This window comes from Dipteris shenzhenensis, chromosome 13 (assembly GCF_047967505.1).
Source record: "Dipteris shenzhenensis isolate YYH24624 ecotype China chromosome 13, Dip_SZ_1.0, whole genome shotgun sequence".
Classification (NCBI taxonomy): domain Eukaryota; kingdom Viridiplantae; phylum Streptophyta; class Polypodiopsida; order Gleicheniales; family Dipteridaceae; genus Dipteris; species Dipteris shenzhenensis.
The window spans coordinates 30,284,848-30,421,469 of NC_141608.1; the positions used below are offsets into that span (position 1 = coordinate 30,284,848).

Genomic DNA, 136,622 nt, shown 5'->3' on the forward strand with positions numbered 1-136,622 from the left:
AGGCTGCGCAGGGGACTGTACAGGCTGTACGGTCTTCCATACAGGCTGTACGGTCGACTGTACAACCTGTAGGGACAAAAGACTGTACGGGGGGGTCCACAGAGCAGGGGGAACGTACGGGAGACTGCACGGAAGTGGTACAAAAATCCGTACAGTTAATGGCAGCTGTACGGAAGACGGGGTAGGCAGCAGGGTCGTGGCGGGGGACTCTACGGACGGAATCAGGGAGGAAGACGAGGCTGGCTGCGCGGAGGAGGAGATCTCCATCGCTGGCTCTCACTCTCTCTCTACCACACTGAGTCACACACACTTTTTTTTTGTGTGTGTGTCGCACACACACACACACACATACATATGTGTGTATATATATATATATATATATATATACATCTTCTCATTTATCTCAACCCTTGCACTCACCTTATCAATTGACCCCTACATAATTCCTAATCCCAATAACCACACTATGTCGTGCCCATGAGCATTCATGCTGTCTTGTCTTATGTACACACCACATGATTACAAGGGAACAAAGCGGGGGGGAGGCGGAAGGGGGGGGGGGGGGGGGATAATAAAGGCCACCTGTTTAGTGTGGATTCCTTACTCCAGTAAAGTGAAAGAAATGGACCACACTTGTTGCTTCTTTTGGCAATGCTATGTATTAAATTATATATAAAATATAACTTCTGCAACCTAGAAAAGAGCACCAACCTGATGCTCTAGAGACAGATGAGATAAAGAAATCCGACGACGAGGCCCATGGTATCTAAGGGCTCAGAGTGAACCAAGAAACACCACCTCAATGAACTACAAGCTTGCATAGCGAGACTCCAAATCAAAACAGGCACAAGACCGCCATGAACTTCGCAAGCCTGTGAGATGAGAATGGCCAACACATCGATCTGTTCTACCCCTTTTTAATAAGGAACAACAGCTAGAAAAAGGTGTACGCTAATTCGTGCTTTACATGAGGCCAGTCAAACTCATGAAGCAAAGGAAGACAGATCAGTGCTCTTCTTTTTCTTTTTGGGAGGGAGGCGGGGTGGCAGTATAGGGTACAGTGGGGGAGGGGAGAGATCAAGCCTTGACCCACTTCAGAGAAAATGACCCACATCTATATTTGGGCACCTTCCTAATTGAACAGGGGCAGGCCGAAAGAGAGAGAGAGAGAGAGAGAGACCAGTAAGGAGGAATGCAATTTCATTTTCCTAGATTCGCAAATAGCATCCATGAATATCAGTACACGTTAAAATTATGCAAAATCTTGTGCTGGGAAGCTGTCCAACACATTGTACAAATACATTCTTGCTGAGTGCTACGTTTGCAGGAGGAGCAAGATCCACTTCCTCACTACCAGGTAATTGCACAACTTGTTGCATCCTTGCCATAAAGTTGACATTTGTACATGAGGCTGGCTTCAGACACCAATTCTTTTTGCTGTTTGTAATAAACCTCCACAAAGCACTTGCAGTTGTGAAGTAGCTTGTGTAGTTAGCGAATCTGGATCAGCTGGTCCAATAAGCTTGTCAAGCCGTTCTGCAAAGAAAACTTGTCAATTTTTAATTGAATATCTTTAACCTTTCCCTTATATGATAAGATTGATGCAATTCATTCTTTACCTTGAAGATGAAGAAGGGCTTGAGTGATCTCTTTTAAGAAGGAGTTCCACTCAGATGTCTTGATTCCGATTTTGGATACTGAACGATTTTTGGAAGGGATGCATCCCATGTCATGCAAATTCTTTCTCTGTGGTTCCTCGTATGCCTTGCCTTTTCTTTCGTCAATTTGATATTGCGTTTCCAGATTTTCTGACTGAGACTTTGTTCGTTTGCACTTCCTCCGTGCCAATTTTGACCCTTCTCCTGGCTTGAATTTGGGCCGGTGATTATTGGCAAAATTGTCTTGGAACCTATGAGATCCAATTGCAAAAGGAACCCTCTCTTTTTTCGGGTCAACTGCAGCAGAAGGAAAATTTCGGCAAGTTGAATCGTTTGGATCATGCTGCTCTATTTTGATGTCTTCTTTCCACGCCATGTCTTCATCAGAACCATCACCTTCGAATATCATAGAAGGATATGGGGGTAATGGATTGTCCCTAGACATCTGCAAAGGAAACTTGTTTTCCTTGGTATTTGAGTCATCATGCTCCCAAGCTGCAATTTCTGGTGAGGTTGAACAAGAAGATGATGAGTGTATTTGTTCTACATTACAATTATTTCTGGTGGGGCAGGTAGAAGGTCTTCTCCTCTGTTTCTTGGATTGTTCAGGAATGTAGGACCTAGATCCATTCTTGCCTCCACTATCTGCACAAATCCTTGCAGATCGAGGAGGTATTAAGCCAGGTTTTTGATGCAGACCCTTGTGCTTAAGGTGGTTGGGTAGAGTTGATGGAACAGGCCGGATTGGGAGTTCACTCATTTGAGGTTGGTTGTAAACTTTCTGTATATTCTTGGGTTTTGCCTTGGGTTTCACATCTTTCCAAGCACTTGCAGACCTTGAATTTTTTAAAGGGATTCTGGAATTTGTGTTTCTTGACCAGGAAGGTGAAGATGTCCAAAATGGAGCTTGCATTTGCGAGAATGTGGTCAAGTGTTGACCAAGCTCGAGCACACCCATTAGCCTATTGTCTGTGTTGTCTCTAAGATCAACAAAGCGTAAAATTGCCCATTCTTCCATCACTTCGAGACATAACTTTCCACTGACCCTCGTCAACTGATTGCCCCGCAAATTCAAAGCTTTTCGATAGATCATGCGCCCATCAGTAGCAAAGAGAATATATTTAATAATTTAACAACTCATCTGTTTTACAATATAGAGGTTGAAAACACCAGGGAAACTCTACCTTCAAGCGGAGTGCCAAGTTTTAAGACACTGCAGATAATTTGAGTTGATACATCTGACAGATTGTTGAGGGAGATATCAAGGCCCGTTAAGCCTTTGGGTCTCATTGTCAGTGCATTGACTCCCTTTGAGCTTCTAAGGCTTGCTTGCCAATCCGCCTGAGTCTTCCTGCATACATTTGCCTGCCACATTGACAAGGTACCATCAGAAAATACTTATCTCAGCAGGTACATCTTTTCTCAAGCCAACTCTTTCAAGTTTTGCGAGAGATGTCTAGTCATGAGGCAAAGGCTTGAGTGGAACCTTGAGTATGGAACTTAGAAGAGGAGCTACTGCATCAGTTAGAGCACAGGCAGAGAGATTGAGGATTTCTAACTGTGCACACGCTTGCAGGCCTTTCCCCTGCCAATAGATGCAGATCATCTGAGGTTCCACAGGAGATTACCATTCTTATGAATACTAGTCCAAACAAACTTCACGCTGTCCTCAGAATAATAATGTAATGTTACACTTTTTATAGGAGTCACTTTCTCTTGGCTACAAAAGCATCCATGTAGAGCTTGTATACAAGAAAGGTTATTTATAAGCTTGCTGGCTGACTTGGATAAAAATTACAGCGAGGGGAGAGGAAGTAAAGAAAGAAACTTTTTGTTGCAATTGCAGCCACATAATTCGCCTCATCTGATTTTCACGATGGAGATGAATGGATTTAAAAAGTGACATAATAGAGCAAAATAGACCTATGAAGGCTCCATGACTCAATATAAAAAACAACGAGGCAAGATAGTTGTGTGCAATGGAGCTGTGATACTAAAATACGTGAAGTATATGACAAAGGCAGCTTAGATCAAGCAAACATTTTGGCTCATCCTCATGAAGGCAATCACATTGCAATCTTCTGAAAATGACAAGCTCCAATGTAAAGAGGCCTAATTTGGGATCTATTAAAGCCCCATCCAAACCTACTATGTAGTGCATGGGACCCACTTACTAGGCTAAAAGCCAATCCCATATACTACATGCCGTTTTAAACAGTTGGCATAACTCCAACATTGGCACCTTAAAACTAACATTAACTCTTTAGTGACACTCATTTTGTGATGTATCCAATATGAGGCATGACATACACATTTGGACAACCCTTGTTTATCATTGAGGAAACCTAGGAAAATGAAACTAAATGTGAATTACAATCATAAAATCACAAGTCCTTTGCCCCATATTTCCTAGAAATTATGTATCAATACTGGAAAGGTGACAAACCAAGAGCTGCAAATTGTGATCTCCAAGCTCACTATTTGCAAATGATAGCCGCTTTAACGTTGTTGACTGACCTGCATGATAAAAATAATATCAGATAAATAGAGATAGACATATATATCCCATGTTGACCATACAATAGGCCTCCCATGACAATGAGTATAGGGCATAAGAAATGAGTTGCATTCGATTCATAAGACCAAGAAACATCAAGCAAACGACAGGTTTAAATCAGTAGCAATGGAGACAGTTCCACACAGAAGGGAACAGCCTTATATATGGCACAGAGTATACATATATAAAGCCTTACGAATCACAAAATACTTAATTCACTGGTGATCACACCGCGAAGACTCAAGAACAAGTCCAGGAGGACTGATTTAGGACTCCTTCACTGTTTCCTAGACATAGTCTACTAGAAATTGTAAGCATCTTTGTTTCTCTGAAATAGTCCCTTGAGATTTTGAACAGATTCAAGATGGAGAACCACAGGGAAGCATTGACCCTGATGCAAGTCGGAGCCAAGCTGAGCAGAGGATAAAATTGCTTGATACTACCAAGTATTGGCAGTTGGTGGAGAACTAAAAGGAGGTTGGAGACAAGTTGAGCAATGAGGATACAATTGGTTGATACTACTAAGCTGGTGGTGGTGGTGGGGCAGACTGCCCTCTCCATGCCTACATAAGGGGCTGTTTGTGCCCTTACTGATCATCCCACCCAAGCCTTTCCATACACGTGCAGGAGAGGAGCCCCTTTGTCCTCCATTATTGGCTAATGCTTGAAAGTGCCAATACAGATTATTAGAACTGGAATGTCCCCGCAAGTACAGCTGAAGCCCCTTTTCTAATCCTAGGAAAGTGGGCCATCACGTAATTGTATGTGGGATTATTGGACAAGGGTGCCACGTGGCATGCCCTTTAAAAAAACCAAACTACTTAAGTACAAAAATACTAAGGAGATTACAATTATTGTGACCCCTTAATAAACGAATAGGGCCCATTATTGATGAACTAAATGTTACAGATAGATTACGAGCTGTCAATTTGAATGAAGAGGATTCGAATCAGTTTCTCTAAAGAATTTTGGATAAAATTGTTGAGGATGAGTTCTTTTCTCATCACAGACTTAGACACAAGGGCCAAGCATGCCTGCAAGTCAGATCATCTCCCCCAATTCTTCTTGATATCAATCCTCCATCTGTTTCAGTTCTCCCAGTCACCACGGAAGCAGCCAGCTCCAAATCTCTCCATGATTTTTAGAATTCAGATTACTCAGATCGAACCAACACCGAAGTCATATCACGCATGGATACACAATATAGGAACAACTGCTGACACATGGAGTGTATCAAATCTCTGTAGTTTCAGTTTCACTTTCGACACTAGACTCTTAGGGGTGTAGAAAACACCTTAGATCCCCACCAAGGGTTTTTTTTTTCCATATGATGTCATGTGACTTAATCTCTTTTGCAAATATTTATAAGCCTCTCTCTCTCTCTCTCTCTCTCTCTCTCTCTCTCTCTCTACATAGGAACTTTACTTTCACTGGATGTAAAGGATCACTATTAGTTAATAGTGATCGCCAGTCCCGTAGATCTTGAAGGGTCTCACGCAGATTTTAATAGAATCCTATCATATCATATCATCTCTCTCTCTCTCTCTCTCTCTCTCTCTCTCTCTCGTTGGCGCATCGTTGATGATGTATTTCCCTTTCGGATGATTTTGTGTCCCATAGGCCATGTATGGCCTTCCGTGGACCTTTAATAAAATTTCTTTCTTTCTTTCTTTCTTTCTCTTTCTCTCTCTCTGTGGATCCTACACACGCAAATTGAGCAAAGGAAAGAGGGTATCAAGAAGGTAACGGAGGAAAGGGAGAAGGGCAATTGGGCAGTCCACAAGAATGGTAGGGTGACCCCAATCCTCATCAATGAGGACCCTACACATACACAAATTGAGAAAAGGAAAGAGAGTATCAAGAGGGTAATGGAGGAAAGCAGGAAGGGCAAGTGGGAAGTCTACAAGAATGGTAGGGTGATCATCCAAGAGTGGATCCCCTCAACCCCCACTCCCCCCTTCCAATAGGGATGGATACGCAGCATGTGGGACCACCAATGCTTTGTCTTTTGCCTTCTAGAACAGGAATGGGACCTTGTGGTCCTTACCAAACAACTTGTCAAGACTTCCAAGGGAAAGATCTCGTATTATATATTGAGATGCACTAGAACCGAAAGAAAGGTCTGACCATAGTACATGGGTACACTTGGATGTCCACACATTGGTCGAAGACCCACACAGATGGAGTAGTAGGTGGGGTGGCAGTTCTTCTCCACTCATACCTTCAGACACATATCACAATCATCGTTATGGATGAGCACGCCTATTACAAGCTCAGGAGGCCACCATCCATATGTATACATCATTCTACTTGACATGAGATTATACTAGAATAGCATCTGAGAGGGGACTGGTTTCTCAGTACTGTATGAAGGCATCCAGAGATACATGCAACAAGGAAAGGTCCTACTCATGGTGGATTCCAATGCTCAGACTAGGGACACATAAGCACATATCCTTGACTTTCAAGAGGATGCTATAATACTTCCATCCAGTTCAGTCATCGAAGATCAAAGGACATTGTAACATGTGGGGGCTTGCTGTGTGGAAAATGATGAAATGCAAAAGGAGAGCTCAACCATGAGAGACACCAGAGATCCTCCTAACTGGTACACTGCTTTATTTATAATGCTGGCATAAATGGCCTAACTATTGTTGTAAATGAATGCCAAATTGGCATACCAAACTGAGCTGAGAAAACTCCCCTAACTGCGACTGTGGGTGATGGAGCTACACTGCTGAAACAGAATGCCAAACCTCAACCATATGCTGGGCAAATGTGTTTCTGGGCAACCAAACCTAAAAGCTTGGAAACTCCAGAATACTCACATGCACTCCTAGAAACTGAGGTATTGATGTCTGCATGATTGCTGAAAGGGAAAGCTGGTATACGCCTGCCTCCTTTGCTGAGATGATAACTACTGAGGGTAAAAACTTTGCCACCCTCCTAGAATCTGAATCTATGGATGTAAATGCCTCCCGAAGAAACTGAGTGATGTCGAGAGCTACTAAAAACTATAGCTGTCTCCCTGAAAAACCGAGAGGTGGAACTACGGATGCCTCCCAAAGGAGCTGAGAGGATTCTTCAAAGGTTTTATCATCACTCTTAGTCCTTTCTTTGTACCTCATAGTCTTAGTATCGACAAAACCAAGAGGTGGAACTATGAATGCCTCCCAAAGTAGACACTGTTCAATACTGGTGGTGGCTCGAGGCCTGCTAATGGTGAAGCGTAAACTGTTGCCTCCCCTAAGAACTAAGGAAGGGAAACTATGGAGGGAACTGCATGACTATCCTCACTGACTATCGAGGAATCGTCAACCTTCGTACTATTGAGAGCTACACTTGCTACTCCAGTTGTGAGGATACTCCCTTCTGCTATGCCTGAAACTGGTCTAGCAAACTCTTGAGATGCCCTTCTCTTGTAGTAGCTAAACTTCAAGGTTAGTGGAACTAGAAATTGAGCCTACTAATCCTGAACACTCCTAATGAGAAGATGAAATGCGAGTCATCCCAACTCAGCTGATGTGGCCAATGGAGCTCCAAGGGTGGAAGACCCATAGGAACTAACTATCGCTAATGAAAAAGCATGAAGGATAGAAGGTCCATCACACGTGTCAGCTAAAGCTAGGGTGTCCCCTTGGATGGAAGTCCCAAGAGAACTAAATGTGGGAACCAGAAAACCCCCTCAAGTGGTGGACCCAAGAGGCTCATCTACTGCAATTGTCAATGGGTCTGAGATGTCTTTGAGGATAGAGGACCCATCACAAAGGACTATAAAAACTCTATGCTCCCTTGATAAGAGCTGATCCAGTTGACGGAGCTCCCGCGCCGGAGGAACTAACTGGACATAATAAAGCTACTAGATGAGTGAAAACCCCATCTGAACTAACTATACTGACTGAATGACCTCCTTGGGTTAAACCCCAAGAGAATAAGCTGATGGTGGACCCAAGAGGCTCATCATCTAGGCAGCTGAGAATCGAGATGGCCCCAGGGATGGAAGACCCCTGAGAGCTGGTTGTGGAAATGGTCACAATAACCCCATAGGTGGAAGACCCTAAGGAACTGCATATAGCTACTGTGGAGATCGAATTGGCCCCTGGACCTGTAGAACCAAGAGAAGCCAATGTTTGAACTACTACAAAACTGTCTGTGGGTACTGCGGGAAGATAGTTCCCTACATTGTGCTCTAGGGGAAGACCCCTAAGTGGATGATGGACTCTCACTGGTTGCTGCTGATTGGGAGAGGAACTATAAGCAGACTGTGAGAAACTGTTAATGTTGTAAAAGCATCTCCTCTTGGTCTCGCTGCACTGAACCTCCAATGCCAGCCAAGTCGATGATATGTTAAAAAATGTAGAAGGCTTTTGTGCACTGCATGTATATAGGGGGTAGACACTTAGATGTACAGCTAGTGTAGCTGGGGGTTTTTGGATTTAGTGGGCACTCTTTTGCAAGAAAATTATGGACTGATGTAAATATTCCAAGTTATGTAAATATGTTTTGCGGGGACTCCTCTGGGAGATGATGAGACGCAGCGTGAGTGCACCAGGTCTTCCAGAGCATCACGGTATCCAATGTGATGTGGTGTTGTTTTTGAGATGACATGTGTCTATCATTGTTATCCATTGGCATGTGATTGTGTGGTCATATGTGGGCATTTATGCATTAATTTTCCTACATGAAAGTTGGTGTGTGGGGGTGGTGTCTAAGGTCTAAGTGAGGTTTAATTCTCTTGGCCTAGGACTTTGAGGAATGGAATGGAAGAGTGGTACAAAGATCTGATTATGTGGCTGGAAAATCTGGAAATGAGACAACGTGCCTATTGCATGCATGGTGGCTACGTGATTTTGATCTCCATGCTTTTGGATGGCGAGTTGGTGGTGGCACGTGGGACTGCATTTGCTGGAGTAAATGCACACTGGTGAAGACTAGAGCCAACCCGATGAGCGATGAAGAGAGGGAGGGAGAGGCTCATGGAGTATGGTACTACCACTAGTCCGGGGTAGGGACAAAATACAAAATTAAATAATATCCCCACTATGCTCGCTCCTCTGCTAAGTCTCCATTATTGAGCTTTGCTGCCAAGACTCCCTCCAAACTTCTTCAGATCAGAAGGAACCATGCTACTATGATACCAATGTAACATGCAGGGACTTGCTATACAGAAAATGATGAAATGCAAAAGGAGAACTCAAGCATCAGAGACACCAAAGATCTTCCTACTTGAGAAACCTCCCCTAACTGCAACTGTGAGAGGTGGAGCAACGCTGCTGAAACAGAATGCCAAACCTCGACCATATGCTAGCCAACCCTAGGCTAAAATGTGTTGTTGGTCACCCTCTCCTTGGATCGCAATTGGTACGGCTGGCTGTGTAGGAACAAGAATGGAAAAGAGTTGTGAACACAAGAGAACAAGAAGTGAACACAAGTGAACTCCAACTGAAATGTTCAACCAAATGAAGTACAAGGTCTTGGTATATATAGTCCAAGTACTAGAGCACACAAAAACCCTAAAATAGACCAAGTCCTAGTCTATCCTACACCACCATATCATTGTATATATCTCTACAAATCCCCCCTCAATGATATGGCTGAAGTACTATGGAGTCTAATATCAGTAGAACTTAAAGTACCATGGTTGCACAAATTCATCCACATCTGGATATAGCAACCTATGGGAGTACAAAAGAAGAAAATGTCATTTTACAACCCCCCTTGACATTGTTTGTATGTCTCGTATCCCCAAGCCATGTTGATGTCGTGTGAAAAGAGGTGCTGACAAGCATTTAGTGAAGATATTGGCCACATTGTCCTCAGTGGAACAATATGCGAGGTCGATGAAGCCATCTGTAATACAATCCCGCACGTAATGATAGTGATTCTCAATGTGTTTCATGCGAGCATGAAATACAGGATTGTTTCTAATAGCAATGCAACTTTGGCTGTCACAGAAGATCTGAGTTGCGGCACCATCCTAAGCATGATGCAAGTCATGCAGAAGCTTCCTCAACCACATACATTCCATAGTGGCTGAATTCACAGCTTTGTACTCTGCTTCACTATTGGAGAGAGACACTTGGTCTTGCTTCTTACTGAGCCACAAGTTACATGCTGAGCCCAATAGCCAGAAGTAGACCTGCGATCATCTATGCCCCCTGACCAATCTGAGTGTGTAAATCCATTCAAAGAATTGTCACTATCTGGAGCATAGTGCAGCCCATAGGTAAGTGTACCATGGACATAACAAAGTACCCTCTTCGCTGCATTCCAATGCGTGACTACGGGACAATTCATGAACTGGCTAAGAAGCCCTGTGGCATAGGCAACGTCTGGCCGTGTGGAGCACAAGTAGATCAAACTGCCCACCAACTACATGCACGATGTGCCATCAAACTTTTCAGTTGTATCACGCTTACTCAGCTTGATTCCATTTTCCAATGGAGTGGCCACAGGCTTACAGTTTTCTATCTTAAATTTCTGCAACAACCCCTTTGCATATTTGGTCTGTGACAGAGAAATCCCCCCTTGGGTTTGCCAAAATTCAATGCCAAGACAAAAGTGTAAGAGTCCTAGATTTGTCATGTCAAAAGTCTGACACAAGACGGCCTGCACTGCTGCAAATTATTACCAGTGAGTATGATATCATCGACATAAAGCACAAGCAGCATGACCAAATCTAAATTTTGTTGCAAAACATATAAATTTGGCTCCGCATGAGTGTTGACAAAATCCCTGGGACAGCAAGAACCTATGTATCTTATGATACCATGCATGAGGCGCTTGCTTCAGCCCATACAAGGCTTTCCTGAGCTTGCATACCTTGTACTCTTGTCCTTGAACAACAAAACCCTGGGGCTGATGCACATAAACCTCCTCCTTGAGATCCCCATTGAGGAAGGCAGTCTTGACATCCATTTCGTACACAGACCAACCATAAAATGCAGCAAGAGAGATGACAGATCAAATGGTAGTTATCTTGGCCACTGGAGCAAAAGTCTCCTCATAATCTATCCCCTCTTCTTGTGCATACCCCTTGGCAACTAAACGGGCTTTGTACTTCTCAACTGTACCATCTGCATGATACTTTATTTTGAAGATCCATTTGGTGCCAACCACATCCTTGCCAATGGGTGCATCAACCAAGTCCCATGTAGCATTCTTTTGAATGGATGTAATCTCAGCTTCCATGGCTCTCTGCCATGCCGGATTGCCTTGCAAATCCTCAAAGCCCTAAGGCTTAGTTTCAGCTTCCATCACTTGGGTCATGAGAGCAAAATTCACTTGCTTCTTAGCATTCTAAGTGCTGGCCCTGGTTCTCCCCAATACATGCTAATCTTTAGCATCTGCAAGTGTCAACCTAGCCAAATCTAGGAACTGAATTCTCAGCTGTTCCACTAGGAATAGCATCTGGACGTGCATCTGGAGTAGCATCCTTTGCACGGTGCTGATAATGCTTCCAAATATTGGGCTGTCCCTCCCCATGAGCTGGCTGGCAAATCTGAAACATTTTAGGGAAAAGAACCCTCAACATGTGGTAACCCTGCTGGAGTCTAAGAGGTAGAGGGAACATCAACTAGAGAACCCAAATCAGCATCATCCTCAAACTGAAGGATGTCCACATGGCTATCCCCTTTGCAATTACACGCAACCAAGATGGCCTTCTACAGAGAGCACTTCCTTCACTTGAGCGACAATAGTTTCATCCACATCGTAGGATACCTACTAATCCATCTCTCGCATGTAGTACAGAACACCATGGGACAACTCATGACCTCATCCCACCTATTCCAGGAGAGTAGTGCAGGCTTGCCACAGCATTCAAGCTGTCATGCGGGCAGCATATACAGCAAGAATTGGCTACTATTAGAGGGCTATATGGAAGCTGTACAGGTGTTGTGCAGCAGAGTATCATAGCAAGACTGCAAGTACAGATCAGGTACATGCACAAGAATCAGGGGAGCAAGAGGCCAGGAATCAGACAATACGACCTGCAAGTCACCTACACAGTGAAGCGTAATACACTGCACACTTAGGGTATACACGATCAAGGTTGGTGGAGCACTCAAACTGAAGCCCCCCCTCGCCCCACCCCCCTCTCTAGGCTCTTTATTACAATGAGATACATGACCAAGGTGTTCAAGTAAATCTTATCAACACCTTCCAAACTTGAGAGGACTTAGACTAAGCCAGAGCTATGTACAAGACATGAAAATGAAACTCAAGGCTGAGCAGGAAGTTAGTGTCTCAAAAGATAGACTAGCTACAGTGCTCAAGGTTCCAAGGCCTCTCCAATTTTAAGGGGAGATGCCTTACACAATTACCATGGCTTCAACGCATCAGTAACACCCTGGCCAAAGCTTTGAAAAAGGAGATTCTGATTTAATATAACTGTGCGCTTCTAGATCTCTAATGCAACTTCAAAAGCTATGCAGAAAACAATGTAAATCTGCTACAAATTTGCCTCAAATTTTGATTATTGCTGTTGCAGAGAGAGTAGGATTGCATAGGAGTGTTTTGCTGCAAGATTGTGTGGGAAAACACTTGGCAAGAGGGCTGCTGCAGGAGGTGTTGCTCTAGAAGGATTGCTGCAGAGAGCTATTGCAGAGCTGCTGGAGAAAGGGCTGTTTGCAGAGCTGCTGTAGAAAGGGATGATGCAGAAGGAGCTGTTGCTAAGTTGGGGCTAAGTTGCTGCAGAAAGAGCTTTTAACAGAAGGAGCTGCTGCAGAAAGGGCTGCTGCTGCTGCTGCTGCTGTAGAGAGCTGCTGCAGGAGGAGGAGAGTAAGCACCAGCAATGGGGGTGAGAAAGTGTGTGCCAATGGAGGGAGGGAACGCCTTCTTTAATAGATGTAGGAGGGGGCAGCTTCAAACGTGGGAATCGGTACCCATTTTGGCAAGGAGGGCTGGCTCCCTTGTAAAATTGTGGGCTGCATAAGGAACCTCATGGGCTGCCATGTGTCCCATGCCACATGTCATGGCTGCCACCTCAGCATGCCATCCCAACCTTCCACATCAACATGCCATGTCAACATGCCACGTGCCATACTGAAATTGTGGACTAAGGTTATTTTACCCACGCGTTACTTGTTTGACTAAAAGTTCTGTTTGGGTGATCAATACTACTACTGCGATTTTACTTTTGTTTTCACCCCTAGTTTTCTAGCAATTAGATCTATTTAATGGGCTAGTCTAGGGGCAGCTTGAGTTTGGTTGGCCTTCTTACATAACCTATTAGGTCTACTAGTTTGTCACCTTGTCTCTTGTATCTCTTTGACTCTTTCATGTACCCCCAAGGCTACTGTAAACACTCTTTAATAGTTGCTGCGTCGGTGTGCATTCTATGCATTTGATTGATGGTGGGTACTCGGGTAGGGTGTAGCCTATACGTTTCTCATATAGAGATAAAGTTGCGGAACACTAATTCCCGCAACACCTTCAATGGGGTTCCACCCTCAAATGCTAGACCGTAGCCAACTAGTACCTAGCTGAACAGTAGGCCTTCTCTGAAGTTTGCCCTTTCCATTGGTGGCAAGAGCTTGCTCACCTTGACGGGAGGAATAGGCAAAATTAGAGGTCCTCTCCTCTTCCTGCAACAACAACCCAACCAGCTGATCAAACGAGAGAGGGGCTGCCCTACGCATTATAGTTAAAGACGTAACAAATGTGACATAGGAGGGAGCCAAGCTCTTGACAGTGATAGAGACCAATTTCTTTCCTCTATTTCCTCATCAATACTTGCAAGCTATCTCTGAGATCAGTGATCTTTGTAATGTGCTCTATGATTGTCTGACCTTCTTGTATCTTCTGCTCCTTAAGCTTATTGGTTAACGCAATGATCCTTGCCTCATTCTTGACACGATACATGTTTGCCAACTTTCTTTGCATGACTTAATGGTCATGATAATGTGCCTTTTCACTGATGAAGCAATCAAGAATAAAGCCTTGGCATTTCTACGATCAAACTTCTTCTGCTCCTCAATAGCAGAAGTAATAAAAGAAGTAGTAGAAGTAGCAGTGATGGTAAAAGATGAGCTAGAACGGGCTGCACCTGGCCTAGTCTCATCACCACTCACAATGTCCCATAAATTCTTGCCAACTAGAATATTCTTGAGCATGAATGACCACAATGCATAGTTCAAGGATCAAAGTAAGAAGGATGTAGGGACACTAAAGATGGCACTACAAGCTTACACATGGATCTATAAGTGGGACATCTATAGATCAAAAGAGTATATTGCTGTTAGAAGATACTCAGTAGTGAGATTATGGTCTAAGATTTCTAGGAAGCCACTTGCATAGTGCTTGCCAAGTTTCAGGTTATTCTTAGATTTTGATGGGGACATCTGGATATACCTGATGTTTGTGCCAAGATTGCTACGAAAGCTTGCGGGTTTGTGATTGAGAATGGTGGTGCCATAGACCTTTGGTGCTTCGATAGTACCTATGTACCAGGATGGTTTGTGGGACTTAGAGAAACAGGAGCTGCAGATTCAAAGATGGATGATTAAGAACGTCTCCGACTTGTTCCTCAGAGCTTCTCAACTAATGCAGCATCCGCATCGACGTGTAGGTGTTGGCCCGCAGTGAGTCGATGAGAGGAGATCTTCGTATTTTACGACTCATCTCCCCACCTATGAGCCCCCAAATGAGGAGGTAGACCAATAGTATAGATTACATGCCACATGGGCAAAGAGAGAGACTGCCACGGGGACAGATTTGAGTGTAGGGTTGCCATATGGGCAGTATGCAAGCTGCCATGTGGCCAACATGGAGAGTAACAACTGGCTACTGTTCGAAGGTTGTACAGAGGCTATACAGATATTGTGCAGCAAACTATCAAAGCAAGTCTGTAGGTATAGGTTAGGTACATGCACAAGTAACAGTACAAAAGCAGCCCCTAAAGGCCCTTCAAATACATCTATAGGTTGGGGCATTGTAGATAGTTGAGCTACTACAATAGCATGTCAAAATAGTGCCGAAACAAGTTGCAGCAGTAGTCACTGCAGGACTAGGAAGATTATTATGCTTTTTCTTGCGTTCATGTGCAAAATGGCTTATATGTTATGTATAATGTAAGCCCATCTAATTTTTTGAAATCTTATTTCTTCAAATTCGTACAGATTTTTAGCGACTCAACTCCACAACCACTGTTTTGGCTCATTAATAGCTTTCTTTTCACAAGGCTCCAGCTTCCCTCTTGCTTCAATTAGATTACTCTCCAAAGGTCTAGTTTTGAGATATTTTTCACTACCTTAGTCCTCTCTTTTCTATCCTTATAAATTAAAAATCATAGACCATAGAGAACAATGAAAAACACAATATATTCCTAAGAGTTCATAATCATAAAGCATATAAGAATATAAAATCTTTTAACACTTTTCTTTTCAAATTAAAAAACATATTTAAACTAAGAGTCAAAACAATGTTTGATATGTTTGGCACGCCCTCATCTCAACAATTCTCAGCTATTCGTCATGAACAAACTATGCATGAAATTTTTGTTACACCTACATCTGAAGGTGAAGAGCTCAATGTGAAAAGTAAAGATATAGGATATGATATGAATTTATTCAGGATAAATGAGACTAATGCTACCATTTAGTAGCGAAAACTTATTTTACACTAACAGGGTCTCAAGGAGAGAGTTTCTTTCATCTATATCAAAGTCTCTTTTTAGTTGTCAAAGAGAAACTATGTCATCCAACCCGTTCTATGCTTGATGCTATATAAGAGCATTGATAGGGCTTATGAGAAGCATCTCATGTTTACATAACCTATCTTCTCATGATAAAAAATGTGTATTGTACAAAGATTATGAGGCTTTTGATGGTTGAAGACAAACACGCATAAAACATGCAGTGAAAACACTTATGGGTGAAATGAGTTTGTCTCCTCAACATTTATTTACATAGCACTGATTGTACTAGTGTAATGATTGGATGTCATGATGGCCTTGGTACCAAAGTTATGGAGAGATTTTTCATCTAGAGAATGTACATTATATAGCACATCGGGAGGCTTTAGCAACAACAGATGCATCAAAAGATTTTTTATTTTTATCTACATTGAGAAATTACAAATATAGTCTATCCGTGGATACATGCATCACAGCTCAGGCACAAATCCTTTCATAGTATTTTTCATACCATGAATATGAATGATGTGCAAGTGATTAAGATTCATAATAGGTAATGGCTTTCTAAGAAATATGTCATGTTGAGACTCACTAGACTTATACCTGCTATGCTTAGATTTTGAAAAATCGAACTCCTCTTATGATACAACAAAGCAAGAATCTTCAAGCTATAATTTTGCATTCATATGTTAACAAATGTTTTACATAATTTAAACATGCTCAACACAAAGTTTCAAGAGGAAAGCATCAATTTGACATCCTTGGGAGTAGCCATCAGTATAACTGTTGAATCCCTACTAAGAAATTTCTTACATAATAGCTTCTCAAAAGCTACACGTCAATTTAGCGATCAAAGATTCCATCAATTAACTTAGCAATAAAATTAGCAAAGCGTGTATCCTTTGAGAAGCTACCACACAAGAAATTCCTTTGTAAGAATTCCACAATTTCATCAACCGCTACTTCCAAGAATATCAAATCAACGCTTTTCTCTTGAAACATTTTGTTGAGCATGTTTAGATCATGTCAAACATCTACTAACATATATATGCAAAATTGTAGCTTGAAAATTCTTGCTTTGTTGTATCATAATAAGGCCCCATCTTTACGAAAACTAAGAATAGCGGACATAAATCTAGTGAGTCTCAACATGACATCTCTCTTAGCAAGCCATCGCGCATATCCTTGAATACACTCTATTTGTAATTCAATCAATCAATCATAATATCAGTTGCTGCTACTAAAGCCTCTTGATGTGCTATGCAATGTATATTCGATAGTTGAAAAATCTCTCTCCACAACCTTGCCATAAAGCTATCACTGCACTGCCGAGTAAACGTTAAAGAGAAAACTCATTTCACCCATAAGTGTTTTAACTGCATCAAACATGATTTATGCCCATCCGTCTTTGATAATTAAAAGCCTCACAAACTTTCAACAACATGTTCTTTTTTCACCCTCAGAGAGCTAGGTTATGTAAACAACGAGATGCTTTTCATAAGCCATTCACTACTCTCATCTAGCATCGATGCATAGAACAGATTGGATGACATAACTTCTCTTTGACGATTGAAAAGAGACTTTAATACGGATTTAAAAAACTTTTTTCTCGTTACTATAAGATGAGTGCTTACTACTCAATGGCATATTTTAGCAAATGCAAACCATATTCCAATAAGAGAATTGGCTCATATTTGTTAATAGATAGGTCTTCACATGTAGTGAAGCACATTAACTTCATAATAGTTATAGTTATAATCCTACCTCTATTTGCATCCATCATGTTTTGAGAATATAATGTAGTAAGTTAATCTCTCTTTTTTTCTCTTACTCCTTGCCTACCAAATTGATGATCATTTAACTTAGCATTCCGTTTAATGGCAGTCATTTAGAGAGTTGTGCACCTATGGCTTTTACGCCAAGGCCCTTCAACTTTAAACTTTGAGCTTTTCACACCACTTACACTTCAAGACTTCATGTCCTTCAAATATCACAACCTTTAGAAATGGTCACTTTATCGTATATTCCTTCTTATCATCATTTTCATTTTCACTTTTTACATTGAACATTTCACCTTCAGCTATAGGTGTACCAAAATTTTCATACATAGTTTGTTCATGACTAATAACTAGGATTGTTAAGATTAAAGCGTGCTGAATATATAACATATCAAACGTTGTTCTTTAATGATTCTAAAGTTAAAATATATATTTCTAATTGAAAAGAAAAAAGTTAAATGGTTTTCATACTCTTGTATGCTTTATGATCGTGAATTCCTAGTAATATATAATGTTTTTCCTTATTCTCTACGGTCTATGATTTTCAATTCATAAGGATACAAAACTTGAGAACTAAGGTAGTAAAAAAAACCTCAGAAGTAGACCCTTGGATAGTAATCTAACTAAAGTAAGCGGAAAGCTGGAGCCTTGTGAAAAGAAAGCAATGAGTCGTTAAAAATATGTATCAATCTCAAGAAATAAGATCCAAAAGATTTAGATAGGCTTACAATATATAACGTATAAGTCATTTCACACATAAACGCAAGAAAAAAAAAGCCCGATCTATCTCAACTCTTAAGCATAATAGTTGTAGAATCTTCCTAGTCTTGCCATGCATATGCTTAATTCTGCAAACAAGCAGGCTTGACATGGACTTAAGACTCAGACACAATAGACACAAAAAAGCCCAAATAGTATAGGCCACAAGGCTCGCAACTTAACAGTATGAGACTTACTCCCAATTTTCAAATACGAATGAAAAGCTACAGGCATAAGCTTTACGATGGAATCTAAGAAGGGCCAAAGGCATTTCATCCTGTCAAGATTGTTGGTCTTCTAGACTAAGAGTTGTATATAGACCCTCACCCATGTCTTATTACCCTAGACATCGAAAGAAGAGCCTCTCCTTTCGTTACGCCATTAGCAATGCCAGAAGATTTCAGCTGAGTTGTAGAGGTTAGAGGCCCTTCAAATTGACTTGCAAAAGAACTTTTGAAAGAGACTATAAGAATCCCTTAGAAATAGAAAAATCACACCTTTCTTTTGGCTTTCTATTCATGGTAGGATTGCAGTGAACTTGTGGAGATCTAGGTTCAGATTCGATCCTACTTGTCCTTGCTTTCTTTCTCTTGTGAAGTCAATTCACCATTGCTTATGGGATTACACATAGGCGAGGATTATTTGGAGATAACTAGGATTTTCGGTACTTTTGTTCGTTTCCCCCTTCTTCATGACTTGGGACTCAGATGCTTGGCTCTCTCTTTCGGGGCCTCAAGTCTTTTATGAGAGACATGACTCCTTATTTATTCGATGCCACTTGTTGAGCCATGCTCTCTCAATGATGTACATGCCTCACCTTTTAGAGTTGTGCATGCCTCTGTGGATTCTTCTTGGGAGGTATTAGTAAATATTGCAGCGTGGCATATTTGGAGAGCCAGATGCACAAAGGCATTGAATGGATCCCAGGTTCACCCTCACACTTTGGCCAGTATACGGACAAACAATATACATACACTGATGGCCATCTAGGCAAGCATGTAGGGGTCCTCTCGGGCAGCTTCTTCTCTAAGTTACTATAGCGTTGAGATGGCATTTAGTTATGCATGCCTCTGTGGATTCTTCTTGGGAGGAATTAGTGAGTATTGCAGCATGGCGTGTGTGTGTGTGTGTGTGTGTGTGTGTAGAGAGGTGAGAGAGAGAGCAGCATCGTCGAAACCTTCCTGTACCGTACCGTACAGCCAGTACGGCCACCCGTACAGCCTGTACGGTGGTTTTCCGTACAGCGCACAGCCCGTCTCTTTTCCATCGCTCCCTAGATTTGCCTGCGTGGTGCTTCGCTGTCTTTTTTTCGTCACTCTCCAAATTTCCTGTGTAGCCTCATCCGTACAGTCGTACGGCACACGTGCATCGTCCGTACGCTTCTAGTTTTTCTGTTTCTGCTGTGTCAGTCCCCGTTCTGGCCGTACACCTGCCCCCTTGTATAGCTCCGTATACCTGCCCCCTCCGTACAGCTCTATCCGTACAATCCTGCACGCTCCCCTACTTCCAACCGTACAACTACTTGGAGTTTTTTCTTGGGCTCTGTGTTTCTTCTCTGAACATCTTGTGTTCCAGCCTAAAATCCTGCATTCATATCTGTTTTGTTTTTCTCCACGTTATACTCTTCCTATCCTTTCTGGTGGACCTCCTGTGAATACTTTTTTTGGGACTGGTTTTTTGTTAGCCTTTACTGCCCTTTTATAGTTATTTTCACTTACAAGTCCCTCTTTTCGCAAAGTCATGGCAGAGTATTCATATGAAAAAACGTTTCAAAAGGAGCGCACGGCTCCCTACAAGAAACAAAAGCAGGTTGAGGGTCAGCATGACCCGATACATGAGACTCTTGAGGCTCAACTAGTATATGATATAATGCATGAAGGATTTGCAGATACTAGAAAAGAGTGGAAAGACTCGGTTCCTTCAGTTGGCCTCATGGTTGAGGTCGATGAAATTGTGGATCCGGTCAGAGAATATGCCAAGAATGCAGTCATTTTATTTTTTCCAGGCCGAATGCCACCTGTTGCAGAAATAGGCAACTGGCTAACACGTACATTGGCTGGCTCTTTTGTTCGTAAAGTACACTATGCGGCCAGAGGCTTTTTTGAGGTGATCATGGTGGATGAGATCCACAGACAAATGCTTTTGGAACACTCACCTCTTTTTTTTGGGCAGCAAATGGTGCATGTCTTGCCATGGTCTCCCACAAGAGACTATCAGGCTTTAATTCGACACAGATGCCCGGTTTGGGTCGAAGTTGTTGATTTCCCCCAATGTATGGCCTCGCTTTTGCCTAAAATTGCAGCATCTTTAGGTAAAGTGGTTTGCCCACCATGGCCAAATCGAAACTCAAACCGATTTTGCATTCTCTGGGATACTGATAATCCCACACCGGACTCTTATTCAGTCACGGTGAATAATGTGAACATGGGAAGTGCTTTCTATAAACTCAAATGGGGTTTATTTGCAGGGGCCTGTTTTGAATGCAAAAAGTTTGGACACATGGCTTCACAGTGTCCAATGAATCCACATAAAATGCCTCGTGCCACTTTGTCAGTTTCTATGCCCACTAAAGATATTCCTTCTCCAGTGGTCAGCAAAAATAAAAGCAGTAGACAGCCTGCTGGCAGTCAGGATAAAGGCAAAGCTCCAGTGGCTCCCAATGGGAATCTCACATCACTTTCACCTCCTGTCATTCAATCCTCGACCAAAGGACAGCAACCTTCAACTGATGGCTGGCAGAGTCCAAGAAAAGTTATTTCTGCTAGAAGAATTCCACCCCCTCGCACTTGGACTGGTGCCTCTTCTAGCGGGAATACCCCAGAGATAAACACAGGAATTGGGATTACATGGGCTGCAGTAACAGCCAGCAGAACACTCTTCCCTAAAGAAGAGGTTGCTGTGTTGCTGTCTACTTCTCAGGCGGCTACTTCTTCTCAGGCGCGAGGTCTCGACCCTGAGATAGAAATGCAAGGCTGACCTCATAAATTTTGCTGCTGTACATAGTTGTTACATTACTATAAATACCTGTATATATGACTGCTCACATCAAATGTTTCACACTCAATGTCCAGGGCATGTGTGACAGTAGGAAATGGAAATCTGTGTGGCTGTACATCAACAGATTTCAGCCTGACATAGTGGCTTTACAAGAACACAACCAACATATGTATGCAAGCAAGACAGGACACTACTGTGGATATGATATTTTTTATGCTGGGGAGCACTCTTTCTCAGGGGTTGTCTTTCTGATCAAACATGAGCTTCAACCTGTCATTGCATTAAATGACAATAAAGGCAGATGGCTCGTTCTCCAATGCCTTATTAGAGGAGAGGTGTTTGAATTTGCTTCAGTTTATGCACCTCAGTCCTCGAGAGAAAGAACTGCAATTTGGGATGCCATGCAACAATATCCGTGGAGATATCATGCCTACATATGTGGTGATTTCAATAATGCTCCACAACAAGGAGACAACACCTCCAGACACGATCATATGTTATCTCCTGAAAGGCATGCATGGTCTCAACTACTTCTACATCTGGATCTGGTTGACCTTTGGAAGGAATTGCAGCCTTTGTCACCGGGCTACACTTTTCAACATAATGCTCTTTCAGCCTATCAGGCACGTCTGGATCGATGGTATAGTGTTGCGCCCCAACAAAATGGGGAGTTCACATGCAAAATGTGGATTGACTATGCCTTTGTGCATTCAGACCATGCACCACTATGGTTACGGTTATCTTTTCATAACATGCCAGATGATAGATTGCCACACAGAAGACATCTCATCATCAACAATAGTTATTTGCAACATGCTGATTTCAAGGCAATGGTTACTGAAGCAGCTCATTGTCTTTCCTCCAGCAGCCATCTAAATGTTGATGTTGCCTGGGATACTTTTATTTCTAAAATGCAAGTGGTGATTAGAGTTTATGGCAAGTCTTACATGAAGACTCTGAGGGAAACCATTGCTCAGGCCAAATCTACTTGTCAAGACCTCACTGAACTCAGTCATCACCGTTCTTTGTCCTTGCATGAGCAAACAACACTATGCCAGGCCAGACATTGTCTAAAACTGAATGATCAAAGGAAACTGGCAAAATGGGAGACTAGAGCAAGACAAAGAGCCTTTACAGATAAAGGTTGCTCTTCCAAAGAATTTTTCAAAAGTTTACATCAGAAGAGAATCAAAACAGAAATTTACAGAGTGCTTATGCCTGATGGATCATGGACTACCTCACGATCACAGCTTGCTTCCTTTTGTGTGCATCACTTCTCGCAGCAATTTGGCTCTGCAGCTCCTCTCTCGCAACAGATTTTACATGCACGAAATTTACTGTTGCAACATGTTTCTCCTATCATTTCCCCTCCTAAAGCTTTGGAATTGGAGGAACCTTTTACTGAGAGGGAACTGTCAGATGTGATCAAATCATGTGGCAGATGGAAATCCCCTGGATGGGATGGTTTAACAGTAGAGTTTTTTCTAGCCTACTGGCCTATTTTGAAGCATTCTTTCTTATGTATGGTGAATGCTGTGTGGCAAAATCAGAAAATGCCAGACACATGAAAGAGAGGTCTTGTTAAGCTCCTTCCCAAAAAACAAATTTGTGAGTCTTTGGCAGATTGGAGACCTATCACTCTTATGCCTGTAATTTACAAAGTCACCACCAAAATGGTTGTTGATCGGCTAAAGGGGATTTTACATGATGGGTTGCATCCTGCTCAATATGGCTTTGTCCCGCGCAGGCACATCACCGATAACATTGCTAATGCCTACATTGGGATTGAATATGCTAAATATACACAGCAGGATGTTTTGTTACTGCAAATTGATATTGCCAAAGCATTTGATACTATTCAATGGGATTTTATTTCATCGACTCTGCAAGCATTGGGTTTTGGCACAAAAATGCAGCAGCTCATCACTTGGCTATATCAAGATAGTAAAGCTGCCTGTATACTCTCAGGAGATATTTCCCCATCCTGGACTCTTGCTTGCTCTATCAGGCAAGGATGTCCCCTGAGTGCTTTACTTTTTGCTATAGCCACCCATCCACTGCTTCAATATTTGGATCACCTTTTGGACACAGATCAGTTACACGGTTTGGAGATTCTTGGTAGTCGCAGCATGATTGCTCAGGCATATGCTGATGATTCATTCTTTACTCCAAAAAATACTCGGGCTGATTTGTCCATGATTATGCATACTCTTACTACATATGGTTTGGCTGCTGGCCTTCGGGTCAATTTTCAAAAATCAAAATTACTGCCATTACATGCACAGGAATGGCACAACCTTCTGTGGCCTGGAGAAATTGTCCCCACTTCCCATTTTATTCGACATCTTGGTTATCCTCTAGGCTGGGGACTCACCCGCTCACAACAAACTGATTGGGTGCTAGCAAAATTAAGGGCAAAACTTGAATATTGGAAGCTTGCAACTTGGCCATTACATGTTCGCCTGCGAATCACGCAATCCATTTTGATAGCATACATACAATTTTATCTGCCTCTCACCATGTTTACTAAGGCAGATCTGGTTTCATTTATGTCAGCTATCATGGAAATTTTCTGGCGTTCAAAACATGGCAAGAAAAGTCTCAGATTACTCTCTATGCATCGTCTCTATTCTCCCAAGATGCACGGAGGTCTGAACATTCTTGATATTCAAATGCATTTACTTGCTCACAGAGGGAAAATGATGATACAGTTTATGCAAGGAGATCAGCCTTGGGCTTACATGATTCGCTCTCTCTTATTACATCTTCATACACCTGCCTTTGGGCATTGGCAGCTTACTCAGTGGGATTTTTTATTTGGCTCTATCCAAGGCAAGATCAGAGGATGCCCTTTTGTCTCTCGTCTGCTTCTTGATTGGAAACATATTCTATCCCATTTGGAATGGCATGGCAGGGACTCTCTCTCGGGCAACTCCTTGAGGGTAGAGAATATTTTTTGGTCAAAAGTTTTCCACCCCCCTTTGGCCATACAAGAACCCCGACGTTCTTATTTTCTCTCCTTCAAAGGCATTTCATCTGTGGCGGATGTACTTCGGGATGATGGCACAATCTTATCTTTTTCTATGGCTGCTCGCAAATATGGCTTGGGAGCTCATTATCGCCCTTTATGGCATTGAATATCAACAATGCTCCAACCGTACTTGCCGGTACCCCATTTGGAACTTCAGAATCGGCTTGAGGATTGGATCTTACGCTCTCCTTCTTTATATGCCCGTCCTCTGAAGCTCTCACATATCACAGTGTCATCACTGTATAAAGTGTTATTACCTCCGCCTTGGATTTCCCACAAAGCAAATACTGTTTGGCATATAGATCGCCCAATGAAGTGGTGGAGACAAAGGCTGCGTCTTCTTTGGCATTACAAAGTCCCTCTACGACAACAGCTTTTCCTATGGCGAGTTCTTCTTGGCATTTTTCCGTCCGGACAGTTACTCGCACACAGACATATAGCTTCAGCTGTTTGTCACCGATGTCAGCACTCTACTGAATCAGTGTTTCATATCTTTTGGTCCTGTCCAAACACTTCTGATCTCATTGCTCTTATCAGACAGAGGCTTCGACAGCGATTTCCTACTGTTACTTTTGGCAGATTTTTCTGGTTGTTTGGCTTTCATCCAGAGAGACAGGGTTTTGATTTATTTTTTGTATGGGTGCGCTATTGGACACTATGGACTTTATGGATGGACAGAAATCATAGAGTTTTTAGTGATCCACTTTTTTCATCTTTTCTTTTTTTCAAACGATCTCTGCAACAATCTTTTTATGATTGTCTTCAGACTCGTTTGATTGATCAGGATGTATATACAGCTTATACTGAGATCTTCAGTTGAGTAGTAGTTACTTCGTCTTTTTGAAGTAACTATGAATGTAATTTTTCTACATCAATAAAAGATTTCTTCCCACCAAAAAAAAAAAAGAGTATTGCAGCATGGCATATTTGGAGAGCCAGATGCACAAAGGCATTGGATGGATCCTAAGTTCACCCCTCTCACACTTTGGCCAATATATGAACAAACAATATACATACACTGATGGCCATCTAGGCAAGCATGTAGGAGTCCTCTCGGGCAGCTTCTTCTCTAAGTTACTATAGGGCTGAGATGGCACCTTCAGCCTCAACCTTGGTTGTTTTCCGTCTCTTTATGAGGAGTGTTTTTTCTCATGCATTCCACAATGTATTTTCGCTTTGAGCTTGCTCTTGCGATTATATTCATACTTAATGGAAGTCATTTTTTCCGCCCCCAAAGAAAGGAAGGACCAAAGGCAGAGAATTCAGATCAAGATTCAAAACGGAAGTGATTCAAGACTCTTCTAGCTGATCAAAGTTCCACGGTTAGACTCTCCAAACCAAAGACCAGGGTCAAGCAAATAGGCTGCTTAAAAGATGTATGGAAATACCGATTCCCACCCAGGTCACCTTTGCCCAGCCTCAAGCGCTTGTAAAGGGACGATCACTTCAGTTGAGAAGCTGGACAAAATTTGAAGAGACCTAGTAGCTAGCTAGGAACGGAATGGAAATATGGAAAGCATAATGAAAGGAAAAATGGAAAGAAAAATGAAAGAACAAGTGCTAGGCAATGATAATCAAAATACTCACATGATATAAAGCTTGATGTTGACTGATGTGATAGACAATGGACAAGTACAACACTATATAGTGTGACACTAGACTCTAGAAAGCCATAGTGTATATGGGATAACTCCCAATATGACACGTGGCATGTCTAGGACTCACTAGACTATAAAACACACCTAGACCACATAGAACACTCATTTTAGACTCACTTTGGCTTCATATTCCAACACCCCCCATGAAGGCAAGGTGAGAGACTACTAGAATGGAACGAAGAACTAATCATGACAATGACAGTCATCAAAATGTGCACCCATGTAACTCAGAGGCTAAAGTTTAAGCGTGTTCATAGGTTGATCCAAGCACTCTTATGCCTTGAGACTCAACATGCTCAGCGACTCACGTTATAGCATGGCTACATGACCAGCTCATAGGTCTAGGAATACACATCCTGAAACTCGTCCAGGCCTGATAACGAGACCTATCAAAGCCAATACATATGGCTCCCACAGTACATTCCCCCTTGGCTTCATAACAGGACATGTTAGGAAGACACACCAAAATAGGAAAACCAATACATCTTTTTAGGAGGACTATCTAAGGCAGAGGACCTTTAGATTCAATGAAAACCAAACACTCAATACATATCCTTTTAGGGGGACTACCCAAGGCAGAGGACCCCAAAATACATCAATTTGTAGTAATGAAAAAATATCTCTCTTTATGAAAAGAGATGTCCTCCTAGTAGCCACTGCACATGTGTGCACATCCCTGTGAGACGATGACAATGTTGATGAAGCGCTAGGCATGAATGCCCCAAAAGATGTGACGGTGAAGTCCATGGGGTAGCTATATGGAGCAATCACATGATGCTTCTCAAAATGCCGGGAGTCACCAATGTCGAAGTAGAAACCTCAGGTACCACGACCAATCGGGAAGTTAATTAATGTGAAGTGCCTCAGGCACCGATCGAATAAGGAATGTCGAAGAAGGCACTTGTTGATGTAGAGTGGTCTACATCAAGCTCGAGGTAATACACTAATCAGAGAGATCACTGTAGTGGAGTGTGTCGAAGTAGTATCAAAGAACTCACATCTAGCTCGGGAAGTCTTCACCAATGTTGGAGTAGTCACGTGAAGGAGTCACCGCAATGTAATGTCAAGAGCTCACATCAAGTTCGGAGCAACTTCACACGAATATTGGACATGAAAGTGACACACTTTTGGAGAGAAGAATGGCGCAGCTCTTGGGCAAGTTATGGCGGGCTGAAAATGAAAACGATGGAGAGGGTAACGACGAGACAAGGGATGTGTACACTTGTTGACAAGGGAGAGGAGAATCAGGGCAGCAGGAGCTGCGTGGGCAGCAGCATCAGAGTGGCACAGATTTCGAGGCTGTTTGGTACGGGCCTGTTGTATGCCGCATGCATTTCGAGGCTGGAGCAGGAGCAGCAGGTGTACGGGCAGGCTGTACGGGACAGGACTGCAGGGCAGTCCGTACGTTCAGACAGATGTACGGCAAGTACGGGCTGTTGTACAGCGCACCAGTTCGTACAATCCATACGGTTGTACAGCTGATGCTGAGGCTAAGGAAGCAGCCGATGGTGAGGCATGGGTAGGAGGAGAGGAGCTCAAGGTGGCAAGGCAAAGGAAGAAGAGAGAGTGCTCAAGGAAGGAGAGAAGGAGAGAGTGGAACTAGAGTGGAAGGAGCTAGCCTCTCCATAGGTTTGAGATGGGCTTCAAGGCCTCCCCATTCCTTATTTAAGGCACTTGCCACTGCTCAGAACTTAGAAGCCAAGACTCAAGAGACTATAGTGTATGTGAGTCTTGAGAAAAGAGAGAGAGATGGCGGCTGGCTCGTCTAGATCATAGTTATTTTACACGTGGATCAAGATTCGAATTTTTCACATATATAAAATACATACATTATAGTATATACTATAACAGCTAGGTTCTAGCCTAATGTAGGATCCCGTAGGATAACATCTTGCAAGAGGTGTGAGAGCACAATGAAAGAAAGATGGTAGTTCTCTATTATGATTGTGAAGGAGAGGACTCTCTCTTATAGAAAGGGGGAGAAGGTAATACCTTCCCTACATAAAGTGACAATCAGCCCCTACATCAGTGGGAATCAATCCCTACATCAGTGGGATTGCCTTTGTCTTACATCATCACTTAGGTCACACACTAGACACATCATAGCACTTGATGTGCCTTTACAATACACACAAACACACATGTGACTTCCTTAGATGCACACATGCACCATAGAGCAAGCCCTTGATCATACTTACCCCAACAAACCCCCCTTCAAGGGGTTGCCTCTTGCAGTGTCAAGGATACATCTAGTCTCATAGTTTCTCATGCCATCTCATGGTGGTCAAGGATTAATCTATGGCTAGGATCTCATGCTAGCAAGGGTTCCCAAGGGTGTGAGGTTCACAGAAATGGGATAGTCAAAACAGATATCACATGGCCTACATCATATGGTGACTAGAGGTGATTTACATAACATATTCTTTTTGGAGTACTACTCCAGGCAGAGAACCTCAAAATTTGACCAGGTGACGATAAACAAAAAAAAACAAAGTGCCTAAAAAGCATAGTCTTCATCATGTGAAGACTCATCAAATGAAAGTAGATTGGCAGTTTTTGATTTTGTAGTTTCTTCCTTTTTGGCTTTACAATACTTTTCATGGTGATTGTTTTTGCCACAATGTTTGCATGGATTGATCTTGAAGCAATCTTTTGAGAGGTGATTAGTCTTCCCACAATGTTTGCAAGGTGAAAACTTGCCCTTCTGAATTTTTATGGCATAGGCTGTGTCATTGCCTCTCTGGTAGGCTGTGTCATTGCCTCTCCGGAATTCCATGTGCCTTTCTTCTTCTTGAAGAGTAGTAATAGGACCTTCAAGAGTAGGATTAGGAAGTTTTTTCAGAGTGGTAACAACATGATCATAATCTTCAGGCATACTTTTGAGCAATACTGCCATTGCATCATCTGTAGTGATTGGAGAGTTTATAGAAGCAAGTTGAGTCATGAGACTCTGCATATAATTGACACGGGCAGCCAAAGGAGTGCCACTAGCCATCTTCAATTCAAAGAAAGTAATCTTAAGTGACAATTTTGAGATGTGAGAGCTAGTACCAAAAATAATGTCAAGCTTCTGCCAAGCTTCAGAAGGAGACTCTAAATCAGAAATGTGATGAATATAGTCATCTCCTAAGCCAAGGGCAATGATGCCATAGGCTTTCTCCTCTCTAGCAGGATCTCTTACCGGTATTAGCCAGAAAAGAAATCGAGACCAGAGGCTAGAGGCTAAGCATGGCGACGCTCAAGGGCCATGGAGAAAAGGAGATCATGTGGGCGAACGGTTGTCATAGGAGGAAAAAAGGAATTAGAAGTGGAGGGAAGGAAGAGGGAGACTATGACACAAGGGGAAAAGGAGAGGGGGAAGAGAAGCATGTACATGATAGGAGGAGGAATGTAGAGATGGAGACATCAAGGGAAGAGAACCATACTTTATTTGAAAGAAGGGATGAGAGGGAAATATCAAAATACTAGCTAGGTGGCTTTACAAGAATGAGCGTGTCTCATCAAGGAATAGGCCCTTTCTTTTATAGCCAAAAGAGGGGGTCTCTCCCCATTAATGTATCCTCCCACATGCATGGTGTGTGTGGAAAAGTCTCCCATGTGGGCTAGGCGGTTACGCACTCTCAATTGTGTGCGACAACCCTTTGCCTCAATTTTCCACATAAATCAAGCCCCATATCTCAAGTCTATGATACTCCCTTGGTCTCTTTCCAATTTTATAATATGTTCAAACCTCTAGGAGGACAAGTGGAGGGTTGGCACAATGAATCTTGCCACCTCATCCTACTTTCCCCATTATTTAACTTGCTCTCTTGGACCTTCTATACCTCCCCCACATGGACCTATCCCATATGGAGGAAATAACTGAATATAATAGCCATCTCCACCTATTTTATATTGCTTCTCCCATGGACTTTGAGTCATATCTCACTAAATGCAGCCTAGGTGGAGGGGTGGCACATGGAGGAGCCATGCCACCTTACATTTTATAATATTACTATCATGGATTATGTACAACACACCTTATGGGTCCTCTTACATGCATAGTTACCAGCCGAAACGGAAACGGAAGAAACGGAAACGGAAGAAACGGAGTTTCCGGGCCCCGCCGAAACGGAAACGGAAGAAACGGAGTTTCCGGGCCCCGCCGAAACGGAAACGGAAGAAACGGCAATATGATACAATTTATGTATAAAAATTTATTTTTTATACATAATATAATTATCAATAGAGTGCAAATCATACATAATACAAATTACAATTATCTATACTTGAAGGCTGAAGCTTCAGGCTTCAGCCTTCAAGCATCAATGCATCATTCATGATTCATGCCTCTATGATTCTAAATTCTTGAATGATGCTTCAATAATCTGAAATCAACATGTATCATGAGTCATGACTAACAAGTTTGGCATTACAAGAATCTGAAATTTAGAAGTTTGAAGTACTTAAATGTTTAAACTTAGCACACAAGTTGAAACTTGAAACTTGAAACTTGAAAGTATTCAATGTCCAGACTCCATAGACGATCATGATTCATGGTCCACAAATTTCATGATCATGATTCATGACTCATGACTCATGAGTCATGCAAGACTCAAAATAAAAGCACTCATGGATGATATAAAAAAACAGCAGGACTACTGATCATCTGCATCATCCATGGCCTCCTCGTCATCGTCATCCTCTGCGTCCTCAGATAAGTTCGAGGCATCTGTGTCACTGTCTGAAGAAGAATCATCAACATCAGGATCAGGACCATCGGGTGCAACTGAAGTACTAGCACCATCTCCAGATGGTTGAGTGTATGATCGTGTGTGGTGTGCTGGTGCTGACAGCTCCTCATACAACATGGTGTATATGTCCAGCTCCTCCCGTGGGATATCTGGTATGACCTCCATCTTCTCCACGTCCACCTTGTCTACATTCACTTGGCGAGGTTCGGGGCAGCCGGCGGTGAACTCAAGGAGACGGAGGTTGCAATGACAAAACACCAACCGCTCCAATTGAGCCGTGCTCAATCTGTTCCTCTTCTTTGTGTGAAAGAGGGCCCAAGTGCTCCAGTTCCTCTCACAAGGACCGGAACTGCAGTCCTGTGAGAGAACACGTATAGCAAGGCGTTTCTGCCATAAGCCAATTAAGCCGAGATAAGTATCAGGAACTTGATAACTTTAAATTACTTAACGACTAAGCTCCAACTAGTGGCGTTGGAACTTGTCTCTTAGACTCTTACCAAAGTAGGAGTACAGTTGCCATATTTCACCAGGAGACAGGTTGCAACTGTGTCTCTCAGAGCCTAGCTGTAGGTCGACCAAAGGAGAGGCTATGATTGCGGAACAATAGAAGTTCATCCTCCAGTCTTCGTTGCATCTCCAAGTCACCACCCGTCCAATTTTGTAGATACTGTTGCATCCCCTCCTCCAACTCGTCATTCTCATATTGCTCTTGACTGCGCCAGAGCGGATGCAATACATGTGCCACCGCATGGATTGGGCGGTGGAACCAATTCCACCGCTTATTCCATATAGCACGGATGGACTCAACCCTAAATCATGCCACAAGAAATTAGAATGCATTATGCATGCAAAATTCATAGACTATAGATAATAGTACATACATAATATATATCTGAAAATTCCAGGCTTCATGATAACAAATTGCCATTTAGTAACTACAATAATTATACATATTACAAAAGTAAAAAGTCTTACTTATCAGGCGATAGGGAAGTGTTTCTGTTGAGGGCCTCTCCAATCTTGTCCATAAACTCGTACAAGAGCCCTAATGTGCTTCCCTCCATGTCTGTGATGCGAAGCACCGTGTAGATAGGATTAATCAATTTGATTAATGCCTCCGCCTCATTCCACCAAGACTCATCCATGATCATGCGAAAAAATTTGATAGACTTTGCTTGGCCTCTATCATCCCAATCTCCCCACTCCCGAGACACAACCGTGCGCAACAAGCCCTGGCGCACTCGCACATGCCTCTCCACCACTATGAACATGTAAGCAAACCTTGTGGTTGGAGGTTTCAATAGCTCAAGGTCACTGTAAGCCCGATAGATGCTGAGGACTTTGGGTCTCTTCGTGACAAACTTCACGATACTGCGGGCTGTGGAGAAGATGGCATCAATCCAAGGTATCTTCCCTAGGTCCTCGATCAAAAGATCAAGGCAATGTGAGGCACAGGGTGTCCACACAATCTTAGGGAACTCATCTTCTAACATGGCACCCATTGACACACAATTGCTGCCATTATCTGTCACCACCTACACCACATACTCAACACCTATCTCCATAATGGCTGCCCATAAATGCTTCCAAATATACAGCCCTGTAATCACTGTACCTGCAGTGGAAGCGTCTATGGCTCTCAAGAACATGGTTCCCTTGCAAGAAGATACTAAAATATTGTACACATTCCTCTTGCGTGCATCTGACCATCCATCGCATAAGAGTGTGCATCCATATTTTTTCCAAGTCTCTTTAAGGGCTTCATTTGGTCTTCCACACATTCCCTCTCTCTTCTTAGCTCTCTTGTCCGCAAGGCCTCATATGTAGGCCCTTCCCATTCATACCCAATGCGGCTTACGGCTCTCATGGCCTTCCTCCATCGTGTAGTCTTCGCCACATGAAAGGGTATTGCACATTGTATGAAGAGCTTTGTGAGCTCACTAGTGGCCTCCTTCACTGCTTGCTTTTGCAAGCGTGCTTGAATGCTAGACCTTTGCAGTGATCCTCTTTTCCCCGCACTAGCATCCACACTAATTGATCCATGTGGCAAGGGTGTTCTTGTGGCACTAGGACCTGCGCTCGATGTAGTTGATGCCCCTTTACTTCTCTTTGCAGAACCCAATGTGCTGGCATCATCCAATGGCTCAGTGTCAGCAGCCTCTTCTTCATCTTGCAGCCCTTGTCCTCCACTTTTTGCAGCCAAGGCTGCCATACGCGCACGCTTCCATTCTGCTAGACCACCTTTCACTGCAGTAGGCACGAACTCACAAGGTCCTACATCCTTGCAGGGAACACCTGCTAGATGGTCTTTCACCCGTGTGACAGACCCCGTCTTGCTTATGCCGCAATAGTTGCATCTCCACTTCTTGGAGCCACCGCCTCCTTTATAACTATCCAGGAGGGAGACATGGACCCAATAAGCATCTCTCGGCATTGAAGAGGATGGAGAGGTGAGAAGGAGGATGGAGAGGTCACAAGTGACTCGTGAGAAAGGATGGGAGGTAGACTGTAGAAGGAGGATGGAGAGATAGAGGTAATTTGTAAAAGAGGATGGAGAGGATGGAGAGGTAGAAGTGAAGGAGAATGGAGAGGAGGAGGATGGAGAGGTAGAAGATAAGATTAAAGAGAGGATGAAGAGAAGAAGGATGGAGGGATGGAGTCAGGAGAGCAGGCTGCCAAGGATGGAGAAGATGGAGCAAAGGATGAAGAGGATGGAGAGAGCTCAGAGAAGGATGGAGGTGAGGGCAGGTCCAAGAGCAAAGGATGGGATGGAGAGAGCTTGAAGGATGCTGGATTCTGGAAGGAGGCTGAAAGAAAGCGGGAGCCGGCGAAAAACGGAGCAGGCCGCGGCGAATTTCTGATAGAAAACAGGGAAAACCCGTTTTTAGGGTTTCTGGGAAAAACAGCAAAAACGTCGGCGTTTCTTGACGAAACGGCGTTTTCCGTTTCGCCGTTTCCGTTTCCTGTCACGAAACGTGCGTTTCGTGCAACTATGCTTACATGGAAGGGTGGCACATGGTGATGCCCTGCCACCTCAACCTTGGGCCCTATGCACCCCATATTTTATTATACTATTGCCACATATACAAACACACATACATATTAATGCCTTTTTCCTTAGACAATTTTATCCATAACACCGGATGTGTCGGAGCTGAGGATTCTTCAGCATTAGAGGCTGTTGAAGAAGTAGTTGAAGCAAGTTTGACAAGCCCCCAGAGGTTTTCCCTCATCAATGCAAACTTAACCTTCATCTGCCATGTGTGAAAGCCTTTACCATTGAACTTATCCATATTCAAGATGGTAGCCATGAGAGGGTCTAACCCAAAATGGGCAGTGTCTACTCTCTTACAAGGCTAGAAAGAGTTGAAGAGCTTCAAAATACAAGCATTTAGAGTAGCAAAGACTTGTAACCAGATTCCATACTACAAATCAATGATGCATGCTTCATAGAGGTGGCTAAATGAAAGTATTCCAAGCAAATCCAAGTGTAGCAACTTAAAGCAAAGCTGTAGCCATAGTTGTATTGATGCTATTCAACACTTTGAAACATCAGAAATGCTAAAGTAGCATCTAATGTAGCATCAAACTCACAACATTGTCAAAACTGTCCAAAACAGAGACCAAAAATTGGCGCGCTTGTATCTCACTCTTCAAAGCAAAGAAAAGAGGGCTTTCTAGGTAGAAACAAAGTTGGTATACCAGAGAAGAGCCACTGAGGAGGAGAGGTGAAATGCCGCGTCACCTCACCATAGCCAGCAGCTTGAAAGTTGACTGGTTGTTTTGCTGTTTCTCCCTCCCTGATGAACCATTTTCCTTAAAATCTGGACAGGAGCTAGCTCATACTGTTGTGCAAGCTTGGCTCAGAGGAATTTTGGAATGGCTGCTCCAGCAAGTCGCATTGCAAGAAAAGGCGTCAGGATGAAAACGACTGTTGCGCAGTTTCGTGGGCAGCATTCTCTAATTCCTCTGACGTGGAAGTTCGCCCATATGAAGGGTCTCTCCAACCAGAAGGACCCTGAAAATGATTGCTTGTAGGTGGTGAACTCAGCTCTCAAAGATTTGGGGAAGAAGGAGAAAAATGAAGAAGATAAGAAACTAGTAGTTTATGCTAGAGATAGCATCTAATGCTAGGCTAGGCTAGATCTAGAACCTAAAGCTCTGATACCAATTGTAGGATCCCATAAGATAGAATAGATGCATCTTGCAAGAGGTGTGAGAGCACAATGAAAGAAAGATGGTAGTTCTCTATTATGATTGTAAGAGAGAGGACTCTCTTATAGAAAGGGAGAGAAGGTAATACCTTCCCTACATAAGTGGCAATCAGCCCCTACATCAGTGGGAATTAATCCCTACATTAGTGGGATTGCCTTTGTCTTACATCATCACTTAGGTCACACACTAGACACATCATAGCACTTGATGTGCCTTTACAACACACACAAACACACATGTGACTCCCCTAGATGCACACATGCACCATAGAGCAAGCCCTTGATCATACTTACCCCAACACCTACTTCTAGATTCCATAGCATATATCTATTATAATTTATACCTATACCACCTAGCATAATACATATATTGTAAATTTAAATATACTCTGAAGCCTTGCAGATAGGCTTGAGCTTCAAAATGAAGCTTATACATATATGGAGTCATATGAATCCCAAATCTCAAATTAAGCTCGATCTGCGCAGCAAATTTAAGCACTGCTGCTGGTTGGTCTGCCATACAGCATGTGGCAGCCTTTGATGGGCTACTTCCTGCTTCTGCCGACCTGTTCTGCTCTTTTTCTGCTTGTATCTGCTGACACAAGCTGCCGTACAGACTGAAATCAGCCTGTACCTGCTCCCTACTGCTGCTGACCTGCTGTAACCTGCTATACCTGCTGTTCTGGGCTGCAGGGCTGCAGAGCTGTCATGTGGACAGCCATGCCGTGGGCTGCAGATGCCCATGGCATGTTTACATGAGTGAACACGAATATACACATACATATGTACATAACTTATGTGTGGATGGAATGTAAGTGTGTCACAGACATGTTTTCATACTCAAATAAGAGAAATATCATTTACTTCTGTTTTAATTTCACATCAATAAATTGGAACAAGCTTTAAGGGTCCCTTTTTAAAGAAGATATGGATCTTCCAAAAGCCTTACTGAGGGCCTCTGCAATAATTTTCAAATCTCTCTCCCATAGAGCAAAGCCTAGCTCTAGTTCTTGCAGCCAGCGACCTCCAGACAATGCCCATGCCAAAGCCCTGCCACAAACTAAGCTTCTTCAGATTCTGCCTTTGGAAAGAGACAGATATAGAGACTTTCAATTTACGTTTTACAAATGTCCATCTTAAAATTCGCATCAATAGCATTGACCTTTTATTGCAAAATTTCATTTTCTTCCAAGTATTTCGGTTCAAGAAAACTTGTAATACCAGAATTTTCAGGAGCATTTAGTGAAATAGTATTCAAAGCAATCAAGTAATGACTTTACAGAAAGCACAGCAGGAACTTACGAAGAGAAGCTAAAAAAGAAATCAAGTAATAAATTTATAGAAGCACAACAGAAACTTACTTAGAGAATGTGAAGAGAGGCTCTGAATGTCGGTATCCTAGAAATCCTAGTTTGCGATTTTCTGTGATTTAATATCATGATTTCTGCCTCAGATTTTGCATAGAACGATGAGATCAAAAAACAAAAAGATGGTGTATATAGGCAAGATACCCCTAGGCACATAAAGAGTGATGTTTCATCGATGTTTCTGCCAAGGATACTAGCGCAAAATTAGACTAACAAGTACAGCACAATATCAGAAAGAAACCTGTAGTTCTTTTTTGTAATTCTGTGTATTTTTGGAAGAGAATTAGGCTGGTCACATTGGACTTCTTCAATGTCTTTGCAATACCCACAAGATCAGATGCAATCAACTCATTCAAGTTTCTCTGCAACATTCCAAAAACAAATCATCTAATATAAATAAGCAGAAATCATCTAATGGATTGAGTAGCATAGGTTTCTCTAATTTACAAATGTAATGAAGGAGAAAAACAAGTTAAGGTAGTAGGAATAACACCAGTGATAACAAAAAAAAGGGGAATGACTGGACTTCCCTCAAGCAATCATAGCATGGCTCTAGTCTAATCAAACTTCTTCACTCAAATGGTCTGCACTCATTCAATCATCACAGACACAAGCCCACAGACATGGAAGGCAACCTTCATCCTCTTTCCAACTTGAACAATTCTCACAATTTCCCAACTGTAACTTCAAATTGAAAATGAAAAGGGACACCAACAAGATTAATAACACGGTGTGGTGCTCATGTATCTAGATATACCATATGCACCAGTATCCAGAGCACATGGACATCAAGGCAATCTCTCACACAATTTCACTGGAAAGCAATCACACAAGGTCACGCAGACACTTTCACATCTCACAAAAATCCACAAAACTAGCCTCTTCAAACTGATAGCGTATCCACACACCTTCTCACAGGTCCTATGATCCTCTGGAAAACCAGCCCGAATCCCATGATCTCAATCGGCCCATCCTTTCATTGATGGCACAATTTATTTATTTATTTTCAAAAAAGAGACTTCTATTAAGCAAGAAAGAAACCCGCTAGAGCAAGCTCTGTGCGGAAATACACCATGCTAAGCATGTAATAAAAAACACCTCAGAGGAATGAGGTAGAAAGAAACCAAGACTGAGGCTGAAAATGCCATCTCAACCCTGTAGAAGTCTCAGCAAAGAAGGGAGAGTCTCTCCAATCTCTGAGAAAAGTAACTCTCCTGGAGGAGGCTGCTCGACATGATCCCTGCATGGTCGTCCAAATGGCCATCAGAGTGTGTATCATATCTGTCCAAGTACTGGCCAAGATCTGAGAAGGGTGAACCTAAGAACCCTCCAAAGCCTCAGTGCATCTGGCTCTCCAAATGTGCCATGCTGCAATGCTAGCTAGGATCTCCAATGGAGAGTCGACCGAGGAGTGAGCAGCCCTGAAAAGAGTAGCCGGAACATTCTCTAGACAGCACGACTCCACAAGGTGTCATCGGATGTGAAGAGCCCAAGAGGAATCAAGTCTCTCAAAAAATACCTAGGGCCCTGAAAGAGTAAGCCAAGCCACTGATCCCCAGGTCATATAGAAAGGTAGGCGAACAAAAGTGCTGAAAAGTCTTGCAATCTCCTTTCATATGATTCTCGCATGTCTGCAATCCCAAAGGCACTGTTGTATTGTCTCCAAAGCAGAAAGGCAGCGAGGGCAAGAAGGGTCAGCTCCGAACCTAGACCTCCAATGGTTTACTGCTATCCAACCATGAATAGAAAGCCAAAAGAAGAGAGTGATTTTTCTATTCTGGTGGGATTTCCAGAGTCTCTGCCAAAAAAATTTCTGCAAGTCAGCAGGAATCTAAAAGTTCTCCCAATGATGAGCTCTGGTGGGCCTCCAACCCCTACAGCTGAGCTGGAATTTCCTGGCATTACTGACCGTGTAACGAAAGAAGGGGATGCCCTTCTCTCGGTGCCCTTCATCTATCCATTACCATTCCCCGAGGTCCCACTGCAAAAACTTAATTGGGACACCTCCATAGAGCCACAGTCTCCATGAGCCAAGGGCGAGGAGAAGCGGGTCAGGATCCAAGTACCACTGTGAAAGAGAGCCATGCTCCATGAAGCCCACTATCCTGACTGGCTGAAATGGTACCTCCAACAAGATATCGTCTATGGATCTAGACAGCCTGTCCCCCGAAGAAACATCAAATACTAAGGCATCCTCATGTGGATCAAGAAAAGCAATCACCTGTAAAGGAACTCCCAATCTAGAAAATGCCCCCATCCACGTGGAGCAAGTAATAGGCATGTCATCTGTGTCCACCCAATCCAAGGGCAAGGATGCATCAATCTGTTGGATTCTCCCTGCACTCTCTCTGAGATTAAGAACCATCTGGGCCTGTTGGTCTGCACGAAGCTTCCTGAAGGCTTTCCATGCTCCCACGGTAGATGCAAGGTCCCTCTCCCATCTTGGCCACTGCATGTAAGGAGAAGCTCCAAGTGGTCTGGCAAGCTCATCCAAAATCATGTCATTCCACATGATAGGCTGCCTTTCAATCTCTTCACGGGTGGATGCGGGAATCCTGCGAAGAGTACTCCTGAAGCTGGCCCATGCTTTTAGGATAGCAACCATAAGAGGGGAAGAGGGAGACCTGAGGTGGGCTATGGTGAAAACCCATCTAGTATTGTGTGTCCAATCCTCTCCTGAAGTGGGCGTGCGAGACTGTATGCATCTGATAAAAAAATCCTTCCAAGGCTCTTGCCTTGGCATAAGGCCTCTCACAACGAACTTGTAGAGCTCTGCACTGTAGATCTAGATCGATGATATTCAAACCCCCTTCTCTTGTAGGAAGAATCAAGGTCTCCCAAGCCACCCTGGCTGTAACCTCAATTGTGCCATCTAGACCACTCCATAAAAAGTTTCATACATGCCTCTTAAGCTGAGTGATACAATCCCTAGAGTGGCACCAACAAGAGCATACAAACCATGCTGGGCTAGAAGAACCTGGTTAACCACCACCACCCTGGAGGCGAAGTCAAGTTTGACTGAGCTCCAGAAAAGGAACTTTCTTCTGATGCTTTCTAACACCGGAGCAAACTGTTGTGAAGGAGAGATGTCCACCCCAATCTCGCAGCCCAAATATCGGACGGAGACGCCCCTCTGTACCCAAGTGAATCCAATATCATTACCCCAATCCGGGGTGTCATCCTCGCAAATCCAAAAACCACTGGATTTATGCCAATTAATGTGTGCACCTGCAGCCGTGCAAACCAAATCCAAGGCTGTCCGGAAGGAAGTGAGTGTCCTGGGGGAGGCATCCAAAAAAACAGCCGTGTCATCTGCCAACTCGCTATCTAGGAGCTCTTCTTCTTGGCGGATAGGGATGGCGCAATTTTTTGAAAATCAAGCTTGGCCACCTCCTTGCTGATGGCGCAACCCACAAAGAACCACGATTGCTCTACAGTCCCTATCGATTACTCTCTTGTGTGCATGATCCATTCCTAGAACTCTCCAAGAATTGCAATCTCCATGGCCATCGCCAACTCGCCATCCAAAAGCATGGAGATCAGAGTCACGTAGCCACGATGCATGCAACAGACACGTCATGCTTCATTTTCCAAATTCCCAGCCACGTAGTCAGATCAATTTTTACCACTCTTTCATTCCCTTATTAAAATCTTTGGCCAAGACAATTAAACCTCGCTTTTAGACCTCAGGTACCACCCCAAAAAAACAAACTTCATGCAAGGCAATTAATGCATAAATGCCCACGTATGACCACAGCAAAATCAACCAGATTCCATAACATGGATGTTCACCTGACTCACAACAAGATGGAACCCACACATGACAACATAATCACATGACAACAGATAACAACGATAGACACATGTCATCCCAAAACCAACACCGTGTCACATTGAATACCATGATGCTCTAGAGTGCCTAGTACACCCACACTACAACTCATCATCTCCCATAGGAGTCCCTACAAAACATATTTTCATAACTTGGAATATTTCATTAGTCCATAATTACTTCCAAAAGAGCAAACACTAAATCCAAAAAACCCCAGCTACACTAGCTGTGTACATCTAGCTGTCTACCCCCTATATACATACAGTGCACAAAGCCTTCTACATTTTTTAGCCTATGATATTTTGCCCACCCACAGGCTGCAGACATTCATGTCTTGCAGCTCATGTATGAACATGTGCTTCAGCTCATATGAAATGTCTTCATCCATGAGATTCTCTGGCTTGCATTCCACCATCACAGTAGGTCCACACAAACTCAATTGCATTATTCTGACAATGTACTTCTTCAGCCTCAAACCATTCACTCTGTTCCTAAGCATTTTGCCATCTAAGTCCTCCAACTGATAAGAACCATTTGAAAACTTCTTCAGAACATGGTAAGAAAGAAATTTTTATGAGAGTCTTCGGAAGACCGATGGTATTATCCAGCTTGCTATTAGAGCGAAGAACCAAGTCACCTTCCTTAATTTTCTTATCCTTATATTTCAGATTTGCTCTCTGCTGATTTCTTTCACTTCACCCTATCCAACTGAGCCTTTTGCAAATCCAACCACCTATTCTCGTGGACTGAACTAGGCTCGTCATCCATCTTTATCAACATTTGAAGTGCTGGAATTTCCACCTCGAATGGTAACAAAGCTTCCTGTTCCTTCCTTCATTACAACACGATAAGCCCACAAAGCTCCGTGTAGTGCCAGATATCAAGCCTTTTCAAGTGTCCTCATCATCTTACTCATGATGTTTGTTAACTCTCCATTAAAATTCTCATTCATGCCATTACACCACTGAGGATAGTGGGGGCTGGCATACCTGTGTTTGATCTTCAGCTTGTCACACAGTAGATCCATCACCTCACTTCTAAAACCCGTTCCTCTGTCAGAAACTAACTCCAAAGGCACACCAAAATGGCGATAGATATCTTCATAAACAAACTTACGCATTGACAGCCCGTACCACTCTTGCTTCAGCCAACCGAGATAAATAATCCACAGCAGTAAGTATATAACAATTACCTCTAGCAGTCATAGGCATAGGACCTATGGCATCAATCCCCCACTTTTCAAAAATATTGTATTCAATCATCACATTTCTAAGTTCTGAATGAAGAATCCTCTTACCCACCTGCTGGCATTGCAAACAAGACCTACACCAATGCCATATGTCTCATTGCAAAGAAGGCCACACATACCCTTCAGTCAGAATTTTACTGAGCATAATCTTGAAAGCAAAGTGACCACCACGAATACCTTCATGATTGGCCTCCAATATGTGCAGAATTTCCTCATGCCGCACTCTCCTGAGAATCAAATCAGCACCCTTCATATACAATACATCAGGAATGATGCAATATGGTCGACATGCCTTCACAAAACAATATCTTCTCTGTTTAGGATGTTACGCTAGTTGAACATGACCTCGGAAGGATCAGTCAACATTTTCCTTTAAAGGATCAATGTTTGTATTATATTTCTTTGGGCTTCACGTAAATGATCAAAAGGGAATTAAGGTCAAGGTCCTTGGTGAGGGTGGCATGGCACAAGACTAGGTGGATCTAAGGCTAAAGGGTCTAAATGCATTAAATGTGCCAAGGGGCAAATGATTTCAATGATATCCCAAGAGAGGGGTAAATGATGCATTTAGGAGGTACCTTAGAATGAAGACATGTGGCAAACTAGATCCATCTAGGGAATTGGGGCTCGGTGGAATTTTGCAAGCAGGAGCTTTCACGTAATATTCAGATTCTGAGTTTGCTACCACCGAGGAGGTAAAGAAGTCCGAAGGATGTTTCCAGCTCAAGGCAAGGAGCAACAATGAAGCTGAGTATTCTGCATTGTACGAAGGGCTGAAGATATGCATTAATATGGGTATTAGAAGGCTTACAATCAAAGGTGATGCTTTGCTGGTTGTTAAGTAGGTGTTGGGTGTTTGGAAGACAAAACATGCAGATCTAAAGAGCTGGGTGAATGGCATAAAAAAGTTGTTGAGACAATTTGAAGCATGGACCTTGCAACATGTGGAAAGAGGCCAAAATGCAAGAGCTCATGATGCTGCCCAATGACTGATTGATGCTCATGTGAGTGCAGTGAAGGTTCAAGAGCCACTTTATGAAGGTTGAGAGTTTTTGGCTAGAAAAGTTTTTGCTGACTGGGAAAGTTCCTGTAGATGTTCCTGAATGATACGTATAAATCTATAACGCCTAACTTTCTCTTCACAATCATGGGCATAGGCACATACTTTCCTCCTAGCTAACCTCGGTGGTAGCAAACTCAGAATCTGAATATTACGTGAAAGCTCCTACTTGCAAAATTCCACCGAGCCCCAATTCCCTAGATGGATCTAGTATGCCACTTGTCTTCATTCTAAGGTAAATGCATCATTTACCCCTCTCTTGGGATATCATTGAAATCATTTGCCCCTTGGCACATTTAATGCATTTAGACCCTTTAGCCTTAGATCCACCTAGTCTTGTGCCGTGTCACCCTCACCAAGGACCTTGACCTTAATTCCCTTTTGATCATTTACGTGAAGCCCAAAGAAATATAATACAAACATTGATCCTTTAAAGGAAAATGTCGACTGACCCTTCTGAGGTCATGTTGCCTCAACTTGAGCGTAACATTCCTTCCCTCTTCAAGCATCAGTGTCCTCGATGATAAAGTCTAGGAACACTCTCCGAAACTGATATACGGATTCCCAGGTAGCTTTTGATAGAGGTAAACCATGCCATGTAACCAACACCGTGGGTATCTTCGGATTGTGTACTTGCATTGTTCTTTGGTCCAGGATTTTTGTTGGTTTGCGTCTTGCATTATCCTCTATCTCTTGAAACAAAACAACACCCTCGATTAGTGAGTCACCTGTATGCAAAAATTTCTTTAAACGAGAAACATGAAACACTGGGTGCACCTTACAACCCTGTGGTAATTCTAATTTATAGGCTACCTTGCCTATTCTTTTGAGAATTAACCATGGCCCACAATATTGGGGTGATAACTTAGCACACTCTCCTGTAGTCAAAGACTTGAGTGCGAAGAAACTCTGAGAAAAACTTTTTCTCCTTCCCTAACTTCTCTAACGGATCTTTTTTCATCCACATACGCCTTAGCTCTATCCATAGCTTGGCGGATGTTAGCTCTCGCAAGTGCTAGCATCTCCCGCATCTGAACTATAAAGTTTGCGGCACTAGGTACTTTCTAAGATACTCCAACTGTAGTTGGATTTGCTGGTCTATAACCATAGTTCAGCTCAAACGGATTGGACCCTGTAGAGGAATGTTTTTTATTATTGTAGGCAAATTCTAACAATGGCAACGACTTGTCCCACGTATGTTGCCTCAATGACACATATGCTCTAAGCATATTCTCTAAAATTTGGTTGATTCTTTCCGTCTGACCATCCGTTTTTGGATGATCCCCACTACTCATTCTCAACTCAATCCTTAGTGTCTCAAACACTGCAGTCCAAAAATGACTGGTAAATTTGACATCCTGTCTGATACTATGGATTTGGGTAATCCGGGCAAATGAAATATATATTTAATAAACAAATCCGTCACTTACGGGACACTAACAGACTCTCTAGTTGGAATGAAGTGAGCCATCTTGATAAGACGGTCAACTATCACAAGGATAGAATCATATCCACCTTGTGTCGTAGGCAGACCTACAAAAGTCCATGGAAATGCTCTCCCAACTACCTAGTGGTATTTCCAAAGGCTGCAAAAGTCCGGGTGGCTTCACCCGCTTTGTCTTACTTACCTGACATGAAAAACAACGCGTCACATATTCATGAATATGTTTTTTTATTTTCGGCCAAAAGAAATCTCGCTTCACGAGATCATACGTTTTCTCGACTCCTGGATGTCCCGCACATGGGCTATCATGGCATTGTTGAATGACTCTCTGCCTGAGATCATTCTGATTAGGTACTACTACCTTGCAGTTTCTTTTCAGCATACCATCTCTTATGGTATATCTTGCATAAGTCTGGCCTTTTCTAGATGCCAGGTCACCCTTTTCCCCGGGTTTGAATACATGAGCCTTAGGCCAAAGACTCTGGATGAACTCGTCCACCTTTTGAGTTTCTCTTATCTCGGTCATTAGAGCACTTTCTAATACCATCAAACTCATATTATGCATAATGCATGACAATGCATCAACAACTTTATTATCCTTTTCTCTTCGGTACGGAATCGTCAAGTTAAACTCCAGCATGAGTTCTACCCACCTAGCTTGGCGGCCTCTCAAGTCAGGTTATTTACAAAAATGTTTCAGAGTATCATGATCAACATTAACATAAAACTCTGACCCATACAAATAATGTCTCCATGTTTTTAGAGCATGGACAACAACATACAACTCTAATTCATGAGTTGGCCAATTTCGTTGAGAGGGAGAAAGCTTCTTGCTTTCAAAGGCTACTAGTCTTCCCTCTTGGAGGAGTCCTGCTCCTACCGCAATGCCACTTGCATCGGTTTCAAGGAAAAACGGTTTCTAGGGATTTTTAACACCGGTCTTGAGACCACAGCTCGTTTTATGGTGTTAAAACTCTCCTATTGATTCTGTCCCCATATAAAAGGTACTTTATCTGAGGTCAGATCAATCAATGGCGATACTATTTCGGAATATCCTTTGATATGCCTTTGATAAAATTGGACAAATCCCAAGAATGATCGCCAAGTCAAAGAACAATCAAAGAACTCATCCATAAGGTAACTCATCCCTAAAACAATCAAAGAACTCCTCTGCTATTTGATCTGCCAACTTGGCCATCTCTCCATTTTGGATAACATCAGTGCTAGCTGAAGAACTATGAATTGGCTCTACCGATGCTGTACAAAGAAACAAAAACTCTTCTTGAGCTTTTCGAATTTCCATTACGGAAACCAACGGTCCTTGAGGTATATCTTTTTCACCTCGTAAGACATAAAGCACATCATTCATCTTGAATTGATAAATGTGCTTTTTCCAATCTATGACTGGATTCTTCCTAGAATGCCAAGCCTTATCCAAAGCTATATCTGCATGAGCAAGCTTTGTCATTTCAAAATCAAGCTTCTCAGCATAGTCCTGAATTCGAAGTTTCAACTGGGTAACCCTTTGGTCCTATACTTAAATTGAATTCCCGTCTGCCATTCTAATTGTATATGCATAGTCAGATGGGCTAGTCTTTAATTTGAGCCTCTTTACAAGCTTAGAGTTAATTACATTGTGCGTTGACGCTGAGTCAAGTAACACAATGACATCATGATTGGCTACTTGCCCTTTCATCTTAATTAACTCCATATCATTAAAGGTTGTAAACCCTGTTGATGCGGGCTTCGATAGGACATTATTAGGTGCACTAGTTACTAGCTTAGCAACAGACACACATAACAAAACAGGTACTGACCTTTGAGAAGATCCCGCTAGCTGAATCTGCATCTGTTCTGCTCTGGGACTTCCCTCCATTTCCACGTCGCATTTTGAGATCACCATCTCAGCCATCCGATGATCCTTGTTTCATGAATAATCTTTCCACTGATGAGGCTGAAGGCATCCAAAACATAAGCCTTCTCTCCTTGCTTTTTCTCTTTGCTCTGGGTTTAAAGAAGACTTTGACCAAGCCTAGGCTGCCATTGGTGTTACTTTCCTTTTCATCCCAATGGTGGTACTTGGTTTAGGAGTCTCAACTGGCTTCGCCTGCTTGGCTTGACCACTAGGCTGTGAGGCACTTCCTTTGCTAATCCACTTCTTCTTAAACCCAGTTTTCTTTGGGTAGTCATACTGAGTCCCAACCTGCACAAACCCACTTGGTCTGTTCCCTTTGGCATCTTCATAGTTCAGGGCTATGGCAATTGCTTCATCAAGAGTGTTCGCATACTTAGCCCGAACTTCCATCTTGATCCGATCATTCAATCCAAAGATAAAATCTTTTACCTGGATTGACTCAAGTAGAGGTTCATAAACTCTCATTACACTTTCTCTGAACTTATCAGTGTATTCCGCCATTGATAAATTTCTCTGACGAAGGTTTCGATACTGATCCCAAGCTCAGGATGCTTCGTCGGGAGGTAAGAAGTGTTTTCTAAATTCTTTTTTAAACCCCTCCCAAGTAGTGGATGCCATTCCATCTTTTTGTTGTTTTATCCACCACCTATCTGTTGCCTCATTAAACATATGGGTGGCCTCGTGGATTTTCTTCATATCATTCCTGATTTCACAAATGGCAAAGGCCTCGTCCCATTTGTGTAACCAGGTCTCTATGATATCGGAACTACGATCAAACATCCGACCAGAATACTTTTCTCGCCTATAATTGGCAATATTAGGCACCTTAGCCCTCCTAGGCTTGACCGTATGAACACTGGTTTCGGGCTCCATTGGAGATTTATCTTTCTCTTCTCGAGATGGTCTGGCAGACATACTATGAACCATTTTCTTGAGCTCGGATTGACCTACATTTGCTTGTAACTATTGCGCTAAAATTTGTTGCAAGTCATCCTCCAATAATGCAATTCTACCAAATAGTGTATGGCCTGTTGGGTGCGACACCTGCGGGTTTGGCCGAACTCCCGATTCTATGGGATCCACCCTAGAAGCTTCTTCTTCTACTTCCATTTAGGTCGATGGGTGTGTTCTTTTTTTTTTTAATAATTAAAATAAATAAAAAAAAATTTTTAACACACCTAAATTGTATCTACAATCGAAAGTCTAGCTCCCAAAATATATAACCAAAACCGCTTTTCCCTATACTAGGGAAACTCCTGCACACCTAAACTACAGATATCCCATGCATAACAGGCATATAACCGAATGTTTGCATCAATCCAATATGCCTCCCAAATCTGGAACCCAATACAATGAGCAAGAACTCCAAACTAAAGACAAATAAAATCTGAAATAGCACTAGAAATACCAAAATTCAAGAAAAGCAGAGTAAGATGCTCCATGGTAATTTCTTCTTGCTAGCCACCATTCGATCTGTAACTCCTTGAATGCAATTGTATTGAAACCCAATTCTTCGAAGAACACAAACCTCTCAACAATCGGAATGTTCCCCTGAATTCGTTGATTACGATTATGTCTTCTAAAATATTACGATCGCTATGCTTTATCTCGCTTCAAGTCATCGTTTCAATGCTCACGTTCATGACACAGGCACTAGACCTGGGCATAACTACTCTCCACTCGTCGTCCTTGCTCCGTAGTAATTGTAGACCACAAAGATCTTTATATAGAGGCTGAGGGCGTCGAGACCTGTGCGGCTGGTAACTTTGAAGTTGATGTAGTCCTCGAGTTGAAAGGCTTGTGGCAAGCCTCGACTTGCTCCTCTAATGGCCTCACGGCTGTAGCTTGCTAAGGCTAACCGCAGAAGCTGAGCGACAACCTTGCCAACCAAAATTCGGCACAACCTGAGGCTCTGCCAATCGTATGCTCACACCTGCACAGATCGCCAGGCTGCGTCCATGCCTATGTGATGACCCGCAGCTTGCCCATTAGCTCCCATCCCGTTACCTGCTCCTCAGCCCGTGAGCTTAAGCATATGCCCAGCCAGCCCAAGACCTCTCGTGATCGTTAATCTATAATCCCCCTTTTTCAATCGCCTGTAGCTCTGATACCAAAATGATACGTATAAATCTGTAACGCCTAACTTTCTCTTCACAATCACGGGCATAGGCTACAATACCACCTATAGCTTGATTAAAGATCTTCTTGAAAGAACCATCAAAGTGCAATACAAATGCATCATCTAACACTGCTCCTCCACTTTATCAGTGTTCTCTTCAACCTCCTTGACAAGAATAGGATCCTCCTTATAAGTAAGCAAATCAGCCAATGATGCTGTGGTAGAGTTCTCAAATATAGAAAAGTAAATGAGTACTCTTGTAATTCAGTCACCCACTTAATCATGCACTGAGAAAGATTAGAGCTACTCAGCAATTGAGGAAGCAAGGTACAACTGGTAAGCACCACAAAAGACTAAGATATCAAGTAAGACCAGAATCTTCTACAAGCACACATCAAACTTGCCAGTGTCAATTCTGCAGCTGTGTATTTCTTTTCAGCTTCATTCTTCACACGACTGGCATAGTAGACTGGCCTCATATATCTCGACTCTCACCCTGCTGCAAGAGGAAGCTCCGATCGCATCAGGACCCACTGAAGGATTAACATAAAATGTCTGGCTAAAATCAGGAGCCTTCACACTTATGATATTGCCAAGCAACTCCTTCACAGCCTCAAATACCTTCTCACACTCACTGGTCCGCTTCAAAGGATCATGCTTTGCAACTTGTTGACGAGGAAACAACACTTGAGACAGCATGTAAATAAATCGGGACAAATACTTCACCTTCTGCAAAAAGGTATGCAGCTGCTTGGTATTTGTTATCCTTTACACATCTAGATGATATCTTGGATAGGATAGCTGGCCATGAGATGTATAGCTTGTGTGATGGTTACTCCGGCTATTTTCAGATTGCCATTGCTCTAGAAGACCAAGTGAAGACCACCTTCATTACCCCATGGGGTTATTTTAGCTACAGGCGGATGTGCTTTGGTTTCACGAATGCTCCATCTCGTTATCAGGAAAACTCTGATGAGGTATTGGCATCGTTCCTTGATAAAATTTGCCAGGTTTTTATTGATGATATTTGTGTTTATCGTAAGGAGCACATAGAGAAGCTGAATCAAGTTTTTCAAAAGTTAGATGAGAGCGGAGGTCAGTTAAATCCAAGAAAGTGTCACTTGGCAAGGACTAGTATCAAAGTATTGGTATAAATATCTGAAAATGCGGACCCAACCAAAGTCAAAGCATTGGTTGCAGCATTCAAGGGCTTGGAACATAGACCAATCACCTGAAAGTAATATCCGGCTTCCTTCTAGAAAGATCCTCCACCAAGTCCTACTCTCCTTGTTCCCTACCAATAGGATAATCTAGGGTCTTATACTTCCTCCTTGGCTTCTTGGTCTTCTTCCTACCCTTCTTTGTACTTGGCCCTGCTTCTTCATCATGGTCACTCTTTCCTTAAGGCATGATTGTCGCATCATCCTCTTCCAGCCCAAGTAAATTCATAATCTTTCCTTTGTCTTAATCCTCTGCAGTAGCGTTGACAATTCCACTTGTACTTGGCTGGCCTGCATTTTTCACTTCCACATTATAGTCATTAGCATGATAATGTAATCCAAGGAGGCTTATCACAATGAGAGCTGTAGTAACCCCACTCACCACAATTAAAACACTGCACATTAAGAGCAAACATACCTCGCCCACAGCCTGCCTACCATGGAGATGGAGCACTAGAAGAAGTCATACCTCCTGATCCTCGACCACTTGGAGCTCTGCCTCGTCCTCTACCACCCATCAAGTTGAGGCTGAGATTCTTCATGAGCTCAGACATCTCATGGATCTCCTCTTTAATAGACTCCTTCTTGGGCTTTGACCTTGGTGGCTCTTCTACCACATGAGGGGTAACTTCAAGGGTACTCTTCACCACAAGCATCTCAAAACCCAACTGGGTCATCCTCCTTTGCTTCCATTCCTTCTCTCTGGCTACTCTCAGTGCATCTTCATAGGTACTTTTACTCGAACGTCAAACTTTAGTCCAGCTATAAAACGGTCCTTCTTAAACACGCGAGGAGGGACCTTTGGCAACAAGGTAGATTGCCACTTATTCCACATCACAGTAAATCTGCCCAAGTATTCATCCATTGAATTGAGTGGGCTTCCGCTGCAAGGCACAGCTCTCTCCACAAACCATAAGCATCTCTTGTACGTGCGTCTCCCAGAAGGCAAAAGGACAATACCTGTAACAGCACCTCAGGGGCGTTTCTATCCTTGATCAATGCTGTGAACTCCAGACTTTCAATGAATCTCTCTAGGTCCATTAGGCAGACCATAAAAGCGAGCAAAATCTTGAGCCATGCTTCCTGGGTCTTCTTGTTTTGGGCTCACACAAATCCCAATTCAAGACACAACGTTTCCAATAGGATCACCAAAACAGATGATAACAAAAAAGAGGGGATGCCACCGCATCTAGTAAAAAGGCCACCAGGCCATGCAAAAGAAGAGGGCCTGGCACACATATTCACAACCCAGGCCCTTGCCATTTTAGGTTGTGGAATATCCTACAAAAGAAGAGGGGATGCCACCGCATCTAGTAAAAAGGCCACCAGGCCATGCAAAAGAAGAGGGCCTGGCACACATATTCACAACCCAGGCCCTTGCCATTTTAGGTTGTGGCCCTTGCCATTTTAGGTTGTGGAATATCCATCAAGTTGAGGCTGAGATTCTTCATGAGCTCAGACATCTCATGGATCTCCTCTTTAATAGACTCCTCCTTCTTGGGCTTTGACCATTTTAGGTTGTGGCCCTTGCCATTTTGAGGCTTATCCTACAATTTGATGTCTATCACATTGACATGTTGGAAGCAACAACACCAACCTGAGCCTATTACACATACATTTCATATGACACGCTGTGGTCAGCTCCATCCACTGCAACCTAGGAAGGTCAAGAGAGGGGTGGGTCGGCCCTAGTCTATAAGTTAGCCCCTCCAAGTGGACTAGTTGGCCACAACATGAAAAGGGGGAGGGGGGGAGGGGGGGGCTTTTGGGAAAATAGCCCTTTCCCTCATGGGTATTTAAGGGGGACTTAAAGGGTCCATGACATGTGGTACTTGGGGGCTTGTATACTCCTATATACAATGGTATGTCCAAATGTTCCTAGTATATAAATGTGAGTATGTGAGGACCATAGAGATCCCCCCCAAAGACTTAAAGATGCTCTAACTTGTCCATGAGGTTGTGGGACCCCTATACCTAGTGCATTGAGTGTTGGGCACGTGTCTTGTTGACACATATACCCTGCAACCGGATATTCCAACAGACTTAGGGCTAGTGACTATCGCACACATCGACATGTTCCCGTGGATTGTGCATTGGCTGATGTGCACTGTCGCAGTATGTGATGACCCATGGGAGCCTAGGTATGGGGTAGTGGCAGAAAGTCGTGCGACTGGCGGACTGTGTAGGCTGAGCTCTCTGCTCACAAGAGTTGCAGCGGCGGCAATGAGTGACGGCCCGTTGATGGCAATTGGACACATTCTATTGTGTCACAGACTGGCAACGACTGCACCTCCTGTTGATGGACTCCACGTGCTATGATTGCAGCAATCGTATTCTCTACTAATGAGTTTACTAGATTGCTACTCATGTTCGCCCTCTAGGGGGTTGTGGGAAAATAGCCCTCTCCCTCATGGGAATTTAAAGGGGACCTAAAAGGTTCCATGAAATGTGAAAATTGAGGATTGAATAGTCCCATATACAATGGTTTGTCTAAATGTGCCTAGTATAAAATGTGTGGGCATAGAGTTTCGGATTTGTCCTGTGCATGGCTATGGAGCATAGTGTGGGACCCCTGTACCCGGCACACTCACTGTTGGGTGTGTGCGTCATTGAAATGTGTACCCTGTGACAAACTCGTCCTCCCTCTCCTATGTAAGAAAGCCCTTTGCCTCATTGTATGCATCCACCAGTAGCCTCCCTTAAGACATTGAAGCCCCCACACATGGGGCACATGGTAGAAGGAGTTTGCAACTGGCAGGAAGCAACATACTTGGACCATTCTAGTTCCAGACCTAAGCAACAACAGTTGGCAGCACATGTGAGGTACACTCGGGGAAACTTTTGTACTTAATCTATCCTATTTTGGAGCATGATATATACATTAATTTTTGTTGTCTACTTAACTGCATGATTCTTTGGTTTACTTGTGTGCATATATATACATATATACTTTTTTCATTTTTTCAAAGAAAAGAACCTTCTATTAATGCTTGAGAGTCAGCCATTTGTGTGGCACTGTTGGCTGTTGTCCAGGCCTAGCTCATTGCCTAGTGTTATACAAACAACGGATGCCTCGATCCGTGAATGTGTAGAATACACGTACAGGCTAAGCGTTGCATGCCTTTCGACGATCGTCCAAGAACCACACAAGGTATAGACGATATCATGCCAAATGACAACGAGGGTGGTTGTTGGAGGTACCTCCTGGCATCCCCTCACCGAACTACAACGGACGACCAAGAAATACTGCTCGACATCATCTCCCAACATTATCCTCACGTGGGGGTACAGGCCGCGGACGGGATCCTACGTCTCGATTCGAATGAGCCTTTGTCTAACAATCTTGTAAGCTAGTGAAACTATCCCGATCAAATAGGCATGACCCCGTCTATCAGACAAGTTACCATGCCCCAAGTAAAGTCCCGTTGCGTTCGAGCCACAATCCGAAGAGCCCCCTACGAGGCTCCACAGGCAATGCAATATCATCTCAAGGTCTCTCCCTTCACAACGGTGGCACCTCCCATCCACTTGCATTTGCTCCAACCACGAGCCAATGGGCATTGCCAAAGAGCCACCCTCTAGAAAAACTATGTAATCTTCGTGGAGGGAGGCTAGTCCACAAGCAGGACCAGAATTTGGTAATGACCTTATGGAACATCTTCTGCTCTACCACATGGCGCTCTCTCAAAAGGGTGCGTGCGTCGTAGACATCGGCCAATGTGCATTGTCTAGAGAAGAAGGATTGACTGAGGTCTAATATAGTAGCTTGTGCCTCACACTCTCTAACAATAGAGCAATCTATTGCTCTACTGAAATGTCAATGCCCTTGACAACCCAGGTACCACAATGTCTAATCCCAAGGAATCCAACAAAAGCCAATTAAGGTTTTCTAAGTCCAAGATCTCTTGGATCTCCTCAGTAGTCGTTAGGAAACCAACTTGATCTGGCCCTAGACACTTGACAACACACTCAAGGGCACCCTAAACTCCCCCTAAGCTCTCAGTAGTGCCCTCTACCAAAAGGGTCATATCGCCCACAAACTCAAAGTCAAGTAAGCCCTCTTGCCAAATCAAGAGGCACGTCCTGTGAGATTTACCACCTGATAATGGAGAAAATAGCCCACAACCTCCGCCAAGAAGAGGAATAAGAACAGGGCTACAGGACATCCCTAGCGCACTGAGTGGAAAAGAGAAAAGGCTTCCCCTATTTGACCTCGTATAACCATTTGACTGGAACTCCTTGTATGCAGAGCAAAGACTCCCTATATACAAGGCAAAGACCCTTAATCTACTAGTCCAAGAAACCATCCTCTGCATGGTGCCCTCTAGAAAAGCCAAATCCACCCTATCATATGCCTTCTCAATGCTACATTTCTGAACAAAAGTTATATGCGTATCACAAATAATGTCAGTGAGATGGGTGTGTTGGAAAGGTCACTTCCCCATCTATAAGGCCCCAAATGAGGAGAGCATGGGGGAGGGAGACCTAGGGCAGGATATGCCCAAAGAAGAGAGAGGTGGCTGCCACTTGGGCAGAGGTGGCTGCCACTTGGGCAGCACCTCATACCTGGCAGTATGGAGTGCAACAGTGTCGAGCAGAGATGGAGCCATCATACGGCCCTGTACCTCCATAAACACGAGGCTGGAAGGGGCGGGAGAAAGCCAGTCAAGAGGTGCCTTGGAGGGACAGGTGTTGCAGCAGAAAAGAAGGCAGTGGTGGTGGCCATGGAAGGCCAGCCACCTAGCCTTGGTACTGCCCAAGGGAGGGGGCTTATATAGGCCTCCCTTGGGGCCTGGCAGCATCCCAAAAGGGGCCGACCAGGCCAGTCAGCAAACCAACCAGCAGGTCGGCCAAAAAGCCCTGTAAAAGGGCCTCAAAATGGGAGCCCCACAGTCGGTTTTGGGGAGCAGCAAAGTCGGCCAGTAGGGCCTAGCCAATCGGCTATTTTGAGGGCCCTTGTGGCCTATAAAAGGAGGCATACAGCCTCATTCATCTCATCCACTTGCAGCAGCAGTTGAGGACCTGACAGGAGCAGCAGGAAGCCCTCCCTTGGACCTACACACAGGAGGAGAAGGAGGCTGACGTAGGGCTGCAGACTGAGCTCAAGGTGCTGCCAACCTAGGCTGGCTTCCGGACAGCAAGGTGGAAAGGATCTGGACAGAGAGTCTACATACGCTCGAGGTGGAGCACGCAGGATCAAGTTCTAGAGATATCCGGCAGATAGTAGAAGTGTGTGGTGGTAAGATCAAAGGACCACACTCTGGTGGGACTTTGGATCTATCTCTTTTGTATTGTGTCCATAGCTTTGGACGGAAATATATTCTTTTGGTAGCTTCTATATCTAGCTGGATCATTGTCTATTTATGAGTCTGCACATCTATTTGAAGCACATAAGTTAAGAAGTTTGAGATTCCATCCACCCCACACACTGTGTGAGATCCTGGGCTATTCTATCAACCATCCGCTATGCGTACTCTCTGTTGGATGATTTCTAATAGGGTGCACAAACAGAAACTTAAGATCTTAGCTAAGATCTTGTAGGCGGTGTCAAAAAGGGTGATCAGGTGCCACTGTCAGATATCTGAAGCTGCCCCTTTTCAAGATCAAAGAAATCCACCCCGATTGGGCGATTGGGGGAGCAATCTCGAATCAAAGATCTCGACTATTGGATATCTGCACCCTTTCCCCTTTTTGGGGTCAAAAAAATCGACCCCTGACCAAGCGACTAGGGGACCAATCTCAAGTCAAAGATCTTCTAGAAAGCCATGAATGACCTATTGAAAGCACCTGAAGAAAGAGTGTGTCAGGCCATCCTTGCCTAGGCAATTCTGGGCAGGAGGGCCTTGATGGGCTCTGAGAGCTCCACATCTATGAAAGGGGCCTTCACTTGCCTACTGATGCATAGGGTCACCACTGAGGGAATGTACGCCCAAACTGCCTCCCACATTGCAAGAACCTAAGGGGACGAGTCCTCCGTCTAAAAAGGCTGGCAGTAGAAAGGGCCTCTCTCATCTCGTAACCACTACAACTAAGTCCCTGTCAAGCATGACCAATGGCCTAGAAGAACTGTCTAGTCAAAAGTTTGAAATGCCAGCATTAGAACTGCTGCTCCCTGCTCGTTCCTCGCTGCCCTTCCTTCCCCCCTGCCTCAGCTTCTTCCTCAGTCGCATCTCCCCCCTCCTGCCTTTGCCTTGTTCTCCTTTACCTTCCCCTCCTTCAGCTCGCTTTTCTCCTTTCCTAGCTTCACCATTGGTTTGTTGCAGTTTTGCCTTCAGCTGGAGAGTTCGCTTTGAGCCTAGTTGCTGTCAGGAGTCTTGGAGCAGTCATTCAAGCTCCTTCTCAGCTCGAGGATGCCCATAGTTAGGAACTAACAGAGCACAGCCCCCTGGTTGCTGTTCGAGCAGCTGGGAGCTTTCTGAGAGCTCCTTTCAGCCCAAATTTTCTCTGGTCACGATTCCCACTAATGATTGCTCCAACGCCTGTTAGATTTGTGGTACTGGACAATCCCTAGGCCAGGTAGGTTGGAGTTTAGCCTAAGGTTGCCTCTTCAGGGTGGCCGTTTGCAGAGGCTACTCGGTCCTTAGCTGAGTGCTTAGTTCGCAAGTATGTAGAAGCTTCAAGGCACCAGTGGCAGCTGTTTCTTCATCTGGGAACAGTGCCCACAACTAGTGCTCTTTCTTGGCTTGTTGTGGGCCTCCTTTAAGGGCTTTTGGCAGAGGTTTTTGAAGGCCTAAGTCTTTGCACCTTTGCAAGGAGCCTTTTTGCTTTGCTGGTTCTTTCAAACCATATTTTAGTGAGGATTTTGTCCTCTTCTTTCCTTGTTCCACCCATTTTCTTCCTTTTCTGGCAGCACAGCGCTCGTGCCAAGCGCCTCTTATTTTAGAGATCATACCTTGGTGGTAACCCTTGTTCTAGCAAGAGGGCTCTCATGGCACCTTGACTTCCCAAACCGTTAAGGTCGTACTCTCTCCTGTTGACAAGTAGCAGGTTAAGGATCAAGCAACGTGAGGTTTTGGGGCAAAGCAAGAAGGAACTAGATCCCCCTGACAACATCGTGTTCAGAATGCCTAGAGCATTGGGGTGGGTGGTGCTATGTGACAAAGCTAGTTGCGAAGGACTCGATTAATACGAGGTCATGGTGGGTGCAAGAATCAAGGAGTAGAAGAACCTAGGACCCAAGAATGATTCAACCTACTAGGCCAAGGATGTCGTTGATGGCTCTGCACAAAGGATTTTGTCAACTAGGACAGAAGTAATGGCACCTGGTCCTTCTACGTTACATTCTTTCCTCTTTCTCTCCCTTTCAGTACTATGCTTCGCTCTAAGTTCTTCATTCCCCCTTTCCCACATGCTATGCATTGCAATTGAGTCACTCCTCGACAATGCAGTAGTGGGCAAGATTGTTGGACTAATGCCCTGGAGGAGTCACATACAGGAGATACATGATTGGTTACAAGCAATCTTAGAATTAGATGGGGGCCACACCCAAGAGGTTACCATCTATGGTAGAGGAGTATTTCTTCTCCAATTGAGCACTCCCAACACCACCCAAGCACTTGTGGAGCAGAGCCCTATTTTCCTTGACCTGCACTCGGTATATCTCTTCCAATAGTACCACGGTTTCATTGGGTTTCATTGTCGAGAACTGGACACGACCCACCACGTGCTCTACTTTCTGGTGATGCTCTGCTTCCCAAGGCTCTCAAGGGAGTACATGGCATCCTTCCTTCCATTGGATGCATTTTTGGCACAGTGCTAGAGTCTCCATCAGATACAGGGCCTTGCTTGTGATGGTTTTCCTAGACTCAAACTGGCTGTAGAGAGTCCAAAGTCTTCCCCAGAGGAGATCTACCTTGAGACCCTCAACGGGGGAGAGCTTGAATAGAGGATAGAGGTCTTAGGGTTACCAAGACAATGCCTACGGTTCAGACAAATAGGCAACCTAGCACATGATTTCCTTCACACGCTCGACAGAGACGATAGAGGGAGCCTCATCCAGATAGGGCTCACCATCCTACAGGTAGCAACAACAGGAGTCCCAGACCCCTTTGGTGGAGCCATCTGAGGGAAAGTGGACTAAGGTGGAGAGGAAGAAGCCGAGTAATTAGGCCACAAAGAACCGAAGGCGACGCACAAGAGTTAGAGATAGGGCGTGATCAGAGAGGGAGGCAGCTTCCCGCACACTCTATGGCTTCATCCTTGCAACAGTAGTCTAGTGCTCGTCTTGCGCAAGATGTAGCTACTATAGAGAAGTCAAGAGCCAGTAGCCCGTTCTCTCAACTTCATGGTCCAAAGCCTCGCCTAAGGCAGCCCTTACTGAGGGAATTCTGGTAGCTTGACCGTGGAATCATTACCCGATGGCACTAGAGGTAATGGCTTTGATTATGCAACCCTAGAGGGGAGGGTTCATTGGAATTTTCGGTTCTCGGTCCCACCCTTTTTGGGGTTTGATTTTGCCTCCACAAGAGAGGAGCAATGGACACCCAACTTCATGATGAGGGATCAATTATAGCTAACTTTCAGCTAGGCTTCCTACCAGTAAGGCAAGGGTGAGGCATCGCAGTGGGAGTGATCCAACTTGGGCCAAAGTTTCAGCTTAAGCAGACCATGTATTGGACCCTGCAGCAATGTGCTAGCGGGCATGGGGTAGAGTTTTCTTTTAAGATGCAACGGGCTTTGAAGATTAAGTAGAGCCAGTAATGCTACAATCCTTCCAAGCCCCTTCAAATTGCAGAAGTTTGAGGTCATTGTGCAAGCTCTCAACCATAGGTAGGCCTTGTTCTCCACCCCTCCGCCTCTCCATGAGTTGGACTTTGGTGAGTTGGAGCATGCACTGGCTCCACCGCGGTGCACGATAGCAGTCGTAGGCGTTGTTACTTCGTTGCGAGTTACAGAGAGCCATGGTAGGACAGACAGTGGACTTTCTCTTTATACAAGAGCATATGTTTTCAGCATCAAATATCAGTCATCGCCGCCACCTTCTCCTAGGGCTAGGCCTTGAGGCCTAGTCTCCCGCAATTAGCAAGAGTGGCAAGGTATGTATCTTGGTCTCACAAGCAGAAGCCTTGGAGGTTTACGACCAAGGCGAGCTCAACACTAGGAGAGTAGTTTGGATGGGTCTTTGGATGGGGGATCTCAAGATAGGGGTCTTGAATGTGTACACCCCTACTTGCTGAGAGCAGCGCCTAGCAAGGGGGAGCTCCTTTTTCTGGTATTCTCACCGGGAGCAGTTTATATTCAACCATCAACGGCAAGGACCCATAGTGGCCGGAGCCGAAGTTCTCTTGGCTTTCTAGAAGCCTACTATTTTCCTTCGAGTAGAGGAGACACAACGGTTTGCTAGAGCGCCTTGATAGGTTCTATGTGGGAGATTGGGCCATGCACAGAGGGGGATCCCCTGGCATCCTTGCAGGCACGACGTTGTTTTGATCATTTACCGACAGTGCTGATTCTTAAGCAGCCCGATGGTGGACTTCCATAGAAGGGTGTCTACATCCCTGATACGCTTTTATGGGAGGAGAAGGTGTAGCATGCCATAGTAGAGATCTAGCAGTAGCCAAATAGGTCTGCAAAGGAGGGTTGGAAGCATAGGTATCTGATGTCATTCAAAGGAGCAATGAGGAGCTTCAGGCCCAGCAGGCTCTCAGGCGGCAATAACACTTTAGGCACGGGAGTGGGCACTAAGGCAGGATTTGGCTTCCATACAGAGACTCAGGGTGTAGGACACAGCCTCACAATGACCTGTAGACCATTATACGAGTGTGTGTGGCTTGACCTCTAGGACACGAAGGTTCACACAACAAAGTTATCATATCACTCCTTCAGAGCACAATGGGTGAGCCTAGGGTTGCGACCCCACCTCATAGACATTATCCACGACACTTAGATAGGTTTTGTCAGGAGCGCAGCATCTTGGACATCATCTTCACCTACTAAGTGGCAGTTGATTGGGCCCGGGAAGAGTCTGAGCCTCTTGTGATCCTTCTATTGGATTTCGAGAAGGCCTACAATTGGGTGGAGTGGTCCTTTCTAGAAGGCACCATGCAGGGGTTGTGGGCTTCTCAGCGAAGGGGTTGCAGCCCTATACGCAGGGCTGCCTCCTAGCTCCCTTTCCATTTCTGTCCGTGGTGGCAGAGGCTCTAGGCTATTACATGAGATATAAGGCACAAGGTAACACGGGGATGCGTCTCTCGATTCACTAGGGAGAGGAACCCTTGACTTTGGGTTTGTAGATGGCACAACACTTTTGATTGAGGACTCATGCAGAGAGCTTGGAGGGGGCTAGGGGTTGCAGCCCTATACGCAGGGCTGTCTCCTAGCTCCCTTTCCATTTCTGTCTGTGGTGGCAGAGGCTCTAGGCTATTACATGAGATCTAAGGCAGAAGGTAACACGGGGATGCGTCTCTCGATTCACTAGGAAGAGGAACCCTTGACTTTGGGTTTGTAGATGACACAACACTTTTGATTGAGGACTCATGCAGAGAGCTTGGAGGGGGCTAGGGGCGCGCTAGAGGTTTATTGTGAGGCCTGGGGGCTAGGATCAGCTGGCCCAAATCAGTTGGCTTTCTCATAACAACTGAGGAGGTTCCAAAGATCCAAGATTGGGGGGCCACATGGGGCTTCAGGTGGATTCTACGGGGTCACACTGTGAGATACCTCAGTTGCCAGGTGGGCATTGATATCTCAGCGGAGCAGCAAATAGCCCCCGTCTTAGAGAGCGTTCGGCGCAAGCTTCTATACTAGATCTCAGCCAAAGTCTCTCTAGCAAATAGGGCCCTTGTGGTCAACCTGGTGTTTTCGGCTACGGCTTGGTACATTGCCTCCCACCACACCTCAGCTCTTATTTTCTACCTCCACCTTGTACTTCATGCATCGTAGTGTCCAAAAATGTTACTTAAGCCTCTCTCTCTCTCTCCCACTCTCTTACGTGCTATCTTCATTGTATCCACGGAGACAATACGTCTCAACCGCTATGATGTGTCATTTGGCACCACACTTCAGCTCTAGTATTTTACGTTCTCCTTGCGCTTCATGCATTGCAGGGTCCATTATTCTCTCTCTCTCTCTCTCTCTCTCTCTCTCTCTCTCTCTCTATCTATCTATCTATATATATATATATATATCCCCAGTTAATTCCCTCTCGCATGGCAATGAGGCTTCTACCCGCCTCTGTCCTCTTTCTCATACTGTTGTAAAAACTTCGCGCAGTAATGAAATTTAGAACACAGGCGATCGTCGCGCTTCACTACAATGAACACGTGAAGCATGCTTCCAGCAATTCATCCGTGGGAAACTACCTTGCAATCTTCACAGACATCCTTGCGGAAAGCAGAGAATCTCTGGCCGATGGTGTAAAATGTTACGAAAGGACTAGTACAAATACGTGCTAACAAATCGTTTTCAAAGCGAACGACGCAATCGTAGCTGATGGTCAACAGAGCAATCGATGTCCCAGCTACATGTACGTGAGTACAACTGGATGGGATAATGCAAAAGAGAAAAAGGGCCAAAAACCTTGAAATTTTTTCTAGTGCGGCGGCGGATTCGATACATTCGGTCGTGCATGCTGACGATAATTAGGAGAGCAAGTGGAGTTGTAACTGATAAGAGCAAGGTACTGCATGTAGAGAAGATCAACAATCATTAAGATCAGCCATGATAACCGAATTTATTGTTCGTATAGATTCTTAGAAGAGAATGATGAGGAAGACGATCCATCACGCGACAACGGAAGGGAAACGCGCGGAACGGAATGCCAACAGTTTTCTTCGAATTTTTTAAAAAAAGTGTTCTTTTTTTTTTCCCTTCAAGTTTTTTCCCCCCCTTGCACGGCCATTTACTTAGTGCCCAATTTTGGCCCCTTTCCCCTCGTGGTGAACTCCCAGCCCAGCATACAAGCATCTCCAAATTCCAGCCCAGCATTGGAATGCTCGACTAAAAAACTGCCCCCCCCCCCAACGTCTTTAGCCGCATCTCCCACCTCTGCGCTTCCTCATGCCAATGCCTTTGCCGCCCCTCCTCTCCCTTCTGTTCTTCCCTTCGCTTGTCGTTCCTAATATATTCTCCCATGCTACCTCCTGATTTGCCTCGAGGTAGTTTCTGTCGATGTCCCCCACGTGGTTCGGGGAGGTCTTTCCAACATTGTCACGTCAGTCGAGGTTGCGACCATTTGTGTTTTGTTGCTGCCATCGTTTCATGAACGTTGCATAACTTGCATTCGTGTTTGTTGTCGCGTTTGCTTGCGAGTAATGCCTGCCTCTTCCACGCATACACAACTACTATTTGACAAAGGTTACAGGACAAGGGTGTTAAAATGTCCATTGCAAAGTTGGCAGATGCTACCTGTGCATCATATGCATGAAACAATGAGAGACATGCAAGATGATAGCGTTAATAGTATAGACCGAACAGCCGACCATCTTGTGCATGAAACAGCGAGAAAGATGCGAGAAATCATGTTCGTGCATTTGAGTTTAAGAACACAAAATCCATAATCATGAGACAAAAGAGAGCTTCTGCGAAAATTGCTACATAATTGGGTGGATAGCGAGAGCAATAGATTGAAGAAAACCTCTACCAATTAAACGTTTTGATTGTGTGTGGTTCGATTCTGTGTGTTTCCATTGTGTGTGTTTTGATTGTATTTTGTTTAAACGTGTGTTTGTTTCAATTGTATATTTTGTGGATTAAATGTTTGTTTGGATTCTATGTGTTTTGACTATGTGCATTTGGATTATAGCCTGATTAAACATGTGTTGTGTTTGGATTGTGGTTGTGCGTTTGGATTGCATGGATTTGTGATTTGTGGCTTGATTAAATGTGTGTTTGGATTGTGTGGATTCGTTCTGTGCGTTTGGATTGTGTGTGTTTGGATTGGGGTTTGATTAATTGTGTGTGTTTAGATTGAGTGGATTCTTTTGTGTGTTTCAATTGTCTATGTTTGGATTGTGTGTGTTTACATTACATTATGTATTTTGTTAATGTATTTTGCTTTTATGTTCCCCTTAAATCCTTTATGTGTTTGTGTTTTTATTATGTGTTTACATAATAAGTTTCCCATATGTATTGTGTTTATATGTTTTGTTTCTCTTTTTGTTTTTTGCTTGTGCTATAGGATTTCTTTATGTTCTTACATGAGAGAAAGGGGGGCGGGGAGGGGGGGGGAGAGAGAAAGAGAGAGAGAGTTCAAAGGTTAATAACTAAGTTTTGCAATACTCTAAATTCACTCTTTTTTTTTCATTGTAGTGAAATTGAAAGTGCCAATAGTGCCCCTAAATTCACTTATTTATCTTTAACGTGTTAACCACCGTCGACATAAGTAAAAAGAGTTTTAAAAAAATAAGGACACATGGTAGCTTGGAGGAGAAGAGCCTACCACATGTCACAAAGAAGGAGCTTTGAATGGACGTTTGGAGAGGGGAGGAGGTGGAAAGACAAGAGGCGGTTGAGTGGGAAGGAGGTGGAAAGACAAGAGGCATCTTTGGGACGAAGGAGGAGATAGAAGGTCAATGGAATGGAGGAGATGGAAGTTCACCTTTGGAGGAAGGAGGAGATGGAAGGTCTTAGAACCATGGGTTAAGACCTAGCCACAATTTCAAAAGCCAATCCAAGAATGCAAGATGACTTGATTAGCAATTTAAGAACCGATCAATGCATGTGCCAAAAGGAGCTTCTCTCTCTCTCTCTCTCTCTCTCTCTCTCTCTCTCTCTCTCTCTCTCTCTCTCTCTGTGTATATATATATACACCCCGCATTCTATTTTTAAGCTAGCCCCTTTGTTTTCTATACCTCTCTAGCTCTATGCTCCATGCAAATTTTAAAATTTAGAGAGAAATAAAGAAATAAGGAAAAAAAGAAGAAAAGAGAAACAATTTTACAAATCATAATGAGTGCCCTCTCTACAGTTTTGTGGTAGCATGAAGCATCACTGCTTCATCAAATGGGAGAAGGTAAGTACCACTATTCTTAGTCCCTTTTCATTGCTTGCTCAAATTTTTCATACATTTCTTATGCTGCATTGAGCTGTACACACTTATAACTCATATGGCAAATAGCAATTGAAAACTTTATTAGTTCCGTTCATAAAACTATGGAAGATAATCAAGAATTCACACACGAATATGATCAACAAGCTGTGGGGATTAAAGGCCACTATACCTTAACCCCGGTTATGTATAATACTCAAGCACACATATATATGGATGACATAGAAGATTAGGGTGTTTTGAACCCACCAAAACTTGTGTGGCTCTATCTTCTGGCTCTCCCTCTCTCTCACCTTGTTCCATTTTGCTTCTTTTGTTGAGATCTCTCAACAAGTATTAGAGTGTAGGTGTTCTAGATGAGCCCGAGTGTGAGCCTAGAGCCCGACGTCTACTATTGCAACTTTGTGGGAAAAAGGACAAGCTCTGTTGGGTGACTTTACCTGAATCCTGGTGTACAAAGACCTTGCTGAAACCTTTGGAAAGTTCTCTGAGTGGTTTTGGAGTTTTATCATTCCCTTGTTCCTTTCGACTACTGAGAGTCCGAAATGTCCTGTAGAGGCAACCATTGCCTGCTTTTGGTATCCATTGCACTTCAGGAGTTTGAAAACACCTTCATTCTTGAATTTGGCATCAATTTGTTGGATTTCTAACTCACTATCTCTGCTTCAACGTTTTTCTGCCAGTGTGTTGGAACTCGAGTTTGAAGCAATTATTTGTAAATCTTCAGTTCCGGTGGACTCAGAAGGTCCTAAAATTTTTGTGTTGCTCATCATTCGCACTCCAATGGTGTTTCCAAATAGGCCTGTTTGCAAAAACGTTTTTTGGTCCATGTGTTGGATTCAGTGATTGGGACCACATTTTCAAAACTATCTATTCCATTGCATTTCGAAGGCCCAAAAACCCCACCCTGCCAACTCTTGTGCGATTCCGTGGAGATTTGGAGAAGTTCTGTCTCTCTAAGGCCACCACAAATCGTTTGCTTATCTGTCAAAATTCCATTCAAAGGTTCAAACCTTTGATTTTTGGATTATAGGTCAATTTGCAAGGGTTGACTCTCCATTTCCCATTCATCTGTTGGGATTTTGGAGTTCTAGTAGAAGAGAGATATTTGTAGATTATCTTGTTGAGTCCGATTGTGCAGTGACACCCATGTTTTGAGCCATCACAGGTTCTATGTTCACTAGGGATCGTTGTCGTAGGGCTATGATTTCTTAGACATACCTTATGTAGATCATTCTGGTTGTAGTCCGAGCTGCGTGCGCTCGTTTGTGGTTTGCATTGGGTTGCGTTGGATGCTTTATAGGCCATTTGGATGCATTGCGATCCTTGTTGAATGCGCTGATAGGCCCAGATTGCCTTGTGGGATGCTTTATAAATGGACGTTTAGCACACAGATGCTATTTTATGCTAAGGGAAAGCTTTGACACATTGTAGTTGATGCACTCATATTGCTATGCTCTCTTGGATGAGACAATATTGATGCTTATGCCCATAGATGCTGTTTATGCTTGAGGCATCTGGCTCTCATTGGCATTGACTTTGCCATTGTTTTGTCATTGCTGGTTGACATTTTCTTTTGGGCCAGATTTGCTCATATGGATGCATAGTATATGAACATGAGTCAAATGCATTTTGATGCCTTTGAGTCTTGAATTTTGGGTACACTATCCTTCATTAAGGTAGACATATTTGGTGCACCTAGTATTTGGTGTGATTTCCCTTGGTAGAGATTGGAGCTAAGCCTGCAGATATGTCTTGAGGATGATTGAAATGAGTTGGATGCATTAGCAAAGTCTACTGTTAGACTTCATCTTGCAGAGTCAATCTATTTTAGAGTAGTAAATGAGCAGACTATGAAAGATTTGTGGAAGAAATTATATGCCACTTATGAAAAGGAAACAGCTCTAATAAAGTTTACCTCATGAAGAGGTTGTTTGAGCCACTGATGGAGAAAGGGGTCTCCATTGCTTCTCACTTGCATGAATTCAATATTATTTTCAGCCAGCTTCAAGCTCAAAAGATGAATTTTAATGTGGAGACTAAGGTAATATTTTCCTTATGTTCATTGCCATCCTCGTGGGATACCTTCCGTACAGCTGTCTTGATAACTCTGCACCTGGTGGAGTACTAAAGTTTGATGATGTTGTGGGTAGCTTGTTGGCCGAGGAGATTAGATGAAAGTCTATGGATGGCAACAAGGAGGTTGCAACCTTAAATGTGCAAAGGGACAACTCATAGTTCAAGGGGAAGTCCCAAGAAAGAGAAAAGTCTCGTAGCAAATCCAGGGCACGAAACATTGTGGCAAGAACGGCCACTTGAAAAAGGATTGCTACAAGTTGAAAAGAGTGTAAAAGGATAAGCAAAAGAATGCAAATTGGGGTGCAAATAAGAAGGAAGAGAGTCCATGGGAGGACAAAGGAAAAATGAAGATCGAGGAGATCAATGCAGTCATTGATAATAGTGATAATGACATTCTCTTCATGTCTACTCTACCTGCAAACTTGCTTATCACTTCAGATGATGCATATTCCCAGGATTCGATTTTTGACTCTGGTGCTTCATTGACACTCCCCATAAGGAATGGTTCTCCACTTATGATAGTGGAAAGACAGGTTGTGTGCATCTTGGAAATAACTATGCATGTGACATAGTGGAAACAAGTGACAAAGTTTTCTTTTGCAAATGGGTCTGCATTTGCTTTGAAAAATGTGAGACATGTGCCTAAGTTGACCAAGAGTCTTATTTCAACGGGTCAGCTTGATGATGTTGGTTTTCAGACCACCTTTGGTTTTCAGAGTTTTAAAATTCAGAAGGGCTCTATGGTTTTGGCAAGAGGTGCCAAGTGTGGGACATTATATCGCTTACATGTATCAAGGGTGTATGATCAGGTTGTTGCAATAACCGAGCAACCGAGTAATTCTTTGTGGCATTACCAATTGGGGCACACGAGCTAGAATGGAATGAAACACCATTTAGGTTATGTACCACATTTGAGTTTTTCTTATTTTGAATTTAGTGAGCATTGTCTCTATGGGAAGCAGACTAAATCAGCCCATAAAAGAAGGGGAAATAAAGAGCTTGAAAAGCTTGATCTGGTGCATGCATATGTATGTGGCTCCATGCCTACAGGGTCATTAGGTGGGGCTAAATACTATGTGACATTCATTGATGATGCAACTAGGAAAGTGTCGGCTTATGCTATAGCTCAGAAGAGCGATGTGTTCCAATGGCTAGCTTTGGCTGAAAATCAGTCAATTAGAATACTATAGATGGGGGAACCACGACACCTCTTGGTGCCAATTTCTGAAGGTCCTTCCCCAACCGATCTACCAACCAAGGCCCAAACTCGCCTTGATGACCCCACCCAACCCGATGAATGCACAAGGAGCCCCTCTAGCCAATCCAAGGCAGAACATGCTCCATTATTGCCACCCATACTAGGTCTGCAACAACTGCCCCCACCCTATATAACTCCAGCCAATCAAGTGTTGGTGGAATAACTACCTAATAATTGGGAAGAGCCTTAGCATGATCACAGACATCCCGACTACTATCACTCTTATGAGGAGAGAAGTGACATCATAAGTCACTACCTTTTACATGAGGATCAACATGTCCCAGTATATTAGATAGCGCCCGTGGCCTCAAGGGCAAGAGACATGAATTCCTTGGCATGAAGGCCACCAATCCAATGCTATACATGTCAAGGTCCACATAGGGCAAGTGAATGCCTGTATAAAGGTGCAATGAACCCCTTGCATCATGCTTTAAAGGGCCACTTGAGGGGCATATTAGGGTTCTATGTGTATGTAGGTGCTACTCAACCCATGTTTTTGCAAATCTCGTATGGTCTAGCTCAACTCGATTTTTGCTAATCTTATATGGTATGGCTAGTCTATCATCTTGCACAAATAGTACTGATTTTCATTTAATTGAGATAGAATGTGTTGTTTAGAGGCTATTGAAATCGTGCATTTTGTAATCATAGCAAAAAAATAATACATTTTTACAATAGTACATTTTGATATTGCAGCAACGTACAACTTACAGTAGGAGAATATCGTGCATATCTTGTGGCTAAAAGCACATGCACACATTTATGATATATCTAACTAAAACAGATAAAGTGACATGTGGAAGCCAAACTAAATCAACTTGGAATAATACTTCAAATCAAGAAAATGAATTACTTGCAATGCTTTGGGTCTATAGAAACTTACATCCCTCTTACATCGTTTTTTGATCTTCTTTTGTAATGTTTTTGTTGCCTTGTGTCATGTAGTTCTACAAAACATCAAGAAGATGCCTGCAAAAATGATCTGCCTACTTCTAGGAGGTAGCTATGAATGTGATTGGTACCCATTTTTAAAAAAGTCTTTTTGGAGACATCTAATAAAATTGGAATAATACAAAACATATTAGTATGGCTTTTGGGAAGTAATGACATTTACAATTCGAGAAAACAAAAATAAAAAACCATACGTGATGTATGGGGAGAGGTGGCACACTTCCTCTCTGGTTAGTTATAAAATGAGAGAGTATACCCCTCTCTCATCATCTTTTGTTTGTAGTTTTGTTTCTAGTTTTGGCTTCTATTCGGCTTTTAGCTCAGCTCTCTGTTCAGATTTATGTAATTAAAGCATGGAAAGGAAAGTCTACCTTTGATAAGCTACTTGTGCACTCCTATTATCGATAATGGTACCATTTGACTGAATACTTGCATATAAAGGACAACATATCTAAAAATTTTAAATTAAATTAGATATCATTGATTGGAATCCTTTCTCTATATCATTTTGTGTCTCACACACAAAATTTGTGTCACACACACAAAAATGCACATATAGATATAGATCATTTATTATTGTGTCCACAGCTATAATTGAATCTTTTTGTTAGCACTGCCCAGGGCACTGCTCTTCTTACACTTTTGTAAAAAAGTGTCCCTCTAATTGTTTTGGGCCAGGCCTCCCTTTTTTTCAAAAGTGCCCATGTTGCCTTTTATTTTTAGCTCTCTCTCTCGCTCTCTCTCTCTCTCTCTCTCTCTCTCTCTCTCTCTCTCTCTCTCTCTCTCCTCCAATCAACTCATCAAGATCACCATCCTCTATCCACATTCTCTTGTTATTTATAATCAATAAAACAAATTTTTTGATTGGGGATTTATAATCCTCTATCAAGTTTTTAAAAAGCAAAAAATAAAGTGCTCACGAGTACGTACTTGTACACTCTTGTTATTTATAATCAATAAAACAATTTTTTTGATTGGGGGGCGGAGGCACAAGAACTATTGCACCAAGTTTTTTTGGACTATTGCACCTAAAGTTCTTAGCTATATGAACTATTCTAATACAAGATCACAAGTTTTGTTGAGGAATCCTGGTAGAGGTTGCATGATCAGATCCAAATATCATAAGAGGATGCATATGCTAAAGCTTGATTTTTGCAACATCTAAACTAGAAGTGGGATGCAAGGTGTAGATTGTATTTTTTTTTACTAGCAGTGGAATTTACAGTTTGCAATGAAAGAGGAGATGTGAAGGCAAAATTTGAGTCTTTAAATCTTCGTTCAGAGACAAGTTAGTCAGTGAATGGACTCTTTTGGGTTTAAATGAGCATGACTATACATGGCCGATCATTATCATGCTCTATTAATGCACTTGACTCAGCACTTCAAGAAGGTCATTGCAGTCTACGGGGATCCAAGAAGCTCGTGCTCTCATGTTGTGTTAAATGTCTTAATAAAGGCTCACGCCTTTTTCTTTGTCTTATGCATATTTTTTGTGTTTAGAGCTTGCACTATGGGTCGGACTAAGTCGACGATGAGGTGGTCCCTCCCTCCTCACGATTCTTAGCACTCCGTCGCCATTGCATGCACCTTGCTACTCACATCATCGCACATAGACAGCCCTAGATATTACAACCTCCTTCGTAGCCTTACATCTTCCACAACTCACGAAGAGCTCACGACGGCTACCAAGAGTTGGCCGAGGCACTACTTCTCGGCACAGATTGGCCAAAATGTTGTCGCTGAGTCGGTTTGAAGACAAATGCATGAGAGGATGCTCCACAAGAGGTTGGATGAGAGGTTGAGCATTTGCTCATTAAACCCTATTGGTATGTGTCCCTGCAGTGGATTGTTTGCCACGGGTAGCTGTGTTGATGAACTCTGATTGTGTACGCACTAGCAAGGAGCTTAGAGAGAGAGAGAGAGAGTTGGTGAGAGGTCAAAGCTTCTCTACCAACCTTAACCAACCAACATCGTGAGCTTACACATATCATAATAAGAGAGCCACGATTATAGGCAATCACTAGAGCGTGGAGGTGCAACAAGAAGCAATAACGAAGTAGCAATAGATGAAGTTTTTTAGGATTCATGAGAGGCTGAGATCAAGGAGGTGAATGTAAAGCTAGCGACGATAAAGGCTGCACTATGGTCTCAAGACATAGAACTGGCCAAGATACAGGCAACCAAGAATGCTTCCATTCAAGAGGTTGAGCTATAGAAGGAGGTGGAGTTGCATATTTTTTATTTGCAGCTGTAAGCTCTTTCCTACGCAACATTGCAGGTGATCACGTAGACAACAATTGGAGGCAACGTTTTGATTCGGTGGCAATGTATGTACATTGGTTTGTCTCATACAATTTGAGGCTCACTCAAACCTGGGCCGCTAACTCAATATGTAATATGTTACTACCCTCGTCCAAAATCTAGGGTATGGGGGGACAAGGTCCATATATAATATTCATGGATTTCCTTTAAAACTTTCAAATATGCAAGGGAAAAATAAGAAAATTTCATGTCCCCCACCTACAAAATATAAGGTATACCTTGAAAAATATGCAAGATTTTAAGATTTGTACATATTTTTCGTAATATGTGAGGCCCAAGGGGGGGGGGGTCTTTTGGATGAGGGGGAGTAAAACAAAAAGTACACTAAAATATAAAAACCCATATCCTTTCAAATTGATGTAACTTTATCATGTGTTACCCAAATTTCAAGGTGTAAAGACATATTTGAAGCTCTTTTAGTGTAGAACACAACCATGTTAATTTGAATAATTTCTACTCATGGCATATTATTAAATTCATCTCATACTCAAGATTTTGATGGGTTTTCTTACTAAAGCGAGTTGGCACCCCAGGCACTCAAAGGTTGTTTTGGTGATCCAACTCAATGCCTTCTCCTTCGACATCCTGTGCACTAAGCATCCCATACTCCTACCCCTCCACCTAATCGTGCATGTAGAATCTCACCCTATCATAAATATTCAAGAGGTGGTTTTTTTTTGGAAAGGATGTATGTAATGAAAGGAAAGAAAGGTGGTGAGGAATGTTACTGAGTAGGAGGGGAGGCAAGGCAATGGAAGATGAGGTGGGAATGGTCAGGCCTAAAGGATTTGCCTGCCACCATCAATTTGCTTGCCTTCCCTGCACAAACACATAAGAAAACCCACAGTGCACTAATTGGCCAAGAGCCTCCCCCCTTTTTTCCCTTTAAACTTTAACCCTTCCGAGCACAATGTAGACGGGAGGAGCATTAGATGTGCTTGTTTCAAGGGAATGCACACTTGAAGCAGAAGGGAGAGTTTTTATTGGAGGAGCAGGGGGGGGAGAAGTGTTGGAACAGAGCAAGATGGATAAGGAGATGGGGAAGAAGATGGAATTGGAGAAGAAAAAGGAATGGGAGTCACAGAAAAGGTTAAAGCAACACTCAAAGTAGAGGATGGAGCAAGGCTGACATCCCAGTAGGGGTAAGAACAGTGGAGATGCCATAGATAGCCACTTTGTAGAATGTTGCATGAACTAGAGCTTTGTTGTATCCTATATTGATGATGGGGTTCCTACTCTATTGGGAGAGATGGAGGCTTATTGAAAGATGAATCAATTTCCACAAAGTGCCCTGACAATATAACGCTATGTTTTCTTGGCCATTCTGCAGAATATATATCTATTACTCTGAATGTGGACAAGTCAATTTGATCATACTTTATGAACTCAACCTCCTGAAATTTTGTAGCTCTCCACCCACACGAGACACCAATATGTATATTGCTCAAGATGTGGTAGTGTAGTTTCCTAATTTGAATCTAGGCCAATAGATTTGAGGTGGCAACAACTATGTGTACCTTTTTTCAATAATCATATAAGCTTATTTTAGACTTAATGTACTACATTTGTCCTATGTTCCTTTCATATGACTATCCCGTGAGATTGAAATTCAATGGGATGGATGACTATGAGCATATGAACTTATTCAATTGTATTATTCATGTATTTCTTTTAACAATTGCTAAGATTTGGCCTTCACATCAGTGGTAATACAAATGACCTCTGTGGAGCTACTGAGCATAGGGAGACAAAACAATGGTGTGAAAGCTCAAAGAGATGCAATGCATTAATCATCGCAGGTGAACAAGAGGGAGAGACACTATGTCTTGCACCGATCAGGTGTGTGTCAGTGCCTTCAAAACACGCTATGAGAGTGCTCTCAATGGACGCAAGAACGGAAGAGGGAGAGAGAAAAACAGAGAGCCACACAAGTTTTGGTGGGTGTAGAACCACCCTAATCTTCTTTTTCATTCATTTATATATGTGTTTGAGTATTGTACATAACCGGGGTAAAGGCATAGTGACCTTTAACCCCCACAACCTCCCACTTAAAGAACAATGTGCCTTTAAGGGAGCACAACCAGTGAGCATACTATCCAATGCCCATCAATACACGACAATACTCAAACCACTGACTAGGTAGACTCTTCGTCAGCACATCTGCAGGGTTATCATCTGTATGAACCTTGACAAGCTCTATGCGCTTGTCCTCAAGTACCTTCCTGATGAAATGGTACCTAACCTCAATGTGTTTGGTCTTTGCATGAAAGATCGGATTCCATGCTAGCTGAATAGCACTCATGGAATCACTATGCAATGTCGGTACACCTGTATGAATCCCCAAATCTCCCACTAGCTGATCAAGCCATATAGCCTCCTTGCAACCCTATGTGGCTACAACATACTCAGCCTCTGTGGTAAACAATGCACTTCTGTGTGCGAGACATCCATGACAGTGCACCACCTACAAAGGTGAACACAAAACCAGAAGTGGATCTCCTACTATCCACATGCCCTGCATAGTCTGAATCTATGTACCCAAGTACACGCATGTCTCCTCTACCAAAGTAGATGCACATCTCCTTGGTACCCTTCATGTACCTCATGATGCACTTAACTGCCTCCCAATGCCTCTTTCTTGGATTAGCCATATACCGGCTAACAACTCCCACTGCAAATGCAATGTCTGGTCTAGTAGCTATCATAGCATACATAAGACTCCCAATTGCTGATGCATAAGGAACCTTGGCCATCATGGCCCTTTCCTCATCTGATTTGGGACTATCTGTATGACTCAGTTTCACATATGGAGGCAATGGAGTACTCACTGCCTTCCCCCCCTCCATATTGAAATGCTGCAATACTTTTGTAACATACTCTTTTTGTGAAAGCCAAAGGAGTTTCCTACTCCGATCACGTGTGATGCGCATACCAAGAATATGACCTGCAAGTCCCAAATCCTTCATATCAAAGGCCTCATGCAACTTGGCCTTTAATGCATCTAGCTCATAAGTATTCTTGCTAGCCAATAGCATATCATCCACATATAGTGCCAAGATTATCAGGCTATTATCCTTAGCCCTTTCAGTGTAGAGGCAGTGATCAATTCAACTCCTTCTAAAGCCCTGGGACCAAATGAAAGCATCAAACTTCTGATACCATTCTTTAGGCACTTGCTTAAGACCATAGAGACTCTTCTTTAGCTTGCAAACTAAATGCTCTTTGCCCTTTTCTTCAAAGCCTTCTAGCTGCACAATGTAAATTCCCTCATGCAAATCCCCATGCAAGAAAACTGTCTTGACATCCATCTGCATAAGCTCCATATCCTCTGATGCCACTAGTCCAAGCATGCATCCAGGTGTGGTCATCTTTAAAACCGGAGAGAATATCTCATCAAAGTCCACACCCTTCTCTTGCTTGAACCCTTTAGTGACCAAACGGTCCGTGTACCAAGCCACATCATCACCTATGACCTTCATTTTGTAGATCCATTTACATGGCAATGCTTTCTTTCCATGTGGCAAAGAAATCAAGTCCCAAGTCTTATTCTTCATAAGTGAACTCATCTCTGATTGCATATTTGCATAGCATACTCCCACTTGTGTTGATCCTCATGCATCATAGCCTCTCTGTAGCAAGAAGGCTCCCCACAATTAGCACGCATCACATAGTCTACGCCTGGAACAACCCTATCAGGCAGTCTAGACACTTCTGAAGGGCATTTCAACTTGCTGTACCACCTGCATATCAACCACATTTGGCTCATCATTTCCACCAATAGATGATCCATCATCTACCCTTGATTGTATACCTGTGGGAGTACTTGGTGGTACCATTTCTTGCACATTTGGTGCATGGACAGCTTGTTGTCTATCAACATATGCAGGTGGATTCACATCCTAGAAAGCGATTCTCCTCATTTCCGCATCCCTCATGGGTGCCTTATGCATCTTCTTCTCATTGAAGACTACATCGTGGCTGCGTATGATCTTCTTTGCTTCTGGATCCCAAAGATGATAGCCCATCTCTCCACTTTCACCATAACCCAAAAAGATGCATTTCCTAGACTTAGGATCTAGCTTCTTTTGAAGCTCAAGTCTTTTTGAAGCCATTGAGTCCTCTCTATTTATGTCATCTTCAAAGTCTCTTGACCACCTAGCCTCTACCATAACATCATCATCTGGAACAAATTACTGACAATAATAATTCCCTTTGCATAGAGGATATATTCAGGATATGAGGGCATTGCATGTTTTAAGTCTCGACAAACTCAGCTCAAAGTTATCCATAACAAATGATAGCATTGCATGCACAAGGACTTGAAATTCTTCAGCTTGAGATTAAACAAGGACTACATCATGGACTTAAAACATGCTAAGGGAAACTTCTTTTGACCACTTGGATCAATCTAAAATCCTAATGCTCCAAGTTCTCTAAAGCACAAGATAAATAGGTTTTAGGTTCCTTCCCTCTACAACATACAAACTTTTGGGTGAGATCCATTAAATATATGGGTAAGAAGATTATTAAAAGTAGATGTTTCTATTCCAAAGTGTATTACAAAGGGACTTCCACCTATCAGAAGCACAGTGAAAGTCTGCCACACTTTTTTGAAGGGCAAGCAACATAAGAAGGCTTCTTGCCACTCCATGCCTCTTCAGGAATACCACCATCCAAACTCTTATTAGGTGATCTATTGATCACATGCACTGCAGTCTTCATTGCCTCATCCCAAAAACCACCAGAAAGACTTGCATTGGAAAGCATGCATTGCAACCTTTCTTGAATGGTACGGTTCATCTTTTTTGCAACTGGATTTTGCTCTGGAGTACGAGGGGATGTAATCCCACGTGTATCACAGAAACGCTAAAAGTCATGAGAGAGATACTCTCCACCATTGTCAGTCCATAGGCATTTAAGTGTTCTACTTGACTTATTCTCAACCAAGGCCAGCCATTTCTGAAATACCTGGAACACATCACTCTTTCGAGCTATAGCATAAGCCCACACTTTCCTAGTTGCATCATTAATGAATGTCACATAGTATTCAACCCCGCCTAATGACCGTGTAGGCATGGGACCACATACATCTGAATGCACCAAATCAAGCTCTTCAAACTCTTTCTTTCCCCTTCTTTTATGGGCTGATTTAGTCTACTTCCCATAGAGACAGTGCTCACAAAATTCAAAATCAGAGAAACTCCAATGCGGTACATAACCCAAACGGCATAAAGTTTCATTCCATTCTGGCTCATGTGCCCCAGCCTGCAATGCCACAAAGAAGTGCTTGGCTGCTCGGTTATTGCAACAACATGATCAAATACCCCTGATACATGTAAGGGATACAAAATCCCACACTTAGCACCCCTGGCCAAAAGCATAGAGCCCTTCTGAATTTTCCAACTTTGAAAGCCAAAATTGGTGTGAAAACAGCATCATCTAGCTGACCCATTGAAATAAGAGTCTTGGTCAACTTAGGCACATGTCTCACATGTTTCAAAATAAATGCAGACCCATTTGCAAAAGAAAACTTTATGTCACCTACTCCCACTATGTCACATGCATAGTCATTTCCAAGATGCACACAACCTATCTTTCCACTGTCATAAGTGGAGAACCATTCCCTATGGGGAGTAACATGGAATGAAGCACCAGAATCCAAAATCCAATCCTGGGAATATGCATCATCTAAAGTGGTAAGCAACTCTGCAAATAAACTAGACATGAAGAGAACGTCATTGTCACTATCATGTGTGACTGCATTGATCTCCTCGATCTTCACTTTTCCTTTGTCCTCCCTTGGACTCTCTTCCTTTTGATTTGCACCCCAATTTGCATTCTTTTTCTTATCCTTTTGCTCTCTTTTCTGCTTGTAGCAATCCTTTTTCATATGGCCCTTCTTGCCACAGTGGTAACACTCAATGTTCCGTGCCCTGGATTTGCTACGAGACTTCCCTCTTTCTTGGGACTTCCCTCTAAACTATGATCTGCCCCTTTGCACATTTAAGGTTGCATCCTGCTTGTTGCCGTCCATAGACCAAGCTACCCACAACATCATCAAATTTCAGTACTCTACTAGGTGCAGAGTTACTGACAACTGTACGGAAGTATCCTATGAGGATGGCAATGAACAGAAGAGAAACATTGCCTTAGTCTCCGCATCAAAATTCATCTTCTGAGCCTGAAGCTGGCTGAAAATAATACTGAATTCATTGAAGTGAGAAGCAATGGAGACCCCTTCCTTCATCTGCAGCTCAAACAACCTCTTCATGAGGTAAATTTTATTAGAGGCAGTTTCCTTTTCATAAGTGGCACATAGTTTCTTCCACAAATCTTCCGTAGTCTGCTCATTTACTACTGTGAAATAAACTGACTCTGCAAGATAAAGTCTAATAGTAGATTTTGCTAATGCATCTAACTCATTCCAATCATCCTCAGACATATTTGCAGGCTTAGCTTCAATCCCTGCCAAGGGTTTAATCTGCTTCTTTTGAATAAGCACAACCCTTATTTGTTCTTTCCACAAAGAAAAGTTTGTCCCATCAAACTTTTTAGTGCTAAAAAACTCCTTTTCAGACATGGAAGACGATGCCATGATGCAAATGAAGCAAAAATCCCAAATGCTAGTGCCTACAAGAGAGAATCACACCAAATACCAGGTGCAACCAAATGTGTATGGCACAATAGAGTGAAATATCACCAAAACTCATGTCTCAAAGCATCTGACTCATGTGCATATACTATGCATCCATATGAGCAAATCTGGCCCAAAAGAAAATGCCAATTGCAATGGTAATCCACCTCTCTGTCACCTATGTTCACCTCTAAGTCACCCTTGTTCACTCCTAGGTCACCCCTGTTCACTCCTATGTCAACTCCCCATGTTCACCTCTCTGTCACCCATGTTCACTCCTAGGTCACCCCTGTTCACTCCTAGGTCACCCTTGTTCACTCCTATGTCAACTCCCCATGTTCACCTCTCTGTCACCTATGTTCACCTCCAGGTCACCCCTGTTCACTCCTAGGTCACCCCTGTTCACTCCTATGTCAACTCCCCATGTTCACCTCTCTGTCACCTATGTTCACCTCCAGGTCACCCCTGTTCACTCCTAGGTCACCCTTGTTCACTCCTATGTCAACTCCCCATGTTCAACTCTCTGTCACCTATGTTCACCTCCAGGTCACCCCTGTTCACTCCTAGGTCACCCCTGTTCACTCCTATGTCAACTCCCCATGTTCACCTCTCTATCACCCATGTTCACTCCTAGGTCACCCCTGTTCACTCCTAGGTCACCCTGTTCACCTATGTTCACCTCCAGGTCACCCATGTTCACTCCTAGGTCACCCCTGTTCACTCCTATGTCAACTCCCCATGTTCACCTCTCTGTCACCTACGTTCACCTCCAGGTCACCCTTGTTACTCCTAGGTCACCCCTGTTCACTCCTATGTCAACTCCCCATGTTCACCTCTCTGTCACCCATGTTCACTCCTAGGTCACCCCTGTTCACTCCTAGGTCACCCCTGTTCACTTCTATGTCAACTCCCCATGTTCACCTCTCTGTCACCTATGTTCACCTCCAGGTCACCCCTGTTCACTCCTAGGTCACCCCTGTTCACTCCTATGTCAACTCCCCATGTTCACCTCTCTGTCACCCATGTTCACTCCTAGGTCACCCCTGTTCACTCCTAGGTCACCCCTGTTCACTCCTATGTCAACTCCCCATGTTCACCTCTCTGTCACCTATGTTCACCTCTCTGTCACCCATGTTCACTCCTAGGTCACCCTTGTTCACTCCTAGGTCACCCCTGTTCACTTCTATGTCAACTCCCCATGTTCACCTCTCTGTCACCTATGTTCACCTCCAAGTCACCCCTGTTCACTCCTAGGTCACTCCTAGGTCACCCCTGTTCACTCCTATGTCAACTCCCCATGTTCACCTCTCTGTCACCTATGTTCACCTCCAGGTCACCCCTGTATCCCTGTTCACTCCTATGTCAACTCCCCATGTTCACCTCTCTGTCACCCATGTTCACCCCTGTTCACTCCTAGTTCACCCTTGTTCATTCCTATGTCACCCCCCAAGCTCACTCTCTGTCACCTATGCTCCTCCCTATGTCACCCCTTGTTCCTCCCCTGTTCACTCCTTGCCGCTCCTTGTTCACCCCTCAATCACCCATGGGCACACCAATGTCACCCCTTGTTCAACCTTGGTTCACCCTTGGTTCATCCCTCCTTCAGCCTCATTCACCCTTATGACACACTCGTCCAATGGCCTATACAGGAGAAAATAAAATTCAAATTCCGATTTTCCCACCGTTTTCATTCAAATATTTCCTCTTGCCCACACTGCTTTTTCTCTCACCTACCACCTCCCACCAAGGCTATATTTAGCCACCAAATTCAGCGTCGGTCCTTCATCTCACCTCCCAATTCTGACCAGTGCTATAGCATCTGGCTAAACTCAGCGTGGATCCTTGGGATCAGCTCATCCATCGCATCTTAAAGCCCACTCATGCTATTTTTGGCTGGCTTTCCTAAATTTGGATCTCTTTGGTTGTGTATTTGTGGCTGTCCCCCCCTCCAACGAAACCATACGCAGCTCCCTTCCCTCTATCGGTGAATCCTCCTGCAGCCCCTTCCATCAAGATAGCAGCCCCCTCTCCCTTCCTCAGCGATTCTCCTGTAGCCTCCCCTCCAGTGATTTCTCCTGCAGCTCTCCCTCCATAGCGAATTCTCCTGCAGCCCCTTCCATCAAGATAGCAGCCCCTCTCCCTCCCTCAGCGATTCTCCTGCAGCCTCCCCTCCAGCGATTTCTCCTGCAGCTCTCCCTCCATAGCGAATTCTCCTGCAGCCCCTTCCATCAAGATAGCAGCCCCTCTCCCTCCCTCAACGATTCTCCTATAGCCTCCCCTCCAGCGATTTCTCCTGCAGCTCTCCCTCCATAGCGAATTCTCCTACAGCCCCTCCCATCAAGATAGCCTGCTGCCCCCTCTCCCTCCCTCAGCGATTTCTCCTGCAGCCTCCCCTCCCGCAGCGATTTCCCTTGCAGCCTTCCCTCCATAGCGAATTCTCCTGCAGCCCCTTTAATCAAGATAGCAGCCCCCTCTCCCTCCCTCAGCGATTTCTCCTACAGCCTCCCCTCCACCAGCGATAGCAGCCCTCCCTCCATCAACGAATTTTCCTGCAGCTTTCTCCATCAACGAAATCTGCAATGAAATCTGCAGTGCATCCTCCTGGTAGCCTCGCAACCCCATCTCAGCAGCCCCTCCTGCTGCACGTAGCTCTCCTTGCTTCACCATCTTACCTTGGATCGCATCTCCACCTCCTGGCAGCCCCTCTTCTAGTGAATTGTGCCAGCTTCCTGCTCCTTGCCCACCTCCACACCCTGTGCCATCTCCCCTACTCTGCTGGGCTACGCCCCACTCCCTCTCTCCTGCCAGCTTCCTACTCCCTGCCCACCTCCACATCCTCCGCCATCTCCACTCTGTGCCACCTTGGGCCAACTCCAACCCAGTACGCCACCTCTCTCCTTCCACTTTGTGTCACCTCTCCATTGTGTCCTATCTTTTCCAGCTCCATCTCTCTCCTCTTGCGTTCTCCTTGACTCCATCACCTTGCAGTCACTCTGGTTGCCAATTCCCTTCTTAGCAGACCTCGTCATCAGCTCCCCTCCTCACTATCACCTCGCCAGCTTTCCTCTCTGGACCTCGTCATCGACTCCCCTCCTTGTTATCACCTGGCCAACTCCTTTCTAGCCTCGTCATCTGCTCACCTTCTTGCTTCAGCTCCCCTTCTTGTTATCATCTCCCTTCCTACTTCGTCATCAGTTTCCCTCCCTTTCTTGACCTTCCTTATCATCAGCTCACCCCCTGCTTCGACATCAGCTTCCCTCCTTTTCCTGCTTCCTTTCTAGCCTCGTCATCTGCTCACCTTCCTGCTTCAGCTCCCCTTCTTGTTATCATCTCTCTTCCTACTTCGTCATCAGTTTCCCTCCCTTTCTTGACCTTCCTGTCATCAGCTCACCCCCTGCTTCAACATCAGCTCCCCTTCCTTTCCTGCTTTCCTTCTTGCCTCGTCATCAGCTCCCCTTCCCTTCTTGCTTCCTTTCTTGCCTCGTCATCACTCACCTTCCTGCTTCAACATCAGCTCCCCTTCCTTTCCTGCTTTCCTTCTTGCCTCGTCATCAGCTCCCCTTCCCTTCCTGCTTCCTTTCTTGCCTCGTCATCACTCACCTTCCTGCTTCGTCATCAGCTCCCCTTCCTGCTTCATCATTAGCTCCTACTTCACCTCTTGTTTTTTCTTCATGCTCGAGAAGTCCAAGTATAAGCCACGGTTGCCCGGAGATAAGCTCTTCATCCCTTTCTATACCGCCATGAAGTCTCAGGCAGCCTATGCAGTGCACATGACCTCACCCATGCCTATAGCCTCTACAGCTGGGCCGACTCCATCAGCAAGGCCGACTTCATCAGCAAAGCTAACTTCATCAGCAAGGCCAATTTCATCGGTAGGGCCAATTTCATCGGTAGGTCCGACTTCATCAACAGGGCCGTCTTCATCAGTGATGCATCCCCATCTTGGTCCGGACATCACTATCATCTCGGATGGAGAGCCACCACAATCAAGACAGCAGCGGGGGGCTCTTTTCCACTCTCAGAGCTCCAGTGCCTCTTCTTCCGACCATGGGGGCTCAGATTACACCCCCTCTGCACGAAGACCACATTCAGAAGGGTCGGGTGGGCCAACAGAGATACAGAGCCCTTCGATAACCACCCCTCCTCTCTCCCACATTTAGGTTATGTTTAAACCTCTTCTTGATCCAAACCTCAAACTATCCTCGGTATTGACATCTTCTGAGATCCAGACCCTGGGTCTAACTGAGTTCGACAAGGTCATCTTCCCTCCTATGGATGTGGAACTGTGTACAGGATTCATCAGATCTTATGACTCTGTCACACACACTTTTGAGTTCATGGGCTCCAGACAGCTTCTCACACCCAATTTGGTCTCACAGTACATGGGGCTCCCTGCTCTCCCTATTCAGCCTCCTTCCGACGATTCACCACATCTCCTTTCATTCCTTTCACAGTGCAAACCCAACAGGAGGGGATATGATTGCAAAAAGGTTTTGGAAGGTGGAAGCAGAGAAGCAGTGATCACATGCTACTTCTTCACTTGCTTCTATTTAGCACCCGGGCATTACTACATCACGAAAGGTATCCGTCTTGCTCTCAATGCTCTCTTCACCATCACTCAGTATGATTTTGCATCCCTCTTTTATTCAACATTCCGGGCCACTGTTCGAAATCGCACACACAAAAGCACACACACCTGTACTTGTGGACCTCACCTCACCTACCTCTTGCACTAGTGGCAGGCTACAACGCCTACACTCTTTCCTCCACCTTCACATACTTCATCTTCTCCTCACCACCCACCCTTCGCTCCTATGATCCCCCACTTGAGATCAGCTCCACTGGCCCTTAGTGCGGCCCCAGCATCCTCGGCCTCTGCTGCATCAGTCTCTGTCCTCTCTTCCTCTCCAGTCTCCATACCACCCACATCTGCAGCACAGGTTTCTGAGCCATCCCCTCTTGGGCCAGCCTCTCGAGCTTTGCCATCTGTTGCTCATGCAGGAGTCACCTCTCCATCCATCCCCTTCGAGGCAGATTTTGATTTCCCTGATGATGTTCTCCCGGTCACTCCCCTGCCCTCCTCAGGTCTCACCCACCATGGCATGACATTACCACTTACCTCCCCCGCAGTCATGACCATTCCCCCTCCGATCATCTCATCAGGGTCAGTACGGTGCAAAGATATGCACATTGGCCCCCCAACTCAGGGGGATCCCTCGACAGAAGTTACGGCAGCAGGCACCTTTGCCTTGGAACCTCTTGATGGAGAGGCATCAAAGCGACAGAGGTTATTGAACTTGAATCTTACTTTGGGAGCCATTGGTGATGCGAAGACACCACCCCGGGTGTCTCGACGACTGACCCCTGAACCAAGTATGGAGGCTGCTGATGAACAGGACTTACTGGAAACTCGACCTGGCGAGGTTATTTTTGCTGGGGTAAGATACCTTTTCAAGCGGATTGTCCTCCACTTCCTCAAAATGATATGTTGGATACCTACTTCGCATCCTCCTCAGGAGATCTATTCACCCATGAGGCCCAGATAGAGGAATGGAGCCAGGAACACAAACGGCTGCTGTATGCATTAAAGTGGAAGGTCTCCTGTTTGCATGGAGGAGGAGGACCTGGACCAAATTTTCACACTTCCCTTGCAAGAGACAATCGCTTCCATCAAGAAAGTATCCCAAGCTCCAAGCTGTTACCTAGACATCGACACACTGGCTCCAGTGGTAGCTCTCGAGGACCCAGAGCAAGAGGGGATGAAAGCAGCCTTCAAGGAATATGGCGAACTCATTGATATGGCTGACCGAATGACCTATTGGGACAGGTATGCATGGGTTAAAAGATCTCTTCATATGGCGCAGTGCATTATAGATGACAGCTTCATTCAGATGGGTGCCTCCCTCTTTAATACTACGGGTCAAGTTTGCAAGCTTCTGTCACAGAAGCAACACCTCCGCTTGGAACATGAGAAGCAGGGAGCCAGCATGCATAAAGAATGGGATACAACATTGTAGGTGAAAGAAGCGGAGTGGGGAGCAACTCTACAGGCAAGGGAGGCTGCGTGGAAAACTCAACAGGACGAATTTCAGCAATGTCTTGCAGCAAAGGAGGCAGAGTGGACAGCCAACAAGAAAGTTTTGGAGGACAATCATTCAGCCCAACAGGCTCAGATCCAGAGGGAGCTTGCAGCCCTACAGGATAGATACACCTCACTGGCTGAGGATAAGCATACTGTGGATCAACAGGTGGAGGTGGTGCGGAGTCAGATGAAGCAGATTCTCGAGGAGGAGGACCATCTCCAAGTTTCACATTCCAAGTTTGCAAGACAACTTCCATGGGCTGCAAGCTGAAAATGCTGCTCTCAAATCTCGATGTGATCATTACAGGTATGGCTACCACAGATCCAAATACGAGGACATCCGCAACCTCATGGACACAATCGAGGAAGAGGCAAGGACCAGCCCCGGAACATCAGCACACCCACCACACCCACCCCCTCCCCCTCCCTGACCTTCATCCAGCAAGCAGTAGCTCCTGGATCTTTTAGTTCGGCATTTGTTTTTGCGAGCTCTGTCCATTTGGATTCTGCAGTCTCATGTAAATAAGGAATTTTGGAGTTGTATGGCCATGAGCCAGTTTTTTTTTTTCCCCCCCCTAAGTTTTACAGTTGTATGGCCATGAGCCAGTTTTTTTTTCAGTTTTATAGTTGTAAGGCCATGAGCCCTTTCTTTTCAGTTTTGGGATATCAACCACAAGGTCACTTTCTTATTTGTAATTTATACTTAACTTTCTCTCACACAGATTCTCAGTCATTCACCGGGACGGTGAATGATAGTGGCGGGGGATCTGTTGTACTCAAAGTTTATGGCGACCCACCAAGAGTCACACCTGGGTCACGTCATGGTCACGTCAGCAACATGCCAAGTTGTTAGACCTTGGTCATACCTAGTCGCAGCGTGTTCACATATGGACATGACTTGGACATGACTTGACCTGACTTGGGTATGACGGAAGCAATACATGACCGAAGAGTGCCAAACCTCAACCTCGACTCACCATGGTCAAAGTCAATCAGAGGGAAGTACTGGCGCAATGGTACACGGGATACACCTGTTGGTGCACATGGGAAGCAGTCCAACAATTAAGAGGCATAGATGGTGCACCAACCCTCTCAACCAACTAGTGTCAGGAGCGCATGGAATAGACAGGAGAACATATGGAGCATGGGATTCACTGACCCAGGACAGGCTGGAGTGTTGCGGAAGCCATCAAGGACAGAGCGGCCCACAAACGGTGGAATGGCTAAGGATGGCTAAGGGTGCAAGAAGACATCCAATAGGGAGAAGGAGAGGAGATGGGTAGCAGGGGGTGGAGCAGAGGAGGAGAAGGTGAAGAGGGGGAAAGGGGAAAGGGAGAGAAACATTCTGGCAGGGGCGAGAGGCGTGAGTGAAGGAGTGAGAGGCTAGAGTCAAGAGCTCGCCTCGTGTGTATCTTCTAGGGGTGTACCCATCATCTTGCTTTCTAATGAGTTATGCTACTCTCTGTCTCTGCTCCGCTACTCAAAAATCTCTTTCCGTTGTGTTCTTCCCCCCCCCTCTCCCTTCACCTGGTACAACGGACCTGTGTCATGTGCTTGAAGTTCTTGCAGTTCATATCGAGGGTTGGCTTTCGTGATGTTGTTCCGCTTTGGTCTTCTTCTTGCTCACATCACTTCAGCACTTGTACCGCTTGCACATAGTTGACACCATCGACAAGCACTCACCTACATACCATCCATCGCCTACATACCATCCGTGACACTTATGGCATGTCTTACTCGCTTCTCGCACCAGTGGCCCTAGGCCTCCGGTAATACTTCCGGAAGTGTTATAAACCCCTCCCCCTCAGACAGAAATGCAATGGGACAAACGGTTTTGGAAACCGTGGTCTCAATCACTGGGTCCAACACACGGATTGAAAAACGTTTTTGGAAACAAAGTTGTTTGTAAACTCCACCGGAGTGTGAATGATGAGCAACATAGAAGTTTTAGGACCTCCTGAGTCCACTGGAATTGACAGATCTGCAAATGGTTGCTCCAAACTTGAGTTCCAATATCCGGGCAGAAAAAACACAAAAACTGACACAGTGAGTCAAAAATCCAATGAAATGATCCCAGATTCAAGAATGGAGGTGTTTCCAAGCTCCTGAAGTGAAGTGGACACCAAAAGCAAGCAATAGTTGCCTCTACAAGTCAATACGGAGTCTCTGTCATTGAACAGAACAGGGAAAAGCTCAAAAAATGACTTTTTCTTTGAAAACACTTAACAGGCTCTCAAAACCACTTCGTAAAACCAAAGTGACTTTTCCAAAGGTTCCTCCAAGGTCTCTGCACACTCGGATGCAAGTAAAGTCACCCACAAAGCTTCCCACAGAGCTTCTTCTTCCTTCCACAGAGCTGCTGAGCTTCAAGCATTCACGCACACTCAGCTAGATCACCCGAGCTCTGATACCAGTTGAGAGTGCTCTCAACGGAAGCAAGAACGGAAGAGGGAGAGAGAGAAATAGAGAGCCACACAAGTTTTGGTGGGTACAGAACCACCCTAATCTTCTTTTTCATTCATTTATATATGTGTTTGAGTATTGTACATAACCGGGGTAAAGGCACAATGACCTTTAACCCCCACACGCTAGTAGCTGAAGGTTAGAGAAGAGAAACAAGACATGAGTAGCCCTTGATTGTGTCCTCGAGACCCACAAGGTTGATGGTGAGGTCCTCAATGCTTGCCCACTAGCTCCCTCAATCGATTTCGCCATCCAAGTCACTAGATGCTCGACCAAGACAATGCAAATCTGATTGAAGATTCATCTTTTTTGCTTGAGCTCGATAATGAGATAGCTCTCATATGCCTTTAGTTTGTCTCCTGCTCATATCACAACAGTCTAGCTTAACCAAGGTCATATTTAAAATTCCTTCAAAAGCATTCAAATATTTTATAAATAAAACTTAAAATTTTATTCCTAGGGCCTAACTTCCAACTTGACACATGATGAAGTTGGGTCGCTAACCCGTCGTAGATGGCTCAAGCTACTTTGTATTATATGGATAGTCTAACTGCATACACACAATTACAAATGCACACCTAACTTAACCTATTCTTTTTGTATTTTTTCATCGTAGGGACTCTTCTGTGATCGTGGTTAGCTCGCCAACCATCTGCACTGCCATTATCTCTCATCTACATCCTTCATTACATCAAGTTGGTAATGTTTATTGTTTATTTTTATTGTTTATAAGGTAAAGGTAGTATAGTGCGCGCGCACCCACACACACATGGCTCTTTTGCATCATTTGTAGCTATACACATACATGCATATCTATGCTTTACACACACATCTATACTACACATGCTTATGATTACGTTCCATTAAGTTAGATTCCATCTATATATGTTTGTGTTTATATATCATATTCACATACATGCACCTATATGGCTACACACAGATATGACCATACATACACGCTCTCATAGAGAGAGAAAGAAGGATATATATACTACTTTATTTTCAAAGAGTCCCTGGATTATATGTATTTTCTAACTACATACACACACTTACAAATGCACACCTAACTTAACCCTTCCTTTTTGTATTTTTTCATTGTAGGCACTCCCGTGTGATCGTGGCTAGCTCACCAGCCATCTACACCACCATTATCTCTGCATCCTTCATTACATTAGGTTGGTAATGATTATTTGTTTATTATTTTTGTTTATAAGGTAAAGGTAATATAGTGCACGCACACACCTACACACACATGACTCTTTTGCCTTATGCATAGCTATACACATACGTGCATATCTATGCTTTAGACACACATGTATACTACACATGTTTATGATTATGTTCCATTAAGTTAGATGCCCTGTATATATGTTTGTGTTTATATATCATATTCACATACATGCACCTATATGGCTATACACAGATTCATATAAGTGCTTAGTTAGTATAATAACAAAATGCCCAAATACATGAGCTCTATATCTACCTATCTATCTATATAATATGACTATACATACACACAGTCATATATAGAGAGAAAGGAGGATGTATATATGTGTGTGTGTGTGCACACACACACACACACACACACACATACAGATAAACACATGTAATCGTTCCAAACCTAAACATGTTTTTACACATTATTTTGGGCACAGTTATGAATATGGCTTCAGTCATTGTTCCAAACATTGCGGAGGTGATTCCTGATATCGTGATGTCGACCATTTGTAAGCAACAATGTCTTCGAATGGTGAAACGACTCGCAAGAGGAGGATCTTCCATCTATGCAACCAAACGGACATCTAAGTGCATGTCATCTTCTCGACAAAGCACCATCGCTATTGCACAACATCTAAAGTCCATAGGTGAACAACAACATTTCAAGGCAACATATTATCGATGTTGCAAAGAAATTAAAGTCCATTTAGGATGTATGTGAGCGTACCGAGCATGTGAATTCGATGAACACAACATATCTACGCTCCTTATGGGGTGAAATTCATTTGGATAATAGTGGAGTAATAGGAGAGGGAATGGGTGCAAGCAATGAAACTATCAATTCGAGGATTATCCGGATTGAGAATAGTGCGAAGCCCGCAAATGAGCATATGCATAATCTTCTGGGGGGTGGTAGGGAAGGCTCGCTTGTGTGTGATAAAGGTTGTAGGCTACAAGTTGGCAACCTAAAGGAGCAGGTTACTTTGTTGCGTGCCAGGTGTCGACCTTTAAAGTTAGTTTGAATAGTTTGTCAGCTATTATGACAAGAGTGAGCCCTAAGTTGGACCATATTTTAGCCTATGGCAATTGAAATTACCTTGGTACACCTTATTTGACATTGTATTGGAACCCAAAGTTTTGACAAACAATTTTCATAATTGGATCATCCTTAGGTTATTCAGTATGTGTGTATTGCACAAAAGTTTTGTGCCAACTTTTCAATTGTAACAATAGCACTATAAGGTTGCTCAGATTTTTTTGGAGCTACTATATGGTGGTGCCATGTAGGAATGTGTGTACATGTGCAACTCCATTTTATTATTTATGGAGGAAACAAGAGACACACGTGCCTACAGCATTGCCCCCAAGTGGCTGAGTACTAAACTGCTCTTGTCCCCCTTTCAAAGGGCTTCCAAAATAGTATCTTTCTAGTAGCTAGAGCTTTGCCGCGAACGGGGCACTACTAACAAATGTAAACACATGCATGAGGGCACTACTAACAAATGTAAACACATGCATGAAGATGGGTCGCTAACCCTTCTTAGAGGGGTCACTCGTTTATAATCAATAAAACAACTTTTTTGATCTTTTTGGGGGACAAGAACTATTGCACCAAGATTTTTCAGACTAATGCACCTATAAGTTCTCGGCTATATGAATCGTCCTAATACAGATTTTTGCAGATCTAAACCAGAAGTGAGATGCAAGGTGCAGATTGCATATTTTCTGACCAGCTATGGAATTTACAGTTTGCAATCAGGGAGGAGATGTGAAGGCAAAATTTGAGTCCATAAAAAATTCGTTCAGAGACAAGTTCGTCAGTGAATGGACTCTTCTGGGTTTAAATGAGCATGAGTGTAAATGGCCGATCATCGTCATGCTCTGTTAATGCTAACACTCGACTCAGCACTTCAAAAAGGTCGGTGCGGTCTACGGGGATCCAAGAAGCTCGTGCTCTCATGCTGTGTTAAATGTCTGCAGTCAGAGCCGTAATGGTGGAAGGATTTTTCGGATGCTTGACAGGAGAGGGGTACATGTTGAGCATGAATATGCCTGTAAAGGATGCCGTGGTAAGTCACCGAGTGAGTCATTTTAATCTTTGACAGTTGTAATATGGGATTAACCCTGCAGAAGACCCAGGAATATGTGAAGTTTGTTTGGGTCCATGATTTATCAAATTTGCCATGGAGAGACGTACATTGTCGTGCGGCTGTGACTGCCCAACGTCATTGCGAATCTGGTGTACAATGTGGAGAACCAATAGAATTCCGTCTAAGGTATGGACAAAAGGCTACGTATGGTAGTTTTCATATCTGCAGCTAGTGTACAAGCAGTTACTGCTCGACTCTATGGTTCATTTCTGATACTCTTAATGCTGATCCGCCTTTCCTTTTCTCTCTTGGGGGTGCAGTGAAGCTTTTGACTTTCAGGTGAACAAAGTGTGTAAGGAAGAACAGCTGGACGAGGCTCTTCAGGCAGTATACATTTCGGACCAGCAAGGGACTTATACACCTACGAATGTCGTTTACTTTTGCCTGCAGAGATGTACCCAATTCAAAGATTTGAGAGCTGGCAGGCTTGTACATTCTTCAATTGTCAAGAGAGGACTGGATTTTAATGTATTTTGGGGTGACAATCTTATTCGCCTCTACACTTTATGTGGGAGCTTGCTGGAAGCAAACAAAATATTTAGCAAAATATTAAAACCGAGCGTCTTCACATGGAATGCTATAATATCAGCACATGTAAATCTTGGAAAAAGTGAAACTGCTCTCAAGTTGTATGAAATCATGAATGAAGAGGGCGTTGCACCAGATAAAGTCACAGTATTGTGCATGTTGAAAGCATGTAGCAGCGTAAGATCTATTAGACAAGGGCAGCTAATGCATGATCAAATCGTCAGGAGTGGGCTAGCATCAGATTTAATAATTGGAAACACCCTTGTGGATATGTATGCTAAGTCGGAGAGCCTACAGGAGGCAGGCAAAGTGTTCTATACTCTGCGTTGTAAAGATGTTGTATCCTGGAGCGCTATGATTTCAGGATATGTCCAGCATGGATACAGTCTTTCTGCTCTTGAAATGTTTGATGAAATGCAAAAAGATGGTATAAAGCCAGGCCGAGTTACATACTTGTGTATCTTGAAAGCATGTGGCAGCATTCGAGCAATACAACGTGGCAGATTTATACATGCTGAGATAATCAGGAGTGGACTTGATACTGATACTCCAGTTGGGAACACTCTTGTTGACATGTATGCCAAATGTGGGAGCTTAAAGGCTGCAACAGAAGTGTTTGATAAGTTGCAGACTAGAGATGCTGTATCATGGGCTGCAATGATTGCAGGTTATGCAATGCATGGGCATGGATTTGTTGCCCTTGAACTTTTTGAGAAGATGCAATATGTGGGCATCAAGCCAAGCAAGATTATGCTATTATGCATTCTGAAGGCTTGTGGCAGCATGGGAAGTGTTAGGCAGGGTAGGTTGATACACAATCATGTCATAAAGAGTGGACTGAAATCAGATTTAGTTGTTGGGAGCACTCTAGTTGACATGTATAGCAAGTGTGGGAGACTAGATGAGGCTCGCAAAGTATTTGATGAACTGCCAATTCAAGACGTGGTGTCATGGGGTGCAATGATTGCAGGATATGCCCAGCATGGTCATGGTTTACTTGCCCTTGACCTTTTTCAAAATATGCAGCAGGAGGGCATAAAGCCAAGCAAAGTTTCTTTTGTATCTATCATGAAGGCGTGCTCTGGCATTGGAGCCATAATTGAAGGAAGGCTTGTACATTATCAGATCATCTGGCATGGGCTGGAAATGGACTTGGTTATTGGGAATGCTCTTATAGACATGTATGTCAAATGCGGGAGCCTTGCAGAGGCCCACAAAGTGTTTGCTGAGTTGCCATGTAGGGATGAGGTGTCATGGGGCACCATGATTGCTGGATATGGCCACCATGAGCATAATGGTTTTGCTCTCGCACTTCTTCAGAGAATGCTAGAAGAGGGCATAAAGCCAGGGAAAGTCACAGTTTTATCCATCTTAAAAGCATGTGGCAGCATAGGAGCTATAGCACAGGGCATGTTGATTCATGACCAGATAATTCAAAGCGGTCTTGATACAGATCCTGTTGTTGGGAACAGCGTTGTAGACATGTATGCCAAATGTGGAGGCTTAAAGGAGGCAGGCGAAGTGTTCAAAAGGTTACCAAGTCGAGATGTGGTAACTTGGGGTGCCATGATTTCAGGATATGCTGTGCATGGTAACTGCAAGTTGGCTGGCCAATATTTAGAGGAAATGCAGTATCATGGTTTGAAGCCAGATAGTATTATATTCACTAGTATCATTACTACTTACGGTCATGCAGGCTTGCTGAAAAAGGGTCAAGAATATCTCAGATCTATGGGAGAAGGCCATGGAATTGCATGCAATATTGAACAATATAGCTGCATTATCAATCTTCTTGGGCGTGCAGGATGCTTGACTGAAGCTGAGGATTTTCTCCGAACCATGCCAATTGAACCAGAGGCTAGCCTTTGGAGGTCACTGCTCACTAGCTGCAGAACACACAGTAACATTCATATAGGAAGACGATGCTTTAACTCGATTGTTCAATTGCATCCCACTGATGCATCTGGATATGTGCTTATGTCTAATATTTATGCTGAAGCTCACAAGTGGGCAGATGTTAATAAGATAGAAGAGATGAGAAAATGTGCAGGTGCACAAAAAATGCTTGGGAGTGCCTCAATTGAGCTCAGCCACACGATGCATGAGTTTGTTGTGAGGAACAAAAGCTTCCCACAGAGCAACGAGTGCAATATCAAACTAGATAGATTAAGCAAGCTAATGAAAGAGAGAGGACTGGTGCCGATTCTGGACTTGGTTGTGGAGGCAAAGCCAGAGAAGGAAAGGGAACCCCTCCTGTGTGGTCACGCTAAGAAATTGCTCATGGATTTTGGGCTTATCAATACACCCATTGGCATCTCTATTCAGACTTCGAAAAATCTTCAAGTTTATGATAATTGTCACAGCATATGTAAGGATGTCTCTAAAATATACGTAAGATATTATAATAAAGGATTTCCATGGGTTAAAAGATTGAGTATAATATTGTATAATAAATTTTTAATGCAGAAAGATTCTGAAAGAATGTGGATTTTTAACACTTTTGTTTTGTGGATCATTACTAACGGAATGGACTCAAATTAAATAAGCAATGGTAACAGTGGATGCCACATAGACTTCAGGTGAAAGGTGAAGTGGCATGTGGTAAGATAGCGGGCCACATCACCATATCCAAACAATTGCGATGTTGTAGATAAATTGAGCCTTCAAATTCGAACATATGGTACATAAGGCAATATCATTTACCAAATCATTGTGGCAGATGAATTGAGCCTTCAAATTTTGAATTTATGGTAGATAAGGGCACATCATTTACCACATCATCACAATCAGGCTAATCCATGGTCCCATTACCATGGTTCGAACAATCAGACCTAAACTCTATTAAGTTAATCAAACATGTCCCCAACTTAGGTCAACTCAACGTATGGTCAGAGGAACATCGTCAAAGAATCTTCCATAGTTTCACACATAGCCCAAAAAATCAACTTGCACCCCTTTGTGCAAAATGCATCAAAAGTTGACCCAAATTCAAATGCCCATAACTTAGAATTAGAAGCCACTCACGGGTGTTGACAACAGCAGCTAAACCTCTTTGAGCCACCATGTAATTTAAGCTCTATAGCTGCTTTTTTTATTTTTCTTAATATAATTCTCTTTCCGGAAAAAAAAAGATTGACAAATTTTAAAATTGAAATGGTGACAAACTCATAGAAGAAGTGCACGTGAATGAGGTTAGACATGTTCCTCCTAAGGAATTTATAGATTATCCTTAAATGGAATCCCATTTATTTGTGTACCAGTACAAGATGCATGGAAGGTCTGAGAAGATCAAGAGTTTTCATAAATTGTATACTGTGTTAGCTATATCATTCCAAGGGAGGGATGCTGTGCATTGATCATGTCTGTCGAAGACAAGTGCGCATAAATTGTCATGAACACAATGAGCTGGTGAATAATCCTGTCAAGAAACACAAGAAAGCGTATAGAGATCCAAATCATGGCATCCAAAATATACGTTTAAGCAGAAAGCACTCACCCCCTGGACACAACTCCAACTACCAGGTGTATCTATAGAAATCAAGCAGATGCGTTTTGATTGAGTTCTCTCCATCATGCGACATTGATTCATGACACTTGTCACCTTTGGCAGAAAGCTTTTACGGCATGGATTCAGCTCCATCTCAAAATATCTAGAAATATCTCCTAAGAATAGCAAAAAAATTCCATAGATTAATATCATTAGATCAAATTGAATCTAAGGTCTACAATTTTAACATAGCTCAATATTGGGTCAGATAGCTTCAACTTGGTCTAGGCTGGTCATATAAGGAAAAGCACAGTTTTTGTGCACAAATAGATGCACATACGGAAGGCTTGAGAAGCAAAGCATTGTAGAGGGAATGCCCTCAACTCCATCAACAAGAGCGGGAAGCCACTGGTGGCTTGAGGTCTCATGCAATAGAAGATAACAAGAAGGCCTTTTCAAAAAAAAATCCGAAGCTCGCTATGTCGCACAGTCAATGGTTGTGTGCGGGTGCTTACACTTTTTCAATATTCTCAAAACAGCATCACATCCCCGGTTATGTTTATGTCAATGTTAGAGAAAGTGCCTCAAGCTGTGACATGTTAGTCCAAAGTCTTATAGTGGCTCATAACACTAAGAGCTTATGTGATGGTGTTTTCTCTATCCATCGACCTGTTGTTGCAAAGCAATCACAAGGAAGCCCATCAAGGGTTGTTAGAAGACGCAGTGACACACAACAAAGCCCACCCCAAGACGCATCTGCATGACAATAGAAAAGGATAGCAGAACTAAGCAAACAACAATATCCGTCGAGAGTGCATTGAAGACCTCATGATACAAGAGCAAATCTGATGCTATAAAAAGGTTGTATAGATTGGGTATAGAGAATGAGAGGGTGCTCAGTTAGGAAGCTTGCAAGGAAGCAACCTGGTTGGATAGGTTAAGAGTTGCACAAATGAGCATGCGTAGCAGAAACAAATGACTCAAAGCTTGAGGAGAGCGTAGGCAGAGAAGCAGCCCAAGAAGAATTATAAAAAATAAGCAATGGTGCAAATCGTCGTGAGAGGAGAAGAAGGAAGTGATGTTATTCACAAAAGACCATTGACAGTAGTTGCTTGCAAGAATTCTTCCTCAACGTAGAGAGAAGATGATAGCTATGAGCTGCTTGTGGACAAGCCAAGCTCCCTACGAGGACAAAGAGAAGCATTGCCAATTTGATATGACCTAGAGTAGGGTCGATAGGCTGATGCCCGGGCTGCTGTATGGTTTCAAAATCCTAAGGTTTACACCCTTATCACTTTTGTGATCTTCATTCCCCCCCAAATATGTCTATTCAATATTAAAGGTATTTTTTTAGCCTTGAAACATTTGGCCAATATGGGCTTATGCTAAAGCCATGGATGACGTTTTATTTTCTATGATGTTTTATTTTAGAATAGTAGGCAAATATGGGCTTCTGCTAAAACCATGGATGATGTTTTATTTTGTATGGCCACTTGCGGTGCCTTGCCCTTGCACATTGCATAAAATGGATATATTATTTCTCTCACTCGGATGATGAGGGTACTCTTCCAAGATAGCAAATTCAAAAGAGCTATGAGGAGTGAGGCATCAAAGGAAGTATCCTACACCCTTAGAACCTTTGAGAGTTGAGATTGTCCAAGCCAAAGAGCCTCTAACTCACCCAACCAAATTACATCAAGGGGGTCACTCTACACCCTGAGTGACACAAAATGAGTAAAAGACTAGCTAGCACTAAGGGGGAGCCCAAGCAAAGATGGGGAAATGTAATCCTACCCTCTGGGATCAATGATGTAGCCAAGGTAAAAGAGAGCATAAATGAGAGAAATTATATGTGTGTCTCATAACAAGAGCGCTTGAACAAGGTTTAGAGACATGAGAAAGATCTAGAAGATAAGGATGAGGTGAGATAAGGTAGACAAGTGGCATGATGATGCATAAAGTGGATCCTAATACTATTTATAAATGAATCCTCTCCCTGTATGGTTTAGGAGGTCATTGCAATAGATTGATTGAGTGTGTCCATCTTGTCTTAGTCTCATGGCTTTCCTTGATTATTTTAAGCCTCCATGATTCTTGTACAACTCATGTGTTTAGACTAGGCTTAGCACAATCCTACACTCTTATTACTAGGCCAAATTTCCCTCAGTAGACCAGGAAAGGTCTATGACCAATCTGTGACTACAATGGTCACAAGAGATGCACCTCCTTCCTTTGAACTGATGTTAGGCATGTTCATGTAGAAAACATGAGACGAGGTCTCAGCACTGATTCAAAGCGTTATTATATGCCTTTTTAGCTAGAGGAGGAAGAGGACAAGATAGAAACATTGGTGGTCAATCCAATAATTAATTAGGAAGAGGAAATGCCCATGGAAGATAGTCTCAGCCTTCCTTAGAACGTCAGCATCAAAACCATGGTGCTTTTGCTCAGAGGGGGACATGGAATCCTAGAGGTAGAGGAAACTAAGGAAGAGGAGGAAACTAGCCAAGTACTCCTAGAAGATTAGGCAACTACAACTACTACAACATTTTAGGCCATTGGGAGTTCATATGCAAAAAAAATAAAACAAACTCATCCTAGGCCATAGCGAATCAAAATGTACAAAATGCAAAGAAACTCATCCATTGGGGGCTGATCCATCAAATCTAAAAAACCTCATCAAGATAATCAATGAATAAATTCCGCACACTATGCCTATGATGAGGACAACTCTCAAGATCGTTCTCAACATAAAGTCCTCATCTCATAGAAACCAACAACTTAGAATCATAAGGATGAAGCAGATGATGTTTTGACGTCAGGTGAGCAACCACAAGACATCTTATAGGGAATGGCTCTCTGACCTTCAACCTAATAGAAATCCTATAGAGAACATTGTGATGGGTGACTAAAAATCTCACAAAAAATGAAGGGACGAGGAATATACCTTTTGCATAGGGATGCAAGCATCATAAAGAGCATAGGAGATGCATTCTATATTCCAACAATGGCATGGAACCCCCTTTCAAAACAAACATGAGGTTATCTTCATGCATAGTGAGGGAACTTTAGAGTCCCAACTGCATATTCAATGCTCGAGGTGCAAAAATTGGCATGTTCAAGATTTCTTTAGTAGTTCTAATCCAGAGAGCTCTATCATCTCATCAATAAAGCAAAATGCTTACTTGAGTACACTATGGTAAAAGCAAAAATTGGCATGTTCAAGATTTCTTTAGTAGTTCTAATCCAGAGAGCTCTCTCATCTCATCAATAAAGCAAAATGCTTACTTGAGTACACTATGGTAAAAGCAATATGGACACATCAACTTCAAAAAACTTGTATCCTTGAAGAAGACAAATATGGTACACGGAATTCCATAGGGTATTTCCAAAAATATGCTTATGAGTCTTGTTGTATGGACAAGCAACACACACAAACTTTTGTAACATCTTAGTCTTCACATATAGATGTCTTTAGATCATGTATTCTAATGTATTGTGTTATGCTTCCACATAGTCTATTAAAAATGCATTGTACATCATTACATTTACTAATGTATGGGTTAGACTTCCACAAAGTCTATCAAGAAAGCATTGCACATCATTACATTCAAGGATGACTACTCTAGGAAGACTTGGATCTACGTTATGAAATAGAAGTCTGACACATTCAACATCTTTAATAACTTCAAAGGCTTGGTTGGAAAGTAAACTAGGAAGTACATCAAGGTCCTCCATTGTCACAATGGAGGGGAATACAAGTCCATAGAGTTCAATGCATTATGGATCAAATGCCAATTCACATGCAGATATGCTCCTTGGCAAAATTGGCTTAGTCTTCCATCTAGTAGAAAAAAGAGGATCCAACAACTCCACTTGCACAACAATTTGGTTTAAAGGGCTTCTTTAAGAGATTAAGATACTTTTTGGAGACCCTACAGTGCTTTATTTGGATAATATGAGTAGCATCCAACAAACAATGAACCCAACGTTTCATGCTAGGACTAAACACATTGAAGTGCATTATCACTTCATTCTTGAGAAATTTCTTAGTGAAGAGATCGATACAGTTCACTATTTGACACAAGATCAGGTTACAAATATCTTCATCAAGCCAACAAGCTTGCACACTTTTGGCATTAGCTTGGCCTTTATTGATTACAACTTAAGAGGGGAAGTGATGGACAAGTATTACAAGATGTACTCACTATAAAGGCTTCTATTGCATAGTCGAAATGCCCATCACATACAACATTGATCTTTTCACATTTTCTTTTTTCAATCTTGGTTGCTATCATATGCACTAAGCAAAATCAAGAAAACATATAGTATATATTCACCCTCTTCATATATAGTGCAATTTAAGAGGGGTCTTAAGAATACTTTAATTTAAGAGGAAGTGTTAAGAATAGTGTAAATTACACTATATGGACATAGGGACAACCCTTAATCCTAACGCTAAGGGGTGATGTATATATTCTTCATCATGTTCATAATACATTTCATGCATAGGTATGTATCTTGTGCACCCACTACTTGTACAACAGTTCAAATTTTAGCACTTGAATGCATGTTGTATGCAAGGTAATCTAGTAGTGCACCCCCTGGGCCTTCTAAAAAGCAAAGGCTACACTTGTGCATACCTTTTGCCTTGAAATTTGTCATATTCTTGGGTACTCTAATGGATCACTTAGTATGAGATATTTAAACATAACTCGCATGAATACATCTTGAATTGTAACCCTTTTTAACAAAACCATAAGACATATGAAGTAGTGAATTTGGAAATATAGTAGTGCAACTACATTTATTCCTCTAGTTCTTACATCTAACCTAAAAGTCTTGACATCTCATTCATCTACTATTAGGTCTTTTTTGTAGCTTTTGCGATTAATAGAGATTACTGAAATGAATAGTTATTTTTCATGGATGCAAAATCTTGTTAAGAAATCCTATCACATGTATGCACACACAAATGCACATGCATGCATGCATGTGTGTACAACACACAAGACAAAAATATACATGGCAACAAAATCAATACATACATATGTGCTTGATTGTCTCATATTTCACCTTATGAATCTACAGAGAGGAAATTCACATAGAGAGAGTCTACCTTAGTTTTAGGAGTTTGGGTAGGAAGGTGGTTATCATTTAGCCTATATCTAGACAATGACTATCTTAAGACCATGCCTCCCTTGATTTTGCCAGGGGCTAGAGCTGCATGTCACGGATGAATTCCAAGGCCAGCTTGAAGAGCTCTAGTTGATGATTTTGTCCTTACAAGACTATGAACACCTTGTGGCGAAGAGCCGTGGGAATGTTTGTAATGTAGCTACTCAACTTGAGCGGGTTGTTGAGGAAGCACTTAAGGATCATTCCATTTTGTCAAAATCAATGTGGCAACCTACCATAGCTCTCTGCAACTCCTACCAAAGAATCAAGTACTGAGGCTAACTGCGGGCATGATCGTGAAGTCTGTGCAACCATCCAACTCATGAGGAGGATGTAAAAGAGAACAAAGCTCGCCTACACTTGGGAGCTTGTTCTAGAAAATGAGACCTCTGTGATTTTGAGGGGGGCTTAGAGGGAGAGTAATATGTGTCGATGCATCTTTGGACTAGAGTAGCCACTGGATCAACTCCCACCTTCCGCGCCCACTTTATCATGAAAAAAATCAGCCCCAAATGCCTTTGCACACTGCTGTAGCATCCAAAACTGTTGGCAAGAGAATCCTCGCCTCGAGTGGGAGTCAGATCACTCCTATTGCTAAACTTGTGCCTCCTCTTTCTAAGGTGCATCTTAGTTAGAAGAAGGCTGACAAGCCATGCATGTACCACAGGTCCAACCATACAGCCCCATCCACTCGTCCATCATGCGAGACAACTGCTCCTTTATCATGTTGTCAAACACCTTCGGCGTCCAATTCTCTTTTCCGGTCGAGGCAAACTCTATGCCCTAGAAGGGGTGGGTGCATGATCCAACCACACTAAGTGAATCCCCTTTGAGGGGCTACAGAATCAGTACTATCAGCTCGAGAGGCATGGGGTAGGAATCTGGAATTGCAAAATAGTTCCATGGCCCCAAATGCTAGAACTCCCTTGGCAGGGAAAGTCTGGGGTGAAGTAATGAGTCTGGAACCTACGACGGGGATCTAATGCTCCCCGCTCCTTATCGTGAGGTAGGGGTCCCCTGAGGCTCTCTTGGCCATTCTGAGAGCGGGGATGAGCTAGAGTATGGTGCCTTTCCCTTGCCCATAGGCTAAGGGGAAGGGGAGGCATTGAAGGAGGATAGGGTGGGAGGAAAATCTGTAGGGAGTGGAGTGGAGGGGGGAGGTGGGCGGGTGACAATCTCCTAGGCAGTGAGGGGTGGAGGAGGGGGGCGAGAGGCGAGGGAAGTAGAAGGGGGATCCGGAGAAGGGGGAGGAGGGAGACGGGGAGAAGGGTCCTATAAGGGTGGAGGACCAGTGGGGGTGACGAGGCTGGGGGCTGTTGAAGATCCTCCCCTGGGATCCCTCCGCAGCACGGGGGATTCACTAGTAGTAATAAGGAGACCACCTATGTGCAATAAATATATGAAAATTTCCCTTATCTACCCCCTATTTATAGGACCTTACCTTATAAAATGTACCTTCCTTCCCTTATATAACCCCCCTCCCTTACACTCATGTGGTACCATAAGATAAACCCTAGTGGACCCCCCGAGCTCCGGCGAAGCCTCGACCCTCACCTCATTTGGTACCTGCTGCGTCGATATATCCGAGTGCACTATGCTTGAGGGATCTACTATAGAAGCAAGAGCCCCCTCTACCTGCTAGGGGTCCGACCTAAAGGTGAATCTACAGAATCACGCTCTGCAAGATCTTTTGCCCTATGTCTGGCTCTTCATTTCAAATTCTTTCGAGTCTGTTTGCTCACCTTCTTTTTCTTTTTCACCTAGATCCACTCACCCTCTGAGGGCATCACCCATGGAGTCTATGACTCCATCTATTGTTGTTGATGCTGCTGTCTAATGGATCTCTACACACTCTCCTCCTGAGTCTCCCTCTACTGACTCTTCCTACCCCATGGGGGCATGGGGGAGGGGGTTGTGTATGTCCTCTGGGACAATCTTGGGCTAGGTGCCCCAGTTATCTTCAATGGAGGCAGTCTTGTCCTGGAAGCCTTAAGATCTGCACACTCTCCCTCAGTGTACCCCCATCCAGGGTCTCAAGGAGGATCATCTCAGGTAGGAACTCCAATTGCTCCACAACCATTTTGAGCCTGGGGACCCCATCGTTTGCAACTATTGATGCTGTTGTAACCGGTGGGGACTCCAATGCTATGCTAAAAAACCACCATATAGATGACAGGATGGATCTATACTCCCTCAGGAGCCCAAGGAAGTGAAGCATCACCGAGAAGTAGGGGACATGATGTGTCGTGTCCATATCCTCCACCATGAAGCCATGATACCTAGGTATAAGGTAGACCAAGTGAGGACCTAGGAAAATTGGACTCTGCTCCACGAGGGCCTGTGATGTGACGAGAGAGCTCAGCTAAAGGAGCAATACTCCTCGCCCAATACCCCTCGCCCATAGATAGTGACATCTTGTATGTGATCAACCTCTAGTGCTAAGCTCGCCTGAAGCCACTCCCGAATTCGGATCCTCGAGGGTGTCATACCAAAAATCCATTTGACCACTGCTCCGAACTGCATTCTAGACCAATAGCTTGTCTGCGGGGGAAAGAAGAATCTTCACAGGTTTGGGAGTCGAGGATGCTGCCATGAGAGCTCCTTTGGCCATACCAATTGCTCACTATCAAGACTTCGTTCCCCTAGACACAGGTTGACACTATGCTGACTTGAAAGAAAGGAAAAGGGAAAAAAATAGCTTGTTAATGGGAACCAAGTTCTATAGGCTACAAGGGTATCCTAAAAGTAAAAGTTACTTAGTCGATGGAGCAAAAGCTCCTAAACTTGATAAGCTACAGCAATTCACTGGTTGAAAGACAAGGCGTTCATGTATAGCGACGATGCACCAGGGTGCTTGATTGGCTCCACCTTGAGACTCTTATTGGGCATCAGGGAGTTGATCTTTTATTGACGGTTATTGACGGTTATTGGAACTATTGTGCGACAAATCCCTAGGCTTGAGTTGAGTGATAAAACCTCCTGAGCCTGAGCTAGGACTAAGCAACTGACCCCTTCAACCAGCAACAAACAAGCAATTATTGACGAACTCCTGAGCTTGGCCTAGGCGACAAAGCCCTTCAGTGAGCAACCATCAAGCAATGAACTCCTGAGCAAGTTATGATTTAGTCGTCACCATCCTGCACCAAGCGAAGAGGCTTCCCCTCATTTTGCTCGCTTCGTGGTAGAGACACATGTGACATTCAAGCCAAGAAGATTTCATCTGTACTTGAACGGTTAGGTCAGTTGACCTCCTCTTGAACTAGGAGCATATGTTCACTGCAATTGATATCGGTCATAGCCATCACCTCCTTCCAGGTAGCGGGCTAGAGATTTGGTCCCTTGAAATTGTATTGAGCGGAGGGGTTTGTATCTCAGCCTTGTAGATAGTGGCCTCGAAGGTTTTTGACCAGGGCGAGCTTATAGTAGGTAGGGTAGTATGGATGGCTCACACAAGTGGCCTCAACATAGGGGTCCTGAACGTATATGCACCAGCCTGTAGACAGCATCGACACTCCTGCTTGAGATGTTTGGCAAAGAGCCTCCCTGATGTGGACTCATGGGTTGTTGGAGGCAACTTCAACAATCTAGAGTTTGAGGAGGATAAGTAGGGAGGGGCTTCATTTGCAAAGATGCCAGCAACAGAGCGGAGCACCTAGGAGCAGTTTTATTTTACAATAAGCGGCAACAGCATGGATCCCTAGAGGGAGGCATAGTTTACTAGGATTCTAGGCAGCCTCCACTTCTCCTTTGTGCAAAGGAGACGTGATGGTTTACTTGAGTGCCTGGACCAGTTCTGCATTGGGGAGTGGTCTATGCACAGAGGGGGAGCCACATGCTTCTTAGCAGGTACCACGATGTCGGATCATGCTTTGATTATACTCCACCTTGAGTGGTCTCGCTCGAATCTTCCCCAGAAGGGGATCCCCATTCCAAATAGTTTGCTGCAAGAGATACAGGTTCAGCACTCCATAGCGAAGATATAACAATATCTATATGAGGAGATCCCCTAATAATGAGCCCTCGCCACCTAGGCGATCTATGAAAGATGCGATCTCATCAATGTGGAGTCCAAAGAGAGTCGGTGAAAGAGGGCAGCCTTGCTTCACCGCAATGGTGCTCTCGACCCAATCCAATAGACCGCTTGGGGCATGGACCCTACCTCTGACTGACTCATATAAGCTCATCACATGCCAAATCAGCATCTGTAACATCTACATCTCCTGTAGTCTCTTGATCATGCAAGATCGTGGAACAGTGTTGAAGGCTTTCCGAAAGTCTACGAAGCATGTGTAGACTCTCCGATGTCTGGACCTTGCCTCCTCAATGATAGCCCTCAGAGTGAAGATGATCTCGCCCTTTGAGGCCAATGAAGGTGAAGCCTCAAGCAGCCAAGCTAGGAGATGTAGAAGAACGACGGAGGAAGGTGGAAGCACCCCAATCCAAGCTTTGGACCAGCATGGCAGATGGAAGATCACAAATTGCCGAGATGAATGGATTCGGCAAAATGCTAGGAAGATATATATCGAGGTACATGGGAAGGCACCGCACCATAATGAAGTGGCAATGTACTTTGCCAAATTCTTGTACGCGCACTTCATAAAGGCAATCCAAGTGGACTTCTCATCTTATAAGGACAAGCATACGTGTGGTCATATTGAAGTGACAATCTCGCAGTTACAATTGTCCAGGACATTGGAGGGTGCACGTGAGCCACTGGAGCAACAAATGGCACAGCTTTATAAAGAAAAGATAGCCCAATCCACTGCTTCGAAACGAAAGACTGCAAAACAAGTTGGAGTTATAGAATGAGATTATTGCTCTACATGCCCAGTTGAAGAGCCTCGAGGACCTCAACACATGGTTGCGACAAGAGGCACACGATGCACCTGTAGCACTGGTCAGAAGATCTAGCAAACACGCTAGCTATTGAGCTCCGAATTTGAAATGACAGATTTGGGGCTCCTGCACTATTGTTTGGGGATTGAGATCTGGCAAGAGCATGGTAAAATCTTCATCTTGATTTTGAAGGCATTCGACATGACTGAGTACAAGCATGTGGTCACACCCATGGAGGTTGTCATGTGCACGGATTGGTATCTGACGTGTACTAGGTACACAGGACTAGCTCAGGTTAGCCTGGGGAGGCTTAGAGCTAGGCAGGCTTGATTCTCGGGTTGAGTGGCAAGGGTACGGACTATTTATAGGTCTTCGCTATTTTTGGCGCTTGGGGCCCGAGTCTATAAAAGGGGCCCAGGGGGTTCAGTTCTCAGTGTGCGGTTGGGAGCAAGTCTCGTTCCCACGTGCCAGGTCTGATCCTAGATTGAGTCGACGTGAAGGCTGCTATTGCTGCTTCCTTGGCTCGGTCAGTTTCGAAACTGGTCAAAGAAATGAGTATTAGTGAGCCTTCTCGTGGCAGCAGCTAGCCATGCTTTGCAACCTTGTTCTCAAAGAAATGAACAGTAGCGAGTCCTCTCGTGGCAGCTAGCGGTGCTATACGTGATGGAGTATTCGTCTATAACCTTGTGCCCTTATCATCGGGAGGCGTTTGATCCTGTTCATGATGGTTTTGATCTAGTTCCCGTCGGCCAGTACAGAACTCTCATCTGTTGGATGCATCTAATTTATTCTCTCCAAGTACAAGTTAGTCGTCTAGTCTTCTTTCACTTTGAGTGCAGCAAGTTTCATGGCTCCACAATTTCATTACGAGAATGGGTAGTTCAAGTGCTCTTAGAACTACTTTTGATGCTGGAACGTCTTTGGACCAGAGTGGACAGCATCCAAACACCACAATCTGTATACTTGTGTATTCTCTTAAGGCATAGCGTTTCGTTATGGTTATTGGTCTTATTTGCAATCTTACCCTGCATCTTAGCATAGCCCAAGGCCCAGTGGCAGATCCAGGGCTTCACAGCGCCACCTGGTGGTATGATGACCTGAAAAGGCCTTCAGTGAATTCACGACTGCTCGAGATGGAAAATTTGAGCAGGTCAATGCCAATCAATCGGGGTTGACACAGCAACTCCAGGGGATTCAAGCAACTCTCACCCTTCTGGCTAGCACTATGCAGGCACTCACGCATGTGGATGCCATGGCTTCAGTGCTAGGCCCGAATATAACTCCAGACCCTTTTTCGGGCGACCAAAAGTCAAGAACAAAGGAGGTAGTTGACACTTGGTTACACAAGTGGCATGTACACTTCCAATTCCACCCATATCCAGATGAGAAAAAGATCCAGCTTGCAGCAGGGTTCATGTCAGGTAAAGCCTTGCTATGGTGGAAGGAACTCCAGCCTAAGCCCGATACATGGACAGATTTTGAGGGGATCTTCAGGAAGGAGTTCCTGAAGAAGGAGGATGATTACGATATCGTTGGCAAGCTCAAAGCTCTCGATATGTCAAAATTAAACTTGACCTTTGAAGTTTATCTTCAAAGATTTCGGGATCTGCAAACCAGGGCTAAGATGGATCCAGTGACCTTGTTAGGTTTCTTCGTGGATGGTTTGCCAGACTCCTACAAGTTGCAGATAAAGAATCACAAATGCACAACGTTGCAGGAGGCCATGATTTATGCGCGCATATACGATGATACCATGGCCGGTACCAAAGCAACCATAGTTACTGACACGAGTGGAAAGAACAAACGCAAGTTCTTTTAGCATACGACTGGTATTGGGGAGACGAAGTCTACGGACAACGCCTCCAAGAAAAACTTGACTCCAGCTAAGAATGGTAAGGCTCATTTCCTTCGCACTCTGAGGCTCAAGAAAGAAGGACGATGCTTCTATTGCGAGGAGCGGGGCCACACAAAGAATGAGTGTCCTAAGCGCAAGAACCAAAAGTTGGTGCTAGGACTCCTAGCGGGTCCACGTACCGCAGCCAAGGGAGCGAACCAAGTCACGATGACAGGTATTTCAGTAAATGTCATTACCTGCCCACTCTCTTGTAATTGTACTTTCAACACTTCGTTGTTTGGTTCCCATGATCTTTTCCGAGTTTATGGAGAAGTTATGGACCAACAGGTTCACATTCTCTTTGATCCGGGCAGCTCTCACAATTTTGTTAATTACAAATTTGTGCAGAAGATGGGGCTGTCCACAGTACCTAGCGACCACACCTATGAGGTGCAGCTTCCAGCTGGGAAGCAGTTTTGGGATCGCAAGGTTGAAGCGCTTCCTATCCGGATTCAGGCCTACACGGGAGCTCTTACATGTTATGTTATGCATCTGGAGCATGTAGACTTCTTGATCGGGATAGAGTGGTTTAAAACCCACAATATTCAGATCGGATGGACGGAGCATACGCTTTCTTTTGTAGATAAGGACACCCAATTTTGTATTCAGTGTGATAAAATTCCCTCTTCTCAGGGGCCTATTGTATCTACGATGCAGCTTCGGAATAAATTAAACAATTCTCATTATGATGTCTATCAGTGTGTTTTGATTCCACTTTCTTCATTTGTTGTTTTTGTCATTAACAAAAATGAATTAAGTGTGTTTGAACACCGTGAATTGAGAATGTTGTTAGATAATTTTAAGGATGTATTCCCAGCTGAACTGCCGGAAGGTTTACCTCCAAAACGGGCAGTAGATCATCGCATAGACTTAGTCCCAGGGGCTCAACCTATGAGTGTACCACCTTATAGGATGAGCCAGGTAGAGGAGGATGAGTTAGCTATCCAGCTTCAGGATTACCTAAATATGGGCTATATCCGCCCAAGTAAATCACCTTGGGGTGCACCTGTCCTCTTAAGAAAGAAGAAAGATTCTTCCTGGAGAATGTGTATAGATTATAAACGATTAAATAAAGTCACAATTAAGAACCGCTATCCTTTACCTCGTTCCGATGATTTGATAGACCGTTTGGCCGGAGCGAAGTATTTCACTAAGATTGATTTGCATACGGGTTATCACCAAATCCGTATCTATGCTAAACACATAGATAGGACCGTATTCCGGACTAGGTATGTTCATTACGAGTTCCTCGTATTACCTTTCGGTTTGACCCATGCTCCTGCTACTTTCCAGCAGATGATGAACGATTTGTTCAGGGATTTTCTGGGCAAATTTGTTGTAGTGTTCTTAGATGACATCTTGGTATATAGTAAAACGCTTGAGGATCACATAGGACACCTCCGGGTTGTCTTAGTCATTCTAAGACAGCATAAGCTTTATGCCAAGATGAGTAAATGTGACTTCTTTATGAAGGAGATCATTTACTTAGGACACAAGATTTCTTATGAAGGTATTAGCATTGATATGGATCGTATCTAGAAGGTTTTAGAATGGCCTATCCCTCAGACTGTGAAACAACTTCGTTCTTTCCTAGGATTTATGGTATTTCTTCGGAAGTCTGTGCGTGATTATTCACGTATCATGGCACCCTTGACCAACATATTGAAAGGTCATGGACGCAGGTCTACCCAGCCGATCTCTTGGAATGATGCAATGAACAAGGCTTTTGAAACCTTGAAGTTTTCTATCAAGGAAGCACCCGTTCTTGCATTACTCGATCCTACCCGGCCTTATGTTTTAGAGGCCGATGCAAGCGACTATGTGATTGGGGCAGCTTTATTCCAAGAGGGCAGACCTATAGCTTTCGAGAGTAAGAAGCTAGACGACACTGAATATCATTGGCCCACACTCGAGAAGGAACTTTATGCTGTAGTGTATGCTCTTAAGGTTTGGAGACACTACTTGTATGGTCGAAGTTCCTTGTATTGACTGATCATCAGTCAATTAAGTATGTGTGTGATGGATCAGAATTGAGGGGAAGGAAAGCTAGATGGGCAGAATTAATGCAAGATTTTGATTTCGAAATACGTTATCGTAAGGGTTCCCTGAATAGTGTGGCGGATGCCTTAAGTCGAGTTAAGTTTGTAAATGCTTTGTCATTTACGGAAATATCCTCAGATCTATTTCAATCCTTGAGAGGGCTATACGCAACTGATAGTCATTTCAGTTCTTATTGGCAGAGAGTCTAGGATGGGAGCTCCATGGTTGACCAGGACTCAGGGATTGTGCCACCTATGGTACAGGTGGCGGGAGGTCAGTGGATGATTAGAAACGGCTTGCTGTTCCGGAATGAAAAGATTTGTGTGCCTGATGTTCTGGATCTTATATCCAAGATTCTCTGGGAGTGTCATGATGCTCCTAGTGCTGGACATCCGGGTATATACATAGGACTCTGTCTCTTGTGAAGCATACCTTTTATTGGCCTAAGATGCGTGCATTTATAGAGAACTATGTAGTAGGTTGCCGGATTTGTCAGGTTACTAAGGCAGAACGCCTTAGAAGCGCGGGCTTATTACAGCCATTACAGATTCCAAGTAATAAATGGGAAAGTATTTCCATGGATTTCATTACTGGTTTGCCTCGAACGCGCAAGGGTCATGACTCCATTTGGGTCATAGTCGACCGTTTGACAAAAATGGCTAGATTCTTACCTACTAGAACAACTATTTCAGCTATTCAGCTGGCTCACGAGTTTGTGGACGACTTGTTTAAGCTGTATGGTTTGCCATCTAACATAGTCAGTGACAGGGACTCAAAGTTTACAAGTAACTTTTGGACACTTGTATTTGAGAAGTTGGAAACTACTCTAAGTATGAGTTTCTCGGATCATGCACAATCCGATGGCAGTACAGAGAAGGTCAACCAGTTGGTTGAAGACATGCTTCGGGCATATGTATCTAAGAGACAGTCTTCATGGGAAGATTATCTACCTATGATTGAATTTGCTTACAACAGTGCAAAGCATTCTAGTACGGGTTATAGTCCTTTTATGCTTATGTACGGGTTTCAACCTAAGTCACCAGTTATGGTTGGATTAAAAGGGATTCAAAATGATGCTGCTAAGAACTTCTTGCTAGATATGCAGGAAATGTTGCAGTTTGCCAAGGAGTCTATTAGAAGTGCCCAAGATCGGGACAGATTTTATGCTAATAGACATCGTTCATCTAGAGAGTTCTCTGAAGGAACGATGGTATATTTGCGAATTCCTAAGGAATCCAAGAGCCTAAGTAATGGTTTGGTTCCGAAATTATCCCCCAGATACTGTGGTCCTTTCAAGGTCATTAGAAGAATTGGACCAGTTGCATATCGACTAGAATTGCCTCCTGATATTAAAGTACATCCAGTCTTTCATGTCAGTAGACTGAAAGAAGTATTGGGTGCAGATGATCAACTTGTTTCTCCTCATGAGATTATAGAAGTTACAGATTTGACTTTTATTCCTCACGAACCTGAGTGTATTCTTAAATTTCGTGAAAGACAGATTCGTAATCGTACTATCATGGAATACAAGATTAAGTGGAAGGATCGTGTTGAGGAGGATGCAACATGGGAGACATTACAAAACCTCCAAAGAACATTTCCCGATTTTTTAGCGAACTCAGGAGTGAGTTCTTAGAGGAGGGGAAGTATGTCATGTGCACGGATTGGTATCTGACGTGTACTAGGTACACAGGACTAGCTCAGGTTAGCCTGGGGAGGCTTAGAGCTAGGCAGGCTTGATTCTCGGGTTGAGTGGCAAGGGTACGGACTATTTATAGGTCTTCGCTATTTTTGGCGCTCGGGGCCCGAGTCTATAAAAGGGGCCCAGGGGTTTCAGTTCTCAATGTGCAGTTGGGAGGAAGTCTCGTTCCCAGGTGCCAGGTCTGATCCTAGATTGAGTCACGGACGCGCACCTGCATCTTAGCGTAGCCCAAGGCCCAATGGCAGATCCAGGGCTTCACAGCGCCACCTGGTGGTATGGGACACCAGGCTGGTTTGGATCTGATTGGGAGTTCGTGCCAGTAGCTCAGCTCGTGGCTCGGAGGGGACATCTTCTGATTCGGGATCACATCCCGTAGATGTCATGGTTGGGGGGTGAGCAACCTACTCAGATCTTATGTTGTGTGTGGTTGTTTTGCAGATCAGGGGTTTCAGGAGTGCTGGGACGTGTCAGAGGTGAATGCAAGGCTTTCTACAGAGGATGCCTCACCGCTGGTCGACATCAAGAAGTACATAAGGATGGTGGGAAGTCTGATTTTCCTTTGTAATACCAGACCTGATATTAGTTTTGCAGTTGGTGTCTTAAGCAGGTTCTCGAATCATCCTCGAGAGAACCATTGGAATGGAGGCATGCGAGCTCTTAAGTACCTCAAAGGAACTCTTTGACTATGGCATCACTTATAGATTGGGAGATTCCTTGATTGGCTAATGTGACTCATATTGGGCAGGTGATGACTCCAGAAAGTCAGTTTTTGGATATTGCTTCTTACTTGGATCTGGGATTTGTTCTTGGGCAAGCAAGAAGCAACCCACAATGGCCCTCTCTTCTACAGAAGCAGAGTACAAGGCAGCTTGTTTCGTTGCATGCGAGGCAGTTTGGCTCCGAAGGATCTTGGCAGACATAGGAGTTTCAGTAAGAGAGCCTACATAACTAAGGTGGGACGACCAAAGTTGCATGGCCATCTCTAAGAACCCTGTGTTTCATGCTCGAACAAAGCACATTGAGATCCAGGAGATTTTAGAGATGACCGCTGATTTCTACAGGCAGTTGTTTTAGTCAGAGGAGGAGACTCCTGCATGCCTTGTAGCTAGGGAGACAGCGTGGGAGCAGGTTCCATCGATGGTATCTCCAAGTGTGAGTAGACTCTTAGAGACCCCCTTCATAGAGGAGGAGCTTCCAAATTTTGTATTGTTGTTGATCCATTGGAGTGGCATCAGTTGCAATGATGTTCCATACTCCTTCCTTCGTGAGAAGCACCTGCATCTTCGTCTGTCAAGTAGGAAACCCTTGGCACTTGAACTTGTCCACAAGTAGAGAGGTGGAGGATAGAGATGTCATCATGAGGGAAATAGAGCAGCTTCAGCACACGTTTATAAGATGGGAGTAGCCATCAACGCAGCATAGCATCTGAGCAGTGCACGTCAGTTGAGGAGACAAGCTTATCAGTGCCATGGCATGTAGATATAGACGCAAAGCAAGTGTGTAGGTCGCTCAGCTTTTCAGAGAATAGTCAGGCTGCTGTAGCTGGCAGATAGAGCTGCATGGGCAGCAGTAGCAGCTGCGTGGGCAGGGAGCGCAGCAGCAGTTGCGTGGGCAGAGAGCTTAGAGAATGGTGGCTGTTTGCAAAAAATGGCGGACAGAAATGCAAAGAAATGGTGGGTTGAGAGAGGTAGAGATAGAGTAGTTGGCTGAAGTGTTGCAGCCCTTGAAGAAGATTGAGGGCACCCAATGTTGGTGAAGATGTCGGTGAAGCTATTGTTGGTGAAGTCCTTTCTTCAAGATCTTCAACGGTGAGGCTCGGGCAGAGGAGAAGAGCTCAAGGAACTCACAAGGAGAGAGAGAGTGGAACTAGAGTGGAAGGAGCTAGCCTCTCCATAGGCCTGAGATGGGCTTCAAGGCCTCCTCATTCCTTGAGGAAAGCTAGCTCTGATACCATATGAAAGATCATAGTGGTAGGGAGAGAAGCAAACTAACACTAGGAACGGAAAGAAAAGATAACAAGCATAATGGAAATGAAAGCAATGGACAAGTACTCACATGATACCAAACAGCTTGATGTTGACTGATGTGAATGACTCAAGACAAGCACAACACTATATAGTGTGACACTAGACTCTAGAAAGCCATAGTGTATATGGGATAACTCCCAATATGACACGTGGCATGTCTAGGACTCGCTAGACTCTAGAACACCCCCTAGACACCTAGTACACTCGTTTTTGACTCACTTTGGCTTCATATTCCAACAAGCGAGATGGGGGGAGAGAGAGAGAGAGAGAGAGAGAGAGAGAGAGAGAGAGAGAGAGAGAGAGAGAGAGAGATTGCCTGTTATTTGTTTTGTTCTATCTAAATTACTGTTCAAGTTGTCATTGCTTTGTTTGCCTCAGTAGGAACTGTGAAGCAGATATGGAAGCAAGTGCAAACCTCAGACTCAACCTGCACCAAACCTAATACAAAGCCCATTCCCATAGCACTTGCTAGGCTTCGGGATCTCTATTGCCTACCAATGCAGTTTTAAAGGCCACGATGCCTGAACCATTAGCCTTATAAAAGGGAATTCAATTCATCAGATAATGAAGCACTAATGGCAAGGCAATGATCTTAGCACATTGCCCTTTCAAAGAGCTTGGATCAATCAACAATATGATAAAATTTCTAAGTGTTTTGAAGGATGCTGATAGACGTTCTAAAATAATCAAGAAGGGAGCCTCAAGTATTGTATGGCTTTGATCACATGATTGATTGGATACTCCCTTATTGTTAGAACCACTCGTATGATGTTGGAAGCACATAATTTCACCAAAGAGAATGAAATATGGAACAACATCTATGCAAATGGTGCAGGCACCTATCTAGATTTGCATAAGGGGCTAGTAGCCAGCGATGACTAAAATTCATGAAGTGTTAAGTTCCCTAATGTCACATAGAGACAGTTTGCCAGTGAAGTATAGATGTGATAAACTCGTAGTAGCAGGCAGAGACATAAATAGAGAAATATATATGTATACTTAATCCGAGCCAAGTGCAATGGACTCTAGCATTGGTTTGTATGAGCCATGAGTAGTGACTGGGATTGTGTTCCATAATTCTGAAGATTGGAGGACCAATCGTGGGTGTGAACAAGAAACAAGGTTCTTGTAATCTACAAGCAATACGTTCTATAACTCATCAGTACTAGGCCCTAGCACAATCTTCTTTATCTTAAACATGAGATGGACAAGAGAGTCTCTACAAGTTCTCTTTTCATCCACTAGGCAAGAGTCACGAGATGAGAAGCGTACTACAGTCTACCTGTCAATAAATCTCATAGTCTCTGAAGTTGCAAAGCCTTTGTGGCTGCTCCAAAGCAAGTGAGTTTCAACGTCTTCTCCTTTTGGTATTTCCTTTTGCGTATGGATTTAGTTGCTCTCGAGACTCCTTGATGCTAGAGGGAGAAAGAAGAAGTACTAAATATCACATGAATAAAAAATGATTTTTTTCTTAGTTCCTCCCAAATCACTCTGCTTTTAAGATTGAACTTAGAATAGACATGCTCAAGAAAAAGCTAAATATGGACTAATTAGATGGAGAAGTGCCCTTTTCGGTGCTTCTCTTCAATTTCATCATCGCCATCAATGCTTTTCGTTCTTTATTCTTCTTCCATTTGCCTATATGTAGGTCCATACTTTCTCGCCATGCAATCTCTCTCTCTCCTACCTTTGAATTTTATGGCGACTAGAGGGTAGAATCGATCGCGATAGAGATTGTGAGTGTGTACATGTGCATTATTTATCTAATGTAATTGGAAAATGTTGATACATTTTGAATTTATTTCACTTGTTCTTATCGCCATGCAGATGTCCAGTCAAATATGACCATTATCTAGAATAAGAGAGCACGAAGGTAAACTCTTCACATTTGAACTACATAAAGCAAAACCAAAAATAGAACTAAAATCTGAGTTGAAAGTAGAACAAAGAATAAAAAATAACAAGAGAAGGGCACACTTTCTCATATTATGAATAACTGGAGAGGAAGTGTGCCACCTCTCCTCGTACATTACGTATGGATTTTTCTTTTTTTATAATAACTATCTTATTTTATAACGTTCTTATTTTTCTTTTTAAACTTCTATTTGTGAATTCCATATGTATAGTTCTATTTTTACAACACATTCCTATAAACTTATGACTTTAGCTAACTCGTCCTTTATCTTTTGTGCATGTTCTTGATGGCGATCAATCACTAGGGGATCAAAAGAAACAACCATGGTAAATAGAAAATTGACAAATGATAACAACAACATCCACATGATTGTAGACCATCTCAATACATATTGAAGACCATTCATGGTTTCAAAAAGAGAACTCCCAAGCTCATGTAAGAAGTCCCTTATTTGTATATTTGTTGAGCTTTAGTTTTCAAAAGTGCTAATCTTTCTTTGTCATAAATAATAAAATTACTACCCTTGATATTTGCAAGGAGGATCAAGTGTGGTGGACTTGATGTTGTGTCTCATCTCCAAAATTTTCCTACTTCTTTTTCTACCTCCTTTTAAAAAATTACATTGTGTTCCAAATTAGGTATTATGTGCAAAATAAAACTATATATACGCCGTGTCAGAGAAAGGATACAAATGATTGAGTTAGGACAATGTTATTTGATATCATTAAGGTGAACAGCTTGATCTTGGGAGGACTAGTCATGTGGTGCTAGTTGCATGAAGGCACCCAAAAATTGTGACCTTCTTTTAGAAGACACACATGAGAGGGAGCTAAAAATAGTAATAAAAACATTGCAGCAACCATAATAATTAGCAACCATACCACTAATTTCCAATAGCATCTCTTTCTTCACAACAACTCCTCCATAAATGATAGGATGAGTGTGCTATTTTTCCTTCTCAACTAACCATACCCAAAATGCAAAATAACAACATACAAACACACTATAATACATATCCTAGATTTTGCTAAACCTGCTCCGATACCATGATAAGAGTGTAGGATCATGCTAAGCCTAGTCGAAACACACGAGTTATATAAGAATAATGGAGGCTCAAAATAATCAAGGAAAGCCATGAGACTAAGACAAGTTGGACACACTCAACCAATCTATTGCAATGACCTTCTCAACTGTACAATGAGAGGCTTCATTTATAGGTAGCCTTAGGATCCACTTTACATATCATCATTCCACTTTTCTACCTTATCTCACCTCATCCTTATCTCTCCACAACTCATCATTATCTTGTCAATCTTTCTCATCTCTCTAGACCTTGTTCACATGCTTGTGTAGGAACCATTCTCTCAACACCTAGTCTTTTTTACTTGATCTCTTGACTGATTGAAGTTGATTGATCTTAGATGCCCTATGATATAACCAACAAGTCGGATCCTATCTTAGTTCATAGCTTTGAAGCTCTATTTAACTGGTTTTTGAGTAAGATGCTCCTCGACATGTTGTTGCCACTAAAGGATCTCAAGAGCTTTCCATCCACTTACAACTTGAGGAGTGACAATGTAGAGAATATCTATCATAGGAGTTTTTAGAATACTGCAAGAGCACAGAACCTTGAGACAAACCATTGCATTCAAGACTCCAAAATATAATGGTTTTATTAAAAGAAAGAATAGAGTAGTCCATAAGTACTTGATGCATGTTGTAGATAAAAATTAGGAAACATCTTGTGCAAAAGTAGCAAACATTGACGAACTGCTCATCAAAATGTGCACACAAGGATATGACACAAAAAGAGGAATGGAAGCCAATGGTGAGACATCTCTAAATATAGCATATCCCATATTAACAAAGATTAAAAGGTCAAGTTTGAAACAAAGGGTAAAATTTGCATATTCATCGGATGCACAAATGAGGAGGCATATAAGTTGTACAAATTTGACAACTAAGAAGAGATTTTTTAGTTGGGATGTGACCTTTAAAGAAATACCAAAAGGTAGTCAATGTTATAGTCAAGATCTAGGAGATGACATGCATTTGAAAGACAATCCAAATAGAGAGTTGGAACAATTGGATGATGCAGTTGCACAATGGTCTCAGCAATCTATTGCAAAGGTGCAATAGGATCTTTCTTAAAACTTCCATGTTTTCTATCACGCATCTCATAAAGCATTTTTTCCTTCTTGAAGATTTTTCATTACACAAAATTTATTTCCACTCTTATGCCTCCACAAGTACACTCTTACACTTTGTATAATCTGGATTTTGTATAAATATCCCATGAATTGTGCCCTCAAAATATTGTGATTTTGAAGTGATAAATATGGATCCTTTCACCTCATGAGAATGAACCTTTTCTCTCTATTTTTCAATCCTTAGTCTTGTTTCTTTATCTCCACCTCTAGAGTGGCATTGGTCTCTCCATGGGTCTCCCCTTGCTTTAATTGAATGTCTCTTGCAATTTTTATTATGCATTAGTGTCCTTACCAAATAATTCTTGGATTCCATTCAAGAACAAAAAGACAAATGAGAAGTTTTAAGCCACACCCAAAGGCATACACAATGCATTAAAAAGGCAAGCGTGAAAAGTGACAAAGAAGAAGAAATAAGGAACGAGATGTTTGAACTTTGAACCATTGTTAGCAGCTAGGATATACAAGTTTTGCATGGATGCTAGCTTGAAGATTGAGAAATCTCATGCTGCCAATCGTGAGTGCCACCTCTCTCCTCACATAATCATGTGGTTATCTATTTTATATTTTAAAACTATCTATCTATATGTGCATTTAGACACTTCAATACACAAATGAAGACCAAAAAGCTAGGATGGTGAAGATGAAATAGCTTAAATTGTGACTTTGGAATATGGTGGACAAGGCGACATCAAATCTCGTCAGAGGAGAGGAGAAAGGGCACGTTATGAAAGTGTGTGGTTAAAACTGCATGGATTGGTAGTGAAGGCAGCAAGTGTAGTTTCAACAGGAGCAGTGGAGATATGTACACATGGACGAATGCAAAGCTATGAAAAAACAAGGATTTAGAAATTCGTAACAAACTGATTTTCTCTTTCAAAGCTAAACGATTACTAATGGACTTATGTCATGGAGGGGAAAAAGGAGAGAAATAAGGATGGCTATTTTGGATGTTTTTCTCAACTTGAGAAGTAGAATCCAACATACATATCCATCTCTACTGAGGCATAGGTTTGCACAGACAAGTCTAGAACTGTTCAAACAATTACGACTAGTGAACTGGGTTATCCTTTATCGTGTACTTGTTCAACTCAAAATCTATGAAAATCTAGCTGACTATATAGAGACACCAAATCATCTTTCGTGAGACATGCATTGCACAAAGTTCAACACTTCTATTGATAGATACAAGTTGGGCCTTCCTCTTTTATAGGGACTAGAAAGGATCGAATGATGTTACCTATCCTCTAATGGCTACTAAACTCATCATAAATTGAGAAAGCACCTAGAGACTATAGCTCAATGCTAGAGAGAAAGAGGGGGGGCCGGGGTGGTGAGGGGGGGTAGACAATTCAAGTGTTATCCTTGTCTTGAGATCTCTATGTTCCAAATTGCATGAACTATTGGTTTTTCTTATATATGCACACATCGCCAAAATGCATGCAAGGTGCTATGTGTATAAGGAAGTAAATGTTTCTTGGAGATGTACTTTGTTTTGGAGAAAGTGTGCCACCTCTCTCCTCACATAATCATGTGGTTATCTATTTTATATTTTAAAACTATCTATCTATATGTGCATTTAGATACTTCAATACACAAATGAAGACCAAAAAGCTAGGACGGTGAAGATGAAATAGCTTAAATTGTGACTTTGGAATATGGTGGACAAGGCGACATCAAATCTCATCGGAGGAGAGGAGAAAGGGCACGTTGTGAAAGTGTGTGGTTAAAACTACATGGATTGGTACTGAAGGCAGCAAGTGTTTCAACAGGAGCAGTGGAGATATGTACACATGGACAAATGCAAAGCTATGAAAAAACAAGGATTTAGAAATTCGTAACAAACTGATTTTCTCTTTCAAAGCTAAACGATTACTAATGGACTTATGTCATGGAGGGGAAAAAGGAGAGAAATAAGGATGGCTATTTTGGATGTTTTTCCCTTGGAGGAGCTTGATTTGGACGTTTTTCCCTTGATGCATGACATAATGATCCAAGGGGAATGGAGGGGAAATGAGAGAGAGCTATAAGGAAAGGTCACATCAATGGTAGAGAAATGTGACATCAATGGCTCTCAAGAGTGTGGGAAATAGCAGCTTGAGGTCTACAGCATGGAGTGCTATTTCCCATGGTCCCACCCTATTTCCCTCCTATTTCCCCTCTATTTCCCATGGTGCATTTGCACAGCATAAGAGAAATAGCTATTTCTCACGTATTTCCCTTCCATGACAAGGCCCTAAGCACTACCCATACAGGGCCATGGCCAAAAATTATATATATCAGCCTCATCATATTCGATTCCAAACTCGGGATCTTGCAACTTGAGAAGTAGAATCCAACGTACATATGCATCTCTACTGAGGCAAGGGTGCAAGAAAATCTTTCTTAAAACTTCCATGTTTTCTATCATGCATCTCATAAAGCATTTTTTCCTTCTTGAAGATTTTTCATTACACCAAATTTTTTTCTACTCTTGTGCCTCCACAAGTACACTCTTACACTTTGTATAATCTGGATTTTGTATAAATATCCCATGAATTGTGCCCTCAAAATATTGTGATTTTGAAGTGATAAATATGGATCCTTTCACCTAATGAGAATGAACCTTTTCTCTCTATTTTTCAATCCTTAGTCTTGTTTCTTTACCTCAACCTCTAGAGTGGCATTGGTCTCTCCATGGGTCTCCCCTTGCTTTAATTGAATGTCCCTTGCAATTTTTATTCTGCATTAGTGTCCTTACCAAATAATTCTTGGATTCCATTCAAGAACAAAAAGACAAATGAGAAGTTTTAAGCCACACCCAAAGGCATACACAATGCATTAAAAAGGCAAGCGTGAAAAGTGAGAAAGAAGAAGAAGTAAGGAACGAGATGTTTGAACTTTGAACCATTGTTGCGGCTAGGATATACAAGTTTTGCATGGATGCTAGCTCAAAGATTGAGAAATCTCATGCTGCCAATCGTGAGACATGCATTGCACAAAGTTCAACACTTCTATGGATAGATACAAGTTGGGCCTTCCTCTTTTATAGGGACTAGAAAGGATCGAATGATGTTACCTATCCTCTAATGGCTACTAAACTCATCATATATTGAGAAAGCACCTAGGAACTATAGCTCAATGCTGGAGAGAGAGAGGGGGGGAGGGGGGGCCGGGGTGGTGAGGGGGGGTAGACAATTCAAGTGCTATCCTTGTCTTGAGATCTCTATGTTCCAGATTGCATGAACTATTGGTTTTTCTTATATATGCACACATCGCCAAAATGCATGCAAGGTGCTATGTGTATAAGGAAGTAAATGTTTCTTGGAGATGTACTTTGTTTTGAAGAAAGTGTGCCACTTCTCTCCTCACATAATCATGTGGTTATCTATTTTATATTTTAAAACTATCTATCTATATGTGCATTTAGATACTTCAATACAAAAATAAAGACCCCAAAAATTATATATATCAGCCTCATCATATTCGATTCCAAACTCGGGATCTTGCAACTTGAGAAGTAGAATCCAACGTACATATGCATCTCTACTGAGGCATAGGTTTGCAGAGACAAGTCTAGAACTGTTCAAACAATTAGGACTAGTGAACTGGGTTATCCTTTATCGTCTACTTGTTCAACTCAAAATCTATGAAAATCTAGCTGACTACACAGAGACACCGAATCATCTTTCGTACCACATGTGTCTATGTCAATTTTGTTGTTTGGAACTCTCATGTCTTCTTTGTGCTTTCTAAGTTCTCACTTTGATGTGTTGCTATATAAGTGATTGTAGAATTTAGCACCATAGGACAACAAACAAGTGGCACACGAGCCTACAACACTGCCCCCAAGTGGCTAAGTGGCTGAGTACTAAACTGCTCTTTCAAAGGGCTTCCAAAATAGTAAGCTACAGCTCTGCCCCTAACAAACACGTAGGGGCCGTAAAAAGAAAACCCATAAGCATTTTTGCAAGTTTTTTAAAGTGGTTTATATGTAACGTTTTCATACGTAATATCATTGGGCGGTAAAGATTTCTCTTCTGTTACCATAGCCCGGTAGCTACGCTTAGATTACCAGACGACAGCCTCCGATTCTCCGAGCCCGTTTATTTTTTCGGATCCCATTAACTCGAAAGGAGTTGATCCTAATCTATCTTGCGAACAACGATATTGATTGATGATTAATTTACGGGCCACCAGTTATGACAAGCATCACCCATGCTAATGTCTTTGCAACACCCATGCTAATGTCTTTGCAAGAACTCGTGATTTTGGAACGCAGAGCATTTAAGAGGAACGTCCCAACAAAAAAAGAACGTCAGAGCTGTCCAAAAGCTTGCACTGGAGTCTTGCGTGCACTCAAGGAAATTTTGCCTTCTTCTAACATTGTTTGTTCCGAATCTCATTTGATAGGCTTCAAAATAGACTTTTTTGGTGTGAGATGTAGGATGTCACCTTGTTCAGTGAGACCAACTAAGAAGTGTTTTTCCATAAGTTAGTAGGCCACAAGTCTACCGTGCACAGGTGTCGGACTGTAGACCATATACGAAGTATGTTATTTCTTGCGCTTTTGGCTCTTCCTCAGAAGGTTGTGCAAAAGTTTGACATCTGCTTTATACAGAGTTATTAGGCATTGTGAACTAACTACATTGCAGACTTAAAACCGCCATGCTCCTCCCAAATCATCTCCAATGTGCTTGTTTACAATGTCGATTGACGTACGCTAGTATCGTATCTTCTCTTGCTTCTCTTTAGGTTATGAAAATGGAATTCCAGAAAAGAATTTTTCGTGGTACCATATGTTGTTAGCCTGTCTAGGTATCTGTCGTAGTCCTTCGTCTCCTCCTTTCTTAGTTTTTACTTGCAAAAGGACAAGCATCATGTACTCATGGGTTGTGGTTGGGTCTTGTTTTGATGTTCATTGCATGTGAGCATGAAGGTGATTTGCTATAATGATGGCAGTTAGCATAATACAGCTTGTGTGTGGACATTTTATGATGATTTTTTACCATGCTCCGTTGCAGTGATGGGTTGACTTGTAATGTGGATGGAGGTTTATCTTTTGGCCTACTGTTACAGTCTTCCAATGCAATCTCTCGATGCATCCAGTCATAATCTCAGTGTCATTGATTCTCTCCTTAACGAGAGTAAAAATGTACATTATCGAAATAACAATGGCATTTTACCTTGCACAAACCAAAATTAAAATTTTCAAGGCTACAACTGAATTTTAAAAATATCTGCTCTCGCACGAGCCAAAACTTTGAAGTATCATCAGAAAGGAAGCAAGCACCGGGAGATTTGGAAGACACAGTTTGTGTCAATAGTACAACAATCCACATGTGGACTTTTATACATGTAGAACACGTCGGTAGCATGTGCACACTGCACCAAGGCACATGTGCACATGACATCCCTTCTTGCTAAATTCTGACGTGCATCACCTCCTTTTATGGTTAGTAAAAAGATCATGCAATATCACATTAATTTTGTTAGAACAAAGGCACCCAGTTCTCCATGAAACTAGGCTCTCAAAGGATAACTTCAAGCTTGAAGAAATAGGTTCAAGCCTTGCCCACAATCACACGTGTAAAATGACCATAAATATTTGTAAACCCAAGAAACAACATAAATTTAGCGTAGAACTTCACTATATTACACATGACTACTATACATGCAGGCCCTAAAACAATATCTAAGGAAATAGTTCAACCTTTCTGAGAGTCATGTTTGTTTACATCCCATAAATGAGCGAGGATGACTCCATAAATAAACAAGGCTTCTCTTTGTTTTGTTTGTTTGCTTTCTTTTTAAGGTGGGGCTGGTAATTGTTGCAGGATTGCCCAAAAGTCAACAGCAGGAGATGTCATTTGCTGACCTCAGCAAATATCTGACAAACCCTTAGTATCACCTAGATTTGGCACTCTAGAGAATAGTCTATGTTTCAAGCATTCAGTCTTAGGGATTGTAAAATCGGTAGTGAATTCAGCAACCAACTTTTGTGTCGAATGTGCCAATGCAAATTCCAATCTCTGCAATATTTAATAAACTTCAGCATTCAACTCTTTAGAGTTGCTTCAAACGTCAAGGGTATCCCCACACAGCATGTAAGCCTTGCTTTCAAATGCTCATCCAGTATGCTTCAGACATTTTTAACTTTCTTAGCATGCACCAATATCTCCTTTTGAGGCTTAGTATACCCCACTAGTCTAGTTGTGAATTATGATGACATCAGAAATCAAACTTCTTGGCATACTTATGCCCAATGAAGTAGTACTATGTTGATTGTTCAATCCTACATCTGTTTGATTCATCACAGAAAACAGTGAGAAAGTGATTCCACAGCTTTCTTTAGACAGGACGTCCCCACATCACTCATCCTTATAAACAGGAACTATGTTGCTTTCCTAACAATGTTTTCCTGCCTTCCCATGTTGTATATAGGCTTCCTAGCACTACCGCAGGGCAAGTGATTTTTTGTTTCATCCCCACAATCTCTTGCCAGTGAGCTCCCTCGCATGAGACCACAAATAGGACCCAATTGCCTGATCCTTCAGTCAGCAGGGTGCACGAGGTCAATAATGAGGAGCCCAAACCATGTGGAACCTCACCAAGTCCGTCAACATTATGGAGCATGGATGTGCAATCAGCATCACACAAAGTCTCGTAGTATTGGGACCACCTCTTGGGGCATTGCATGAAGCCCAAGCCAACAGCTAGGTACATAGCACGTGCAGGCATTAAGATGAGCACTCACCCAACCGCGTGGCCTATCGTTCTGGGCATCTCGTTCAGGCGTCTCCATATAACACACGTTGTCAATATCAAAGCTGTGCATTCCTCACAGCTTTGACAACGACACCCCATGTTATACTGAAAGTCCTGAAGGAGATGCCCATATTGAGGCATCTTCCATACCCTCAGCTGACTTCAACTCTAGAACTAAGTCCACGGACGGTAAATAGCCTTTCCCCTTCATAAACCTACTTAACCTTTGTAGCTTTACCTGGACATCGTCGCTTTGTAGACAGGTTCTCTCCCCCACAATAAACTCATGCATGCTGTTCTTCACTTCAAGCCAGGCCCTACCAGGCTTCTTTGCTGCACTAGCAAATTGTCTCAGTTCTTCTCTTTTGTCCACGTCCTTGCACATGTTGGCATCAGCATAAATCTTGAGCATGAGTGCATGTGTAGAAGCATCGGTAGAATCCAAGTGGACAATTTGATCAAAACATTGTTTTGCAAGCTTAACATTGCAATACGTTTTGCAGCCATTGAGCAAAGACCTCCATACAAGTATCCCTGGTGATATTGGCATACTACCAAGGAAATCTTCTGCTGCAGTCAAACAACCAGCACGAGCAAGGAGGTCCACCATGCAGTTGTAGTGCTCCATGCTAGGGGTAATGCCATGGTCTTCCTTCATAGACTGAAAGTACCAATGCCCTTCCTCAAAGAGGCCAGCGTGACTGCACGCAGCAAGCATATTAGTAAATATCACATCATCTGGTTTTAAGCCTTCTTGTTGCATGTCTTGAAGAGATTGCCAAGCAAGTCTGCAATCACCATGTGCAGCATGCCCTGCAATTATTGCTCCCCATGATACCACATCTCGTTTCTGTAGTTTACAAAACACTACTTGTCCTTCCTTCATGATTCCACATTTCAGATACATATCAACAATTGTGCTCCCAACAACTGCATCAACCTCAAGTCCACTCCTGATGATCTGGTCATGTACCAGCCTGCCCATCCCTATGGCTCCTATGCTGCCACATGCCCTCAGTATGCACAAAAATGTAACTTTGCTTGGCTGTATGCCTCGTTGTTGCATTTTTTCAAAAAGTGTCAGAGCAGAAAGGTCATACCCTTGTTGTACATATCCTGTAAGTATCGTAGACCATGAGACACAATCTTGATTTGGCAATATATCGAACAGAATGCGCGCATCCTCTAGGCGCTCACATTTCACATACATCCCAACAAGGGCGTTTTCAATTACCTCATTTAATTCAATTCCACTTTTAATTATTGAGTCATGTATTGATCTGCCCTGTGCTATTTTCCCCATCTTGCCACATGCTTTCAAGATGCACGAATAAATGGATTTGCTAGGGTTTATACCCTCCTCCTGCATTTTCTCAAAGAGAAGAAGAGCAGAAAGCACAGACCCATACTGGATATGCCCTCCAATCATTGCACCCCATGATGCTGCATTACGATAGAGCAATTGCCCAAAAACCTTGTGCGCCTCATCTAGGCACCCACCTTTGGCGTACATGTCAACAATGGTGTTACCCACGACCACATCTAGCTTAAGTCCACTTCTGATAATGAGATCATGTATACACCTCCCTTGCCTTATGGATCCTATGATACCACATGCTTTCAAAATGCATGCATACACAATAAGGTTCGGCACCACTATGCCTTCTTGCTGCATGTCTTCAAAAAGTTCCAGGGCTGCAAGGCCATGCCCCTGCTCAGCATATCCTGCAATTATTGCACCCCATGAAACATCATCTCGAATTGGCAATTTGTCAAACACTCTGTGCGCCTCCTCTAGGCTTCCACATTTGGAATACATATGAACAAGTGCGTTCCCAATAACACCATCTGGTTCAAACCCACTTTGAACAATCTGCCTATGAATCAACTGGCCCTTCACTACAGTGCCTATGCTGCCACAGGCTATTAAGGCACACAAAAGTGTGACCTTTTCTGGTTTAACACCCTCCCCTTGCATTTTCTCAAACATTTCAAGAGCAGAAATACCATGCCCAGCATGGGCATAGCCTGCGATCATTGCACCCCAGGATACCACGTTTCGATTCGACATATTATCAAAGACCTTGCGTGCCTCCTGTAGATTGTTAAATTTTGCATACATATCCACAAGTGCATTTCTGACAACTACTGCTGATTCCAGTCCGATATTGATGATCTGGTCGTGTAGAAGCCTGCCGTGATCTATGGCACCTAAGCTGCCACATGCTTTCAAAATACACGAGAATATAACCTCATTTAACGTCATACCATCCTGCTGCATTTTCTCGAACAGATCAAGGGCAGGAAGATTGTACCCATGTGCAACATATCCTGTAATCATTGCACCGCATGACACCACATCTCGATTTGGCAATTTGTCAAAAACATCACGTGCCTCTTCCAGGCTCCAGCATTTGGCATACATGTTGATAAGGGTATTCTCAATCACAACATCCGATTTGAGTCCTGCTCTCACGATCTGCTCATGTATCCACCTGCCATGACGTAGAGCTCCTATGATGCCACAGGCTTTTAAAATCAACAGATATGTTACTCTATCTGGGGTTATACCATCTTGCCTCATTTTGGAATATAGGTGAAGGGCCCTTTCACCTTCTTCAAGCTTCGTATGAGCTGATATGAAAGCATTCCACGTGTGCACGCTTGGCTTTAAAACCTTGCAGAATACTTGGTTTGCTTCAAGCAAGTTGCCACACGAGGCAAACAGGTGAATAAGTTTATTCCCCAAGCGGGCAGCCGAATCGAGTCCATTGCCGACTATAATTGCATGCACTCGCCTAGCAGCTGCCAAGTCTTTTCTACCAGTGCATACCCGCAGAAGAAGGGAGATAACATTTCCACTCACAGGAATCCCCTTCTGATATACTGCGTACACAGCCTGAAGAGCCGCTTCTAGTTGCTCCTCGTGCAACAAACGTTTTAGCGATTCGGCGTTACCAGGATGATCAACCCATCTTAAAAGCATGTCTCAAGGATGCCGAGACATCAAAGAAGAATGAACAAAATGACAGCCGCCGCTTCCAGTTGCTTCTCGTGTAACAAACGTTTTAAGGATCCAGTGTTACTAGGATGATGAACCCATCTTGGATATAAGAGTAAAAGCATGTCTCAAGCTTGCAAACGGATGATTGTGAGACAGAAAGAAGTACGTGTAACAAAGGTTTAAAGGATCCTGCGTTACCAGGATGATCAACCCATCTTTGAGATGAGGGTGAAAGCATGTCTCAAAGAGGCGTTGCTCGCAAAACGGATAATTGTGAGACATAGGGCGTATGAAACCTGCAAGGTGACCGTGAATTGTAGAGGGACTACAGGGTACATGGTGATTATGGAGTAAAACAGAGTTGTTCACAATGTGATGATAGTATGGTGGATAAGGTCGTTAGTTTGCATTCCAACTTTTTGTGGGTTCTGATAAGAGATCAGAAAATATTGTTATCTGAATGGTTGTTAAGCTTGCATTTGAGCGTTTTCCTTCATTGAGATTTTGAAAAACGTTGCCACCTTGCTCGATTAGAGGGGCCAATAAGGGTGTTTAGAGACTAGAGCCACCCATGCCCAATTGAATGCATATGGGCCTTGCGTTTCCTGTCCATAATCCGTGGGCATGCCCACGGTGGGTAGTTTATAAACACCCTAAGCAAGCCTTTGCCAAAACAAACAAAGGCAGTGGATCCCCCAGGAGCTAAAGTTATTTCAATCCAAAGCCAATAAAAATCATGCAAATTTTGGCTCATTTATGTCACATTTTTACCCCATGTGCATAAGAGCATTCGGTGAGTGGCCTTACATGCCTCTAAGCTTCATTTTGAACCAAACTTTAGGATTTGATATTGCTATACCATATGTGATCACGCACAACAAATTTCAAAATCTCCTGCGTTAGAAAGTTTGATATGCCATATTGTTGGCCCCTCTACGCTAGCTTGCACTTACACATTTTGGGTAAGTTTAGAAGAGAAAACCATCAAAGGTCGAAGGTAGGAGGCACAATGTCCAAATGTCGTTTTCTACTTGAATATAAGAACAAGGTATGTTAAATGTTTTCTAGAGAAGTATTAGCCGCTCGTGATATAGTCTTATAATGATAACCTAGACTCAAATCCTAAAACCCATGAGTGGGTACATAAGATACTTGAATAATGAAATCTTTTTTGGAATTGCATATTATGCAAGAGCTTGTCATTAGTGCTGAAATGTGGGTAATCAATGTAATATGAAGATGTCATTTCCTTGTAATTAGATTGTATTTATAACAAGGGCACGATATAAATGTTATTGTATTATTGATGCATAAATTAGCAATAGAGTACAGTCTTCAAGTGATTTGGGTTATAGTAGAAATACTTTAGCCGTGGAGTTGGCCAGTTTTTTTATCAAAGAACCCCCTTGAAAAAGGAGCACCTAATGGGCTATTCTACCATTCTCACCCTTGAGAAAATATGGTAGCCTAAAATGGGCGATCGTGCTCTAAACTTTGTGGAGAAAATTAGCCCGTAACTTCATAAAATGCTTACCTTGATGCAAGTAAAATTACTAAATGATGTAAAAAATATATGATAATTATCTAAATCATGTCTTGTCATCTGATTTGATATGCTGCATGACCCAATTTAGATTTGTCAATCAAAAGATATGGGTTGTCAAATTTTGGTGGTTTTTGGTGATTAACATAGATTTTTCCCACAAAAAAAAAAACCATGGTTGCCCAGCTTTTTGTCCCAAACTCAAATGAGTGCCTAATTTCCTAGCGTTCACCTTTAAAAAATCATTGGAGTTGGCTACACTATTCAGGGTATTGAAGTGGTTTTGATCACCTTGCTCAGTATATCTACTATAAAAAGAGCAACTAGTTGAAACACTTGTCTTAATCACTAAGGTGACTAATTCATTAAGCTACAACTCAGGAGAGGTTAGTCACTCAATTCTCAACTAAAATAGAGATTCATATGCTATGGCATTGATTGAAAAAGTACTTAGTTATCTTTGATGGACTCCACAGATTAATAGCCTTGCATAAATACTCATGTTAGAAATAGGCATGGAGTGAGTCTCATGTCTGGATAGACATTGAGCAATCAAGTTGTGATCTTGGCTAAGTTTTCACCCATGATCTCGCTCCCTAAAGGCCATGCATCCCTACTATTTTTTTAAAGAGGGAAAGAAGAGAGAGTCATGTTTGTTAATTTTTTGGATTCTAGCTGTGAATAGATTTATGCATTGCATGAATTGTGTTTTGCATGATGGGCAATATCCCAACAAGACATTCAAAGAAATGGTCCATAGTGGTATGGGACACTATAGATAATATTAGGGGATGCATCTAGTTCTTGTGAATTGGAAGTATGAACCTATACCAATGGGCCGTTGACAATTGAGATGAAGAATGAATATTCTTCCAGCTTAGTGCTACCTAGAGTTAACAGTAATGTCTCTATTACTGACAATAATGAGACAATTACCAGCGAAACATTTACCATGTCTTGCCTTTATAAGGAAACCACCAGTCCATTTGCGAGTGCTTTTGATTTGAAAGGTAACCAATGGGCCGTTGACAATTGAGATGAAGATTGAATATTCTTCCAGTTTAGTGCTACCTAGAGTTAACGGTAATGTCTCTATTACTGACAACAATGAGACAATTACCAGTGAAACATATACCATGTCTCACCTTTATAAGGAAACCACTAGTCCATTTGTGAGTGCTTTTGATTTGAGAGGTAACTTCTCCTCTGTAATCTTAAGCCCCACCCCACCCCAAGGCTTGGTATAGAGTGATCCTTGGTCCCTCTCTCACAAGGCAGTGGACTAGATGGGACTCCTAGGATGCAAGTACTTGGACTCTCTTGAAGAGAGAGGTGATTTTTTTCATTTGTTCTTTTACAAGTTGTATCATGTTGCATGCATATCATTTTTTCTTTTGCATGCATGCATGTGTCATGCTGCATGAATGTATGCTTGCAGTATCATGTTGCATGCATGTGTTCATGCTATATCGCTGTTGCACGCATGCAATTCGACTCTCAAAACAAAACAAAACCAAAGAGAACATGCATATAATCTATATCATGTTGCTTGCATACATTCTTCATCGTGTTGCATGCATGCATTCTCCATCTTGTTGTATGCATGCATTGTCCATCAAGTCGCATACATGCAATCTATATCATGTTGCATGTATGCATTTTGCATCATGTTGCATGCATGCCTTCTATATCATGTTGCATGCATACATGTTACATTCGTAAGTGGTAAATCTTGCTTGTCCATCTTGTTGGATCTCAAAGCTAATGATGATGGCCAAAAGATGAAAAATGTAGCTCTTGCCATCATGGGTGATGGAATTATGTTCGCTTAGCAACATGAACATATGCCTAGACCAATCCTATACCCTTTTCTTACTAAGGAGTATCAAAGTTGTTATAGGTATGAACTATTTATGTACTCCCTTGTGGTTTGGTTTCTTTACCACAAACCTAGCTATTGCTTTGCATGTAGGTTGCATGTAGGATCTAGAATCATGTCATGTCACATTCCAAAACATCTGCCCTTATGCCTAGTGGGAACTAGTTTTGATTTCAGAGTACCTTGCGTTTAGATGTTTCATAGGATAAGTTTTGTCTAGAGTTGGAAGCACAAAGGCTTTCAGCATTGTCAAACTATTTAAATAGATCTAAATAGGCTTTTGATTGTCAAATTACTGAGTTAGATCTAAATACGCTTTTGATTGTGAGTCACTATGCCATATTTATCCTCCTATGATTCTTTGCCTTGATATGATATTATGAATTGATCGATACATTCTATCTTATTTGGTGTAGGCAAAGCTTGCAACCTCTTAATAAGTCTCCTTGTCCCTCGGAATTCAAGAATGTGTGTGCATCCTCTAACACATGATATAAGGAGACTCTCCTCCATAATAGTTGTGTATTATCACTACCTTCGCACAGTCTTGGATATTATAATTATCTTGATCTACATTCTCGATAGTTGATGATCTTTCTATATTTTTCTTGACTCTAGGTCCTCCTAAGCATGAGGTATCTCAATTTGGTCTACCACATTTCCTCGTCACTATAGAATCTAACACCACCACCTTAGGTCATTTTTGGGCTAACCTATTGGGTGGTGATTGTTGACCTTGTTGTTCTTTAGGTGCATGGCTTGAGGAGAGATGTCGGTGTTGAGGACGTGGCCTCTTTGATAGTCTTCCATGTGCCAATAGTGCATGTTTCTTTTGTGAGTGGCTGATATATTTTACTCTTTTATTTTGATGAGGGTACTATGAGTGTGGACTGAAATAATTCTCTTGGGGCATTTATATGTGCAAAAATATCCACTACACTCAAAACATGTGAGTGCTCTATGCATGACTATTGAGGTGGGAATTCATCCTATTTGCTTATTGCCCCTATTTTGCCTAATCACACATATGTAATTGAATGCTCATCGGGCAATATAATGCTAACTAGGGAAATTTGGGACTCACAAATCTCCATTTTTATAGGGGATGTTGATGGAGTAACACTTTAGTCTACTACAATTGATTGTTGAGGTGAACTAGAATCTATAAAGGATTTCTAATAACATTACTTTGATAGGATTCATCTTTTTTACTCTACGAGGCACTCAACATTGATATTTGAGTTTTCCCTTGTGCACCTTGGCATTACAAAGCAAAAGTGACACCTTCATTGCTTTCTTTATCCTTGAGGTTTTTGTGAAAGCATGCATTCCTTCTTGTTTTTCTGCTATCATTGCATGGGAGGCTATTAACCTCATCTCTATATGCTTTCTAACTGATACTTCCTTTCTTGGAGGGACTCATGATCATCTATGCATTCTTGTATTTCATGCGTAGGCTTAGTATGACAAATTCCAATCGAACCATTGCTTCAAGTCCATATGCCAATTGAAAAGTCATAAATCTTGTACTGAACTTGAGTATGGTTCAATATGGTCCCATAAGGGTACATTTAGCTTTTCTTCCTAGTTAGAACGTTTTGGTTTCACTACCTTTGTGATGACATTCTAGAGTATTTTGTTGGTGAACTCTTCCTGTCCATTACCTTGGGGATAGTAAGCTGTGCTTCTTCTATCGATAGCCATAAAATAGTCAAATTTCTTTGATTACCTCCACGATGAAATGTGTGCCTCTATTGGACAATTTATATGGGGCATTTGTACCTTGTAATCACATTCTCATACAAAATCTTTGTTATGCTTCTAGCATTGGTGTTTCTGCCAAGACGACATGATATACTCCCTACTCCATAGTTGGAACCATTAGTATGTACATGGAATTCAATGTCCCGATTTGGAGCCATTAGGGCCTTTGATCAATCTCGACTTGAGGATTTGAAACGCATGCTCGCATTCTTCTATCCATATGAATTTTACCAATAGTTTGTGTAAGGGTCTTGCAATCGTGGCATACAAGCTCATCGGTGGAAGAGGTAATTGCCAATGTATATATGGATTGTGTGGAGATTGTGTGAAGCACTAGCATACTTGAGGATGAATATTCTATTTTTTGGAGTTGGCAATTCCATAATTATCTTAATTTTATCCATGTTGGCAGCAATTCCATGCCTAGAGACTATGTGTCCCAAGACTACCCCTTGTGTGACTTAGAATTGGCATTTGAGAGGATTCAAGAAGATGCTATATTCTCTGCATTTTTTAGTACATCTCCAAGACAATTCAAGTGATTCTTTTTACTTGAATATATGCACAAGTTGGGGGTGGTGATCCATGATTGTATCTACATTGACATTTTTGAGATTCATACATACTTTGGGCTTCTTGTTTTATTTGGCATAGGCACAATTGGTAACACTCAATCTGTGTGCTCAATTTCATAAATGGAACTAGCATCTAGTAATTTTTCTAGTTCCTCATATGGATGGGTTCCATACTTTTGATTTTTCCTATAGGGTCCACATACCTTAGGCTTAGACCTTTCATGTCTTTATAAAAACAAGCCATACAATTCCTTTACTACATCAATAAGGTTTTTAATTCTTTCTCTTCCTCTCATTCTACTCCATAACAAGGTTCAACTTTCTTGTCTTGGTTGGCCTCTCATAAAATGGCATTTTCCCTTGTCTATCTATTTCCTTGAGTTTTGACTCTCTTACTGCTGATCTAGGCATTGCTATTGTGACATCTCCCCTTGTATAGTTTTTGAAGTAGTTTACTTCTCGTATGCCTTCATAGCTTTATGAGGTACTTGCTTGACTACTATTGCAACTAAATGTGGCTAAAGGCTCTTGGTCTATTGCTTTGGCATTGGCTAGAATGACTTTTGTTTTGTATTCTCTATTTCAACCTTCATTCTGACATTGGATTTAAACTTTTGAAACTTCTTACTCTGTGATATTGGTGCTATATTTTGAATGGGAATCTAGTTCCCAAGTAGAGATTCTTTGGCCATGCACGCACCTTTAAGTCCCTTTGGTTCCCATTCAAAATTTTAGTGGCTCAGGTGCTTGTGGCCTAGTTAAGTACAATTCCACCACTTTGGTTTGTGTCCTTTCATATTCATTGAAATGCTCCACCTTATCTTTCTCGGCATTGCACAAAAATTTTCTTTTTTATGACCATATACTATTTGCTAGTGCTAGAGGGTCTAGCTTGGTATACCCTACTTCCCTCTACTTCCATTATTGCTTAAAGGATTGCCAAATCATTATTAAAAACTTGACCTTCTAATGCTGCATTGTCAACTTCTATTTCCAGGTTCTAGTCAAAGTTTGCAACATAGCTTTCAATTATGGCCTCTTCTAGATCACTATCCCATTCTACACTTTCCATGAAGACCGGTACTTCCACTACTTCTAATTCTTCATCCTAGATTGGTGGTTCTAGTTGTATCATTTGTGCATCTACATCTGGATACATTGGCTATGTTGTCTTGCAATTATCAATTGTGGCCAAAGCGTGTATTCAATTGTTGATGTCACTTTGTGTATCACCATCTATGGACTTGAGCTCTTTCAATGCTAAAAGGGATGCATGACTAGTGGCTCTAGTGGAAGAATTGTTATCAATATATTCGCGAATAGTGGGTTTGATTTCCCCTATTCTCAAATTTATTTTACAATAGCATCTCTATTTTGGATAGTGATCTTATTTGAGCCCCAATCATGGAGTACCAAAGCTTCTCTAAGGCATGGACTTCCTAACAATATTTGGTGTGCTATCGATCATTTGGGAAGATCCAATTTGGTGAGTTGTATGGTGAACCTGACCCCATCAATTTTTTGTTGGCACATTATCAACAATGTCTAGCGGCTTCATCTTGGTGTTGTTGGCTAGGCATATGTTGAGGACTGTGGCATTCCTCATTGTTGGTATTCCCCATCTTTCAAAGAGGTCCCTTGCTCAGATGTTTACTCCTACCCCACCATCCATTATTGTAGGATATTGGCCAAAGGCTTCATGCTCTAGCAAGATGGTTACATTTTTTATGTCATCACTAGGACCAAGTTCTAACCATATATCCTTATCTTCCTCTTCTAGTGGTGATTAACATTGTGCAAGTTGAATCCAACCCTTGAAAGTCTCCCACATCATAGGAAAGTTTCTTAGTAAAGGATCTAGTTGCCATTATGATGGGGCAACTATAATTAACTCACTAATTAGGCACCTTCCAATTGGGGTTGAGGTACGTGTAGATCCATTACCCTTCGGTTGGTAGTTGGTTCAATTATTGTTTTTGTACTCGATGGTACTCATACCCTGATTGCTACCTCTTCTATATTGTTTGCCTTGAATTGCTTCTATTCTTGCCTTAGCCGTTGCCTCAAGGCTTAATATCGAGTTTTCTCAATTTTGTTATAGACTTCTTTAACTTCTTGAGTAGCACTAGGGGTTGATGTTCTTGGCTTGTTGCTTCACTTTGTTCTGGGGTAGTCAAGGCTTGTCATCTCTTGAGATCGCTACTTTTTTAGTGAAACATAGTCTTTGTCGAGCTTCTTCTTTTTACCTCCTTGTTATCACAAGTATCAGCTAGGAGACAACGCTTTGCATTGCCACACTTTGAATTCCAATGCCAATGATACTAAGGGGTACATATAGCTTTACTTAATTGGTTTCTTGAGGCTTTCCTCTAGGTAGGCAATCCATGCATGCATGCCCAACTTTGCAATCTGTGCATGTAGGTTGAAATGTATTTGGGCTACCTCTGTGTGGGTATTCCACTATCCACTTGTTTTCTCCACATCCAAAGCACTTGATGGGCATTTGATATGTGGAAGGTATCACTTGATTTGCATACAAGGGCATTAAACCTTCACACCTTCCCTATAGTACATGGGGTACTTTAGGATCGGGAGCTTGAGGATACTTTGGAGGCCTAGGATTTCACAACAGTTGAGGCACTTATATTCTCACAGGGATGGGTTTGAGCCTTGGCATCTATACATTGGAGAATAATATTGGTTTCATATACACTAGGATTGGTACCTATTGGCATTATTGGTGCCTAGGTTGTGCTACTCTCATATTGTAAAGTAGGTATTTACATCATGGCCCAAAACATTATTGATCATACACCATAACCTTGGTCCTTGGGCTATTTCTGGTGGATTGAGTCTACTTCTCAGGATTGGGAACTCAATTACAGTATGGAATTCATAGAGTGTGGATACCACACATTTGCTCTTCTTGGGTATACTAGCGTGGGTGGTTTGAGAGACTCAATCTCTACTCTATGGCCTACATCATTTCTTCTTTAACTCTTGAGGCCATGACTTCCAATCTGTCCTCAGTGGCACGATCCCTTAGTAGAAGTACTTCCCTTCATAATGACTTTATTCATGGTCATTAGTTTAAGTGTCTAAATCGATCATGCCATCCTCATTGTCAATCGTTGCTTCATGAGCATGGCTATAATGCTCATAGCTACTTATTATTTTCATTTCTTTTTTAATGGGTTTTTTAAGTCTAGAAATGAACTATGTGGTTAAACACTAGTCATCAAGATGGGGATCACATTTGGCTATCAACCACTTCATTCTTGCCAAGGTTACCTAAGTTGGTACTCAATATTGCTACTCAAAGAATGAATCCAAAAGGGGATTAAATTCACAGCACGTAGCTTGGTGTCCCAATCCCACTGATGCATGCTCATTGCCTTGGTAAGGATTGATTTGAGAATTTTGTTAGTGGACTCGGCCTGGCAATTGCATTAGTAAAAAGTTGTGGCATCACCATGAACTTGATTGTTAGGGACTGAATGACTTCATTCATAAAGTGTATACCCTACTTGGTTGTATTGTGAGCCAAGTTGTCTTTGAGTGAATTGGCCTTAGCCGTACTTGTTAAGGGTTGAAATACTTCACTCATATAGTGTGTACCCTACTTGGCTGTACTATGAGCCAAGTTGTCTTTGAGTGATTTGGCCTAAGTGCTTTGGTCTGAATTATCTGAGTGCTTTGTGGCCTCAGCTCACTTGGTAGCATATTCCATGGCCACAATTATGTACTTATTTAGGGTCAACTAGGCAACATTCTTGAAAGGACCCTTGTAATAATCCAAGCCCCATCTCTATAATGCTTCCCATGGTTGGCTTGGTTGAAGAGGCATATAATGTTGTGGAAGCAAGCATCCTATTCTTTGTCAAACATCACATTCGATACAGTGAGCATATGCATCATGGAATAAAGTGCTCCACCACAATCTTGCCTGCAAAATTTTTTGAGGTGTAAGCTCACCACTGAAGTGATCTCTAGTAGCTTTGTATGTGCATCGATGAGTACTATTGCTCATGCATGTGGCAAGACCCATTAGTGCAAAATTATATTTATACCTTAGTAACTAGCCTCCAATTAGACTGTAGTTCCAAGCTTTTAAGGCCAACTGCATGCCCTTGTCCCAGGGAATGTGCTCAAGAATTGTGGCTTGTGACAGATACTAAAGCATTTCACTCTTGGCAGGTCCATAAAATTTTAGTGTACCATGTGCATTCAAAAGGAAATATATTTTAATGCAAAATTTGGCAAAATTTTAGTAGGATTACATTAACAAAAGGGGATTGTAAATTCAACTTTTTAAAAAAATCATTAGTTCATAAGTAAAGAAGGGGAATTTTTTCAGTTAAGGGGTTTTTAATACCCCTTGCATGTACCTGATATATGGGGTTTCTTAGTAGTATACCTCTGGAGATTTTATCATACTCAATCTCAAAAAAATCTATAGAAATGTGCATCTAGGAGTTTGGTGGTGACTCCCTAGCTTTGATCTGGGGCAGGTAATACTAACAAATAGTTTACACCTACATGGGACTTCCTTAGCTTATGAATGATCTCAGAATTGAACTCTTAGAGTAATAACATCCATCTCACTAAGCAACCCTGTATAATAGTTTTGTTAATCAAATACAACAATGCTTGGTGATGCACATGGAAGATAAATGGATTACCAAGCAAATAGTGCCTGGATTTCTCGACATTATATACCTTCTTGAGGGCTTCATGCTTGGATAACACTTGTTGTACTTACACTCAAGTGACATCAAAAGTCAACTAGTATAATAGACTAGGTGGTCTAGTATGACATTGGGCTATGCCAAAATAATGCCAATTGTAAAGCCTGAAGCATCCACATGGACGGGGAAGATCACATCCTATCTAGGTTGCCTAAGGATTAGTATTTTGTTTTCTCATTTCTTTAGTTCATGAAATGCTGCAAATAACTCCCTTGTCCATTGGAACTTGGTATCCTTCTTGGTCATCTCATACAAAGGTGCTGCAATTTTAGAATAAATCTTCTATAAAAGTTAATGAATCCAACAAACAATTTTAGCCACTCAATGAATCAAATCTTACTCAGATTGGTCCAAATTCCTTCCTTTGAAAAGAACACACCAATCTTCACACAAAAAACATGCTTGGCTTGTTTTAGGGAAATTATGTGACCAAGCAACACAACAATCTTCACACAAACAACCACTTGGATGGGTTCAAGAACATCCCTATATGTCTGCACCTAGCAAAACCCTTTTCAAGATAAGAGAGATGCATAATCACTACTAACTACACACAAAACTCCAAGTAGATAGCAATAAACTCAGTCTAGTAATCTCAAAAAGTCTCCACCATGAACCTTTGAAAAGTGGATAGTGCATTGTGCAAACCAAATGGCATGACTTTATAGGCCCAAGCAACCCCATTCTATGATAAATGCAATCTTCTATTGATCCTGGAGTGCTAAATAAATTTGATTATACCCACTATAGTCTTGAAATAAACTAAACTACTATGGGGGCTCAAAGTAGAGCATGGTTACAACTAGAAGACAGAGTTCCACATGATGATGAAAAGATAGAACACTAAATCAAAAATTCATTCACCTTAACCATCAAGTCCTATCTTACATTTCTTTATAGACTTGAAGGCTTATCTCCCTATCTTGCTCGCCCAATCACATTATTCTTCATAATTCTCATTCAAAAACATATTTCTCACCATGTACCACTCTTCTACTCCTCTCTAAACATTCTTCATGTGCTCCTGTAGGAACTATTCTTTCAACAAACCCCCTTGGTTCCTTGTTGGTCACACTTACAATTCCCATTCATACTCTCTTCTACCTTAGCTACATCATTGGGTGCCAAGGGTAGGATTAAAGTTCACCACTTTTGCTTTGTGTTGGTGCTAGCCGGTCTTTTACTTGGTCTATGCCACTCAACGTGTAGAGAAACCCCCTTGATGTAACTTGGTTGGGTGACTCAAAGGCTCCTTAGCTTGGACAATCTCAACTCAAAGGTTCTAAGAGTTGAGGCTACTTTCTTTTTCCCTTACGTGCATCTTCATTGATACATTTCTCATGACTTTTGAGACAATCTAAAACACACGATTATTACAAGCATTTTTCAAAACATCCCAATTCCAAGAAAAACAACTACAGCTCAAGGCAACATACATAAACACTAGATAAATTCTTCCTTCATCAATAGAAGCATTTTATAATAAGAAAATTGTTGCCTAGTCAATAGGGTAGCACAAGGAATGTCAAGCAAAGCGTATCATCCCAAATCATCACTATCAAAAGGTTGAGAACTACATCATCATTAAGTGTGATTTTTAGAAACCATAATCTTTTTTGTCGATGAATTATTCAACCATAAAAAAAAATTACAAATTGATCAGTTTCAATTATGAAATTTGCATTGCCTTTTCCTTTGCTATCAAATTTCACTATACTTTCTTTCTTCAACTCCGCCCCATACTTTTGCTTCTAGTATCGTGCATCTAAGTCTTAACTTCTAATGGAGCTGCTCATTACTTTGCATATGTGACTAGTGTAGGGGGAAGCAACACTAGGTAGAGGGTGGGATGGAATCATTTTTCTTCTACTTCACTTTACTCAACTTGGTACGAACATCCTCCTCATTAATCTCTTGTTTGAACCTTCAGAGAAAGGCCTTAGCAATATGTTGCTAGTGTATGAAGTACTTATCTCGAAATTGATTGAATCATCGTTGGGTAGTCTTCATCAAAGTACAAGGGAAGCATTCATATACTTCTCTTTGGTTGTGGCTCCATTAACATGGCAAAATTGCAGAAATCTCTACAAGTGGCTCTAAGGATCTTCATCCTTTTTGGGCAAAGAAAATTTTGTTTATATTATGATCATCTATACAATGTTGTCAAACCTTTGACAA

The 136,622-nt window shown here is 42.8% G+C and overlaps 3 protein-coding genes across 5 annotated transcripts; 1 reads left to right on the forward strand and 2 right to left on the reverse strand.

The window, feature by feature from the left end:
* Positions 1–1,251: 1,251 nt before the first annotated feature.
* LOC147895277 (uncharacterized) lies at positions 1,252–60,941 on the reverse strand. Of its 3 annotated transcripts, XM_087384020.1 has the most exons (10): positions 39,778–39,863; positions 37,103–37,125; positions 36,629–36,749; positions 36,382–36,442; positions 35,970–36,070; positions 4,105–4,175; positions 3,145–3,243; positions 2,843–3,023; positions 1,620–2,735; positions 1,252–1,536 (listed from the first exon to the last, which is right to left on the reverse strand). In XM_087384020.1, the coding sequence occupies exons 1-10, from the start codon at positions 39,857–39,859 to the stop codon at positions 1,418–1,420; spliced, it is 1,974 nt and encodes a 657-aa protein (XP_087240146.1). In that variant the 5' UTR covers positions 39,860–39,863; the 3' UTR covers positions 1,252–1,417. The 3 variants fall into 3 exon arrangements, with proteins under 3 accessions (XP_087240146.1, XP_087240147.1, XP_087240148.1); XM_087384021.1 differs by lacking the exons at positions 37,103–37,125; positions 39,778–39,863 and adding an exon at positions 60,741–60,941; XM_087384022.1 differs by lacking the exon at positions 3,145–3,243.
* A 26,969-nt stretch (positions 60,942–87,910) lies between these two features.
* Positions 87,911–91,439, forward strand: LOC147895278 (pentatricopeptide repeat-containing protein At2g33680-like). Its single transcript, XM_087383442.1, has 2 exons — positions 87,911–88,496; positions 88,631–91,439. Exons 1-2 carry the CDS (start codon positions 88,333–88,335, stop codon positions 91,437–91,439), a joined length of 2,973 nt encoding a protein of 990 aa, XP_087239568.1. The 5' UTR covers positions 87,911–88,332.
* Positions 91,440–121,031: 29,592 nt separating this feature from the next.
* LOC147895279 (pentatricopeptide repeat-containing protein At2g33680-like) lies at positions 121,032–123,917 on the reverse strand. The gene has a single exon (XM_087383443.1). The coding sequence runs from the start codon at positions 123,915–123,917 to the stop codon at positions 121,032–121,034; it is 2,886 nt and encodes a 961-aa protein (XP_087239569.1).
* Between the last annotated feature and the right edge of the window lie 12,705 nt (positions 123,918–136,622).

Bases quoted from the DNA above. Each gene is read 5' to 3' on its own strand.
- LOC147895277 (XM_087384020.1), bottom strand. From the start codon at position 39,859: ATGGATCATGCACACAAGAGAGTAATCGATAGGGACTGTAGAGCAATC. The intron at 37,126-39,777 runs GTGGCCAAGCTT...TAGATACATGAG, and splicing joins GTTGCGCCATCAGCAAGGAG to CACCACACCGTGTTATTAAT. The intron at 36,750-37,102 runs GTTGGTGTCCCT...GGAATGTTGCAG, and splicing joins CACACCGTGTTATTAATCTT to AGAAACTTGAATGAGTTGAT.
- LOC147895279 (XM_087383443.1), bottom strand. From the start codon at position 123,917: ATGCTTTTAAGATGGGTTGATCATCCTGGTAACGCCGAATCGCTAAAA.
- LOC147895278 (XM_087383442.1), top strand. From the start codon at position 88,333: ATGGGATTAACCCTGCAGAAGACCCAGGAATATGTGAAGTTTGTTTGG. The intron at 88,497-88,630 runs GTATGGACAAAA...TTGGGGGTGCAG, and splicing joins CCAATAGAATTCCGTCTAAG to TGAAGCTTTTGACTTTCAGG.